The sequence below is a fragment of the Moschus berezovskii genome, chromosome 24 (genome assembly GCF_049115385.1).
Source record: "Moschus berezovskii isolate FMDL1 chromosome 24, NW_MosBer_1.0, whole genome shotgun sequence".
In the NCBI taxonomy this organism is placed as follows: Eukaryota; Metazoa; Chordata; class Mammalia; order Artiodactyla; family Moschidae; genus Moschus; species Moschus berezovskii.
Genome location: NC_142483.1, coordinates 31,923,776 through 32,059,792, shown reverse-complemented (window position 1 = coordinate 32,059,792; position 136,017 = coordinate 31,923,776). Strand labels below are relative to the sequence as shown.

Below are 136,017 nucleotides of genomic sequence, written 5' to 3'. Positions count from 1 at the left end.
TCCAAGGGACTCTTAAGAGTCTTCTCCAGCACCACAGTTCAAAAGCATCAATTCTTCGGCGATCAGCCTTCTTCACAGTCCAACTCTCACATCCATACATGACCACAGGAAAAACCATAGCCTTGACTAGACGGACCTTGGTTGGCAAAGTAATGTCTCTGCTTTTTAATATGCTATCTAGGTTGGTCATAACTTTCCTTCCAAGGAGTAAGCGACTTTTAATTTCCTGGCTGCAATCAGCATCTGCAGTGATTTTGGAGCCCCCAAAATACAAAGTCTGACACTGTTTCCACTGTTTTCCCATCTATTTCCCATGAAGTGATGGGACCAGATGCCATGATCTTTGTTTTCTGAATGTTGAGCTTCAAGCCAACCTTTTCACTTTCCTCCTTTACTTTCATCAAGAGGCTCTTTAGTTCCTCTTCACTTTCTGCCATAAGGGCGGCGTCATCTGCATATCTGAGGTTATTGATATTTCTCCCAGCAATCTTGATTCCAGCTTGTGCTTCTTCCAGCCCAGCGTTTCTCATGATGTACTCTGCATATAAGTTAAATAAGCAGGGTGACAATATACCGCCTTGACGGACTCCTTTTCCTATTTGGAACCAGTCTGTTGTTCCATGGCCAGTTCTAACTGTTGCTTCCTGACCTGCATACAGGTTTCTCAAGAGGCAGGTCAGGTGGTCTGGCATAGACACAGTTAAATAAATAATTTAAAAAATATTATACACATACAATCTCATGCTTTCTGTGGGTAAGAATCCAGCAGAGTGTAGCCAGGTTCTCTGCTTCACAGGCTCTCAAAAGGCTGTAATCAAAGTGTTGGCCCAGGTGTGGTGGTCTCAACTGAAGGCTCAACTGGGAAAGGATCTGCTTCTAAGACTCACATGGTTGTTGAAAGAGGTGGTTTCTTTCAGGTCATTGTATTGAGAATTTCTGTTTTGATGACTCTTTGCCAGAGACTGCCCTCAGTGCCTTGCCCGGTGGCTCTCTCTGTCAGGGTAAGGACATCAGAAGAGATAGAGCGAGAACACAGAAGTGACAGTCTTGTTATCTATTTTAGGAAGTGACATTCCATCGCAATGCTGTGTTCTTCTTTTTGGAAGCAAGGCATTAAACCCATTCTACACTTAAGTGGAGAGGATTACACAAGGGCCTGAATACCAGAATTACTGGGAGCTGTTTTAGAAGGCTGCCTCCCTTACCTCCCATATCTGAGAGTCAGCAAGTTCTGTCAACTCTATCTCAAAGATGCAGCTGGCATCTGTCCACTTTTCTCCTGAGTTGTCAATAAAGATTGTTTGACAAGACCAAACCTTGCCCAGTTCCTCATGGTCTTATTCTCATTGTATTTCATATAAATTATTCCCACTCCACCCCTCGCTACTTTAAATTGTATGATGTAGCTCTTTTGTGGCCTAGAAAACTCCTTGATTTTCCCCATGCCTTCTTCCAATCCTTAAACCAGAATAATTTTTTTTAAAACATATACTGAGTCCTATTTCTCCTCTTGGGCTTCCCTGGTGACTCAGCTGGTAAAGAATGTGCCTGCAATGCAGGAGACCTATGTTTGATCCCTGGGTTGGGAAGATCCCTCGGAGAAGGGAACCACTACCCACTCCAGTATTCTGGCCTGGAGAATTCCATGGACTGTGTAGTCCATAGAGTTGCAAAGAGTCAGACTTGCGTGAGTGACTTTCACTTTCACCTCTGCTTACAAGTCTTCAGGGATGGCAACAAATTCTTAGATATAATGCCAAAGGCACAATCCATGAAAGAAATTATTGATAAGCTAGATTTTATTATAATTAAAAACTTCTGTGAAAGACAAATGCAAGAGAATTGGAAGATAAGCTACAGACTGAAAGAAAAGATTTGCAAAAGACACGTCTGACAAAGGACTGTTATTCAAAACATGCAAAGTGCTCTTAAAACTCAGCAATAAGAAAAGAAACAACCTGATTTAAAAATGGGCTGAAGACCTTAATGGGCCCTTCATCACAGGTGATATACAAATAGCAAGTAAACGAATGAAAAGATGCTCCACATTCTGTCCCCGCTGCTGCTGCTGCTAAGTCGCTCCAGTCGTGTCTGACTCTGTGTGACCCCATGGACAGCATCCCAGCAGACTCCTCTGTCCACAGGATTCTCCAGGCAAGAATACTGAAGTGGTTTATTCTGTCACTAGGGAAATGCAAACTAAAACAACGAGATGCAGACTACGCACCTATTAGAATGGCCAAAATCTGGCACAATGACACAACCAAATGCTAACGGGGATGTGGACTAACAGGGACACTCATGCACTTCTGGTGGGAATGCGAAACGATACAGCTTCTTTGGAAGACAGTTACAAAATTAAATATACCCTTACCATACAATCCAGCAGTCTTGCTCATTGGTATTTATTTAACTTATGTCTGTACAATAACCTGGACTTGAGTGCAGATTATTAGTAATTAGTAATAATGGCTTTATTAGTAACTGTGAAAACTTAGAGGCAACCAAAATGTCCCTCAGCAGGTGATGGATAAATATACTGTGGTGCATTTATCACTTTGGGGGATAATGGTGTGCCCGTGTGTATTCATCAGGTGAAAGCATGTAGCCCTCTGGTGCTGAGATGCTGGTGGAGAGAAGGCTGTGTACATGAGGAAGCAGTAAGTGTATCAGAATTCTCTGTACTTTCCCTTCAATTTTACAGTGAACCTAAAAATATTGCTCTTAAAAAATCTATTTTTATTTTTAAAAAACAATCAGATAAAGGATTTTTCACGCAAGTACTCTGACTCTACTGTCTGTGTTGCTAACCACGCCCTGCCCCAGAGGATAATATATATATGTAGCTTGAGCAAAGAGAAGGGTGTAAAGTGATAATGTATATATGTAGCTTGAGCAAAGAGAAGGGTCCAAAGTGGCTACAAGATGGTAGCCAGTCAGTAGCTCAGCTGAAAGGAGAGGAGGTTTAGGGTTATGTCTATATCAGTCAGAAGGAACAGAAGAGAATCTGACTAACTGTGGCTTTTCAAACTTTAATGGGTGGACAAATTATCTGGAGATCTTGTTAAATGTAGATATCATTGTCGTGTATCTGAGCCATGACCCGAGAGTCTGTATTTCTAATAAGCTGTTAAACATTGCTCCTGTTGCTGGCGGTGATTCAACATTTTGAGCAAGGGCTTGAATAATAAAGATATCTCTATCTTATGGAGTAAGAAACCCAGAACAGATGGAGGACAGGGTTGGAAGGAAATGTTTTCACTGAATACCTGCTGTGAACATTCTTGTATTTGTCTTTTGGTGAGCACGGGAATATGTGTATGTTGGATATATATTAGGAGGTAAATTGCTGTGTTGCAAGGTAGGCGTAAGCTTAGCTTTAGTGGATGCTACCCAACTGTTTTTCTTTGTGATTGTATCAACTGACACACCTACCCGCAACACGAGAGCTCTTTCTGCTAAACATTCTCTCCAAGTGTTTTGTTTTTTTCATTTTAACCACTCTGGAGACTGTGTAGTGGTATTTCAATGTGGTTTTAATTTGCATTTCCCTGAGCACTAATGAAGTTAGCATCTATTCATGTATGTACTGGCCAATTAAACCTCTTATTTTATGAAATCTCTGCTCCAGTCTTTTGCTCATTTTTCTGTTGAGTGGCCTTTGATTGATTTGTAGGATTCCCCAGAATCTGCATAAACAAACCTTATCAATAAATATAGCTTCATTTTTAAATGTAAATCTTTGACTCCCTTGGCATTTATTCTGGGTGAGTTTGGGCCCAACTTTATTTTGTCTTCATATGGTTTTCTTAACACTTCAACTGCACAGTCCATCTTTCCCATCAATTCTAGATGCCACCTTGGTCATGTGCTGCATTCCTAGGTGTATTTTTGGATATTTTGGAGTTTTCTATCCCATTCTGCTTGTCTGTCTCCCATGTTAGCATGCAGTTTTATTTCTTTAGAATGATGACATGTTTACATATCTAGCAGGATGAATTCCATTGTTTTAGAGCTTCTCAGACCATTCTTATTTATTTTTCCATATGAACTCAGAACTAGCTTTCTCAATCTAAAATTTAAAAAAACTTTATTGGTATTAAGAAAACTTTATAAATTAACTTACAATAAATTAACATCTCTACTATGTTGTTTTTCCAGTGGATTATAATTAAATGTCCCTTATTGGTTCAGCTGATTCCCTGGGGAAGGGAACAGCTACCCATTCCAGTATTCTGGCCTGGAGAATTCCATGAACTGTATAGTCCATGGGGTTGAAAAGGGTCGGACATGACTGAGCGACTTTCACTTTCTTATTGGTTCAAGTGTTATTTGGTATCCTTTGAGGATGCATATACTTCTCTTGATATGTGTCACTGACCTGGTGGGAAAACAGGGAAAATCTCTGAAGCCAAGAAACTGTAAGAAGGTAAGAAACCCAAGAGATTATTCAGCATTGTAGTGAAATTTTTCTTTGGACGGAAAATAAAACCTAGAATCTAAACAAGTTGTGACGTTAGAATGGGGACATTTGAATAAACTGGGTTCCCCAAAGAGTGACACTCTGTGACTCTAACAGTCAAAGCTATATAAGGCAGCACTCACCTGAGTGATAGTGTCCTATCAGGTCCGTCCCTAGAATTCTCAGGGTCTGGGGTGAGAGTAAAATCAGAGAACCACCATTATAGCACAGGAAACTCTACTCAACATTCTGGAATAACCTATTTGGGAAAATAATTTGAAAAAGAATAGATACATGAATATGTATAACTGATTCACTCTGCTGGACATGTGAAACTAACATAATGTTGTTAGTCAACTACCATTATTGTTTAGTCACTAAGTTGTGCCTGACTCTTTTGCAACCCCATGGACTGTAGCCCCCTGGGCTCCTCTGTCCATGGGATTTTCCAGGCAAGAATACTGGAGTGGGTTGCCATTTCCTTCTCAAGGAGATCGTCCCAACCCAGGGATCAAACCATATCTCCTGCATTGCAGGCAGATTCTTTACCGCTGAGTCACCTGGGAAGCCCACACTCCAATATAATATAAAAGTAAAAAAAAAAATGGAGATCCACTTATCCTTTGCTTAAATATTTACAGGTCAAACTCACCACTTTCAAATAGCATATGTTCTATGCTCCTGCATGACAAATGTATTTTGATAGCAACCTTCAAGTCCAGGAGAAACTTCAAGATTTCTACATATATACTTGGAGGTGGTGGAGTGCAAGTCCCCAGCCCCAATCTTGAGCTCAACCCCTCTTCCCTCCACCTGTACCCACATGCCCAAACTTCATCCACTCTCCTGCAAACACCTGCCCTTTGACCACCCTCAAGCCTAAGGGCATGTATGCTAAGGGAAGTTTGTCTTCAGGAGGACCACTCAGGAAAGAGGCCTGCACCAAGATGGGGCTCAGGACCATTTAGATTGGAAATTGCAGAGTCTTGGATATCCAGGGTATATTCCAGGAAGAGGAGGAGCAAGGGCTCTGGATGGGCTCTGCCTGAGAAGGGCCAAAGTGGGACCCAATAAAACAGGGGACCTAGCAGGAGCCATTAGACCCAAGGTTTGAGGATAGTAGAGGTCCTTACACTGATGAGGGAATGTCTCAGCAGAAACTGGAACAGAGTGTACAGCTATGACATAGGACTTTGGATGCCTCGGTAGATGCTGGTGTAGAAAGACAACTGTGTCTGAGGACCACGCAGGACTGGACACCTGCGTGTGTCTAAACAGACACAGCTCCAAGGTTCAGATGCTTCGTCAGGCCCACCCCACTCTACTGAGTTCTGTGATTCTTGGAAAACTTCCTAGAGGTATAGTGACATCTTGGGATGAATTAAGGAGGTAGAGAAAACCTGAACCCTTTGAGCCTACTCCAAAGAGATTAAGGAAAAACCCTGAAGTGACTGAGTTGACCACAAATTGATTTGGCAAACTGCTGCTAGACAAAGAAATTAAATTCAGACAAGGAAGAATCAAAGTTACATTTTTTCACACCTGAGTTGTGTGCATTGAAAGTTCATACCTAATATAGCTTGTACTAGTGCTTCTTGGGTTCACTAGGGTTTTAAGATCCATCTAAATTTTTTAAAATTAATTTTTATTGCAGTGTAGTTGCTTTACAATGTTAGTTTCTTCTGTACAGCAAAATGAATCAGTCATACATATACATATATTCGCCCTCTGTTTTGGATTTCTTTCCCATTCAGGTCACCATAGTGCATTAAGTAGTTTCCTGTGCTATACAGTATGTTCTCACTAGTTACCTATATTTTATACATACTATCAATAAGGTGAAAGTGAAAGTCACTCAGTTGTGTCCGACTCTGCGATCCCATGGACTATAGAGCCCATGGAATTCTCCAGGCCAGAATACTGGAGTGGATAGCCTTTCCTTGCTCCAGGGGATCTTCCCAACCCAGGGATCAAACCAACGTCTCCTGCATTGCAAGCAGATTCTTTACCAGCTGAGCCACAAGGAAATCCCATCAATAGTGTATATATGTCAACCCCAATCTCCCAATTCCTCCCACTTCCCCCTTCCTCCCTTGGTATACAAATATTTGTTCTCTGAATCTGTGTCTCTATTTCTGCTTGCAAATAAGGTCATCTATACATTCAGAAAACAAAGATCATGGCATCTGGTCCCATCACTTCATGGGAAATAGATGGGGAAACAGTGGAAACAGTGTCAGACTTTATTTTTCGGGGCTCCAAAATCACTGCGGATGCTGATTGCAGCCATGAAATTAAAAGACGCTTGCTCCTTGGAAGGAAAGTTACGACCAACCTTGATAGTATATTAAAAAGCAGAGACATTACTTTGCCAACGAAGGTCCGTCTAGTCAAGGCTGTGGTTTTTCCCGTGGTCATGTATGGATGTGAGAGTTGGACTGTGAAGAAGGCTGATCGCTGAAGAATTGATGCTTTTGAACTGTGGTGCTGGAGAAGACGCTTGCGAGTCCCTTGAACTACAAGGAGATCCAACCAGTCCATTCTAAAGGAGATCAATCCTGGGTGTTCATTGGAAGGACTGATGCTGAAACTGAAACTCCAATACTTTGCCCACCTCATGTGACAAGTTGACTCACTGGAAAGGACTCTGATGCTGGGAAGGATTGGGGGCAGGAGGAGAAGGGGACGACAGAGAATGAGATGGCTGGATGGCATCACCGACTCAATGGACATGAGTTTGAGTGAAATCTGGGAGTCGGTGATGGACAGGGAGGCCTGGCGTGCTGTGATTCATGGGGTCGTGGAGAGTCGGACACGACTGAGCTACTGAACTGAATGAACTCTACTGAATCATGATTCTATTTTCTTAACCAACTGTGGGTTCCTGTAGAAAAGAAACTGAGTCCTAGCCTAGAGTATTAACTTCTGCCACCAACCTGCTATGTGACCTTCTCCCAATCACTTCATTTTTCTGAATTTCAGTTTCTTTATCTTACAAAAGCGTGAGTTGTACTAAATGGTTTTTATAGCCCTGTTCAACTGCAGAATTCTTTTCCTGGGCATTCACCCCTCTCAAGGATTGCCCTAGACTCTTATCTAGTTCTAATGCCGTTGCTTCAGATTTTGTATCCTCCACATCAGATAAAGTGACCTGGTTCCACCCCCTTTATCTGTACCTTTTCCCCTGGGAGCCTTTGCTCAGGCCCCAGACTTACCAGAAATGAGGTTTTTCTAATTGTTCAACCACCTACAGGTTTCTCTATCTCTGAATCTCTCTGACTGGATCGCTGCCCTTGATTGTTTTCCATTGCTATTCTGTTTAGTCCCCTGCCGCATTGCAAAACCTCCATCAAACCTAACAATTTGAAACAACAATCATTTTCTTAGGCTGATAATTTTGTGAGTCAGAAATTAGGGCAGGCACAGTAGGGACGGCTTGTCTCTCTTCTGATGTAACTGGCGTCTCAGCTGGGTTGTCTCAAATCCTAGAAATGGCTGGGATAGGACTGTAAGCTTTGAGCTGTGTTTCTGGCTAACAGCAAGAGTCCCCTGTTCTTCATCTAAGCTGAAGCTTAGATGTCCAAGATGGCTTCTTCACTCTTGAAAATGGTGCCTGGGCTGGGATGGCAGAGGCAGTCACTGCTGGCCACACAGCCGCTCCAAGTGGCAGGTTCGGCTTCCCCATAGCATGGTGATCTCAAGGGTAGCTAGATTTCTTGCACGGTGGCTGGCTTCCTTTAGAGCATGTGTTTCGATAGTCCGGTTGGAAGTGGCAAGGTTTTTTATGACCTGGTGTGGTCAAGATGCAGCTTTGGAAACTGGCTACTGCAATTGCTAACTCTTCTGTGCTTCATTTTCACAACTAGAGTCTAAATTATTTGAAGTTAGAGATCATTTCTTTCATCTTGTATGATCTCTTCTCTCTCTTCCTCCCAGAACGCCAAGAATAGAAACGTGTTTTATAGATGGTGGACTAAAGGTGGGATAAACTCAGTGGTCCCAATCCTGCCTGTGTTACTTATAAGCTATGAGACCCAGAAAGTCACTCAACCTCTTTAAATCTAAGTTTTCTCATGAATAAAAAGGCACTGGTAATATAATGTCTCTTTCCTCCAAGAGCTGAAATAATGGCATTGTTTGCAAAACACTTAGAAAAATGGCTCGTTTGTAATCAGTTCAGTTCAGTCGCTCAGAAGTGTCCGACTCTTTGCAACCCCATGAATCACAGCACGCCAGGCCTTCCTGTCCATCACCAACTCCCGGAGTTCGCTCAAACTCATGTCCATCGAGTCGGTGATGCCATCCAGCCATCTCATTCTCTGTCGTCCCCTTCTCCTCCCTCCCCCAATCGCTCCCAGCATCAGAGTCTTTTCCAGTGAGTCAACTCATCGCATGAGGTGGCCAAAGTATTGGAGTTTCAGCTTTAGCATCAGTCCTTCCAATGAACACCCAGGATTGATCTCCTTTAGAATGGACTGGTTGGATCTCCTTGCAGTCCAAGCGACTCTTAAGAGTCTTCTCCAGCACCACAGTTCAAAAGCATCAATTCTTCAGCGATCAGCCTTCTTCACAGTCCAACTCTCACATCCATACATGACCACGGGAAAAACCATAGCCTTGACTAGATGGACCTTGGTTGGCAAAGTAATGTCTCTGCTTTTTAATATGCTATCTAGGCTGGTCATAACTTTTCTTCCAAGGAGTAAGCGTCTTTTAATTTCATGGCTGCAATCAGCATCCACAGTGATTTTGGAGCCCCCAAAAATAAAGTCTGACACTGTTTCCACTGTTTCCCCATCTATTTCCCATGAAGTGATGGGACCAGATGCCATGATCTTTGTTTTCTGAATGTTGAGCTTCAAGCCAACCTTTTCACTCTCCTCTTTCACTTTCATCAAGAGGCTTTTGAGTTCCTCTTCACTTTCTGCCATAAGGGTGGTGTCATCTGCATATCTGAGGTGACTGATATTTCTCCTGGCAATCTTGATTCCAGCTTATGCTTCTTCCAGCCCAGCGTTCCTCATGATGTACTCTGCATATAAGTTAAATAAGCAGGGTGACAATATACAGCCTTGACGTACTCCTTTTCCTATTTGGAACCAGTCTGTTGTTCCATGTCCAGTTCTGACTGTTGCTTCCTGACCTGCATACAGGTTTCTCAAGAGGCAGGTCAGGTGGTCTAGTATTCCCATCTCTTTCAGAATTTTCCACAGTTTATTGTGATCCACACAGTCAAAGGCTTTGGCATAGTCAATGAAGCAGAAATAGATGTCTTTCTGGAACTCTCTTGCTTTCTCCATGATCCAGCGGATGTTGGCAATTTGATCTCTGGTGCCTCTCGCTTTTCTAAAACCTGCTTGAACATCTGGAAGTTCACGGTCCACATATTGCTGAAGCCTGGCTTGAAGAATTTTGAGCATGACTTTATTAGTGTGTGAGATGAGTGCAATTGTGCGGTAGTTTGAGCATTCTTTGGCATTGCCTTTCTTTGGGATTGGAATGAAGACTGACCTCTTCCAGTCCTGTGGCCACTGCTGAGTTTTCCAAATTTGCTGGCATTTTGAGTGCAGCACTTTCACAGCATCATCTTTCAAGATTTGAAATAGCTCAACTGGAATTCCATCACCTCCACTAGCTTTGTTCGTAGTGATGCTTTCTAAGGCCCACTTGACTTCACATTCCAAGATGTCTGGCTCTAGGTCAGTGATCACGCCATCGTGATTATCTTGGTCGTGAAGATCTTTTTTGTACAGTTCTTCTGTGTATTCTTGCCACCTCTTCTTAATATCTTCTGCTTCTGTTAGGTCCATACCATTTCTGTTCTTTATCGAGCCCATCTTTGCATGAAATGTTCCCTTGGTATCTCTAATTTTCTTGAAGAGAACTCTTGTTTTTCCTATTCTGTTGTTTTCCTCTATTTCTTTGCATTGATCACTGAGGAAGGCTTTCTTATCTCTCCTTGCTCTTCTTTGGAACTCTGCATTCAGATGCTTATATCTTTCCTTTTCTCCTTTGGTTTTCAGTTCTCTTGTTTTCATAGTTATTTGTAAGGCCTCCTCTGACAGCCATTTTGCTTTTTTGCATTTCTTTTCCATGGGGATGGTCTTGGTCCATGTCTCCTGTACAATGTCACGAACCTCCGTCCAGAGTTCATCAGGCACTCTATCTATGAGATCTAGTCCCTTAAATCTATTCCTCACTTCCACTGTATAATCATAAGGGATTTGATTTAGGTCATATCTGAGTGGTCTCGTGGTTTTCCCTACTTTCTTCAATTTAAGTCTGAATTTGGCAATAAGGAGTTCATGATCTGAGCCACAGTCAGCTCCCGGTCTTGTTTTTCCTGACTGTATAGAGCTTCTCCATCTTTGGCTGCAAAGAATATAATCAGTCTGATTTCAGTGTTGACCATCTGGTGATGTCCATGTGTAGAGTCTTCTCTTGTGTTTTTGGAAGAGGGTGTTGGTTATGACCAGTGTGTTCTCTTGGCAAAACTCTATTAGCCTTTGCCCTGCTTCATTCCGTGCTCCAAGGCCAAATTTGCCTGTTACTCCAGGTGTTTCTTGACTTCCTACTCTACATTCCAGTCCCCTATAATGAAAAGGACATCTTTTTTGGCTGTTAGTTCTAAAAGGATTTGTAGTAATAAGCAACCAATAAATTTATTGTTGATTAAATTTATACCATAAATTTATGATAACTTGGGGGCAGTATTATCTAGAGGCAAAGAGAAGAGTGTAAGCATTGTTTTCCAGGATGAAAAAAAATTCCATAAACTGTGATAATGAAGGCAACAGCTTCTGTTCTCACTGGCTGGAGACCTCTGATGTCATGAAGACAGAAAGTTTAATTTTTCTTATTTCTTCATGTTTTATATAAAGAGAGAAGACGCCTAACTGGCTGCAACTTATGATTTTCAAAAATCATCATAAAAATGTTGTTAACTACTGAAGTGACGAAGCAAGATGAGTGTAAATAAACAAAACCCATAAGGAAAAATATTGATTTGAAGCAGAGAAAATGTCAATGTAGGAAAAATAAGTGTAAGTAAAAATTGAGGGATGAATGAACACTTAGAAATGTTGCAAAAACTGGAGTGCAGAATGGAGAAAATCCAAGGCAGAAGATTGGGGGGAGGTTTCAAGGCTATGCCTTGATTATGTGCCATTGACAATGACATAATCTCTACCTACATTCCGAATGCCATGGCTTCTGGTTGAAAAGGATGTGGTTTTATTTAGGAAAAAGATAACTAACATGAACTCCCCTGGGAAAATAACATAAAATTATCCAGTTATGCTATTTCAACCTTACAGAGAAATATTTATATCAACTTCATAGAGAAGTACTTATAATGAATTTACAATAGACATAATCAACAGAAATTGTTTCAAATTGCAGGGGACCTATTTTTCTCCTCCTTAGAGCTCATAGTTTAGCTTAGTGTTTTCTTCAGAAGGTTGGTTTTCCTCTGAGTGACTACAATAATCAAAAGGCATTCAAGAAGAAAGAGAGTCTTGGCAACAGGTTTTAAAAAGTATCAGCAAATTCATGGCTTCCAGACCCCTTGGTGAAGGAACACCAGGAAATGACACTGCAGAAAAATCAAGGAGGCTGTTGAGTTACTTTTAAGAATGTTGATGTTGAAAGTAAAGTGGGCATTCCAGTCTACTTGGAAGAGTAGACCTGTAGCACAAACAGCATCTTATACTGGGGCTTCTAGGAACAGACTCTAAGAAGGACCACTGAGTGCAGATGGTTTTGGAGGGGATGCTCTTTGGAGACACACCTGTAAAGAGAAAGGCACGGGACAGAGGCCCACAGTGCCGCTGCATCCAAGGTCTCTGCCAATTCTGCAGGGAGCCCTGCAGCTGGGATGGCTTTCAGAGATACTTGTCCCATCTGAGGTAGGGAACCCAGGACCTTTGTATCCTGCATTAGCCTCATGGAAGTGGGTAACTTTGGATGAGGCACTACTCTGCAGTCAAGGACAATGCCCTGTGAAGGACATGACTATGAGCCATCAGCAGTCTATATTCCCAGCACCCAGGGGTGAGTCATCTCTTCTGATCGTTTTCTAGTCGTGCACAGATTTCTTTTATTATATATTGATAAATTTCATACAGTAAGTTGCTCAATCTTATATATGTGTATGGCTCTCTGAATTTTACATATGTATATATCCACATAATTCTCACCCAAATCAAGATATAGATTAAATATTCAGCACCCAGCAAGCTTTCTCACACCTCCTCCCAGTCAATAACCATCCCCACAAAAGTAATCACTGTTCTCACATCTGTGACCATGGATTAAGTTTTGCCTGTTTTGAACTTCATATAAATGGAAACATCTAGTATGAACACTTTTGATTCTAGTCTTTTTTCTCCTGACATATAAATGTTCTTTATTAACTCTCTTACCTGTGTGATTTTATTACTTAAAAAGGCAGAGGGTATCTATTTTTTGGACTTTTTAAACTTTTCACCATTTTAAAAAATTGAAATTTTGTTGATTTACAGTACTGTGTTAGTTTCAGGTGTATAGCAAAGTGGTTCAGATATATTTGTTCTTTTTTCAGATTGTTTCCATTTTATATTATTGCAAGATATTGAATATGGTTGCTATACAGTATATTCTTGTTGTTTACCTATTTTGTACATACTAGTGTGTATCCATTAGTTCCAAACTCCTAATTTATCCCCCTTCTTTTACTTTTCAGTAACCCTGTTTGTTTTCTATGTCTGTGAATCTACCTCTGTTTTGTAAATAGGTTCATTTATATCATTATTTTTTAGTTTTCACATATAAGTGATGCCACATATTTGTCTTTATCTCACTTAGTATGAAAATCCCTAGGTCCATTCAAGTTGTTACAAATGGCATTATTTTTTTTTTTTTTTGCTGTGGGTCAGTGGTAAAGAATCCACCTGCCAATGTAGGAGATGCAGGTTTGATCCCTGGGTGGAGGTGGTCCCTTGGAAAAGGAAATGGAAACCCACTCCGGTATTCTTGCCTGGGAAATCCCATGGACAGAGAAGTCTGGAAGGTTACAGTCCATGGGATCTCAAAAGAGGTAGACACAACTTTGTGACTAAACAACTGTACTCCATCTACTTTTGGATCTGGTCTTTTTAACTTAACGTGCCTATGTGATTCTACATGTTGTGTATAGCTATAGTCCATTCTTTCTTATTTCTGTTTAGCAATATTGAGTCAGTATACCACAGTTGGTCTGTTCTACCCTTGATGGGCACTTGAATTGTTTCTAGTGTAGCGTGTAATGGATAATACATCTCTGAACTTCCCTGTGCCTATCTCTTAATGGACAATTACCACTCATTTCTGTTAGGTATCAGAGAGGAACTGTAGCGTGCTAGGGATACATGTGTTTAGTTCTAGTAATACTGCCAAACAATTTTTTAAGGTTCACTTCAGTTCAGTTCAGTTGCTCAGTCATGTTCGATTCTGTGCGACCCCATGGACTGCAGCACGCCAGGCCTCCATGTCCATCACCAACTCCTGGAGTTTACTCAAACTCATGTCCGTAGAGTCGGTGATGCCATCCAACCACCTCACCCTCTGTCATCCCCTTCTCCTCCGCCTTCAATCTATTCCAGCATCAGGTCTTTTCAAATGAGTCAGCTCTTCACATCAGGTGGCCAAAGTATTGGAGCATCAGCTTCAGCATCGGTCCTTCCAATGAATATTCAGGACTGATTTTCTTTAGAATGGACTGATTGGATCTCCTTGCAGTCCAAGGGACTCTTGTGCAAGGTGGTTGTACCAATTTACAATCCCATCACAATGTTTGCTGCCAAAAGAGGTACATTTAAATGATTTCCTCATGAAGGACTAAAAACACATTCTCTATGAATTAAGGAAAATATTAGTTCTGTTAAGGATAGTTGGATTATAAGAACTTTAAAAAGAGTAACATAAAAACTTGTGTCATGTATTCTCTGTATATATTGTAGATAACTTTTCTCCAGCAGTTTTGAAGGACTGTAAGGAATGGTAAGGGGTTCCTCAAGCTGTATACATAGGTTAGGTACCCTCGACCTATTCCCTAGAAGTCAAGCCTGAGACAGAGATTCCGATGCATGTGACTCACTGTGAGGGTTTTACTCAGGAGAAATCTGTAAGGAAGGAAGTGAAGGAAAGGGAAAGGGGAGAAGCTAAGCAAGGATGTGGGCTTAGGGAAAATTTGCCCTTAAGAATCCTGGAGTGTAAGCCACACTGGAGTCATCTGCCCTGTAAGGCAGTCTTCTGTACCCCATAATAATCCTCATGGTTGTGGATCTGGGGTAAGTGGTGGTGGCAGCAGTAGTTACTTCCGGGAGTCTTCCATCAATCTAGGGCAGTCATTCTCAACTATGGGCTATTTGGTCTCCTAAGAGACATTTGGCAAAGTCTGGAGATATTTGTGGTTGTCACAATAGCAGGGTTGGTATTGGAATTGAGAAATAAGAGGTCAGTGATGCTGCTAAACATCTTACAATATGCAGGCGGCTCCCCACAACAAAGAATTAGTTGGCCCCAAATATCTGAGGTGGAGAAACCCTGAACTAAGGAAAGTCTTTGGAGAAGAGGTCATCCCAAATGTTTGTGGTCAGTTACAGATGGGCCTCCTGGGTCCATAAAGAACACCTGGGCAGGGCATCAAAACAGTACCTTCTGTAGATGTCTTTTATATATACGACAGAAAACAATAAAGGAAGCTCAAAGTGCAATTTGGTTAGCCTTCCCCCCGGTCTGTATTTCATCAAATGGAATGGGACTAGCATCTTGGAATGTATGTTGCTAAGCCCTTAGCTAAATCCTGCACTAAAAATGTCAAAACAAAACAAAAAACCCCCTAGGATCAGCTGTAACTGTTTTAGGTTTTTATCAGAACTTTATTGAGCTTGTATACAAGTGGAATTGGACTAAGTCTTAACTGAAATACCCATGACTGTGCTATTTTATTGCTAACACTGTACTCTTTTAACAGCTGTAACTAGAATAGGCTGAAGAATTGGTGCAAAGATCAAAAATAGTTGTGCTTAACAATAAAGGGGTTTAAAAAACACTGGACACATCACCAGTGTCTGACTCATGCTCATGTACCCTGTTAGACCCATCCCTTAATCCTCTTTTACAATCCAAATTTCAGGGCTTCCCTGGTGACTCAGGTGGCAGGTGGCAGGAATCCACCTGCCATGCAGGGAGACCCAGGTTTGATTCCTGGGTTGGGAAGATCTCCTAGAGAAAGGAATGGTTACCTACTCCAGTGTTATTGCCTGGAGAATTCCATGGACAGAGGAGCCTGGTGGGTTACAGTTCATAGCTTTGCAAAGAGTTGGACATGACTGAGCTGCTAACATTTGTTTACTTGCTATCCAGGAATTCATCCAAGCCCTCTTAGAATTAGTTCATAACTCAAAATTGCAAAACTTCAGATATCTAGTCCCACTGTATATAGAAGGATAGTTGTTTTTCAAACTGCAAAATGTGTTATCTAGTTTGCATTCTAACTTTTGTATTTTTATTCTAGTTTTCTGATCTTTGCTTATGATTCTATTGGTTTCACTTTTTTCCCCCTCTTGAAACAAATAATCACTTTGTTCACTTCGTAAGAATTAACAATACTAACAGTGATAAATGAGGAAGGTACAGTTATGGTAAAATATTCTTGCCAAAAAATTTTCAAATGAAATACTAGATATAATGCTATGTTGGGTGGAAATAATGAAAAAATAAGGCATGATATCAGTTTTGTTTAAATTCTTTCTGTACTTTTTATGAATAGGAAGATACTTTCAATGAATTTTATGAATACACTGAAAGTCATAAAAGATATATGCCAAAATAATAACAGTGGTTAAAGTGTAGTTTGCAAGTTCTGTATAAGATCCCACCAGCTCCCCAAAATAGCTCAGAGAATGAACTAGAGTTATAAACAGCTTATACAGGAAGCTATTTCCAACATTGATTAAAACTCTGTTCTTCATTAACATTGTCTTACTTGCCTAAGCGCCTGCCACCTTCTGGAAGCAAGGGGGACTTCACCATTAAAAGATTTCTAATAGTAGAATTTTGTAATACGGCTGGAACTGGGATTGTTTTTAGAAAATATTTTTAAATTAACATTTAATTTTGAACCATGTGGATCACAATCAAGTTATTAGACTAGAAGAGGGGCTAATTTAATTCAATCAGAGATAGCAGGTTATATGCGTGCTTGTGCATGCTAAGTTGCTTAGGTCTTGTCCAACTCTTTGTGACCCTATGGATTGTAACCCGCAAGGTTCCTCTGTTCAAGGGATTCTCCAGGCAAGAATACTGGAGTGGTTTGCCATGCTCTCCTCCAAGAGATCTTCCCAACCCAGGAGTCAAACCCAGGTCTCCTGCATTGTAGGCAGATTCTTTACCATCTGAGCCACCAGGGAAGTCCAAGAATACTGGAATGGGTAGCCTATCCCTTCTCCAGGGGAACTTCCTGACCCAGGAATCGAACTAGCATCTCCTGGATTGCAGGCAGATTCTTTACCAGCTGAGCTACCTGGGAAGCCCATAAAACTTCTCACAGGAAAAAGCTATTGTCTGTGTGGATCACAATAAACTGTGGAAAATTCTGAAAGAGATGGGAATCCCAGACCACCTGACCTGCCTCTTGAGAAACCTGTATGCAGGTCAGGAAGTAACAGTTAGAACTGTACATGGAACAACAGACTGGTTCCAAATAGGAAAAGGAGTACGTCAAGGCTGTATATTGTCACCCTGCTTATTTAACTTATATGCAGAGTACATCATGAGAAACGCTGGGCTGGAAGAAGCACAAGCTGGAATCAAGATTGCCAGGAGAAATATCAATAACTTCAGATATGCAGATGACATCACCCTATGGCAGAAAGTGAAGAGGAACTAAAGAGCCTCTTGATGAAAGTGAACGAGGAGAGTGAAAAAGTTGGCTTGAAACTCAACATTCAGAAAACAAAGATCATGGCATCTGGTCCCATCACTTCATGGGAAATAGATGGGGAAACAGTGGAAACAGTGTCAGACTTTATTTTTTTGGGCTCCAAAATCACTGCAGATGCTGATTGCAGCCTTGAAATTAAAAAACACTTACTCCTTGGAGGGAAAGTTATGACCAGCCTAGATAGCATATTAAAAAGCAGAGACATTACTTTGCCAACCAAGGTCTGCCTAGTCAAGGTTATGGTTTTTCCAGTGGTCATGTATGGATGTGAGAGTTAGACTGTGAAGAAAGCTGATTGCCGAAGAATTGATACTTTTGAACTATGGTGTTGGAGAAGACTCTTGAGAGTCCCTTGGGCTGAAAGGAGGTTCAACCAGTCCATCCTAAAGGAGATCAGTCCTGGGTGTTCAATGGAAGGACTGATGCTGAAGCTCCAATACTTTGGCCACCTGATGTGAAGAGTTGACTCATTGGAAAAGACCCTGATGCTGGGAGGCATTGGGGGTAGGAGGAGAAGGGGATGACAGAGGACAAGATGGCTGGATGGTACTACCGACTCGATGGACATGAGTTTGGGTAAACTCTGGGAGTTGGTGATGGACAGGGAGGCCTGGCGTGCTGTGATTCATGGGGTCGCAAAGAGTCGGACATGACTGAGTGACTCAACTGAACTGAAAATAGTGAAAGGCCATCCAAAAATAATGCTTAAAACAATGGAAAAACAAACAAAACCCCAGCAACTTTGAATGCTCAAAAAAGACAAAAATTTTCATTCTTGTTTTCCTCCCTCCAAAGCAGAGTTAACATGAAATGTTGAAATGATGTCTTTATTTTCAAGCATTGTCTATATCTAGAAACAAGAATTCAATTGGATCTTTGAACCAATATTGATATGCCTAAAAATGTACCCAAGAAAAACAATAAACTAGTGTTGCAGATATTCATTTATAGTGTGATAATGCTCCCCAAGCATTAGAGACATAATGTAACAGGGTACTTAGAAATGTATATAGAAATATAAAAATCTCTGCAAGAGTGGCTAGAGGGGTTACTCTTGATGAAGCAGGAGAAATAACCAAAGTCAGACAGCAGCCAAGGGAATTTTTCTGTAATATTCTGTTTTTTAAAAAAGAGAATGAACTTTTCACTTGTGTAATTAACCATTAATTAGAAATTCAAATAGAGGGAACTATGACTTGCAAATAAAGTCATAAATCCCTGTTATATATATATATATCAATCAGTATTTTGTGATATAGCAAATGCAATATATATTTTGAATAAATATATAACAGCAGCAATGTACCTTATGGTCTGTTTATTTGTATTGCAACAGTTTGTCTGTGTGTGTTGCCAAACAAAGAGTAAAACATCCAGGAAGTGCATAGCTCTACTGTGTAAAGTGCTTTCAAATAGACTTTCCTCAGGTGTAGCTTCAGCCTCAGTTAAATTTTTGGCATTAATAATTTAAAAATATTAATGCTTGTGACCTCCAGGAATGAGGTCCCATGGCAGATGTAAAGATTCTTTTTAGAGAAGCTAATTTGGAATGAGCCAGCCAAAGGCCTATCTCAAGGGAATTTTTGAGGGCTAAACTAATTCCATGTTTGCATCAGTTCATTTTCATTATAGAGCACCTGTTATTTGTAGGGCTAAATATGGTCTAAAGCAGGAAGACTTGTGCTCACAATGTGAAACAAGCTGGGTAGGAGGTAGTATATTGGGAGCCAGCTCTATAGTATTTTAGAGCTTGAGCTCAGGAATCAGACTCACGGGTTTCAATTCTCATTGCACCACTCACTAGCTGTAATCTTGTGCACACTATGGGGATATGTAATCCCTAGTTCACAGAGCTGTCAGAATGGAAAAATGAGATCATTGTAAAGGATATGGTGCAGTGCTGGCACATAGTGAGTATTCAATCAATTCAATTAATCCCTCTGCTCCCCAAGGAACGGATGAATGTGCAGAGTACTTTTTAAATTGTTTAACATAAACCTCTCGTCTTTATCAAAACTCTCAGATTTAAGAACGCATTTGAGTCAGTTCTAATGAGGTGGATGAAACTGGAGCCTATTATACAGAGTGAAGTAAGCCAGAAAGAGAAACACCAATACAGTATATTAACGCATATATATATAGAATTTAGAAAGACAGTAACAACGACCCTATATTCAAGACAGCAAAAGAGACACAGATGTAAAGAACAGACTTTTGGACTATGTGGGAGAAGGTGAGGTTGAGATGATGGCAATGAATAGTACTGAAACATGTATACTACCATATGTCAAATAGATGACCAGTGCAAATTGGATGTATGAAGCAGGGCACCCAAAGCTGGTGTCTGGGACAACCCAGAGGGATAGGTTGGGGAGGGAAGTGGGAGAGGGGTTCAGGATGGTGGGACACATGTACATCCAGGGCTGATTCATGTCAGTGTATGGCAAAAGCCACCACAATACTGTAAAGTAATTAGCCTCCAATTAAAACAAACAAACAAACAAAAAAACTCCCAGATTTAAGCAGATTGATTTTTATTTTGAATTTTAAAGTTTATTTATTCCTATTGATATGCTAAGTCCTAATTAATTTTCAAGACTCATAAAAAGTTGGAGGTTGAAAAGGTTTTTTAGGTTATTTGATTCACTGTCTCCGGAGATGACTTTCACTTGTCTTTCACTGATATTTAAAATCAGGAAATAAAAACGTTTTTTGGACCATTCTAGTAACTGGCGGAATAACTGGGAATAAAATGAGAGGGAAGGATGGCCAGGGGAATATACAGGGGAGGAGAGAGCCTAATGGGAGAGGCATTGAGAGAGTATGGCCAGAATAAAAAGGAGAAATACAAGGAAGAGGAAAAAAAAAAAAGAAAAGAGGACCTTGAATAAGTGTAAGGAAAGAGGAGAAAGTACAGAGGCATTCCTATTCGTCATTGCAGACACTAATACGGTTTAAGAGTCAGATGTTCCGGATTTTGGTAATTGTAAAATGCATGATTGTAAGACATATTGCTTAACCTTTGTGAGTCGTGTTCTTCGGCGTTCGTGGTGTAGATTAAACGAGATGAGTGGAATGGGCGTCTGTTCAATTAAGAAGTTAGGAAGAGGAGAGAAAATGGCAGAAAATAGACAGAGAGAGAGAGAGGCATGGAGGGAAAAAGGAGGAGATAGAAATCGGTAGAGAACGAAGGAGGAGAGGGAGAAAGGGGAGTTATTGACAAAACACGTGAGAACTAAGGAAAACCACAGTAACGGTGTTTTTGTGGTTTCTGCGGTGACTGCTCCAACACACCGAGCCTCGACAACTTGCCGGGAACCTTGTTTGAGCTTAACATGCACAAATGCATGCTATCCTCACACCGTCTCTACTAGGCTAGGTTTCTAACCTTATTTTATAGAAGAGATATCTGAAGCATAGAGAGGTCCTGTAACTTTCTCAAAGTCGTACTTCTGGGTATTGGAAAGGAAGAATTTAAACGCAGGGTTCACTGCCTGCAAAGCCAATGCTGTTAAAAATCATCTCTAATAACCTTTAAAGAAGCTTCGTGGCTTTAAGGTGGATTCTTGCACGGGTTCTTGCAAGTTATGCCCTGGGTTCAATTTCCTCGCACAAAGCCTCACTGCTCCGGTCCCTTCTCGTCTTCCTAGCGCACAGCGTCCCGTCTCCATGGAAACCTGCGCGAGGCGGGATTTCCTCTCCCACGCACGCGCACTTCCGCCTAGAGCCGGAAGCACCGTGTCTAACAGCGGGTACCGGCGCGTGGGGACTTCTTGGAGAGTTGCAGTGGCAGGCCCGCGGAGGCTGCGAGAGTGGTCGACTTGGGCGCCCGAGTTCGGCGTGGTGATGCTGACCCCGGCGTTCGATCTTAGCCAGGACCCCGACTTCCTGACTGTTGCCATCCGCGTGCCTTACGCCCGGGTCTCTGAGTTCGATGTCTATTTCGAGGGGGTCGATTTCAAATTCTACGCCAAGCCGTACTTTCTCAGGCGAGTTTCGGGTGTTTGGCTCTGGGAAGAGCATGTTTTGGGGATTCATTTATTCATTCATTAGATAACTGCTTATCGAGGGAGGACTTTTCGGCGTCGCGACTGCCTTTTCCCGAGGTACCAGCCGCAGGTGCCGAGGAAGCGAACTCTCTCAGGCGCGCTCTGAATGCTGCAGAAGCTTATTGTTTGATATGTCTTCTTACATCCCCGCCTGGAAGAGACTCCGGAGCCACTTTAGAACGAAGAGTTTGTGACCATAATCGCCTTTCCTGTTTTTGTCCTGTCGCCCTAGTTCTTGTCCCTTTTCCTGTTTTCTTTTCGCTCTGCGTTAGTCCTCCTTGTCCCGAGACGGCTCACGCTGCCTTCCCTACTGACCTGTCGGTTTGACTTTTTCAGTCCACCCACGTCCTGTTCCCCTACCTCCTGGCTGACGCTTTCCTTTTCGCCTTTCTTGGTCCGGCTGATGCCAAAGTCTCCTTCACCTCTTCGTTGTTTGGTTCTTCTCTGTTTGATTTTACTCCTTCATTGTCGTTATCATCCCGCAAGCCTCAGGGAGGGACCTTCAGCTCTTGTTTGCATTTTTCTCCCTGCAGAACCTAACATCAGTGGTAACAGCTGACCTCTTCTCCCCCTGTCTGTGTGGGCAAGCAGTGCATTTAAGTGAAGGATTAAGTGCTTGTGTGCATTATCTCATTTAACCTGGATAGCGATCGTTGGAGATAGGCATCATTATTTAGAAGACACTGCCATATTATTCCGGAGAAGGCAATGGCAAGCCACTCCAGTACTCTTGCCTAGAAAATCCCATGGATGGAGGAGCCTGGTGGGCTGCAGTCCGTGGGGTCGCTAGGGGTCGGACACGACTGAGCGACTTTACTTTCCACTTTTCCCTTTCACACATTGGAGAAGGAAATGGCAACCCACTCCAGTGTTCTTGCCTGGAGAATCCCAGGGACGGGGGAGCCTGGTGGGCTTCCGTCTATGGGGATGGGGTCACACAGCGTCGGACACGACTGAAGTGACTCAGCAGCAGCAGCAGCAGCCATATTATTCTTTCTCAACATTGTCAATACATTCTTTTCTCCTTTCTACCGAGTGAAAATCCAGTCTCCTCATCTTTCTCATTCAAGTGTAGTTCCAGCCTACCCTTCCTGCCCAAGTACATTTCCAGTGCAGACATTCTCCTTGAGTTAAGCTGTTAAGTACTTGGCCTGAACCTGTTCTGCTCAGGTATCCCTTTGGCCTTAACTTAATCCACCTACTTGAGTATGTTATATAAAAGAGTGTCTGGATTTATACAAAGTGACTAGGGAAAGCCTGTTGGACGAGGTGATATTAAAGCCAAAACATGAAGAATGGGAAGAAGATGATGATGATGTTAGAAAACATTTATTGACATTTTACTCCTAGTTAGTGCTTTATGTGACTCACTTGATTTTAGGACAGTCTCACAAGGTAGGTTTTGTTATATACTCATGTTGCAGATAAGGGCTCAGAGAAAATATCTTAAATGAGATAGGATGATAAAATTAAGTAATTACAATGAAATAAATATTCCAAAATAAAAGTCACTTGCTTAATTAAGATTGGGAGTTTTGGTGAAGACCCAGTAAGCAGCTACTTGTGAAGCAGTTTATAAAGTACTTTTTATACAAATTTATCCATTCCTTGAGTAGCAGAGGCTTGGGGGTTGGGCACATGTGGGTCTCAGCACACTTACAGTTCTGTGACTTTTGGCAAGTTATTCAGTCTCAGTAAGTTTCCTAGTCTGTTAAGTGGGACTAATATTAGTGATTTTAAAGAGTTGATGTGAGGTTTGAGATAATGCATGTGTAATCCTTATTACTGTGCCTGATAATTAACTACATATTCAGTAAATGGTAGGTATTATGATTTATTAAGGGGGCATATTGTTGCAATTATCTGCTGCCAATAACCAATCAAACCTAACTGTGTAAAATAACAATCCTTTAACTCCCTCTGTTGGATTTTGTGCCTTAGGAACTTGGTAAGAGCTTGGCTGAACTGTTCTGGCTTAAGGTCTTTAATTCAGTCATGTATGGCTGGACCTGAGACAGGAAGGGCTAAAGCAGCTGGGGACTCATAGGGTAGGTGAAGGAGGGTATCTCTTTTCATGTGATTTCAGGACCTCCCTGTGTGGTCCCCCTTGTGATTCCTGCAGGGAGTTGCATCCCTACCAGGACAGCTGAAATTTTTAAGAGTAAATATTTCCGGGAGCAAGGCAGAATCCATATCATCTTTTATAACCTAACCTCAGAAATCACAGTGTCACTTCTGCTATATTGTTTTGTTTTGGGTAAAACAATTCTAGAAGCCCACTTAGTTTTAAGGAGAGGGGACATAGATTGCATTATTGGGAGGAATGATGTGAGATAGGTCATCTTTTGAAATGCAGTTTGCTACAGTATACCAGAGATGAATAAAAGCTCACTCCTCTCCTTGAGGAACTGAGTGTCTAGCAGGGAAGGCAGATCTGTTAGCAAATACTGTTTCGCCATCATGCATTAATAATTTAACTCTGTACTTATAAAGAGTTTAGGAGAAGGGAGATGATAATAATAGTTTACAGTTTCTGAACACTTGCTGTTGTACTAGCCACTAAGCTTTTTGTATTATCCTTTCTTTCTCACAGTAACCCTCAGATAGATTCTATTATTTTTTACTTTTTATAAATGAGGAATATGAACTTTGAAGTTAATTAACTTGTGGTACAAAGAAAGTTACAGAGCTAGTAAATGGCACAACTTGAAGGTAAAGTTCATATTTGTATCCATTGTATAACAAATTTATTCCTAACTGAATTTTTATGCTAGGTTTAGAAGGGATTTTTGGTTCGAAAATGTGTTATAGCTTCAGGAAACATTAAGATCAAAGGTAAGTAGGGATAAAGCCCTGTACCTTTTGGGGTCTGCCAAGATGGATGATGATGATAATGATGATGGTGTTAGAGTAGGAAACAAGGAGGAGCGGGGTGTGGGAGGAAAGTAGGTTCATATTTTAAGTTTGGAGTGGAATGGATCTGGCCTCATATATAATATGGGTGAATTAAAATTGTCTAGACCAGGGATTGGGGGCAGGAGGAGAAGGGGATGACAGAGAATGAGATGGCTGGATGGCATCACCGACTCGATGGACATGAGTTTGAGTGAACTCCTGGAGTTGGTGATGGACAGGGAGGCCTGGCGTGCTGTGATTCATGGGGTTGCAAAGAGTCGTACATGACTGAGTGAACTGAACCTGAAGCCAATATCAAGCAGCCATGGAAGCTTTCGTAATAGAAAAGTGACAGATTTCTATTTTAGAAAAATTCTTTTGGGGCCTCAGTTAGAGCATGGATTGACCCAGAGTCAAACTGGGAACAGGGAAATCAGTTCATGTCCTTTAGCAGGAAAGAGGGGGAAATCCCTATACAGTAATAATGAGATTTACAAAAACACTTTTGCTTTCTGCCTTTTTTAAAAAAAGTAGTAATTTACCCGATATAAACAATTGGTTTTATTGGTTCTTTATTCTTTCTCATTTTTTTGTTTCTTTTCTTTTTGGAAGCCAATTAGTATACTTTTATTGACCCCATCCTGTGTCAGTCATCAGGTATATAAATAACTCACATTAGTAAGGGAAAGTACTATAACAGTAGTGATAGCTAGTATTTATTGTGGCTTTTCAAGTGTTTTATAGTGACTAGTGCCTATTCAAACAGAAAGATGAGTCATCTCTGATTCCTTTTTTCTTAGCTAGGGAATAAATATAAGTTATTTAGTTTATAAAATTTAAATGCTGAGGAATATCTTTTTAAATGGTTGATAGATTTCAGTGCTTGATGCTTACTATCATGCTTTATGATGCTTTGTAATTTAAGGACTTCATGAGACCTTTAATTACATCTGCAGGTTAACCCTTCCTGGAAGAATTGTAGAAAATGGAAATGAGCAGGGATCCTATGATGCAGATAAAGGTATTGCCCTTGGAATTTTCTGTTAGTTTTTTTTCTTTGAATTCTTCATGTGGGTGTAGCTCCATAATAATCTCGTGTAATGTGGCGACCTTTAGGTGTACGGCGAGTGCCGTCTGTCCCTGTCACTCTTTTTTGTTTCTTAATGTCCAGTGCCTGTTATTCATGGATTTCTTAACAGTTACAGTTTCCCCAATCCTTTACATTATACTTCACATTGTTCTTTAAAGTTTAGTTAGTTAAATACTCTGGCTCTGTTTTCCGAAACTTTTATTTCCTACTTATCCCTACATTTATTAAGTGTTTAAAAGTTAAAGTTAGATTGTGGGAGGTGACTGATTAGAAAAGAAGTGGATGATTTTTGTAAGCTGTGAGTCAAATGTTTCTAAGACAGTTTTCTTTTTAGAATTCTAAAAATTTATTTTTTGTTTAAGTATGATTGATTTACAGTGCTGTTAGCCTTAGGTATACAGCAAAGTGATTCAGATATATATACATATTCTTTTTTTCCATTACTATTTTCAATCTTAAAATATAATTAGGTGAGAGAGAAACTGTCCATAAGGGACTTTTAAAGATTGATTGAATTTTCTTCTCTTAATTGATAAGCCCTTCATTTCAGCTCATCTTGAAACCATTTACTTTCCTTCTGTAGAAGTCACTGGATTTTCCTTTGTCACTGCATCTGGAATAAGAATACCTTGTGTACTGTTGTGTGATTTAGTCAGTGAATATTGACCTCAATGAACTAGGGTAATGGAGGAAAGATGGAATGAAAGAGTTAAACGACAAAGTTCTAACCCATAACACAGTATAACTGATGTGATGAAGTACAAAGAATCTGCCTTTCTAGGTAGTAAATCTGCTTTTAATTGCAGATAAGCTGCATACTGAAGCATAGTTATTAAATCTTGAAAGTAAATGGGGGTTTAGGAAGGTTAAATATGTGGAAATATTTGGATTTAGTTGTGTTTGATATATTAGAATATGGCTAAGTGCACTGAAAGAGGTAAAATGTTTTAAAATGTAAGAGGAGTGAATAATGTAGTCTATTCGTAGGGGAACCTAGATGAAGGTGATAAACCCTGTCAAGGAAAAAAAAGAAGTACATAGATGGAATTTGGGTTTGCATTAGACAGGCTTTAGGGATATATCTCTTGAGATATCAAAGAACTTTATCAAGCCATCATTGCCTTATTTAAGATTTTGTGTATATTTGAAATGGCTGCTATTCTTCATTGGATTCAGTTCAGTTCAGTTGCTCAGTCGTGTCCGACTCTTTGTGACCCCCATGGGCTGCAGCACACCAGGCCTCCCTGTCCATCACCAACTCCCGGAGTTCACTCAAACTCATGTCTATCGAGTCAGTGATGCCATTGAACCATCTCATCCTTTGTCCCCTTCTCCTCCTGCTTTCAGTCTTTCCCAGCATCAGGGTCTTTTCAAATGAGTTATTTCTTCTCAGCAAGTGGCCAAAGTATTGGAGTTTCAGCTTCAGCATCAGTCCTTCCAGTGAATATTCAGGACCCATTTCCTTTAGGATGGACTGGTTGGATATCCTTGCAGTCCAAGGGACTCTCAAGAGTCTTCTCCAACACCACAGTTCAAAAGCATCAATTCTTCGGTACTCAGCTTTCTTTACAGTCCAACTCTCACGTCCATACATGACTACTGGAAAAACCATAGCTTTGACTAGATGGACCTTTGTCAGCAAAGTAATGTCTCTGCTTTTTAATATGCTGTCTAGGTTGGTCATAACTTTTCTTCCAAGGAGTAAGCGCCTTTTAATTTTATGGCTGCAGTCTCCATCTACAGTGATTTTGGAGCCCCCCAAAATAAAGTCTGAAACTGTTTCCACTGTTTCCCCATCTATTTGCCATGAAGTAATGGGACCAGATGCCATGATCTTAGTTTTCTGAATGTTGAGCTTTAAGCCAACTTTTTCACTCTCCTCTTTCACTTTCATCAAGAGACTTTTGAGTTCCTCTTCACTTTCTGCCATAAGGGTGGTGTCATCTGCATATCTGAGGTTATTGGTATTTCTCCTGGCAATCTTGATTCCAGCTTGTGCTTCTTCCAGCGTTTCTCATGATGTATTCTGCATAGAAGTTAAGCAGGGTGACAATATACAGCCTTGACGTACTCCTTTCCCAATTTGGAACCAGTCTGTAGTTCCATGTCCAGTTCTGACTGTTGCTTCCTGACCTGCATATAGGTTTCTCAAGAGGCAAGTCAGGTGGTCTGGTATTCCCATCTCTTTTAGAATTTTCCACAGTTTGTTGTTCTTCATTGGACTAGATATCTTGATTTCACCGCATCCCTGCCCAGGCTAGAAATAAATCTTATGAGTAGCTACAGTTGGGAGAAGGCAGTGGCAGCCCACTCCAGTACTTTTGCCTGGAAAATCCCATGGACGGAGGAGCCTGGAAGGCTACAGTCCATGGGGTCGCAAAGAGTCGGACACGACTGAGCGACTTGACTTTCACTTTTCACTTTCATGCATTGGAGAAGGAAATGGTCCCCCACTCCAGTGTTCTTGCCTGGAGAATCCCAGGGATGGTGGAGCCTTGTGGGCTGCCGTCTATGGGGTCACACAGAGTCGGACACGACTGAAGTGACTTAGCAGCAGCAGCTACAGTTGACTCTAAGCTTTTGCCTTCTTAGGCCATTGTGTTTTTGACCTGAACTTTTAATGTTATCGGTAGGTGAATGTGATATTGGGTAAGATTTAAGCATTCTGCAGCTTTAACAGATTTATTTCTCATAGAGGGGACAGCTGAATCAGTGGTTCTGAAAAACCTTGTTTGAGCCTTTTCCTATCTCGATTTTTATTTACCAACTATGTATTAAGGGCATAATTTTGGAGCTCTGTGAAATAAAATTATAATTCTGAGATGTCTGTTTCTTAGGTATGTTTGTGAAGTGTTTGAGTATTTTAATTTAGCTAAGCATAGAACCCATTTATCTTTAAGGAATTTTTACCATTCGGTTGCCCAAAGAAACTCCTGGCCAACATTTTGAAGGGCTGAACATGTTAACTGCTCTGCTGGCACCAAGAAAATCCAGGACTGCAAAACCCCTTGTGGAAGAGATAGGTATGTTTATTGCAGTTGGGAGGAAATGCAGGTAAATGAATATTTGGAATGCTGTGTGTTTCTTGGGGGAAAGGGATGTAGCACATAGGAAACAGGAGAAAATACTTCAGATGACAAGATGAGATCATGTAACACCATATGGAAATACTTCATTTGTTGACATTTAATTTAAGACATAAACAACTCTGTTAAACCAGTAGGTCAGTCATTTTGGGGGACCAATTGTGTTTGCCAAAATATTGGCCTCTTGAGCTAAAATCAGAAGCCTACAATTCAGTGTAATCAGAAAGCAAACACCACCCAGGTCAAAGAAGTGGAACATCTCCCAAGTCCTGGAATCTTACCCTGGTTATTTCTCACTCCTGACTCTCCAAGGTAACCACTACCTTCAGTGTTGCCTGTTTTTTGAACTGGATCAATATATATATAATCCATTACAGTAAATGATCTTTGTTGTCTAGCCTCTTTCACTGAACATTTTTGTGAGATTTATCCATGTATAGCTGAGGTCTGTTTGTTTTTATCGTGTTATTATTTATATATTCTACCATTGATGGAACTTTGGCTTGGTTCCTTTTTTTTTTTTTTGTCTAATAAGAATAGTGAGGTGAGGGCTGGGCCAAATAGGTGAATGGGATGAAGACATACAAACTTCCAGTTTTATAATAAGGAAACCATGGGGATGTAATATAGAGCATAAGGAATAAGGTCAATAGTACTGTAATTACTTTATATGGGGACAGATGGTGATCATTTTGTAATGTTTGCCAACATCACATTATTATGTAGTATACCCAGAATGGACCTAGTATGATACATTAACATATTTAAAAAAAAGAGAATGGCAGGAGTATTCTTTTGGGGTACATGGGCAGACAGTATTTCCCTATACTTTTTCTTCCCCAAGTTGTACCTAGGAAATCTAGTGGTTTAATGAACTAGTACTTTACATATTTAGGGTCTTCTGAGGTTTCTGAGGAAGGAGTGGAAGATGACGATGATGAATTTGATTGGGAAATTGAACAGTCCCCCTATGAAGAGGTACCAGAAAGTGCCTTGAATCCGAACTGCCGCTACGGGTTTGGAAACTTACGCTCAGGAGTGTTTCAGCGGTTGCAGGTATGTTTTTCTAAAAGACCTTGCTATACGCCAAGGGTTTGACCATTTGCATAGTTTAATTTCGGTTCTGCTCATACCTGGAGGTTTTTTATGAAGATAGTAGGAGATGATGTATTTAGAGCGCAAACCACATTTCCTTGCGTGTGATCGTTACACGGACAGTCACTCCCTTCCGTGGCACTGCCTATGTTGCCGGGTCTCATTGTGCTTACACATGAAAGATGTCCTGGGACTTTCTTTTTTCTCCACTTCAGATGTTATTTTAGACGTGAAGTTTCCAAAATACAGAACAGAACCCCTCTCTCCTCAGACTTCCTGAAAAGCTTTATGTTTTATACTTCTGAAAAATGAAAGTTGTTTACTTGTGGCATGATGTCCCTTCTGTTTTATATGTAAATGAAACAGAATATTCCTGGTGAGAAGGGCTTTCTGTCTTTTGATCAAATTGTTTAGTTTTTAGTGTACTGTAGACACTTTTCTGTATTTACTCTTCGTGGGGTTTGAATGGAATCTTTTGCTAAAATCTGCTCTTTGGTCAGTTAGGCTAAAAAAGGAATGACATCACTCTCTTCCTCAGACAATGCAGGAAATTCTATTTCATGAATGAAATGGAGATTTGGATTTTTTTCTACTTTAGTTGTATTATAGAAAGCAATATAGTTGGCGTCTTACTTTAAAATCTTTTTAATTTATTTTCTTATTGAACTTTTTGGTCTAGTTTTACTTTTTTTTTTTTTATAGAATGCCACATAATTGGAACCATGCAACATTTAAACATGTAGCCTTTTCAGATTGGCTTCTTTTTTAGTAATATGTGTTTGTTTCCTTCATGTCTTTTCATGACTTGATAGCTCATTTTTTTTTTTTCTTTTCTTTTTCCTCTGACTGGAATAGAGCCCCAGCCCTTAGAGGTAAAAGTGCAGAGCCCTAACCACTGGACTGCCAGGAAGTCCCCTTAATTTTTTTTTAAATGGGAGAAACATGTGATGAACAGTTTTTTAATTTTAACTTCATCCCTTTGGGTTCAGTTCAGTCGCTAAGTCTTGTCCGACTCTCCGCGACCCCATGAATCACAGCACGCCAGGCCTCCCTGTCCATCACCAACTCCCGGAGTTCACTCAAACTCATGTCCACAGAGTCGGTGATGCCATCCAGCCATCTCATTCTCTGTTGTCCCCTTCTCCTCCCGCCCCCAACCTTTCCCAGCATCAGAGTCTTTTCCAGTGAGTCAACCCATCGCATGAGGTGGCCAAAGTATTGCAGTTTCAGCTTTAGCATCAGTCCTTCCAATGAACACCCAGGATTGATCTCCTTTAGAATGGACAGGTTGGATCTCCTTGCAGTCCAAGGGACTCTCAAGAGTCTTCTCCAACACCACAGTTCAAAAGCATTAATTCTTAGGCGATCAGCTTTCTTCACAGTCCAACTCTCACATCCATACATGACCACGGGGAAAACCATAGCCTTGGATGCTAAACCTTCTTAGTATGTGGTTTATTATAGTAAGACATATTTGAGTCTGCTAAGGAAAGGTAAAGGATCTATGTTTCGGTCCTACTTGTACCTCTGTTTAAATTTGGAATTCAGGCCAGTTATTTGACCACAAATAAATTTTGTCTCCTCTTTGTAGAACAGCCATAAATTTGCTCACCTACTTTATAAGGCTGTTTAGATTCTAATTTATGGAGATGCTACATTTGAAAACTCCTGGAAAAAAAAAGATTAGCATGCTAGAAAGACTTCTGCCCTTAAGAAATTTAAAATGCTCTCAAAACTTCTTAAAGGGAACAAAATTGGGATTTACTTAAGAGCAAATAATACTGATGAGATACTTCATTCAAACGCCTTATATGTTTTTCTGCTGAGTTATGGTTTCTCCATATTCTCTCTCCCTAAAGTTTTTTTCTACAGCAGAAACTACAGTAAATGGACCTCAGTTGTTTGGCAGAGAGTAGTCTGTGGTTAATCTTTTTGGGATTACCTGTCTAAAGCTATAAATGAATGAGAGAAAACTCCTGCAGGCTAAGGACAGATTGTACATTCAGTCTGAAAGTGCTTGTTGATGCCAAGGAACTCGGTTTCTTCATTACTGCCACTGTAGAGGGAAGACCCTCTCAAGGGGTTTCTGCCACGCTGCTGAGAAGATTCAGGACTGCCATGATGTGAGCCCAGGCCAAGTCCCTGGGAGGTCAGAAATTTTTGTATCTGTTGAAAACGTTCACTAAGTTAGTAGTTTAGGTTGAGTAAAGAGAAAAGTTATTAATCAATTTTCTTTTTATCTTTGGATGTCTTATCTAATGCCCTGAATCTCTAGATTCCTGTCTCCCAGCTAAAATAAAACACAAACGAATCATCCTCACATTTTTGGAGCCCTCCTGTAGCTCTTCCTGACTGCATTCCTCTGAACCTTGCTACTGTAAACAATTTGAATGCCTCTTGTCTTCAACAGAGGGAAAAACAAAATGCATTTGAGAAAATTCTAAAGGATAGTGTAAATAGCAATACTATTAACAGTGCAGGTGTATAACGCCACATGTACAATGTAGGGATCACAAAAAGTCTGAAACTAAAAGTTTTTTGTATTGAGTTTGATGACATGACCTGATCAGAACTGATATGAGTTTTTCAATAATTAAAAAAAAAAAATCCTGCTTAGTGTGTGCGTATTCAAAGATTTTGCAGTAGAAATAGCAATGAATTTAAATACGGTGTGCCGCCCCAGACTCAACACATGGATTGTATGTGCACCATTACTTTTCTAAACTCTTTTAAGAGTGAATCCTGAAGCTCAGCCCTCTCTGGGGAACTTGGGTAGACTGTGGACCTCAGTGACAGCTAGTGGACAGTATCTGACCTCCAGTGATAGCTAGCAGCTGGTATGTGTGTCCTTGAGAGGCACTGGGATGGGCTCCACGTCACCATTCTGTCGTGGCCTCATCACTACTGTACGTGCATATTCTACTGCTGGATAAACCAGTGTGTAGTCTTTACAGAATATTGTGTTTTCTCATATGGATTAAATGTGAGGTTTGTGGTGTCCTTCATGACAGTTTGGAAATATAAGAACTTTTGAAAATCATGTGTGAATCAAGATGCCAGTAATTAAAGGATGCTGTCTTCGGGGTATTAAGGTACATGTGTTTTATGTAATCGTGCCACAGAAATCTTCCATAACTGGTATTACTTGAAGAGTTCGATTGCATTTATAGCTGTTCTGTTTGTGATATTCATGTCATGCGATTAAAAACTGAGCAATCATGTAAGATTAACATGTAAGACCTTTTTTTATGGATTGTAAGGAAATTCTTTTAATTTTTAGAAATTTTATTATTTAAAAAATTTTAAAATTGCGCTATAGTTGATTTATGATATTGTGTTATTTTCAGGTGTACAGCAAAGTGATTCAATTATACATGCATACATACCTATACGTGTGTTTATATATATATGTATATTTCAGATACTTTCTCCTTATAAGTTATTAGAAAATGTTGACTATAATTCCCTATGCTATACAGTAGGCCCTTGTTGATTATCTGTATTTTACATGTGGTAGCGTGTATATGTCAGTACCAAACTCTTAGTTTATCTCCACCCCACGTCATCCCCATGACCTTTTTCTACTAGTAAACGAGCTAGAGGAAACAGACCATTATTGCATAAATAAGAACTTTGAGAACATATTTTCTATTTTAAATGATGTGTTTAAGAAACCACCATTTACAGTTCCTCTGGTTCTGCCTTTGGATGAGAAAATATCCATAAAGTTTTGTTGACTCATATTTTACTAACATTTTTACAGTCTCTTCCCACCCACCCTCCATTAAATGAAATACAGCTTTGTTTTTCTCTGATGATAAAAGTGATATATATTCATTATAAAGATACAATATAAGAAAGAAAGTAAAACATCATCCATAATTTCAGTACCCAGGTATCTTCTCTGAATTGAATTATTTAACCTTTTATTGGGGGATAGTGTATAGTCTTTCATGTTTATTTCCCACCAGCCATTTACACAGGGTTTGCTTGTGAACTTCCGTATTTTATACTGATACTGAGAAGGAAATAAAATTATTTTTGCTGAAACAAATTCTCTGTCACCACCCTGCACCCATACACACGTGTGCACACTCACCCCCCTGCCCCCCCCATCACACACACACTCTTTCCTTTCAGAAATTTCTGCCAGCCACAGGACGCCTTTGGAAAACTGCCCTGGCAGTTCCAAGTCAGGGCTTCTAACCAGGCTTCTGGCGTCACTGGCTGCCAGCAGCAACAATCCTAGAGTCTCTGGACTCCCACCCAGCAGGCTCCCGGGACTACTGCTGCCAGCAGCCACAGGATGCTGGCCTGCCGGCCCTTTCCTTCTGTCAGCTACACTGGGGACCTGAAGCTGTTGTTTCCAGGAGCCCTACTGGCCTGATGGGCACACAGTTCTTCATTTTCTCTCTGGACAGTCTCGGCCTTTGCTCTGCTGAAACTCACATTAGCCTTGTTTAGATCCCACGTGACCTTTTCTTGGCACTGCCCATCTTTAAGTAGCTCTCCCGGCTGACCTTAGCAGTACTTTCAAAACAAAACAAAAGCAAGAATCATTTTCGCCCTGTTGTAGTGTGTCATTTCTTATCCTCTTCCTTTCTCTTGTTTGACAAATGCCTTAGATTTCACTGCTCCAAGCTAACTTCACTTTTTAGTTTGTTCCAGTTTCACACTCCCCGCCCCCCACCATGCCGCCCAAGGCCTGCCTCACTGCCCCTCCTGTCTCTGTGGTTGAGGAGGTGATGTCAGGCAGGTGAGGAAGCAGAGGAGAGAGAAAGAGTCCAGGTTGTCCTGCTCAGGGAAGAGATATTTCTGACAAATTAAACTAGAACTCTGAAAATGTTTTCCCTTGGAAGCCTTGCTGCACGCTTGTAAACTCTGTACTGCGAGTGAGTTTCCATTTTATTTTGAGTTGAGTAAATTTGTGGGCTGCCCAGAGAATCTAACTATGATTTATAATCATGTGTCTTTAGGAAAATTCATTCTGAGCCTCCCAAAAGTAAATTGTAAAAGAACTCTTGGAATGTAGATTTTTCCAAGTTTGGGGGTCTGTTTTTTGCCCAGAATGTTTGTGCTCTGAAGTATTCACATATTCTGGATGTGACTTCCAAAAATGAAAGGGGCCCTTTCATTTTACTAGGATGTGCTTACATTAAATGTTGGTGATGTTTTATTGTTTAGTCGCTAAGTTGTGTATGACTCTTTGCGACCCCATAGACTGCAGCAGGCCAGACTTCCCTGTCCTTTACTATCTTCAGGAGTGTGCTCAGATTTCATGTCTGTTGAGTCAGTGATACTATCTAACTATCTCATCATCTGCCACCCTTTTCTCCTTTTGCCTTCAGTCTTGGCCAGCATCAGGGGCTTTTCCAGTGAGTTGACTCTTCACATCAGGTGGCCAGGCGCTCAGCCTTCTTTATGGTCCAGCTCTCACATCTGTACATGACTACTGGAAAACCATGCCTGATGTTACTTTAGCTCAATGGATTGTGGTAGGGCTGAGAGGGTTTTTTTTGGAGTTTTTTTTTTTTTAATTGCAGGAATTCTGATGGTGTGGAGAGTTCTGTGTCTTAGTCTCTCCCTGGAAGATTCCATATAGCTGGTTTCATTGTAGTGATTTTGCTGTGCCACAGCTGTTGACTTTAAACCTGGGCATCAGTCACCAACCAATCATTCTCTTTACAAGTCTCTCTTAACAGTTTGCCTTCACAACCGTCTACCAAGTTATTTCCCTTGATTTCTTTTCAACTAATAGTCTTCAAGCTGCTTCCAGTTTGCTTATTTATCCCTTGCAGTTGGTGGTGGGAATGGGGAGATTGAAGAAAGAAAAAAGAGCTTTAGAAATATTTTGTATTGTACAAGGTTTCTTCCCTTCATAATTCTAGTCAAAAGAAAAAAGACCATATGGATTGTAGGTGGTTTTACTAATACAGGTGTTTTTTGTAGAGTTGGACTTAGGAAACATGATGTAAATCAGTATGTATTCATCCAGGGGAAGATGACTGTGGTAATGTTGAATATTACTTTGGATTAGATTTTCAAATTTTCTTTTCTTTTTGCTTGAGTCACATTTTATTTTATTTTTTAATTTTTATATGCATAATGTAGAACTATTCCTTTTTTATTTAAATTTAGAATTTTTTTTTTTTTACTTTGCATTATTGTATTGGTTTTGCCATACATTGACATGAATCTGCCCCGGGTGCACATATGTTCCCCATCTTGTACCCCCCTCCCATCTCCTTCCCCATTCTATCCCTCTGGTTCATCCCTGTACACCAGCTCCAAGCATCCTGTATCATGCATCAAACTTGGACTGGTGATTCGTTTCACATATGATAATATACATGTTTCAAACTGGAAATTATATCTATTAAAATTGCCCTTAAAAATTCTTGTTAGGGATGAAAAGGGGCAAGAAAATAAGGACAGAGCCTAAGGTTGGCTTGGCCTTGGGGGACTGATTAAAAAGATTGCATTTCTCTTCAAGGGGAGTATTTACAGGGACATGAAAATTATCTAAGTTTTGGTTTGCTGACATGGCACCCCTGGCAGCAGCAGCTCCACCTTCATTATTTTTAAATCTCTGGGAGTAAATGGGGGAATAAATGGAGAATTAAATGTTCTGTTTGCTTGCAGAGGTTTATTCTGTTCTGGTTTTCATGTTAAACTTTTATAGCTTTAACCCATGCTAATCAGTTTGTTGTAAGGATTAAATGAAATAATTGATGTGAAAGCTTCTAACAGGGCCTGGCAAATAGTAGATGTCTAACAAACATTTGCTGGATTTGAATTTAAATGTCACAGGTGGAATAATGACTTATAGATCAATTAGATTCTTCTTGTGTTTGGGCATTTTGTACAAAATTAGGTATTTCATGGCTCAAATAGGAGACAGCAATTATTCTTTCTTTCTTGGGTGTTCTTAGGATGAATTGAGTGATGTTATTGATATTAAGGATCCAGATTTCACCTCTGCTGCTGAACGAAGGCAGAAACGCCTGGATGCTGAGCTGGCCAAGTTTGATCCTGATCATTATCTGTAAGTATTGAGTTTTATTTCTTAAGGTTTAAATAATTTACTTGAGATTGAGTATTTAAAACAATTTTGAGTGCCTTTTTGACCATGTTGGGCATGTGCTTTTTGGACTCCAGAAATGAGTGATAGCTCACAACCTTAATTGACATTTAAATTAACCTACAACTATTATACCTTGGTGATCTTTGTAAGGTGCTACTTTTCATTACCTCATTTCAGCACACCACAGAAATCTTTTAGTGTACTTCTTTGAGTTTTTTGCTCTCCAGACTTTAAAATAGAACACTGCATTCCTGAGAATACACACCATTCTTTTCAGAAGACTCAGTTGTGAATAATGGTATATATGAATAAAAACACATTTCAGTTTCTTTAAGAATTTGAATCTATGTATTGCATTTCTTGGCTAATCGAGGGGTGGGTTTTCCCAACCCTTTTATCCACTAGCACCTGTAATCGAGGATCCATTTCAAATGAACAAATAACTGTTTTTTGGGCTAGGATATAAGTACAGTCTAATTTTAAGTTTTGCTTTATTTCCCACCTGCATCAGTTGTGTCTTGAGCTATCATGCATCTCTGTCAGGCTTATATTTGTTGAAGGAATAAAACTAAGGGGTAGGTAAATAATCACTTGCCTTGGAAAGATTGTGATGTGTCTCATTGATCATGAATAGCAGCACTTCTTGCAAGGAAGTGATTGTATCCAGGCCTCTGTGAGTACTTGACAGCCTTCTTAGGATGTCAGTAGTGTTTTGATATAGACCTCAGGTAATATTCTTCTCATACTCTGGGCCGGCAGGTTCTAAGCTGTTACCTATGCAGCTATGCTCTTGTATAGTGCTCTCAGCTTATCGAGTTCTCATGTGTGATTATTTCAGTTTTCACAGCAGTGAGGAAGGGGGGGTTAAAGGACTCACCCAAGGTCACACCGCTGCTAAGTGACTCATCTGGGACTTGAAAAGAGTCTTTCCATTTGTCATTTTGTATTTCCTTTTCATGTACACTATTTCAGTTTAACTGCTGTTGCTCTTGTGATTAACAGTCTATCTCCTGTGACTCAATGGGAGGCTAATTGGAATGGCAGAAATATATCTTGTGAGGTGCAAATGGATTGAGTGATATGTGATGATGAATGGTGGAACTCTTTGACATCCTCAGGGAAGCTGTGTAAGAGTAGGGTGGGTTATATTTTGGAGGACATCTGAGAGATTCAACTCCGTTTACACTGCCATTTCTAATTACCTTTATCTCTCCAATTGTGATTTTAAATGTCCACTGAAGAATAATTTGAAGAAACCCATTTAAAATCATGCTGAATATTTAAATCGGAAATTTCATTGTCAGCAAATTTCCTGGGCAAGCATGAAAACAGATTGAGCTTTACAAGACAGAAATTTCAAGTGGGAGGGAGCTTAATTAGCTGAACTGCCTATCTCTTCTCTTCTAAAACTTGAAGAATAGTGATATGGCCTGAGAGAATTAAGAAATTGGGATTTATAGTTAGCAGTTTAATATTAGAAGCAGCCCTTATTTTTCTCTATCTTCTGTGTCTTTATCCAGAAGCACATTTTCTTTAATAGCATGCATGAAATGTTCTTTGCATTACTCCAGGAGGGTTCTTTTTACATGAGCGGTTTAAATTCAGTCTTGGGCAAGTTGGAGGGTAAGAGTTGGGAGGTAAAGATCCTTTGTGACTTTTCTGGTAGGAATGGTGATAGTGGTTTAGTCACTAAGTCGTGTCCGACTCTTTGTGACCCCTTGGACTATAATAGCCGGCCAGCCTCCTCTGTCCATGAGATTCTCCAGGCAAGAATACTGGAATGGGTTGCCATTTCCTTCTCCGGGGGATCTTCCTGACCCAGGAATCAAACCCACGTCTCCTGCATTGCAGGCAGACTCTTTACCGACTGAGCTATGAGGGAAGCTGGTAGGAATAAGACTGGTTATTTGTCATTTTTGTTTTACTCATTGTTTATATTAGCTGACTGACTCGCCCAAATGTGTTGAATTAAATGAAGTGCAAGTAAAATTTTAAATTTTCAATTAAAAATCACTGCTTATTTTGTCATTCTTAATGGTTAATACAGTGGAAGAAAAGGTTTATTTTAAATTCTTACCTACCATGAAGACAATACATTGCATGTATTGTATTAGAATTTATTTGTATATAATGTGATATGAGAGTCCCTTGGACTGCAAGGAGATCCAACCAGTCCATTCTAAAGGAGATCAATCCTGAGTGTTCATTGGAAGGACTGATGCTAAAGCTGAAACTCCAGTACTTTGGCCACCTCATGCGACGAGTTGACTCACTGGAAAAAGAGTCTGATGCTGGGAGGGATTGGGGGTGGGAGGAGACGGGGACGACAGAGATTGAGATGGCTGGATGGCATCACCAAGTCGATGGACATGAGTTTGAGTGAACTCCGGGAGTTGATGGACAGGGAGGCCTGGCGTGCTGTGATTCATGGGGTCGCAAAGAGTCGGACACGACTGAACTGAACTGAACTGAACTGAATGTGATATGCATGTATAATACATAGTGTATTTTACATTGGCATAATACATGACGTTTTCAAGTTGTTTGACTTGCCCTCACAAGTCATGTCTCTTCATGTTGTCAGGTTTTTCAGTAGCTTAAGGAAAACTAATTTAAATTTTACCCTAAGGCAGAACACAGTGAGGTAAATTGACTATATACAAAAATTTATACATTCCAAAGGCACATGTAAATGACTTCAGGTTGTTATTGTTTTAAAAATCCTTTCTTGTAAAATCTGGGTGCTAGTGTGTGAAATTTCCCCCCATAAGTTTTGCATCCCAGCAGAATGCTAAGCATGTAAAGTTGATCCATTATACTTTTTGATTATCCATTTCTTGCCATTTTAAATTTCCTTTGATATTATTTTTACAGTAAAGTATGTTCAAGGAGTTTTGAAACATTCGTTGATAGTCCTTCCTTTTTTGCTTATTATAGTTTCCATATTTCTCTAGCTGAGCCTGGTTTTGGATTTTTTTTCCTTCCCAGTCAAATTGTTTTTTTTATTGTTGGCATATATTTTACTTTAACCAGTTCATAAAGTCTCACTTATTTCCTTATTGGAGAAAATAAAAGAATTTAGTTAACATTCAAAATAACTACAAGATAAGAAAAGGGACAACAGTGATTGTATCGCATTTGAAGTGCCTTTTTTGGGACCAAGAGAAGACCTTCTTGTATTTATTTACTTATTTTAAAAAATTGAGGTGTAGTTGATTTACAATATTATATTAGTTCAAGTGTACAACATAGTGATTCACAATTTTTATAGATTATATTTTGTTTAAAGTTATTATAAAATGTTGACTCTATCCCCTGTACTGTACAATATGTCCCTTATAGCTTATTTATTTTATATATGGTAGTTTATACCTCTTAATCTGGGGAGTCATGTAAAATTGTAATGTTCAGCACTATACATTTGGTAAAGAAGATGATAGAATGATCAAGCTCCTGGATTTACTGAGGAGACCTCAAAACGACAAGTAGTAATTAGAAGCCTGAAAAGAAAGGTTCACCTCCTTCCCAGTGCGGTTCTTTATTCAAAATAGCAACCTTCGGAAAAAGCACTGGAATAAAATGTCACTTATTCATTCTTTCATGTATATACTTACTTGTTCTACCAGTATGTGTTTGAATGACTTCCATGTCAGGCAGTGTTGCAGACAGCAGGCAGAGAGTGGTATGGTAGCTGCCCTCATGGGGCTTACACTCCAGTGGGAAAATTAAAAGTATTTCTATTGTGATAAGTGCTGTGAAGAAAAGCCAGGTGAAGGGTTTAGAGAGCAACTGGACATCTCACTGACTCCTCTATTTCCACATGTTTAAAATCGAACGCATCATTTTACCTGTAAAATCTTCCTGAATTTTCTGCTTGGTAGGATGCCCTTTATTTCATCCCAGTCACTCAGGTTGAAACCTGGGATTCACCTTGGACTTGTTCTTTATTCCACACTTGCAGTCAATCCTGAAATTGTACCATTTATCTCTTTCTGCTTTGCTTCACTCCATCTCTTCCTGGCCCTCATCTGTGTCTGGCTTGTTGCAGCTGTCCCCTAACTGCCCAGCTGGCGTTTCTCATTCCAGCTGGGCTCTTCTGCAGATCCATCAACCATAAAACCATCAGTGCAGTGTCTACTGAGAGTGAAAATCTGCTTAAGGCCTTACTGGGCTCTCCTTTGCCTAAAGCATAACCTCCTAACTCCTTAGCATGTGTAGAGAGTTTTCCGTGATCTGGATGCTACCTGCCTCTGTGGCGTCTATTTTGCCACCCCCTGCCCACATTTCGAATGACGACACTAATGAATGTTTGCATCTCCCCACCTGTACCACACCACTTCTCACACATATTTTACTCCTAATTTCCCTTTTCCAGCTGTTGTTTCCCCTTTTCCTGCTTTCCCTGAATAACTTTGACTTATCCTGTAAGGCTGGGCTCAATTGTCACCCCCTGGCACCCTCACTTCCAGCTTGGCATAGGAATTGCTCATGTGTTGTAGCTCATCTTGTTTTTACCGCATTCTCTTGTAACATTCTGTGTTTTTTTTCTATTGTTCACATTGAATTGTGGTGCCCTGAAGGACAGGGCAAGAGTCTTACTGGTCTTCTCTCTTATGCCACACAGAGAGGGCACTCAGTGAATGCCCAGTGAACTCATGGCATTTTAAAACTTGAGAATAATTTATTCTGGAAAGTAGAGCATCAGTCAACCTAGATATTGGGCATCACAAGGAATGAACCATCGCTGTTTAGATGAGGGACTGTAATAGTGAGATTTTACTCAAAACATTTTGACGTTTTTGAGGGGTGTGCATGAAGGTGGCAGAGATACTGTTTTACAAGAGGATTTTCCCTCTATTATTTTTTCTCCTAGCAGAAAAAACAGCATCTTTTCAGATGGGCTCTTCTTCTTCTGCCCTTGACTTAAACAGTGCTCCAGCTTTCAGCACCCTTTCCTCACATGTCGCCCCTTCCCCCTGGGTGTTCTGTCCTCTCCTTTCGCCTCAGAAACTGTGTGAATGCTCAGGACTTCTGTGTGTCTCTCTTGAGCACAGGTTTGCATATCTGACTGCCTGTGGGACAAGTTTCTGTCTGTCCTACAAGGATACCTCAGATAACTCATCCCAAAGCAGAAGCCGTTCCCTCTCCAGTCGAGTCTGTTAACATCCTGTGTTCCTGTCTCTGCGGAGGGCATTGTGGTCCACCTAACTGTCCTGGCCAGAGTCCTGGGCAGCAGCCTGCTCCTGACAAGAACTGGTGCTGAGAATTACTCTTTCAAGATAATTGCTGTTCAGTTTTGTCCAAAATGTGCTTCATTTCCTCACTCATAAAAATGGAATGTTTATATTGGTTAATAGCTTGGATTTCAGACTAAGACTTAAAGGGGTCCAAATCCTGGCCCCACCTCTCACTGGTTCTTTGATCTTAACCCCGATACACAACTTTTCCAGCCCTTCAGTTTCCAGTCGTGTAAAAGGGGAGTATTAATAGCACCTGTTGCCTAATGAAGTGCTGTGGGTATTCAAGGAACTAATGAATGAAAAGCCCTTAGTGCAGTGCTTGCCATATCCAAAAAACTCAGTAAGTTATCTGTGACCTTTCTCATTTTAAATAGATTTCAGTATCTCAGTTGACAGTCTTTAAAGTCTATTAAAGTCTTTAAAGTATGAAAACTGTGAGCTAGAAAATCCAGTGTATTGAAACAACCAGTATCTTGAGGTTCTAATTACCTGAAATATCAATGAATCTTCCACCTAAAGTTATACTTTTTGTCATTCTTTTCCAATTTCCAACTTTGAATATATGATAGTATTTGTGCTGTGTGTGCTATGCTAAGTTGCTTCCGTTGTGTCCTACTCTTTGTGACCCTATGGACTGTAGCCCACCAGGCTCCTCTGTCCATGGGATTCTCCAGGCAAGAATACTGGAGTGGGTTGCCATGGCCTCCTCCAGGGGATGTTCCTGACCCAGGGATCAAACCAACATTTCTTCTGTTTCTTGCATTTGCTGGTGGGTTCTTTACCGCTAGTACCACCTGGGAAGCTGTAAGACAGCATAGTTTCTAAATAAGTGTCTTCAAAGAGTTTACTTTGAATGTAGCAGTTATTTTTCTAGTTAAAACTGAGAAAGTAAAGTACAGGAAAAGTAATTTTCTGTTCTCTATGAAAATTCCTTTTATCTTTTGCAATAGTTTTGAGTTAGGGTCTATAAATATTAGCATCACTAAATGAAATAGATTGCATCTTGGAAGGAAATGTGAGTGCACATTCTAAAAAATGAGATGTGTGTGTGTATGTGAGAGAGAGACCTCTGTGATTATGTGGTATCCTAAATATTCTCATGTGTTTTTTTTTTGTTGGTGGTGGTGGAGTTAAAATACTATTTATTATAACCTTATGAAAATTTGTAATATTTGCAAACTTTGCACAAGGCCTAGTCTTCATGAGCATTGTGTGTTCAGATTTGCTTCAACCCACATGACTGTGGTATGGGACGTAGGACTTTTGAGGGGCCTGGTCTTCTCTGTACTTTCTGTTTAAAAAGATCACAAATGTCAAACATCCCTTTAGTCTGAGGCTTACTTTTCATTTATGATGATTAGTAACCACAGTGAAAGTAACAGCAGCGCTCAGTCTTACCTTGAAATGTGCTTTGAATTAGGCTGTATTTCTAGTACAAATATGATGAATTAAGGTAAAATTTTAAACAGTGAAAACCAGCCCAATTCTCTGTAACAAGCCCCTTCATATATATTATTTTTTCCAGAGCTGACTTTATGGAAGATGAGTCAATTAAACACATTTTGGAATATAATCCTTGGTGGACTGATGTATATTCAGAAATGATAGCCTCTTTGGGAAAGAGTCAGGAGGAAGAAAATCTTGCTGCGTTAGGTAAGAAACTCAAAATAAGACTCATTTGGGCACTGCCTTTCATAAACACACAATTGTAATTGTCACATGGAGTGAAGATATTATTTTGATTTGCTAATTTTGGAAATAGGAGCTTCACCTGGTACTCAGAAATGCCACACAGTACTTATTTGTCTCAGAAAATTCTTTTGGAATATGTTTTACTTTTGAATGATTGGGGTTCTTTAAAATTTCTTAATTTTTAAAATATTTTTATCAAATTTAGGGACATTAACATACAGGACATGTGTAGTTGTTGAATAATCTGCTTGTGGGATCTGAATTTTCCTCTGTGGTAAGGGCGTTTGAGTGTTAGTAATGGTGAGAAAAGACCAAGTTTTCCATCCCTTTGTCTGTTGGATAAATTCGATACGTTCTCCCCAGTTTTTTCACAAGTGGTTTCATGTGGAAGCAGGACTAGTTATCTGCCTTTCTGTACCTTACAGAGAGCAATTTTTACCAAAGAAGGCTGAGCCAGGGGGTTTTATGAGCCACGGGAGACAACTGTGCCATGCTTAACATTAAGCCAAATATTATACACAGAGTTGTAGTTTTAGACAGGCATTTATTAATGGGCTTCCCAAGTGGTGCAGTGGTAAAAAATCTGTCTGCCAATGCAGGAGACACAAGGGATATGGGTTCAATCCCTGGGTTGGGTAGATTCCCAGAAGTAGGAAATGGCAACCCACTCCAGTAGTCTTGCCTAGAGAATGCCATGGACAGAGGAGCCTGGTGGGCTATGGTCCATGGAGTCACAAAACAGTTCGACATGACTGAGCACTCACACACACACACGCATTTTATTAACACCTTTTCTAAGTGGGAGGTTGGTATGTTAAGTCTGTGAATTAGAATTATAACAATTTTACATAGATCAAGAATAGTGGACTAGTGTTTCTGTTATACTGATTTGGCTTTTAATTATATATTAAAAATACCATGCCTAGATTTGTGTTGTGATGATCACTTTGCAGTATATGCAGTTGTTGAATTTTAATGCTGTACAATTGAAAATTATATAATAAAAACACATGTATTAAAAAATCCATCCTATGCATTATTTGAGAGCAAATAATCTTACTTTCCCCCCAAAAATTCAGTGTATAAATGAGGAACAGACAAACACATACATGCATGAAATGGAATATAGAATCTCCTCACTCCAAATTCCTTTTCCTGAAAATTATCACTGTTAACAATTTGGGGTATTTTAAACACATATACCCACATATAAGGGCTTCCCTGGTGGCTCAGAGGTTAAAGCTTCTGCCTCCAATGCGGGAGACCTGGGTTCGATCCCTGGGTTGGGAAGATCCCTGGAGAAGGAAATGGCAACCCACTCTAGTACTCTTGCCTGGAGAATCCCACGGATGGAGGAGCCTGGTAGGCTACAGTCCATGGGATCGCAAAGAGTCAGACACGACTGAGCGATTTCACTTCGCTACCCACATATAAGCATTTGCTTTCAGAAGTTTTTACACATAGATTCATATGCACTCTCTTCTCACTTTGCTTTCTTTATAGTGTATGTTGTACATCTTCCATCAATGCTTACAGTTCTACCTGAAGCTTTTAATACCTGCCTAGTGCTCTGTTGTGGAGAAGGCAATGGTAAGCCACTCCAGTACTCTTGCCTAGAAAATCCCATGGACGGAGGAGCCTGGTAGGCTGCAGTCCATGTGGTCACTAAGAGTCAGGCACGACTGAGTGACTTCACTTTTCACTTTCACACATTGGAGAAGGAAATGGCAACCCACTCCAGTGTTCTTGCCTGGAGAATCCCAGGGATGGGGGAGCCTAGTGGGCTGCCATCTATGGGGTTGCACAGAGTCAGACATGACTGAAGCGACTTAGCAGCAGCAGCAGCAGTGCTCTGTTGTGTTTTTATGTCGTAACTGGTGACTCTTTTGGGTTGTTGACTACTTGTGGACATTCGGGGTGTTTACATGGTTCTGCAGTGACCTTCTTTGACCACTGATTCTGAAGAAACTTGCTTCACAGTATTTTGATCCTCTGCATAGAAATGCAGTAGCTTGCTATTTGTTCTATTTCTAGAGCCTCGAAAGAGCCTATTATATAATGGGTACTCAACAAATATTTGTAGAACAAAATAAATATTGCAGTAAATATTATTGTAGTTAGGTTTCATTAGAATTTAGGTGCTCTCTACCAGATTGAAAATTGTCACTATAATTTTTTGGAGTTGACTCTCCTGCACAATGGAAAATCATTTATGAATAATGATTCTTGTTACATTGTTTTCAGCAAATCCTTGGTTTTATATTTGATTTGAGTTTAAGAATCTTTCAGAGACCTCCCTTATCATGTAGGGGAATTTTCAGGCATGGGATTGCTAACACGATTTATATGCCATATAGACCTTCTCAGAAAGTTTGTTCAGATTTAAATCATCAGTGCTTTCTATTGGTTTGAGTCAGTTCCCCAGTTTTGGTGTGGTATCTTTCTGAAGCTGTCTGGGAAGGAATTGGTGGTTGTGTAGTTTTCTGTCCACAAGGGTGAGCTAGTTGCCTTAAAAATCGAGATGGTATTTACCTTTAATTTAAATTTTAATTTGCTTTGCTTTAATCAGTTATAGTGTATTCTAGGTCCTATTTTCTGTCTCAGCCATTCTCTGTGTATAATTTTAACAGAAGGATAAGCCAGTTGGTGCCTTTAACCACTGTCCCTTCTGACTCTGTAGGGTGTAATCCAGACTGGTGCTTCAGACACATTCCCAGTCCATTAAACTGTTACAGTGATTTATTCTAAGAATCACTTTTAAAAACAACAAGGACATGTGGTAAAGGTAGAGGAACTTGAATTCTGTGTTGTACAGATGGTACCTCTTGTAAATGTGCTAAGTAATGGTTATGCCTATGAAAGTCCTTCAGTCATGTCCAACTTTTTGCCACCCTATGGACTATACAGTACCTGGAATTCTCCAGGCAAGAATACTGGAGTGGGTAGCCTTTCCCTTCTCCAGGGGATCTTCCTGACCCAGGAATTGAACTGGGGTCTCCTGCATTGCAGGTGGATTCTTTACCAACTGAGCTATCAGGGAATCTTGGTTATGCCTAGGATATAAGGTAAATAGGGGGTTCAGGGTTTAAAGCCCTGCTCCTCCACAGGCTGGCTTTGTGACTTTGCAGATGCTCTGGGTTGCTGTGGAAATCCTGTATCTACCTCACAGAATTGTCATGAGGATTGAACTAGACCATTTACTTAAAATCTTAGCATATTGTAAGTGTTAGAAATGATCAGTAGAGAGTGAATCAATGGCAGGAGAGCCAGGAATTGACTGGCTTCCCTTTGAAATGACAATTTTTGTACATTTACATGGCTTTAAGACCAAGTTCTTTGTTAACATGATTCTTCTTTCATTTTTTTTTTTTCTTGTTCAATTTTTTGAGACACCCAGAATTGGAGGCACACATTGAAATGCGTCAAACCAGGCTGAAATAGGGGAGAAAAGAAATAAACCAAAAAATGAACTTTGAAGTTCTCTGCTCATTCAAGCAGCATGCTGCTGCTGTAATTTCCCCCTTCCTCCTCTTCCTCTTATCCCCTCTTTGCTCCCAGGCCTTCTTCCTCTGTCATTGCAGGGGGACATTTCCAGCAGACACAACAGTGCAGGTGAGGGGTGCGTCTTGGATTCCTCCTCCTCCTCAAACATTAAGCTGGATTGTCTTGATTTCCAGATAAGCCTTAGGTGATAAACTTTGTCCCCTGTCTTTGCCTCGATTATGACTTTTGTCATATTCATTGTCGCTCTGAGTTACAACACGGAGACTTTCCTTGCCGTCTTCAATTCTGTAATGATCCGGATCTTCCTCCCCAAAGGCTTGTAAATGGAAGTGTTAAATGCCGTGCTCCCACTGAGCTCTGGTTTCACGAGGATGAACTTACCACATTTCCCATGTTGTGTCTCAGCGGTTAATCTTAGCCCAAGAATGTTGGCACATGATTGCTTGTTATGACACCACGTAACACTCATAGTCGGTGAACTTCCTAGCAGGGACATCCTGTTTGGCACCAGTGTTTGCGGAGCTAAACTGTCAGCATGAGCCCAGAAAGCTGCAACACTGTGGGCCTGCCTATTTGGGCCAAGGGTTTGAGTGCAGTACGTGTTCTTCTGATTCCCTTGATCTGTTTCCAGAAAGTGTACAATGGAATGGATTTGCATTTCTCTAAAAAGAGCCAGATCATGTATGATTTGTTGACCCACGGAGGACAAGGATGTTTGGGAAGGGAATTAGGCAACAAAGAAGATTTAAAAGTATTAGAAACAGATGATGTTTGAAGTGAAGTGACAAAGTCACTTTCCACTTTGATGGGAGCCACTTGGCGGTCTTCAAATGTATTAATGGAGTTTCTTATCTTGGGAGGTGGTCTTGGGCCGTTTGCTTCCGTGTTAAGGCACCAGTTTCTTCCCCAAATAGAGCCCGAAATAGGCTTTTGTTTGACTATAGATTATTTGTTGTTGTGTGCTCAGTTGCTGAGTCTTATTTGACTCTTTGCGACCCCCTGAACTGTAGCCTGGCAGGTTCCTCTGTCCACAGGATTTCCCAGGCAAGACTACTTGAGCAGGTTGCAGTTTCCTCCTCCAGGGGTTCTGCCCAATCCAGGGTTTGAACCTGCATCTTCCGAATCTCCTGCATTGGCAGGCAGATTTTTTGCCACTGAGCCACCTGGGAATCTGTAGATTGTTTACAGAAGTATAATTAACCAAAATGTTATGAACTAGATAGCAAAGCTGCTATGTCGTGTAGCTAAAGTCACACGGATGCTTGACACATGTTAATTGTGGTGGCAAGCATCCAAGTATTATTGGTACCGTGTCTGTAGTTATTTGTGGCGCTGCTCTTGGTTAGACCTGACTGTGTGCAAATCTACCCAAGTTTCCCTTTGAGTGATATGATTTATAGCTCTAATGTGAAAGGCCTAGGGGAGCTCAGACTTTTGGTTTCTCTACTGGTTTCCCAGTTTGTTGTTATTGTTATTTATTATCTCTGGTTTATTTGCTTGAATTTCAGAATTTAAATACTTCTGTGTATTATTAATGAACTACTTAGGCCAAACTGGAACTCAGACCACCCAGGAAAAGGTGGTTGTGTTGTAAGGGAAGGTTAGGGGCACCCAGCATTCAGGAATTTGGAAGAGTACATTCAAGTCAGCCTTGTGTATACAGTCACAGAAAATTATCTGTGATGTATGGAAAGACTTACCTGTGGGTCATATAACATCAGAGCTCATAGTTCCCAAGTCAACCTTTACAAATCATTGAATACATACAGGTGTGATGACTTAGGAGTAAGGAATAAATGTGTTTGTGAATGATTTGGTCCGTTGTTCATTGGTTCTGGGCATGCTTACCTTGTAATTCAGAATTCCATGGAAGCAGAAGTCTTTCTTAGCCAGGTAGGGTCTAAAGGCTTTTCTTTAGTGAGATACTATTGTCACGATCACCCGGCACTTTCCTATTAGCTAAACTAATGAACGTCTCCAAAACTGTACCTAAGGGAATACCTTCTCAAGTGTTCTTGCTGAGTAATACGGGTCTTCAAATACTTTGTCAGATATGTGTTCTTCATACAGTGAAGAAATGTTCCTTTTTATAGTTTCCTCACATCAGACCACTTAAAGTGAACAGAGAGCTTCTCTTTAATTGAAAAATCTTCATATGAGCCCTGTAATGGGACAGTCAACACCCAGTTGATCTGTCACATGAATTTCTTTTTTAGAAGTCAATCTTTTTTTTTTTTAATAAGTCAGTCTTTAAAGAGTGCGTCTCCTAACTGTGTTATACTCACCTGTATTATTAAACTTTAAAATATACACATTCTTTTTATTGCTGGCCAGCAAATTGAATACTTTCATATTTATTTCCAATAAACTGTGGAAAATTCTGAAAGAAATGGGAATACCAGACCACCTGACCTGCCTCTTGAGAAACCTGTATGCAGGTCAGGAAGCAACAGTCAGAACTGTACATGGAACAACAGACTGGTTCCACATAGGAAAAGGAGTACGTCAAGGTTGTATATTGTCACCCTGCTTATTTAACTTATATGCAGAGTGCATCAGGAGGAACGCTGGGCTGAAGAAGCACGAGCTGGAATCAAGATTGCCGGAAGAAATATCAATAACCTCAGATATGCAGATGACACCACCCTTATGGCAGAAAGTGAAGAGGAACTCAAAAGCCTCTTGATGAAAGTTAAAGAGGAGAGTGAAAAGGTTGGCTTGAAGCTCAACATTCAGAAAACAAAGATCATGGCATCTGGTCCCATCACTTCATGGGAAATAGATGGGGTAACAGTGGGCCAACATCCGCTGGATCATGGAGAAAGCAAGAGAGTTTCAGAAAAACATCTATTTCTGCTTCATTGACTATGCCAAAGCCTTTGACTGTGTGGATCACAATAAACTGTGGAACATTCTGAAAGAGATGGGAATCCCAGACCACCTGACCTGCCTCTTGAGAAACCTGTATGCAGGTCAGGAAGCAACAGTTAGAACTGGACATGGAACAACAGACTGGTTCCAAATAGGAAAAGGTGTACGTCAAGGTTGTATATTGTCACCTTGCTTATTTAACTTATATGCAGAGTACATCATGAGGAACACTGGGCTGGAAGAAGCAGAAGCTGGAGTCAAGATTGCTGGGAGAAATATCAATAACCTCAGATATGCAGATGACACTACCCTTATGGCAGAAAGTGAAGAGGAACTCAAAAGCCTCTTGATGAAAGTGAAAGAGGAGAGTGAAAAGGTTGGTTTGAAGCTCAACATTCAGAAAACAAAGATCATGGCATCTGGTCCCATCACTTCATGGGAAATAGATGGAAAAACAGTGGAAACAGTGTTAGACTTTGTTTTTTTGGGCTCCAAAATCACTGCAGATGCTGATTGCAGCCATGAAATTAAAAGACGCTTGCTCCTTGGAAGGAAAGTTATGACCAACCTTGATAGTATATTAAAAAGCAGAGACATTACTTTGCCAACCAAGGTCCGTCTAGTCAAGGCAATGGTTTTTCCCGTGGTCATCTATGGTTGTGAGAGTTGGACTGTGAAGAAGGCTGATCGCCGAAGAATCGATGCTTTTGAACTGTGGTGTTGGAGAAGACTCTTGAGAGTCCCTTATACTGCAAGGAGATCCAACCAGTCCATTCTAAAGGAGATCAATCCTGGATGTTCATTGGAGGGACTGATGCTAAAGCTGAAACTGCAATACTTTGGCCTCCTCATGCGACGAGTTGACTCACTGGAAAAGACTCTGATGCTGGGAAAGGTTGGGGGCGGGAGGAGAAGGGGACGACGGAGAATGAGATGGCTGGATGGCATCACCGACTCTGTGGACATGAGTTTGAGTGTACTCCGGGAGTTGGTGATGGACAGGGAGGCCTGGCGTGCTGTGATTCATGGGGTCGCGGAGAGTCGGACACGACTGAGCGACTGAACTGAACTGAACTGAACTGAACAGTGGAAACAGTGTCAGACTTTATTTTTTGGACTCCAAAATCACTGCAGATGCTGACTGAAGCCATGAAATTAAAAGACGCTTACTCCTTGGAAGGAAAGTTATGACCCACCTAGATAGTATATTAAAAAGCAGAGACATTACTTTGCCAACAAAGGTCCATCTAGTCAAGGCTGTGGTTTTTCCAGTGGTCATGTATGGATGTGAGTGTTGGACTGTGAAGAAAGCTGAGCGCTGAAGAATTGATGCTTTTGAACTGTGGTGTTGGAGAAGACTCTTGCGAGTCCCTTGGACTGTAAGGAGATCCAATCAGTCCATTCTAAAGGAGATCAATCCTGGGTGTTCATTGGAAGGACTGATGCTAAAGCTGAAACTGCAATACTTTGGCCACCTCATGCGACGAGCTGACTCACTGGAAAAGACTCTGATGCTGGGAAGGATTGGGGGCAGGAGGAGAAGGGGACGACAGAGAATGAGATGGCTGGATGGCATCACCGACTTGATGGACATGAGTTTGAGTGAACTCCAGGATTTGGTGATGGACAGGGAGGCCTGGCGTGCTGTGATTCGTGGGGTCGCGGAGAGTCGGACACGACTGAGCGACTGAACTGAACTGATATATTTACTTGTTTATATAAACAATGCTTGTACAAATACATTAAAAAATTTTTTTAAAACATAGACTTTTTAACATGGCTGAAAAAAATAGTGTATTTTATGTCATATCCTGTCTTTCTTTTAATTTTTAGTACTAATGGTATTTTAGTAAGTAAAGGAATATTGCTTTTAGTAATTTCACTTAAGGGTATTTAAGATTTTTTTTCCCCAAGAGAACAGATTGCAAAAAACTGCTGGAAGGATGCCTTACAGCAAAAAGAAGCCATGTTAATCTTAAGGCTCCTAAGAGTATAGACATGAAAACGATACGTGAAAAGGGACCATTATGTGGGAGTAATCATATTCTTTTCCTTCTGGCTTTTGCCCAGTTGTAATGAACAGAAGGGCAGTCTTTGTTGAGCAGAGACAGAAAGGCTGGGACTTAACTAGCTATCAAGAGAGTGACTTGGGAATATTAAAAAGGTGGTTTAATAATTTTTGGTTTCTGAGAAGGTGTCAAAAACACGCGGTTTTTATTAACTCTTCTCCACTAGGAAGAGGCTTCCTGAGTTAAAACTGAGCTCATGCCCTCTCAGCTAGTGGCCAAGTTTCCTGCCTTTCTTTGCCCCTGGATGTGGTTGTAAGACTTAAGTCCTCGATGATAGGAAGTGAGTGAAAGCGCTGTGTGCACTTTCTGGATCAATTCCTTAGAAAAAAAGTGTTTGTCATCCTCTTCTTCTTCCACTTTGCCATTGGTTGCTGCTGCTGCTGCTGCTAAGTCACTTCAGTCGTGTCCGACTCTGTGTGACCCCATAGACGGCAGCCCACCAGGCTCCCCCGTCCCTGGGATTCTCCAGGCAAGAACACTGGAGTGGGTTGCCATTTCCTTCTCCAATGCATGAAAGTGAAAAGTGAAAGTGAAGTTGCTCAGTCATGTCTGACTCATAGCGACCCCATGGACTGTAGCCTACCAGGCTGCACCGTCCATGGGATTTTCTAGGCAAGAGTGCTGGAGTGGTTTGCCATTGCCTTCTCCGTTGCCATTGGTTGGAAAATTTTAAAACCTGAAACAGCATCTTGGACCATGGATGGAAGTCATATAGTGGAGATGCTGATACTCACCCGTTCTAGACTGTTCACTCCGAGGAGTAGTGTGAGAGAGAAACTTCTGTCTTACTGAAGCCACTGTATTTTGGGTCTGTCTGTATGTACATTTTATATGCCTATATGTGCGTGTGTGCTAAGTTGCTTCCGCCCTATCCAACTCTTTGCTACCCTATGGACTATAACCAACCAAGCTTCGCTGACCATGGGATTCTCCAGGCGAGAATACTGGAGTGGGTTGCTATGCCCTCCTCCAGGGGATCTTCCGGACCCAGGAATCAGATCCACATCTCTTATGTCTCCTGCATTGGTAGGGAGGGGGTTCTTTACCACTAGCGCCACCTCACAAGCCCTTGGTAAGGTGACTGATATATAAAAAGAGATGTCTCTCTCTTCTGTTGATAATTTATTGGGAATAGGAAAACTATTGTATTTGCAGGTGACAAAAACCTAAAGTGCTTGGAAGTAGTATTTAGCAAGAAAAGCAGCAGATCTATTTGATAATGTTGGTGGTTCAATGCAGTAGAAAAGATGGCTTACTGAGCAGACTGTGCTGATACAATTAACTTCTCATCTGTAATTAACCAAAATCTGAAAATACGAAAAAGTAACTTTCAGATAGATTATAGATTTAAATTTAAAAGAGGAAACAGTAACTCTTAAAGAAAAGCTGAGAGACTCCATGGACAATTCAGGAGTTGGGGAAATCTTATTGAAGGATATAAATTCACAATCTGGTAAAAAAAAAAAAGATAGACATATTGGACTACACACAGACATAAATAATTCAATGACCTAAGATCCTCTAAACAGAGTCAGTAGAGATGCAGTAGATTTGGAGAGATGACTAGGGTTTGAATACATAATAGACAAGTTCTTAAATATTTGACAAGCCATCTAGAAAAAAACTGGGCAAAACATATGGGTAATTTATAGGAGAGCAAATCCAAGTTGCCAAACAAATCTATGAAATAATGTTCAGAGTTTAGCAGTTAGAGAAATGCTTACTGAAGTAACAGTGGTGTGTCACTGTGTTAGTTTCCTCTTGTTGCATTCCAGGTTACCACAGATCAGAAACAGAGTTCTGATTTGGCTGTTTTCATGGGTCAGGAGATGGGTATGGAGATCCTGATACCCACCTGTCCTGGACTGTTCACTCCGAGGAGTAGTGTGAGAGGGAAACTTCTGTCTTACTGAAGCCGGTGTATTTGGGGTCTGTCTGTTAACAACAGTTTAGCCTGTCCTGACCTGCATATAATGGACAATTCTGAAACCTGGAAAAAAGACTTCAAAGTTATTTTGGCATTACTTTGATATTCACTGGCACTGGAAGCTAAATGTTCCTCATGACTGAACTGAACAACTTTTAAAGTGAATTTGAAAGTGGTCTTCTGATGGGGCACGGAAGGAAAATGAAGAATTAATTTGTAAGGGAAGAGATTGATGACACTGACTTAGAGGTAATACTATATCTAGATACTTAACAGTATATCTAGATGCTTAGAAGCTGAGGTGGGGTCCTCTGCTCGGGGTCTGGGAAGGCTGCAGACAAATATGGCCATCTTTTCATTTTCAAAAAACAGGTGTTTGCAGCTATATGCCTTTCTGAAGCTCAGAGTTCTTTTCTAAGCTCACATGATGGTTGGCAGAACTTGATTCCTGCAACTATAGGACTGAGACCCCCATGTTCTTGCTGGCTTTCAGCCGGGGCGTCAGTCTCAGGTCTTAGAGGATCCCACAGTTCCCTGCCACGTGGCCCGGTCATGACATGACGTCTTATTTCTTCACAATTGGCGATTGGTGGGAGAGTCTCTGCCAGTATCAGAACATAGTCATAATAATCGTAACAGTAACTGCCCTGTCGCTGTTGCCATGTTCTTTTGAATAGAAGCAAGTCACAGTTCCTGCCCACGCTCAAGTGATGTCTTATTGGAGGTCATTTTAGAATTTTTCTTACCACAGTCCTTTCATATCCATTAAACTGAAAATGGTTTTTAAAAAAGCGTTTATGGCTGGGAGCAAGCAAGAGATATGCTTAGGGAAGGGAACTTCTGTCCATGACCATTACAAAAGAGAGATGTAGTGCTTAAATAAAGTATCTCTTAAAAACAGATACATTTTTTGACCCAGTCCGTCTACTGTTGGGGGTCTGTTTTGTGGAAATAAGGCCTGCAGTATCCAGTGCCACATGATATGACATTTACTGCAGCATCATTAGCAGCGGCATAAAGTTGGAAGCAGAGTGAATGCCTATCAGTAGGGGGAGTGGTTGGATAGAGCATGCTGCACCATGGAATATTCTGCTACGGAGAAGGCAATGGCAAGCCACTCCAGTACTCTTGCCTGGAAAATCCCATGGATGGAGGAACCTGGTAGGCTGCAGTCCGTGGGGTTGCTAAGGGTCAGACACGACTGAGCGACTTCACTTTCACACATTGGAGAAGGAAATGGCAACCCACTCCAGTGTTCTTGCCTGGAGAATCCCAGGAATGGGGGATATCACAAAATTAGCTAAGTACCAAGTGACTTGGGGAGATTTCCTGGAGGTGTCATTGAGTTAGACTGGCTAGATGGAAAAAAGTAATCTGATTCTCTGGGGAGGAAAAGGTATCAACTCCCTTGTATACATGTTTGTGTGTCCTTATGGTCGTGAAGAAAAATATGAAGTGATATATACTAGATTTTTTTTTTAACATGGAAAAAGTTATTGATGAGGATAGAGGGTGCCAAGCAGAAGAAAAGGAAACATCCTCTTCCAGCCAGTCGAGCATGTGCAGTATAATCAAATTTGCATATTTCTGTAAAATTTTGTATAAATGATATTTGAAAAATACTATGCCCTTAAAATTGATTAATACATGGGAATACTTCCATTTCTTTGTGTAGAACTTTCAAAGTAAATAATATTTGCAGAGTGTTTCACGTGTTTCTGTTATTAAAACATAATTATCTTAAAGTCAGTAACTATCATTTAGCTGTCTTGAGTACAGAACTGTGTAAAAAAAACAAAAACAAAAAACAGAGCCAGTGTGTGGGAGGGGTCTGTAAATAAGAAATAGATATTGTTTAGACATTTTTTTCTTTTTTTTAGCCCTACTAGAATTTGAACAAATATTTAGCTCTTAAAAAAATTGTAAAGTTTAATTAAAAAGTTGTTTCCATGTCCAGAGTTTAATAATTTTGATTTCAGTTTCTATAATTAAAGTTCTAATTTTGACAAATCTGCCTGCAATGGGGGTTTTACCAAACAGAATGGGACATCTACGTTTTAAATGCGTTTTCTTCTAGTGTCTTTTTCTGAAGAAGAGAAATATCAGCTGCGAAAATTTGTTAATAAATCTTACCTGCTGGACAAGAGAGCCCATCGTCAGGTGTACTACAGTTTGGTTGATATCCTTCTGGCATATTGCTATGAGACCCGTGTCACCGAGGGAGACAGGAATGTAAGTGCGTGTGTGTCTGTGAACTCTGGCGTAGCCTGTCGTACAGAGGAAACTGTATTAAGGTCGTGAGTGAGACCAGTCATGTTTATTTAGGGACACTCCGAACGGAGGTGCGCAGGTGTGTTGGTGATGGACGCCAGCATGAAAGCACAATGCTTTTTAAAAGGTTTATTCATTTATTTGTTTTTGATTGTGCTGGGTCTTCATTGCTGCACAAGCTTTTCTCTAGTTGTGGCAAGCAGGGGCTACTCTAGCTGAGATGTGCAGCCTTTTCACTGGAGTGACCTCTTGTTTCGGAGCACAGGTTCCAGGGTGCGTGGGCTTAGTAGTTGCGGCTTGCGGGCTCTAGAGCACAGGCTCAGTTGTTGTGGCGCATGGGCTTAGTTGCTCAAGGCATGTGGGATCTTCCTGGACCAGGATCGAACCTGTGTCCCCTGCATTGGCAGGCAGATTCTTACGCACTGAGCCACCATGGAAGCCCCAGCACAATACTTTTATTTGGTCTTTTTTTCCTTCTGTCTCCACATTAGTCTCACTCAGTAGCAGAGTGGAGAAGTAAAGCTGAAGGTAGGGAAGAAGGATATCCGAGGCTCTCATCTCTTTGGGAGATGAACTGACCAAATGAGACAGCTGTTGCCACATGACACCTGACATTGGAAAGGGGTAAACTTTACCATTTCTAGTCTGTCTTTGAGCTGTCTGTTAACAGCTGTAAGGTATAGTATTTTGTACAAAAAGGAATGTGAGCGTTTATCTGCAGGTGTCCCTCAATTTAAATAGTATTTGTACCTCTGAAAAATTGTATGTAAATCACATTTTAAAAACCTGAATTTTATCTTTTTGCTCGTCAGTGAAATCCTATTGCAAAAGTAAATCTTTTGTAAAGTAAGGACGATCTTACTTTTTAAAATGATCTTTTAAAAAAATATATACAATTGTATTGTATCTCTTATACCACACTTAATTCTGTAAATGAAGAGCTAAATTTCTTTCTCACCTATATCACTGATCATATATATATATATATGTTTTTTAAAAAGGCTGGAAAGCCAGAAAAAAAATCTTTCCAGTTAATGTGTCCCTGTATCTATTGATAATAATTTTTGTTCAAGGGGTTATACTTGAGTTGTGCATATGCTTCCCTGTTTTTTATTTATTAAATTAAAAAAAATTCTTTAAACTGGCATAAAGTTGATTTACAGTATTTCAGGTTTACAATGTAATGATTCAGTATTTTTATATATTTTACTCCTTTCAAGGTTATTATAAAATTTTGGCTATATTTCCTTGTGGTGTACACTGTATTCTTGTATCTTATTTATTTTATAAATAGTAGTTCCATCTCCTGCCCCATCCTTCTACCCCTCCTACCTTTACCCCCTCCTTCTTTGTAAATTACACAAATAATTCATTTCATTGTAAAGGAAAATACAGGAAGAAAATAATTAAAATTTCCTGTCATCTCAGCTATCAAAGGTAGCCATTGTTACACGGAAATGTTTCTCTTCTTGGCTTTTTTCATTGCACACATGTATTTATATTGGGTTGTAATGTATGTACTATTATCTAACCTGCTTTTCTCACCTACTTAACATCATAGCATTAGCATAATATTGGGATAAGGATTTGATATGTGTCAAGTTTTTTTGCTGTTGGGGTTCTGAAAATTTCAAAGGTGACTTTTGAGATTTGTATTTGACTCCGAAATGAATATTAATGAGTGTATTAAGTGCATACTGTGACTGAAAATGGATTTTGTTCCACTCATCTTTGTAGAATACCATAGTCAGAGAAAATGTTTTCTTTGACAGAAAAAATAGCTTCATATTGCTTGAGAAGTTGAGTGAGAGAGTTTAGTTATGCTCAATAAAATTTTGCACTTTTCATTCTTAGATTCATATGTTTGAAATCACGAAGTCTTGCAACTTCAAGGTCTTCTCTAGAATGTACTTACTCTTGCAGACCTTCTCTGAAAAGCCAGATTCTTGAGCAGCTTTTTAAGTGCCACAGAGAGTACTTTAACCTTATCTTTGAGTCTTTTGGTAGATTATTTATGAAATATTTGGGAGGTAAGTAACCTAGTTGAGAAGGACAGAAATTGAGCATGCATTGCTTTTCTTTAGTTTCAAAGCCCTTGCTTATGTGCTCCTGTGTTCTGATACTCTTATCAGTGCAAAAGCTTTACTTTATAAAATTCTGAAGAAATACAGACTTGGCCTTTGATCACCTTGACATCAGTAAAGCCATAGACACTTGTTCGGTTTTACATATGTCAATACTATTCATATACTGGTTGAATAAATGGATATAGTTGTTTTCTTTCTAAATGACTTTACCTCTCATATGACACTATCCTTTTCTTCATAACAAATAAAGGTTGAATCTGCATGGAATATCAGAAAATTGAGTCCAACACTGTGCTGGTTTGAGGTACGATTTTCAGTTGCAGTTTTTTAGATTTTGTTTCTTCAGAGTTATATTTTGTTGTTATTAGTTCATTTGTGGTAATTTAAGCAATTCCTTAACTTTTTTTTGCAAATTAATTAATTTTAATTGGAGGCTAATTACTTTACAATATTGTAGTGGGTTTTGCCATACATTGACATGAATCAGCCATGGGTGTACATGTGTCCCCCATCCTGAACCTCCCTCCCCATCCCATCCTTCAGGGCTGTCCCAATGCGCTGGCCCTGAGCGCCCTGTCTCATGCATCGAACCTGGACTGAAAAGTGGTAACTTTATTGTACTAGTTTTTTTCCCCCATGGTTTTAATAAAATTCTGGTTTTATCTGTTACTCTTACTCTAATCATAGTACATAAATAAGGCCAGGTGTAGGGTATCTTCGAAGTTTGAAGGAGTGATGGGGACATTGTCTATTGTGGGAAATGCTGGGTCAAGTTTGAGGCCTGTGTGTAAGTTGGCCTATGTTGGGGCTCAGAGCTCAAAGACAGGCAGCAAACCTATGTGATAATACTGTTAACTATCACTTACCACCAGAGACTGTGCTAAGCCTTTTATATATATTACTTTACCTATTCCTTGCAGTAAGTCTGTGAGATGTGTTTTACAGATGAAGAAACATAGGTCATATAGCTTAAATAACTTATCCTAGGTTCTACAATTAGTATGTTTAGATCTCGTAACTCTTCTAGTATAGTCATAATTGTTTTTGTGTCTGTTTTCTAGAAAGCAGTTGTGCATATATCACCAAAAATGGCAAAGGATGGTGTCTTTAAATTTACTAGTTTCGAACATGCTGTTGTCTATCAAAACAGAAGCTTTAAAAAAATGTTTATTTAAACAATTGTTAACTGCATTGTCTATTAAGGCAACTAGTTTTGTTTCTGTTTTATTCCCCCTAGTTTGAATCCTAAATCGTGTACATTTTCAGTTGGAAAAAAAGTTGTTTCATGACATTACTTTGTTCAAATAATAAATAAGGCCTATATGTAAGTTGGTGTATATTGGCATACATCTTCCCATAATAGACATTGTCCCCAAACTTCTAAAATACCCTCCATCTGTTCAAATAATAGGTAAGATATAAGCAGGAACTGAAACACTTCACTTTAGCAGAGAAACTTGCTACTCCAAGAATGTCCATGAACCAACTCCCTGACCAGTATCCTCTGCTGGGAGCTTGTTGAAAAGACAGAATCCCAGAGCAGACCCTCTGAGATAGACTCTATAGCAAGATCTCCAGGAATTCATATGCATATTTAAGATGGAAAAGTGCTTTTCTCTGGACTCCTCTTGGGTTCTGTGTATTTCCACGATCAGCATATAATGGATAAATTGGCTTTTGTAATACTCACAGTAATTATTCCAATATTGAAAACAAAGTAGTTGGTGACTAGATCATTTCATAGTTTAGTTATTAAAATCTGCATGAAAAAATTCATCTATTTATGATTTTATTTTGACATTTTTTATTGTTTTTTAGATAACTTACTATTGTCATACATGTAACCAGCTCTGTCAAACTTTTATAAGTATTTAGTTTTTCCAGAATTTTTTAGAAGTTCATCATTGTTTTTTATATTATATCAACTACTCTTTGTTGAGTACTCAGTACTCTTAATCAGATCACTCATTTATTAAAGGTGAATATACTCGGAAATGTTGTACTCCTTTAATTTTATATGTTAAGTTTTATTTGCAGGTTAACATTTTTATACATTTTAAATCAAAACCCAATTAAAAAACAATTTTGTGGAAAATGTGTTTTCAGTAAGTTTAACATTGCTGATGGCATCAGTTTGATACCATTCAAGATAAAGCCTTTTTACAGAAATGCGTAGTTTTCTCTTTGATAAGTGAGAGTAAATTACTGAAGTAAATGCCGTGTATTACTCATGCCCAAAGCAGAAAAACAGAGAGAGGAAAGAGGGACTGTGAACACATTGCACTAAAGAGTTCTGTATTTTTCATCTGTATTATCTCGAATGGTCCTAAAGGACAAAAACATGAAACATGTATCATTTAGAAATGCATTTTATGTGCATCTGTATTATGTTAGCACCATGTGTTTTACATTCATAGTGGTAATTCTTAAAAGACTTTAAAAACTTTCCTGCTATGAATGTGATTTTTAAGGAGCACGTGTGATATGTTGATAAAGTATGAGAAATTTCAAAGACCGAGATAAAAATTTTAAGTTTACAGAAAGAGTCTCACTGCATGTCACTGTATTTATCTTCCATTTGCCTTTGTGTTGACTTAGACTTGGTTTTTAATTGAGAATAGTTTTTTTGTGTGCTTTTGTTTTGTGTAACATGGAAATGATTATTCATGTAAATGATACTTCCCAGACTTGGACTAATGTTCACGAAATCCTGGTGTCTTTTGGAAGAAGAGTTTTGTGTTATCCACTGTACCGCCATTTTAAGCTGGTGACGAAAGCCTACAGAGACACTATAAAGATATTGCAGCTAGGTAAGATGTTATTATGTTTGCAAATTTGAGAGTGAAAAGTTAAATGTTTTTAGTCTGCTTTTCTTCCTCTACAAAAATAAGTAATGAAAATCATCCAGTCCAAACACTGTTCCTCTCAGGTATTATATAAAGTAATTGTCCCTCTATATAGGTATATAATCATACAGACTGGTGTGGTACTCTTTTCAGAGACGAGTGGGGAGGGTAAATACAGTGTTCCAAAACATGTTGTGTTTAGTAGATTGTATCATTCAGTATTTCTGTATCATACAGATGCCTGTAATTTTCTAGGCATTATTTTAGGGTTGTGAGTAAAATAATAAATAAGTTCCCTGCTCCTGTGAAGTTTCCAGTTTTGCCAAGGTGACTGATGGTAAGTAAGTAAGCAGTTCCAGTGCTGAGTGAAAAGTTCTCTGTTGGAGGAAGGACAGTCATCCCAGGAGAGGCACAGAACCTGGATTTGGCAGATCAGGAAAGGTTTTCCAGAGAAAGTTCAGCTACTCTGGTTACTTGATTATTGCTAAATAATCAAACCCCAAAAGACAAATGTTTGCTATTTTTAAGAATGTGGAAAATTCTAAGCTCTGAAACAAATTCCGAAGTGCCTATAACAGCATCACTGGATTAAGTATATAATTTCCAAGGTAATGACTTTTTAAGGGGACAACATCCATTTGTATGTATTAGTTCTGGCACATTTTTATTAAAACTCACTTGGTATACTTTATGGTCATTTCTTATATTTTTTTTTAGGGAGTCTCATCATTTCTTTGTCTTTAGATAACAGTGCTTCTGGAGGTTTAGTTTTCAGACTTGAGGTTAAGAAGGAGAAAGGAAAAAGTTCATTCGTTTATATCATTAGGCTTAATGGGAATAATCACATCTGTAATGTTTTCTCCCTCCTAGGATTCATCTAGGTTTTTCTTTGACTTCTGTGTGACCCATAGTTTACCTGCCCTTGGGGGAAAAGTCATGTTTGAAGTAGATTCTTTTAAAATAGATAATAATTGTAAAAATGAATCATAGTTAAATGAAAGATCTTTTTAAATTTATCCTATTGGTTTAGACTAGCAGTATTTTATTTTAAAGGATTGTTGATTATAGAACAGAAGAGCTACTGCCTTTGAGGAATCTGTCTTCTTTAACAAGGGGAAACACACTGCTTTGTTTTTTTTTTTTTAAGATATTTTTGGTGTGGACCATTTTTAAAGTCTTTGTTGAAATTGTTACAATATTGCTTTTGTTTTATGTTTTGGTGTTTTGGCCCTGAGGCATTCTAGCTCCCTGACCAGGGATCAAATCCATACTCCCTTCATTGGGAGGCAAGTGTTAACCGCTGGACCTCCAGGCAAGTCCCCAAGATATTTTTTTTGAATTGCAAAAATTATCTTGAAAAGTCCATCTACTATCAATGACTGATTATTGAATTTGAGTACATGTCAGTTAATTTCTTGTTTAAGTCATGCTAGATTGTCTGCACATTATTCATAGATTTAAACAGTGAGAATGCAGTTATGGTCTTCTTCTTGTATCATGGCTTTGAGATGGAAAACTTGTGAAACCCCCATGTGCGTGTGCATGTGCACGGATGAGCATGCGTGTGCATGTGTGCACGTGCACACACACACACACCCTCTTGTTATTTTATTCTGGGAAATAATCTTGTTCTCTGGGTTTTCATTTGAAAAGTAATCAGTTGTGTGATTCATAACCAAAAATAAATTTGATTGCCTTGACTTACACTGTAGTCAATTCCTCAGTTTTAGTAGGTTGGAATTGGAAATTTAAACTTAAGTTTCCATTATTATCTATCTACAAAAATAGGCTTATCAGCTGTGTTGTGATAGCAACAGAAAACCCGAGGTAGCATGCTGAAAATGAATCCCAATCCTGTATGAACCATGCACAGTATGTTCTGTGGCTTGTTTGGGTTGTGGCTAGTTAGTGCTGAAGCAGAGAGCCAGGTTGTCTAGAGTTCATTTAGGGGAAATGCTAAACTATGGGGATGGCAAGCTCTGGATGAGGGTTGACACCTTTGTTCATACAGATGGGTGACACCAGGATGCCATTAATACCATTGAAGAGTCTCAGTTGTTTAGACACCTTATGGTTTAAGTGCAGGTAGTGCTGGTTTGGCATTTAACATTTTCCAAGAATGAATTCGTGCCTACTTATAATCAAAAAAGCCGTCACACTTTTATTCTGAAGGTGAGTGTCTTGCTTTCATAGTTAAAAGTAATAAATAACTCGTTCCCCAGAAGAAATGCAAATCTTATATGAAACATACTTCTGAAACCAAGGAAGGAAGGCTGGTATCAGAATCTACAGATTAACTGAGAGCTAAGTTTTTGAAGAGCTATGAATTTGCTTTACCTGACTTCACAGAGGCCTTATAAAATTCTTCTCTGGGCCTTTGGCTGTTTTCAATTTTACATTCTCTCTGCTGTACCTTCCCCACCCCCGGAAAACTCTGCATTCATCTCTCACTGTTGCTGTATGTGTAGCTCAAATTCTTGTAAGAGAAGAAAACCTATTTTGTCCTTTCAAGTGTTATTTTAGTGCTTACTGTAGAGCCTTGGAAGTGGAATTTCTCTGTCTGAATCTATAATCTTGGGGCACATGATCATCCCATGTTTTCCCCCTCTGTTCCTGTATCTTTAGCAATTTTTACTTCTTCCTCCATTATTTTTGAGAAGAGTAGAAAGAATCCTTCATGGAAGTATCACTTTGCTGTTATTCACTGAAAATCAATGATAAAAAGGAATTAAAGAAAGCAGTTTTCTAGTATGTCTTAAGATATTTTATTGTTTTTATAAGTGACCTAGTTGAGTACTTGATTATACATTGTTTATACAACTTACTGTTTATTCTACTATGTTTCATTCATCTTTCTAAAAGCATTCTTTATTCTTCTTCCACATTCTTGTATGGTTATTGAGCGTATAATGTAACGATTAGATTGAAAGGGCTAAACATCAAGGAGTAAAAGGGAAAAAACTTAATTTTTTCTCCCTGTTCCCACTTCGAGCTCTTTCTGTGGAGTGTTTCTTTTATTGCTTGTGGATGGAATATATATCCTATAAATATCACATCACACACATATATCCTATATGATAAATATTCTATAACTTTTTATATTGCTTTAGATTATAAGAGAAGTCTCATTTCAGTACTTAAACTGTTCCCTTTGAACTTGATTAAAAATATAAATCTTCCCTTCCCCGGCTCGGGCCTGCCTTAGGTTGGGAAGCCAGCAGTAGGGAGGGGGCCCTTCCCCTGCTGCGGGAGCCTTGCTTGCTTCCAGAGCTACTCTCTACTCAGCCACAGGCTGCTCTTTCCTGCTTCTCCATGGGGGCCTTTTATCAGTTTGGGGTCAGACAACAGTCTTTGCGCCCCAAAATTTCCACGACAGGTATCTTATGCTCTCCAAGGTCCCCCCTTAGAAATCCCCTTAAGAAAAACCAAGAGACAGGAGAGCACCTTTTTCCCTTCCTCATGAATGGTGGTAGAAATCCCAAAGCACCCCAACAGTCTTATCAGAAGAGATTTTCTGGACCATGATACCCTTAAATTCCCAGAGGTGAATTTTTGGTCCAGAGGTGACATACTGGGTTTTTTGCTAGTGTCTTAGGAGTTTAGCTCAGAGGGTTAAGCATTCCGTTCTTAAAATATGGAAATACGTGATATCTATTTTGTCCTTTGTGAGCCTCACTGGAAATGAGTCACAGAGAGTCCTGTCTTAATGTGCTAGCACAGTAATTGTTCTAGCCACAGCACCTTGGTGACTCCTTTCTGTGTGCCAGCGTGAGGCTCAGTTCCCCATTACATCCACACTGCCTTCCTGAGATGTTGGGATGTCAGTCTCCATCTCACGGATGGAGACAGTCTCAAGGAAGTTCAGTCCAGTTGCCCAGGCTCACTCAGGTAGGAGTTGGTGGAGCCTGGATTGGATGCTGCGTCTGACTGACTCTTAAGTCTGTGCCCATTGAAGTGTTGAAATAGTTATAGTAAAGGAAACTTTATGAAACTGGGATTGACTTTACAATAATCCACAGTGGGTTGGCGGAAAGTGGGAGGGTGTGGAGGAGACAAGGCTGGCCATGAGTTGGTCCTTACTGAAGCTGAGTAATGAGTACTTGGGGGGTTCACCACCCTATTTTTTCTCTTTGTACATGTTGTGATCTTCCTTTATAAAACGTTATTTTTTAAAAAGAATCTGGAGTCTTAACCCCTATATATCTGTGTTTTCAATTTAAATTTATTCACCATCTTTTAGAAAGCATAGTACTCTTTGTTCAGACCATTATATAAAATTTTTGGCTAGTAAAAATGCATGTTTGAAGTTATTATTTCAGGTTCTGTTTTGTTTTTTGGTCTAACGAGAAACCTACCCTTCTGTGAACATTTGAGATCTGATGTCTGGTTGTTCTGTGGGCAGACTGTAACCTAAGAAGTAGCCTTCTGGCGATTAGTCTTTGTTACCAAGTAAAAGCTGGCATTACTTCATGTAATTAATAGCCCTTACAAATTAGTCTTACTGGGCTAATCACTTTTTCAGAAGTGACTGAAATGACAGCTTTACTAACCTCTTCTGTAAATAGATATAATAGCACAATCCATGTGAAAGAAAAGAGCCATAATAAATGGCTTAGGGCTGATCTTTTCCTTTAAGGCAAATGGTTGTTTAAGAAACAGAACTATGGAAAGTGTACTGTGTGAGCTCTGAGACCTCATGCAACCTGGAAGATGAGTTTGTTTTTAGCGTTTCATTTCTCTTTAGTCCAGTATCCAAATGCTTCTTTTTTAAAATAATTAATTAATTTGACTATGCAGCATCCTAGTTGTAGCATGTGGGATCTAGTTCCCCAAGCAGGACTCGAACCCAGGTCCCCTGCATTGGGCGCTCGAGGTCTTAGCCACTGGGCCACCAGAGTTGAATTTTAAAAAGTATCCTAACTTGAAAACTAGAAGATGAAATCACTAGTTTTCGATGTTTACATTTATCTGTACTTAATTTTTGTGGGTTCTTAATTATGGACATTTTAAAGAACTATTAGGCCTTTCAATTGTTCTTTCTTATGTGCCTTATATGAAATGATTTTGAGGGTTATTCAACAGGTATCTGTTGAGCACTTGCTATGTGAAGATGCTGAGCTGGGTCTGCAGATCTTGGAGTAAGCAGGTGGGACATGATTTGCACTGGGAGAACTAAAAATTCTGTTGGGGTCCTGGAATAATACAGTTTTCAGGTTTTTGAAAAATTACTTTTTGTAATAAGTAGTTCAAAGGAGAAATACAGAGGATAATAATATAAAGCCAGGAAGACTGGCTGAGCTTTAAGTCATGTATGACATGTCATTTCCTGCAGAGAGGAGCTTCTGCCTTGTTTGACTTCTGATTCTCAGCTCCCCCTCAGTTTCCCGTTGCTCTAAAGTACTTGTCCATTGGTTAGTGTGTTAACTTATTCATTGAGTAGGTATTTTGTCAGTACCTACTATAAAGCTATTTATTACGTACAAAGTGCCTGTATGAAGAGCAGCAGGAAGCTGAATTAGGTTCACATACTGTATTTGGGGAGCATCTGCATGAATAAGGGAGCTAAGGTGTCCGTCACAAACATTAAAGACAGAGTAGACAGTGGTAAGCACCTTATAGGAAATGCTGACTGAGTGGTTTCAAAACAGGAAGAGGTGGTGTTTCATTAGGGATCAGAGAAAGCTTCATTCAGGACTGGAGATTTAAATTGGGACTTGAAGGACAGGTAGTATTGCATAGCAGGGTAGAGGGAAGTGTTCTAAATATTGTGTGAGGGGCATGAGACAGTTCATAGATGAGCATCTGTTTCATCAGTGAAACTTGGGAATTGATAGGCTCTCTGACCCTGAGATTTGCCCTTGTTGTTCAGTTGCTAAGTCATGTCCGACTGTTTGCGACCCCATGGACTTTAGCACACCAGGTTTCTCTGTTCTTCACTATTACCCTGCTAAGTCACTTCAGTCGTGTCCGACTCTGTGTGACCCCATAGATGGCAGCCCATCAGGCTCCCCCGTCCCTGGGATTCTCCAGGCAAGAACACTGGAGTGGGTTGCCATTTCCTTCTCCAATGTGTGAAAGTGAAAAGGGAAAGTGAAGTCGCTCAGTCATGTCTGACTTGTAGTGACCCCATGGACTGCAGCCTACCAGGCTCCTCCGTCCATGGGATTTTCTAGGCAAGAGTACTGGAGTGGCTTGCCATTGCCTTCTCTGTCCCTATTACCCTACAGCCTCTAAAATTAGTTGACAGTTTAACTTGAGTCAACTGGTCTCCAGAATTGATTTCTCTTCTTCCCTAATATAATCACTTAATCTCCTGCTCTCCAGTCAGGAGACGATAATTCTTTGTTTCCCTCTTCATTCTAAATTGTTCTTGAACTTTTCCTTTCCTAGTCAATTCCTTGTCACAGTTAAAACATTTTGAAGAATAGAACAATTGTAGTGCTTTCAGTCAATTTCAGTAGCATGGAATTCAGATCAGATATTTGAAGTTGTGTTGGTATCTGCTTTTGCTGACTGCTTCCTTACATGCCAAGCAGCCTAAGAAAGGAGGGACTTTGGAGCCCTGGAGGGTGTGAACTGCAGCTGGAACGTGTGAGAGAGTGTAGGATTCCCCTGGGAAGTCCCCATGTGCCAGTCTTCTGCCTTGCCCTTCTGGGATTCTTTGACCAGGCAGAGCAAACTTCTTTTACTTCCATCAGTTCCTCAGAGCCTAAATCTGTGTTCCCAATCTTAAATTGGCACGTTCTTACTGCCTATCTGTATTATTTATCCTCACTTGGGTTTATACATATACTTTTGTATGAAACGGTATTGTATATGAGCATGAACATTAAAGGGAAGAAAATAAAATTCTGATCAATTCCACAGACACATATTTCCTCTAAGTATCTTATTAATCATTAAATATTGTTTATCACTGAAATTTTTTTTAGATTGCTTGCCTGGAATTGCTGGTTTACATTTGTATAAAGCGTTCTTTGTTCTCTTAAAATATTCTCTAGGGGGCAGCATTTCCTGTATGGTTTACAAATAATAAATTGCTTTTAATTGCCATAAGTGATTAAGATCTTATGGTTATTCTGCTCCCCACCCCAAAATCACTTAAAGTATCTTATGGGTGGGTAATAGGTTAAGATACACTGCTGATCTTTTAAGTATTTAAATTTAAATCTACATGGTGTTTACATTTAAATTTACGTGGTATTTCTTATACTATTTAGATAAGGTTTTTTGTTAATTTCTATCGTTTTTGATCTGAGCAATGGAAAAGAACCCCAGGAGGTTAGTTACGTGGTTTGATATTATGACTTAAAAACAATTCTATGTTTAGTGCCTCTTTTAATAGATCTAAAGTAAATTTTGAGGGTTTTTTTTAATCTGAATTTTTAAGGAAGTAACTATAAACTTACTTTCTTTAAATAAGAGGATAAAGATAGAAAAATGTATATATTTAAGACAAATTTGGGAGAACAAAGAGAAAATATTTTGTTTACCCTAAAGAGTGAAAGTCCTGTGGCATGGTAATATTGAGACCTAGATGCAGTATATGCTGTGCTGTGCCTAGTCATTCAGTTTTGTCTGACAACTTTGTGACCTCATGGACTGTAGTCCCCCAGGCTCCTCTGTCCATGAGATTCTCCAGGAAAAAATGCTGGAGTGGGCTGCCATGCCCTCCTCCAGGGTATCGTCCCAACCCAGGGATCAAACCCAGTTCTCCCGCGTTGCAGGCGGATTCTTTACTGTCTGAGCCACCAGGGAAGCCCAGATGAAGTATATTGAATAATAAATACTTGTATGTTATCTGGAAATCATGGAAGAATTATATTTTTGCAATTTAGGGTTCCATTAAATAGAAATTAATACTGAAAAATAACAAGCAAGCAGATATTTATTCAACAGACACAAATCAAATCCCTTCTCTGTGCAAGACATTAAAGAGAATCAGGAAAGAATTATGAGGATATATATGACTTGGCTTTGGCTCTTGAGTTTATTGTGTAATAGGAATGATGAGACAAAAGTACAAAATGTAAGTATTTGCAATATACAAAGGAGAAATAGTCCCTTAAGATAATATCTTAACATCTTCAAATATTGAAAAAAACAAAAATATTGAAAAAAAACAAAAATAGCATTTCATGACACACATAAATTATATGAACTTCAAATTTTAGTGCCCATAAATGAAGCTTTATTGGAACATAGTTGTCCTAATTCACCGGGGTGTTGTTTATCTGCTTTTGTGATATAATGGCAGAGTTGAGTAGTTGCAACAGATCATGTGGCCTGCAAAGCGAAATATTTACTTTCTGGCTCTTCAGAGAAAAAATTTGCCTCCCCTTGCTATAAGTACATATGAAGTTGACCCTTGAACAAGCTTGACTTTGAACGTGGGCAGGTCCTTTTATGGGCTTCCCTAGTGGCTCAGACAGTAAAGAATCTGTCTGCAGTGTGAAAGACCCAGGTTTGATCCCTGGGTTGGGAAGATCCCCTGGAGAAGGGAATGGCTACCCACTCCAGTTTTCTTTCCTGGAGAATTTCGTGGATAGAGAAGCCTTGTGGGCTACAGTCCTTGGGGTTGGAAACAGTCAGACCCGACTGAGCGACTGATGCTTTCAGGTCCTCTTACAGGTGAATTTTTTTCTTCAGTAGGAAATACTGTAGTGCCCCACTGTCCATGGTTGGTTGAATCTGTGGATGGGGTGGAACTGTAGATACAAAGACCAGATTAACCCTGTCATTGTTCAAAGATCAGCTGTATTTGGGGTTGGGGGAGAGCCCTGTCCAAGTGAGCCAAGGTCTTCGGCTGCCTTCCGTCCTAAATAGTGGCCCGTGTTGATGGGCAGCCTGTCATGTTTCTCTCCCCCATAGGATGAGATGGACCTGAACTTGCTTGCTAAGTCGCTTCAGTCACGTCTGACTTTTTGAGACCCCATGGACATAGCCCGCCAGGCTTCTCTGTCCGTGAGATTTCCAGGCAAGAATACTGGAGTGGGTTGCCACGTCCTCCTCCAGGGGATCTTCCCAACCCGGGGATCGAACCGGTGTCTCCTTCTATTCCTACATTGCAGGCAGATTCTTTACCACTGAGCCATTAGGTAAGCCTGGACCTGAAGTAGTTGATTGCTATTAAAGTAGGTCCCTCAGCATTAGGAGAAACAGAGATGCCTACCTGGCCAAACAGATAAATTAATGAGAATGATAGAGTTTAAGAAATGCGGGAGTAATGAAGCCCGTGTGAATTGGAGATACACATGCCCCATTAGTAGCCTGTTTTTTGCTCTGTGGATATGTGGATTTGCCACCTTTAGGGTCTTGAAGTAGAAAGTCATGATCTTTAATATGAAAAGAACACTGGAGTGGGTTGTCATTTCCTGCTCCAATGCATGAAAGTGAAAAGTGAAAGTCAAGTCGCTCAGTCGTGTCCGACTCTTAGCGACCCCATGGACTGCAGCCTACCAGGCTCCTCCATCCATGGGATTTTCCAGGCAAGAGTACTGGAGTGGGGTGCCATTGCCTTCTCCGTTGAAATGTGAACAGTGATGTAAAGATTTAATATCATACTATAAGAACTGTGGCATATCTGAGCACCCAGGTCAGCCTATGTGGACCGTCAGTTTGTGATTTCGAAGACGATCAAAGTGCCAGCCTGTCTTTCTCACACTCTCTTGGACCTGCCAGTTTTCAGCTGCAGTGAGGCCTTGTACTGGGTCTCTGCTCCTTCTATCACAGTTTAGGTTCAGTCTCATCCCCGTGTAGGTTCCAAGATGAGTTGTGGGGAGGAGGTAGAAGTCCTGTATTCTCTACCCGACTATGACCAGAAACCTTAGAAAATCCAAACACAACAAAACCCAGATCCCTTACCTCTCTTTCTACTTAATTTTCTAATGTCATCAAAAGGGACTTGTAAATCTGGTCAGACCGGGTTTGTTCTTCCCATTTACACACCATTTGAGAAATCCGGTTATCTTTCTTCCTGTATGTTTCTTCTCTCTGACTGCATGTACAGTCTCAGTTTTCCCAATTTGAAACTAAGCTATTTGCAAAAAAAAAAAAAGAACTTTTCATACTAACATCTACTGGGAAAAATGAAGTATACTATTAATTAAAGCAGCAATACAAAGAGTTTATTTTAAATTGAGCTACCAGGCATTGAGATCCATGCCATATTCATGGCAGAATAGTTGAAATGAAATTTTATCTGCATAATTAAGTTTTAGATGCTTATGGATTTTTAAAAAAATTCAGATCTAGATCGCAGCTGTTCTAAGAACTTTTTTCCCATGCCTGTTCAGCTCTTGACCTGTCTACTTTTATACTTACTGTATGGATGGGATTTTTTTTTTTTTAATGTTTTCCCTTGAACTTGGATGCCTCACTCTTAACTGTCTAAAGAAATGGAAATTAGTCATGCTGCCATTATGTAATTTTGATGACATCCGGCCATTTATTTCTACACTGACACAACTGCTGCTTTGACAGGTGACTTAAAGAGGAGGACAGAGTGAATGTCAAGGCTGTCCTTTCAAACCAGCAAATCTAGCAGAGATTGTTAGAGCAGAGAAGGCAAAAAGCAGCCTTGGGTTAAATTCATTATTTGAACTTCTGGTGGTGTGGTGGTATATAAGAAAGTTGGCATAGCTATATCCTTTTCTTGTTGGGAATAGAAATAAAAAGGGAAGGCAAACATGTTGTGTACCACACATCTGTCAGGACACCTTGACTTTTGGGTACAGATCACAAAGGTGTTTTAACTAGTACAAGTTAACTGAGCAATCTGATCAAGTGGTTTTAAACTTAAGTTTTGTGTACTCTGGGTTACATTAGCAAGCTGCCTTTACTGAACAGGATCCTACCATTTGCCAGACATTGTTTTAGACCCTGGAAGACAAAAGAAAAGCTGTGTTCTTTCCCATCAAGAGGTTTGCCACAAAAGGTGATAAATAGTGACACTATGTATTATGTAGTGGCTGGGACGCAGACATATCTATGTTCATCATAGCTGTTGCTTCCTAGCTGTGATCTTGGCTAACACCTTCAGTTGAGCCTCAATTTCCTCTTTTATGAAATAAGCAGGAAAGCACCAAACTAGTAAGGTTAAATGATGCAGTATATAGAGAGTACTTGGTGGGTAGCTATTAATTAACAGACAGTGTGACAGGCATTTTGAAAAAACCCAAACTAGCTTGGGTGGAGGAGGGTGGGGTTGGCAGCCAGTTCCTAAGGAAGCATGGCCCATTTTGAGACTTGATGGAAAATTAGGTTTGTGCTTTCTAGGCAAAGGGAACATTTACAAAGTGTATGTTTGCTTTGTGCTGATTTCATTTGTGGCTATACAGATAATATGTGTAACTTTAATAACAAAAAGGCATCTAAAAATTGATTTAAGACTAAATTTGTGCTTGAAATAACAACTGTCATTGCTTCCAGTATGTGTTTCTTTATTACAACTCAAAAGTGTACAAGCTTAAACGGCATCTGAAGAAGTTAAGGATAAAATACTAAATAGACTGAGAAGCTTTCATAAAGTTAAATTAATTCATGTTTGTGTTGTTAGGGACTTTATGCTGCTTTCTAACAGGGCCTGATATTGAAGCAAATTCCCACACTTTGAGTCTCTTCATTTTGATTACCTTGATTTAGTTCTTCTGTCATCCCTTTTTATGGTCCAGTGATCTCTGAAAATTAATGTTAAAGATAATTCAAAAATTATCCCTCCTCATAATAGGGTCTCATCAAAATCCCAGAATTCTAGCCAGGCATCTACTAAGTTACTCATTTTAAGATGATAGCCATGTTGGGTTTTATTTTGAGATGCTCTTACAAATGAAGGCCAACCAGTGCTTTCCTTCAGATGTTTTGAATCACCATTTCTTTCTCCTTTACTCTTTTTGGCTTCTTATTATGTGTGGTTCAAAACTTTAAAGGACAGAACTATATGCCCAGAAAACCACAGTCATATCATAGCTATAATGTACCAGGAGTTGAAAAGAAATTCTGCTCTTACTGTATGGAGTTAGCAATTTATATTATTTTTTCTATGCTGGCTTTTAGCCAGTAAAAATATCCACTATTCTTCTAATCTCCTAGAGATGGGAACCATTTCTTAAGAGCCTTCAACCATGAGCTGGCCTGTCACTGAATGATTATGGTCAAACCTGGTCAGCTAATAGGAGGATCTCAGATAGCCAATGGATTCTAATTTAGAACAGCTCAATCTTGTCTCTGGTTTAAGATGTATTAACCTGAAATGCCGCATCTGTCCAGAACAGGAAAGCATGTTGTTCTTAGTTTACATTCCCATTAAAGGAAAGCTGGAGAATGCATAGCCAGAGACTGTGTTAAATATGTTTACTGCCCACCTGATTGTTACTATCATGTGTTTGTTGGTGGTGGTGAAGCGTTTCTCTGTTGTCATTAGACAGTCATTTTCCCAGAAGCGAAACATGCATGGAACTTGTCCATTTATGTGCCATATTTCTAGTTTTGAAGTCCCTTCACTGGTTTAAAACTCTTAGAGAAATCTTGTTGTCTAAAACTCTTAGAGAAATCTTGTTGTCAAAAGTCTTTCCTCCGTGGACAGAGTTGGCTTCACTGAGGACCAGGCGAGCACAGAGAATCCCTAACTCTTCGGAGAGGTCTGTTAGTATATCACTGCAGTGAAATTAGTTACTGGGGTTACTATGCAAGGTACCTGCTTTTTCTTTCTCTGGGCAAGGCAGTAAACTGGTGGGAAATGGTCACTCATCTGCAGGGCCTTGGAGCAGAAATGATTCTTTTGGATTTAGGTCTGAACAATTTTTTAGGCCCATATGTTGTGAAACTAGCCCACGACTGACTAGCTACAACCCCACAGGAGGCAGGTACATTGAGTACCCTTGTAGCCTCTGGTCGTGTGACCATCTGAAGATGGACCAGCTCTTTCCTTTGCTCATAGCTCTTGGATAAGTGCTTGGTAACTTGAGAGAAAGAGCAGTCAGTGTAAGAAATGTAAAAAAGAGAAGAAAAAAAAGTGCATGCTTCCCAAGCTTCTTGGCTATGATGCTACAGTCACCTATGGTGATTTAGTAGGAATATGTCCTTGGAGTAACAGTATATATTGTTGGGGGCAGGATGGTTTTAATGTACTTTTGGTTCTAGAGTGTCAGCTGCCAGTAGCCTAGTTGCCTTTTAGCTTATTTGTCACATAGCACACTGCAAAAATAGTTTGAATAAGACTTACAATGAAAACATAAACTTTGAAAAAATGCCTAAAACTGCCTCGCATGTGATTTTCTAGAACCACCTGATCTAAATGTTGCTTGTCTATTGTTCAAAAATACAAGGTAAAGAAGATTGAAATAGGAATTAAAAAATTTTAACATTCTTTGTCAATATTTCAAGGGTTAGCTATGTAGTCAGGAATATCTGAATTTTGGTAAATTACTAAATGTTTATTGTGGAGAGTTTTGAAAATAAGTTAAAATTATTTCCTATGTCCATGGAGATGCCAGGATAGCCTTGAGCAGTGGGAGAAGTTCAAGTTGTCACGGCTGTCCCTCAGTGGGTTCTGTTTCAATAGAATATCCAGGGCATCTATTGCCTTTAAGAACACTGCTGCATCTAAAATAGCAAATAATCTTAAGCTGTAGAAAAAACTCAAATTTACAATATCAGTGAAGTTGCATCCATATATGAGGTACATCCACATATGAGGTAGTTTTTGAATGTCCTAGTAATGCCTAATGTGATTGGCCAGTGAATCTCTGTAGAATTTGCCCTTATTGCAATAAGATTATACATAGTTATGAGCTATAAAATTAAAGTAAGTATGAACTGTATTTTAAAAAAAAGAAGAAAATGGGGGAAAGTTTAAAGAAAAATAAACAACTGTAATCCCTTGTGTGAAACGATGCCTGACACACATCGGATTCCCACATATTTATTCAGTGACTATAGAAATATGAGTCTGTTCATGCTTAAGATTTTTTTTCCATGTGTATTTGTCTTTAAAAAAAAAAGAAAATAGAGATCAGAACATAAGTACAGTGTGAAAGTGAAGTCGCTCAGTCGTGTCCGACTCTTTGCAATCCCATGGACTATAGTCTACCAGGCTTCTCTGTCCATGGGATTTTCCAGGCAAGAGTACTGGAGTGGGTTGCCATTTCCTTCTCCAGGGGATCTTCCTGACCCAGGGATCGAACCCAGGTCTCCTGCATTGCAGGCAGACGCTTTACCCTCTGAGCCACCAGGGAAGTCCTTTAAATTTAAAAAATTTATTTGGGCATTGCTATCATTAATGTTATTTTGTGATAACTGGAAGATTTGAACTTGCCTGTGGCCCCCAGCAAGGGGCAGCCTCACTTTAGGCATGTCTGTTAAATGAAACTAGGGAATTTCTTTTAAAAAAATTATTTAATGTGCTTTATTCAGTGATTCATGAATCAGCATCCCATCTAGCAAGTAGAAAAGAGCTCCTGTAATTTCATTAGGTAATGGTTGCAATGAATTCTCATTAAACATGTGACCTCAATTCCACACTCTTTTTCAGAAAATCTCTGGTGTGTAGGGTCTTTTATCGCTATTGCCCACTGCTGCCTTTAGGTCTGTCCCCACAGTCCCGCCGGATCACCTTCGTCTTCTCTTCCTTGTCACAGTCTCACTTCTGCCAGACTCATCTGTTTACTCCCCCATTTCTCTACTAGAACCATCGCCCCATCTAAATGGTCTCTTTCTGTCGTTCCCGTAACCTACGCCAGTTTAAGTCTCTGATCCTTTACATGCCACCCTCCAAGCTGGCATACCCACCCCTTTTCTTCACTCACTGAATTATTTGCCAAGGGAAAGAAGAAAGTGTTAGTTGCTCAGTTGTGTCTGACACTGCGATCCCATGGACTATAGCCCACCAGGCTCCTCTGTCCATGGAATTCTCCAGGCAAGAATACTGGAGTGGGTTACCATTCCCTTCTCCAGAGGATCTTCCCATCCCAAGGATTAAATCTGGGTCTCCTGCAGTGCAGGCAGATTCTTTACCATCTGAGGCAACCTAGCTCCAAATCCTGCATTTTCTATTAACTCTCTTGTATTAGTAGGGCATGTCGTATTGAGAGGCAGTATTCTGGGGCATCATGCCATAGAGGAACTTATGTAAGCTTCAAGTGAATATTTTTTTGGTTGATTTTGAAACCTTTAAGTTAGTAGTTGTCATAAAACTCCGTGTCCCCCTCCTGACCCCATGAACAAGAGAGAGAGGAAAAGTTGAGAACTTGGCATATGCTTGCCCTGACCATTTTTTTCTCTGTTGCAATTTAAACTGTTTCCCCAAATTCTTATAGTTTCGTTAGTTCTCCCTTGATTTTTTCCTGTTGGAATAACATGGCTAACTTGGTTTCATCAGTTCTGTGAGTTATGATTGGGTTCCTTCCTCCTGTCTTCAGACTTAACCTTCAAGGTTACCTACTTTGTAATTAAAAGAGGTCTGAGGGGGTGGGCAGATGGAGATCCACACTCATTAGATACAGTTACCCTGGGCTACTTTGATAAGACACAAAGACCTTGACTTAACCAAATGTAGTTTTAAATAAATACATAATACAGTATTTATACAGTTTAAATAAATACATAAATACAGTATTTCTTTCTCTTAACCATTGAGCAGTGAAGTATTTATTGACATTCTTTCCCTCTGCATATAAGGAAGCCACATAAATCGTGAACATTTTTGAAAAAGACATGGTCTCTGTTTTGAATTTAGTACCCCCTTAACTGTTGAATAATAAAAATGTGATATAACCAAATGGACCAAGAACACATGGGTAGCAGAGCACAGTGGGTAGCTTCTGGAGTCAGTAAGATCAGAATTTAGATTCTCCACTCAGGGGCACTGTGAGTATCTTACAGTCCTTGAGCCTCAGTTCCTCTTTCTTTGAAATGAGCAAGGGAGGTTATGGGGAGAATCAACCATGTTTTCTTTCCACTTCTCTCCTTTGCAGGGTTGGGTCAATAACTGTGATGCCTGGGGAAGTCAGTCCAGGCCTCCTGAAGGAGGAAGTCTTGAGCTGAGCTCTGAAGGCAGGCTAGTATTCTACTAGGTGGAATGAAAAAGTAAAGGCCTTCCAGATATGGGGAACCAATCAAACCACAGACTGGTCCATAGAGCCTTGCAAGCAAGTGCAGGGAAGCACTTGATGAAAACAGTGCATCAAAATATATGAGAGGCTTGACAGGAGAGAGTCTGCAATCTGAGGGATGCAGAAGAATTTATAATCTAGGATGAGTAAGGATGGGTTGTTGGGGAGTGGTGGAGAAAGGGTAGCTCTGAGAGGCATTTCCAGGGAAAAATATCAGGGCTTGGTGTGTGAGGCTAGGTGATTGGTGAAATTGCAAGTGTTTAAGCAGGTGATTGGGCTTCCCTGGTGGCTCAGTACCTGCCTGCCAATGCAGGAGATGCAGGTTTGATCCCTGTGGGAAGATCCCCTGGAGAAGGAAATGGTAACCCATGCCAGTATTCTTCCCTGGGAAATCCCATGGTCAGAGGAGCCTGGCAGGCTGCCATCCATGGGGTCACAAAAGAGTTGGATATGACTTAGCAACTAAACAACAACAAAGCAGGTGATTACTGTGTCATTCATTCATCATTAAAATACTTAAAAATCTGCTGCTATGGGGTTCTGTTCTAGGTACTGAGGATTAACCACTGGAAAAAATAGAAGTCTCTGCTCTTTCGAAGCTTAGTTTCTAGGGTTAATTGTGCTAAAAAATTTAGTGACTGCAATTTTTTTCATCTTGAGGTGTTATTAGGTAGCTCATGATGCTTTTATCATGTTTAAAAGTAACGTGGGAAATGTCATTAAAAGCACATCCAGTGTCTTCATGAAATCAATAGACAGTATTTTCATGTTTTAGGACTATAAAGGTAAGAATAAAGCAATTAAACTGAAAATGCTGTATTTCACAGATCAAAGGAAGTGCTACTACTGTAGATTTAGTAATTTGCCTTATAGTTGATAAATTTCAGGAGCTATCTTGAAGTTTGGAACACCTAGAGAGTTGTTGTTGAGTTGTCAAAGGTTCCTTTGTAAGTTTGGGTTTGGGTTAAAATTAGGTTCATTTAACAATCAGGATTAGAAAAGGCAGAGGAACCAGAGATAGATCAAACTGCCAACATCCGTTGGGTCATCAAAAAAGCAAGAGAGTTACAGAAAAACATCTATTTCTGCTTTATTGACTATGCCAAAGCCTTTGCCTGTGTGGATCACAACAAACTGTGGAAAATTCTGAAAGAGATGGGAATACCTACCAGACCACCTGACCTGCCTCCTGAGAAATCTGTATGCAGGTCGAGAAGCAACAGTGAGAACCAGACGTGGAACAACAGACTGGTTCCAAATAGGAAAAGGAGTACGTCAAGGCTGTATATTGTCACCCTGCTTATTTAACTTATTGCAGAGTGCATCATGAGGAACGCTGGGCTGGAGGAAGCATAAGCTGGAATCAAGATTATCAGGAGAAATATCAATAACCTCGGCTATGCAGATGACATCACTCTGATGGCAGAAAGCAAAGAAGAACTAAAGAGCCTCTTGATGAAAGTGAAAAAGGAGAGTGAAAAAGTTGGCTTAAAACTCAACATTCAGAAAACTAAGATCATAGCATTGGGTCCCATCACTTCATGGCAAATAGATGGGGAAACAGTGACACTTTTATTTTTTGGGACTCCAAAATCACTGCAGCTGGTTGCTGCAGCAATGAAATTAAAAGACTCTTGCTCCTTGGAAGAAAAGTTGTGACCAACCTAGACAGCGTGTTAGAAAGCAGAGACATTACTTTGTCAACAAAGGTCTGTCTAGTCAAAGTTGTGGTTTTTCCAGTAGTCATGTATGTATGTGAGAGTTGGACTATAAAGAAAGCTGAACACTGAAAAATTGATGCTTTTGAACTGTGGTGCTGGAGAAGACTCTTGAGAGTCCCTTGGACTGCAAGGAGATCCAACCAGTCCATTCTAAAGGAAATAGGTCATGAATATTCATTGGAAGGATGGATGTTGAAGCTGAAACTCCAATACTTTGGCCACCTGATGCAAACAGCTGACTCATTTGAAAAGATCCTGATGCTGGGAAAGATTGAAGGCGGGAGGAGAAGGGGATGACAGAGGCTGAGATGGCTGGATGGCATCACTGACTCGATGGACATGAGTTTGAGTAAACTCCTGGAGTTAATGATGGCCAGGGAGGCCTGGCGTGCTGCAGTCCATGCGGTCACAAAGAGTTGGACACAACTGAGCAACTGAACTGAACTGAACAACCAGGAGGAAGTAATTAAGTTGGATAAGACTTCAATACTTAATACCTTTTTTCCAAGTGATTTTGTCAGTTTGTTTTTGAAGTAGAGTTATGATATTTTATATTTTTCAGTCTGAGTTTTCTTCAGTTCTTTAAGGTGGAAAATTTTAACTTTGTTCTAGGTAATTCCTTGACAAAAAATATTGATTTAAGAAATAGAGACATTTGAAAATATAATTTTCCATGGTATTTTGAAAGCTTGAATTAGAGAAACATTATCTAATTAAAGCTGTGATACATTTAAATATTCATTTACTTATGATAACTTCTCTCCTTGTTATTTAGTGTACCCTATCATATCTTATGTTGTTTTTATGATAACCATAATTAATCAGCTATAACAATAGAGTATAAAGATTTTTCTATAATTCTTCAGGAAAGAAAGAGATTTGGACTTAATGATACTGATATGATATCCTGCAATAAAAGAATATGAAAAATATTAAAAAAATAATTAAAACTCTGAGCTGCTATACATATGTTACTCCTCAGTATGTGAATTTCTCAGTTAAAAGAATTAGATTTTTTTCTTGAGGATAATTTTATTTTTTTCAATTTCCTTTAGGGAAAAGTGCAGTTTTAAAGTGTCTACTGGACATTCACAAAATTTTTCAGGAAAATGACCCAGCTTATATTCTAAATGATCTCTATATCTCAGACTACTGTGTGTGGATTCAGAAAGCGAGGTAAGTTTTGAGTCATGTATGCTACATGCTCCCATTTCTGGAACACCGAAGAAAGCGAAATAACCTGGAGGATTAGTTTTAATGAGGGAGAAACCTGTACACCTACCAAATACTTGAGAAGTACTGGATCAACATGGGGTACTTGGTGAAGTTGCTTAGGGAGGAGGTGCAGATGACAGAAAGGTAAAATTTTCTAGAAAAAATTAGTAATAGCTTGGAAAATAAGTGTTAAAACAGTTGGGACTATTCATAGTTATGCTATTGACTGTTCTCAATGAAATCACAAGACTGGTCTATCTGTACCTGTATCTGTAGTTTATTTATAGGGGAGTGTGAATGTGAGTGTGTATGCCAGCAAAAGTGTAACATGACTGGATACAGACCTAATCAGATCTAATCAAAATAGCTGTGCCCTCTTTGGTTAATCACTGGCAAATGGAATCCTTTATTCAGAGTATAAGGACAACTGTCAGAGCCTAATTAAATGTATCTAAGGGTCTGAACACTAAGAAATGAGCTCCTTGAGCTTGGTATGTAAAAAAAAAATTTTTTTTAATTGTTTACCATTGTCTCACTCAAGGAAGCTTATCAAGTTTAAAAATACAATGAATTCATTTTGTTAAGAATGTTCTATAGACCGGATTCTTATCAGACATCCCCAAAATATCCATTTTAGTAGCCGAAGACTGTTAATTGAGAACATACAAAAAGAGCCTTTTATTGGAATAATTCTTAGGTGCTATAGAAAATGATGGCATAATACCATTTGTGACTTAGAAGATAAATGATAATATTTTTACTATTACTGTGAATGGTAAATGAATGCGTTAGGATGGCTTTTAATGTCTGTTTTGAACAAGCCATTATATAGAATTTATTTTTGATTTCTGTTCATGGGGAAGCAATTATATTGCAAAGTGAAGTAAGAAAAAAACTTGAGGCTGTACCTGGTTGTAAGCAAAATGCTTAGGGACTGCTCAAGATAATGCCTAATAGCATACAGCAGGTGGTGTCAGCATTCGAAGTAGAAATCTAGATTTCACCAGATGGAAAATTGCATCTTTAACCCCTGAGGTCATAATGGTATGTCATCACTTCATTTGATCCTTCTGCTAATTGAGCTTATCAAATACCCTGCTGCCATTTCCCGTTGTTTTCATAATAAAATTAAATTGAAATAGTCTATTTGTGAGGGTTTAGGTTTTTCTTTTTTCTTTCAGGGTGAGGATTTTATAAGCTTGTAATGAGCATTGAAGTTTATGCTAGGATCCCATTTCTGAGAGTGCCTCCTTTCTCTATTTGTGGCATTCTTTTTTGACTAGAGAGATCTTATTTCATTGAAGTAGAAGAGTGTAATGCCCTCAAGTTGATGTGGGGGATTAATAAGGACTTTCTTTCGCTCTAAAAAGGTTTTTCCCTTTGTTTTAAGTTGCAGGAAATCAAATAACATTCTTAGGCTCCTTGTCATTGTTATGGTGACAATAATTTTTAAAAAGATGTTAATGTATAGGAAGCAGAATAGAAGAGAGAAACCAACAGGAACTCTTCAAATTGCTTTGGAAAAGAAAATTTCAACTTTACCATTTGACTGTAACGTCCCTTTCTCTAAGTAGGCTGTGTTGTTTTCACTTTGTATGTTATATTTTAACTATTTTCCCCTCCCCCTTGAAGTAAGAGAACTGAATTTTAATTAAATTTTCTAATTTCATTCTTAATTTTTCAGACACAACATAATTGAGCTTTCTGGTATCATCTTAATTGTGAACTTTGAATTAATAATATTATGGTGAATGTCCATAATTTTCATAACTAATTTCTTCCTTAATTTTTCACTTCTATCTTATTTCTTTTCCAAACAATTTATTAGTGATCTAGTGCCTTATTTTTATGTATTAAAATAGTTCTGCATTTTCCTTAGTCTCTAGGTGATTTTTTTGATTTTTAATAATGACTGTGTAAAATTTTATTTGAAGTACCAGACAAGTGCTACATTCTGACTAGCATTCCATTTTTACAGTCAGACATTTACTTTGGCAAAAACTTACTGGAATATGGGCAGCAAAATCATTCTTATGGTGAATTAATGAAGTTAGGACAACAGTTACCGTGAGGTTTTGCTTTGGTGCTTCATAGTTAGTTTTCTTTGTGACATTTGTGTCCTGTAGAGCACACTTGCAGGTCTTAAAAACTGAAGGTCATGTATTTTTAATTCGAGTTATAGACTCTGCACATTACTTTTCTAAAATGAAATGCTTCATGCTATCCTTCATTGTAAGCTTCATTGGAAGTTTCGAGTGTGGTGGCCCCTACAGCAAACACACCCTGGGTAGCAGCATGCAGAGGTGGTTTGCTTGAGGTCATATATCTTATAAGAGATATGTTGGTGATAATCTCAGGTCTTCTAGCTCCAGGTTGCATGTTTTCCCAGATATGCCACGTAGACAAGCAATTGATTTGTCCGTGATATGGAGTGGGGTGGAGAGTGAAGAGGGGAACCTTTCCTGTAGAGGGCTTTTCCTTTAGAGAGAGGGATTAAGGATTTATCTGTCTTCCTCAGGGATGTTCCCATAGCACTTGGTTTAGAGATCACTTGGGCACACATTGTGTCTGCCTCTCATTGTATAACGTAGGTGCATATCTCTTTCTTCCTCTAAAATTTTAAAATCCATGTGAATAAGCACCTATCTGTGCCCATTTCAGTCCCTTGTGAGCACAGTAAATTTCAGTTGAATTGAATGGTGCCTCATAGAGCCAGCTGAAGGAACACTTCTCCCCACCCCCCAACCAGACTGTAAATCAGCTCTAACCTATGTTTATTGAAATTTTTGGCTACATTCCATATAAGATTTCACCTTTCCCCTGATTTCCTTCTGGTGGGCTGTGCTCACCAGTATCACTGGTAGTTCTGACCTACTGAAAGTTTAACATTTTACACTCTTTAGTATAAGCTGGAGTGGAAAAGCTTACACTATAAAATATGTTCCAGCCCTGCCTCTCATTGACAGTAAGACTCCATTACTTCATCTAATGCCTTCAGTGTTAGTATTTTAATGCATGGTGTATTTTAAAACGACACAGGATAGAATATGATGTTGTTTTTTTGTGTCAAAGATTTTGGATTTTTTTTTTTTAAGTAATTAAAATCTAAAGTCCCAGATAACTTCACAATAAGTCAGAGCTGGTCCGTGAAGATTCTATATCTTTGTTTTCTCTGGTATAGTTTTTTAAGGTAGGTAGTTGTGGGGGAGAGAAGAAAATATATGTCTTTGAAACACTGAACCTTTTTACATTGAACTGATAAATGGTTTACTCTCATTAATATTCTTTGTGCGTTTGTTTTTTTCACTGCTTTTTTGCATTGTTCCCACCCACCAGGAAATGAAATCTTATTTTGCAGCCCTTTGGACACTAATGTGCAAAGTTTGTAGAGGTAAACAACTCCATTGCTCGAGAGTTTTATTTGAAAAATCCTGGACCTCAGATTCTGTAATAGAGCACGTTCTGCCCTGCGGCAGCTCATAGCACGCCTGGCGCTTGCTGCGCGCTACTCATTGGTCAGCTTCCATTGGGCCCCTCCCCCAAGCGAATGACTGTCCAGGAGCAACGGTTAGTGGTTCTGCTCAGCCATTGGTCAGTTTTGCGTTGGGCCCCTCCCACAATGAATAATTGCCAAAGAGCTACCGTTAGAGAGCCATTCAGCCAACCGTCAGTGGAGCTGCGGTCCTGAGGTGGAGACTGAAGGAAGAGGTGGATCCCGGCTTTCTCCCGGTGCCCTCTAGCTCACCTGGCCTTGGGCCAGCGCGTGAGCTGGGTGGTCCAGGAAACAGGCTGGGGGCTGTGTCCTGTAAGGCTCCAGAGCCCTCGCCAAGGCAGCCCACTGGCTGGGCCCGCTTTGAGGTGGGGTGAATCTCTTCTGTATCCCTGCCTCTGTGACCTGACGGCCGAAGCCGTCTGCCTGGCATACATGCGCTCTGCGGGCCCTGCCCCCGCCATTCCAACCTCCTGAGGAACTTGAGGGTCAGTTAGGGCTTAGGTGCCTGGCTCCCTCCATGATGACAGCAGGGCAGGGTCTGGGGACCTGACCCTGAGGGAGCTGCCAGCTGAGATCTGCTTCCTCAGCCAGGACCTGGGCGCTGGCGGGAGGACCCAGGCCGAGTGGTATGTGAAGGTTTTGGGGCAGAGTAACTGGCCCTGCGGGAACCTCTCCTCTCAAGCCAGGACCTGGACCTCAGAGGGTGAAAGCTGTGCTCTGGGACCTTGCTCTTTCTTGTCAGAACAGAGAATAACATTTGTTTAGTGTAGATTTATAGGAACATCATTGACATGACCTCAAGAACAAAGAATCTGGTACCAAAAATTTTGCAGCAACTAACCACTCCCTTCCCTCACTTTCGGAGAGTTTGGGGTTTTTAAGGCAGGAGCCACCCATCTCCTTGCAAGGCTCTCAATAAATCTTTCTCTGTTTCAAACTCTGATGTTTTGGCATTGTTTGGCCTCATTGTGTATCAGACACACAGACTGGCATTTCGGTAACATTTCCTCAATTGTGAATAAACTCAAGCAATTCCTGCACTAAAATCTTAAAATTAGAAAACTTAGAACCTTACCATTGCTTCATACTGCTTTGGTTGCTTCCTCTGTGTATGTGTTTTGGTAGGGAAATGAATTATGTTCCTGAGAAGAGTGTAGATCTCTTCCTCTGGCTTTCTATTGTTCCTGGTTTATCTGCCAAAAGCCTTGGGAGTGGTGGTAACTGATGCAGAGGTGAAACATCAGCATTGGATGTACAAGTGGAATTATTTATTTTTTTAATCACTAATTATCAAGCCCTACCATGTGCCAGGAACTGAGGTGATGGAGCCACTCTGGTGAACAAGAGACACTCCACCTTGCAGCTGACCTTCTAGCAGGAAACACAGATATAAGGGGAATATTATTCTGTAGCCAAATTGTGGCTACAGTGGAGAGGATGGGTGCTGTGGAACCACCTAGAAGGCCACATGCCTAGTCTTAGGGTCTTGGAAACTGCTTCCAGAAAGAAGAGTTGGAGATGAGAGCTGAAAGGTCAGTAGGGGCTGGTCAGATGCAGATGGGGAAGGAGGTATGGAGAGTATTTCGGACAATAGGGACAAAAGAATATGGACCTTTTAAAGAGCTTGAAAGCTCAGGTTGGTTGACTCTTGGTATAGGAATGACAGGAAAGAAATGAGGCTGATTCTTATGGGGCCTTGTCCACATGAAGATGTTCGAAATATATCCTGGAAAAGTGTGGAGAATCTAAAGAGTTTAAGTGCTGGGGTATGTGTGTGAGTGACATGGTGAGATTTAGATTCTGGGAGGGTCCATCAGGTCACATTGTGGGGAATGAACTGGCTTGGGGGCAGAGCTCCGATTCAAGCTGGAAAGGCTGGTTTCAGAAGAAAAGGTGATGGAAGCAAAAGGCAGTTGTAGCCTGAGCGAGGGCAGTGAGAGTAGGGCAGGAGACGAGTGGTCAGGGGTAGATGAGAGAGGACCAAGTAAGAATTGGATCTCAGGCAATGGTGAGAAGTGGGGGAGTCGAAGATGAGATCTGAATTTTGACTTAGCCAGTAAACCAGGTGGTTGGAGGCGCATTTGCTGAAATTAAATTGTATCGGAGAAGGGTATACAGTGGAAGAGAAGTGAGAAGGGAGGTAAGATGAGTTCAGTTTTAAAAATGTTGATTTGAGATCTCTAAGGAGTATCTGTGAAAAAAGAGTCAGGAACATTTGGATCACATCTGGAAAAGATGTATGGAGAAGAGTTGGACAAAGAAGGGATATGAATTAATAGCAAAACATAAAAAATGGTATCTGGTTGCACAGCACTGTTTCACATATGAGTATAATAATAATCAGGAGCGGATGCATTCCAGGCTGGGCAAACGGCATCAGGCAGAGGAGTAGACAAGTCAAACATGTAAGCAACATGGAGAATAGATTTCCTGGTTGTAACTCTGGTGCGTTGAAGGGCAAGAATGGATGTGAGGCATTTTTGCTTTTGGATCACAAGTTTTATCTGTCCTTTAGTGTCCCTTTATTAGTGAATAAGAGAGTCTGCAGTTAGCCTGGGGTCCTGGCATTTTAGTAACAGGGCCAGATATGAAACCCTTATTTCTCCCTTCAGTGTCTGGAGACTACAACACTTGGTTACAAACAAGAAACCCACTTGGACTTTTATAGTAAAAATGGGGACATTATCAGAAGGCTTTTGGTTATCTTCTGGGACCCAGGTGCTGGGAGTGCAGTTGGACCCCTGAGCTCAAGGCACAAAGTACGACAGTTGTCTGACTTTCTGGTGACCTGTGTCCCTCATGTTGCTTCTTTCTGTAAGTCCTTGCTGCTCTTCTTCCTTGACGCACGAGAAGGAGAATGGCTTTTCCACTGCTCTGAGTTTCCATGTGCCTAGTTTCAGTAGAGATGGACTAGAGTCCCTTGCTTATGATTCCAAGGGAGGAGCATGTGGTTGATCCATTGTGGGTCAGTGTATTCTTCTGGTCTAGTTGCCTTGATGACAGTGGGCTTGTGCCCCCTAAAGTGGTATACACATAGTCCCAGGGCCCACTTTGTCAACTAGTGAGTGGCCTTTCTCAGAGCAGGGTGTGGTGCATGTGTGACATACAGACCCCCAAAGAGGACTGCTGTAATTTCAAGACACTTATCTGAACCATAGCTGAGGGAGAGCCCTGCTGCCCATGCCACTGATGCTCATAATAAAAATACAGTGCTGTGGCTGATTTCAGAGGTCTGTTTAATTCCGGCATAACTAAATGATAATCAGGCACTCTAGGTGGTTTCACTTCTACAGGGGAAGTTACTTTTCTGACAAATGGTACAACGTTAAGTGTTACATTAGCTGCTAATGATTAGCATGTAGAAGTTTCAAGAAACAATTGTACAGAATTTCAAGCAAGTTAAACCTCCCTTGAATTGAAATCATTCTTGGTAAGGTGCTTATTCTGGCCTGTCAAGTTGCTCTTCAGTTTTACTGTTTATTTTTAATTAAATCCACAAATTCATCGTGAATGGGAGTGGGTTTTATCTCCATAAGAAAAGATTAGTACATGCCAATCTCCATTCACTTGTAGCCCTTCAGTGAGGTTTCATATAGAAAGGATTTACTTAATGGTTCTTCACCTTATCACCAGTAGTTCAGCAGTGCCCACTGGGAACTGCTGCTCTTCATTAGACTTCTCTAACAAGAAATGTGCCAGTGAATCATGGGATTATGAATGTTCCTAAAGATTTTAGGTCCAAATAACCCTTTGTTTTCCCGTGGTCATGTATGGATGTGAGAGTTGGACTGTGAAGAAAGCTGATCGCCGAAGAATCGATGCTTTTGAACTGTGGTGTTGGAGAAGACTCTTGAGAGTCCCTTATACTGCAAGGAGATCCAACCAGTCCATTCTAAAGGAGATCAATCCTGGATGTTCATTGGAGGGACTGATGCTAAAGCTGAAACTGCAATACTTTGGCCACCTCATGCGACGAGTTGACTCACTGGAAAAGACTCTGATGCTGGGAAAGGTTGGGGGCGGGAGGAGAAGGGGACGACGGAGAATGAGATGGCTGGATGGCATCACCGACTCTGTAGACATGAGTTTGAGTGTACTCCGGGATTTGGTGATGGACAGGGAGGCCTGGCGTGCTGTGATTCATGGGGTCGCGGAGAGTCGGACACGACTGAGCGACTGAACTGAACTGAACTGAACCCTTTGTAAAGATACGAATGCTTTAACTATAACATTGTAACTATATACATTGAGAAAACTTGTCAAAGAATCCTGTATCTGAATGTTCCAAGGTTTGTGGAGCTTTTTGTTGTTGTTGTTTTTGCTTGTTTTTTAAAATTTATATCCTTTTTTTTAAAGTAGCCTTTTTATTTTGGAATAGTTTTAGATTTACAGAAAAATTATGAATATGGTTTAGAGAGTTCCCAGATGTCCTAGACTCAGTTTCCCCTATAATTAACTTTTTATATCCGTGTGGTCATTTGTCACAAAGAACCATTATTGATACATTATTATTAGCTAAAGCCCATAGATTTATTTAGATTTTCCTACTTCTTAACTAACATCCTTTTCCTATTTCAGAATTTCACATTTTGTTTTGCTTTTAACTAAGAACGGGAACTCAGATCAGTTAAGCTCCATTTCTTGCACATTTTGTTTTTTCAAGAGCTTAAATGTTATCAAAAGGCAATAAAATATTATTGAGATATGTTGAGATTTACCTGAGGGGCTTAATACATACAAACATTCTAATCCAGACCTTGGGAAAAAAATATGTTTGGCAGGTGGGAGAATTTTTAGAAATTTGAAGACATAATTAATCATTTTTACTTCTACCTGTACTGTGGATATTGTGATTTTGCTAGATTAATAAAAATAGAACAGATTTGTAAAAATAAAGTAAGACTTTATATTTTCTTACTGATTTTCTAAAGGTGGAGGATTTAGTGGACAAAGTGTGAATACAAGTTCTTGTGAAAAAGAAACTTGCAGGGGTGACTTGGCAGCTCCCAAACCAGAAAGTGCTTGCATTTATTGCTCCATGGAGGTTTGTGTGTGTCACGTCCATTCAAGAGCTACCGCTGGGTGGCTGTGTTTGGTTTTTGTCTCTGTCCTTACTCGTTTCGTTTCTGGATACTTGGCTTCAGACTTCTCAAATCCTTGGTTTTGGCTTGCTGGAGCCCTGGCTTTTCACAGAGTATAATTAGCTACTGTGTGAGCAAATTGGTATTTTTCCTTCACCTCCCTTGCTCTAATGTACTTTTTGCATGTCAAAGGTCTTGCGAGGATTCTCAGTGGAGAAGATCTGCAGGATCAAGTGAGTTCAGGTGGGGATTGATGTAGTCAGCTTTTGTAAACCAGTATTTTCTGCTTCAGATAGAATTTTCCCTGTGCTCGGATGGTCTTCATGTCTCATTCAGAGAAGAAGCTTACATTGATTAATGTGGTGTATGTGTGGTTATCGTACTTAGAAAGTGCTCTGTTTAAGAAGAGCTTTGTCAAGAGCGTCCTTTGAATGGAGTCACAAGAAAGCTTTTTTTAAAAAAACTGACAACTTCAAGTACAGTTTCCTTTTTCTTCTGCCAAATATGATTGAAACCCAATCCTTGTTATAACATAATTATCTCAACCTAAGCCAGCAGGGAGTTGCTGTCTTAATGTAAGGGGTGTGAAGTCCCCTAAATAAATAGAGGATTAATTACATTCACAGCATGTTGTGAAGGTGATGAGATTGATTGTGATCATTTGACTGGTCCCATTTCCTGCTCTGACTACTTTTCTGAATAAATAGAAGCTGGGAAAATTATAAATAGAGCTTTAGAGAATATTGTGCCTGGGATGGGAAATGATGTTGGAAAAGGGCCTCTGAGGTTTATTCCTCGATTGTGAGTGATGTATAACATTTATTGTAGATAAATTTATCATTGATTATTTGCTGTTCTCAGTTTAAATAGCTCTCCAGGAAATAGTTTTTATCTTGTAAAATATAGATATTAATAAAGCATTGAAAGAATTTGACAGATTCTTTCTTAAACAGATGGGTTTCAGCAAATGCCTGATCCATTTCTATATGTTCTCACTTAGTGTGGCCTTTTAGAAGGTTTACACTAAGGGAAGTGTCAGTTTTTCCATGCTTGTGTTGTCTTTTCCTCATAGAAGCTTCTGCTTTTGTTAAAATGATGTAGTATTTTCATGAAGAGTACTGTTTTCTATTTTTATTTTATGTTTATCTTATCTCTTTTTTGTGCATAGTTTTCGAATACTGTAAAATTGTGGTTACAATTTGGATGTTTATTTTCTGAATTTATTGCAGTCGCCTCCAAAGTGAGGTAATATTAGGCCATGGAGAGCATAAAACAATCTTTTTAGTGTGCAGGAAAACTGTATAGATCTGTGTTTATTAAGAAAAATGTTAAGCTTCACTAGTATTTAATATATGGACCAGTAGCAAAAATCATGTTTTGTGGGTACCAAACTTTTTAAAATAATGGTCTGAAGTTTAGAGGAACAACCATCCTTGTTTCCAAAGGGAAGCATTTTATTTATTCTCAGCCTGAATTATGGCTGGGAAGGGGTTGTTTACCCACTCCTGTGTTCTTGCCTGGAGAATCCCAGGGATGGGGGAGCCTGGTGGGCTTCCGTCTATGGGGTCACACAGAGTCGAACACGACTGAAGTGACTTAGCAGCAGCCGCAGCAGCAGGGGTTGTTTCGCCTAAGAAACTGGAGTTGAGGTTCAGGGACTCCAATGAGCCTCTGCCAATTGCTTGAACTTTGCTGAAGACATAGAAACTCAACTTTTGGAGCTTGAGATTTATGTCAGCTATGAAATGGTCTCTTCCTGCTTTAGTTGTATGTTCTGTTTGCTTAGTGGAGAGAGAGAAGCCTGACTTGGAAGGCAAGGCCTTTGTCACAATGGTAGCACATATTTCTTGGACACTTTGGACTACCGAGGCTTTGTCTTTTGCTTTTGAGCTTCTTATTGTTAACCTATAGTATGAAAGAACAAAAAGATGACTATCATTATGAGGCAAAATGATTGAAATTTGAAATGGATGATTATATAGGTCTGGGAGTGGGATGAGATAGAGGTTCTTTCTCAAGATGTATGATTCTGTGAAGAATGATTTTATTTCATTGTTAGTTACTGATTTGAAAAAATAATTATTGAGTATCTGCTCAACCAGAAGTTAAGAGAAGTGGTAAATTTTAACATTCTAGGATTTCACCTAGAGTGTAGTAGGTCCACTACTTGCAGAGGCCTTGTGGCAGGAGGGAATTTTATATGTGTTCAAGAAACTGAAGGAACATAAGATGTTCAGCCAGAATGTCTGAAACCTAAAAGGTGTATGTGTGTGTGGATGGATCAGGATGTGGCTGGTGATTCAGGCAGGGCCCAGACTACAGAGTAGCTTCTATGTAATGTTAAGAATCTTTATCTTAAGTGCAGTGGGAAGCTGGAAAAAGATCTTAGGTACATGATGGGAGATCACTAGGATAATAGTGTGAATTGCATGTTGTACCAGCTAGAAAGGTTCTTGTGAAGGATGAATGTAACCTGACCAGGAAATTAGGATTTAGAAACTAAAATGAATTTGGGGAGAGAGGGAAGAGACATCATGGAAGATTATGCCTGAGTTTGTGGCTTGCCCAGCTGAAGAAGTGATGAGAACGCACTTGGGAAAAATAATTCTCAGGCTGTTGACTTTTGTTAGAAAAATTCCTCTATTTACAGAACTTAGCTTCTTTTGGGGTGGTCTCCTAAGACTAATGGTTAGTTTTCTTTCTTTGCCTCTGGATTTTTTTTTAAATTCTTTAATGGAACTATTGGGTTCAGTTATCTAGATTATTTGCCTTTTTTGTATGTTTATAAAGTTTAAAATTAAAAAAAATATTTTATGAAATATTGCGATAATATAAGATATATGTGTACACTTTTAGAATAATAAAAAATTAAAGTGAACATGCATATATTTACCACCCCAAGAAGTAGAGCATTACCAGTTTCCTAGAGGCACCCTATGGGAACAGTCCCAGTCATATTTCTCTCCTCCCTTTGCTAACCACAACTCTGAATTTTGTGTTAATCATTACCTTGCTTTCCCTTATGGTTTTGCCATCGATGTATTTATCCCAAGTTTAGTTTTAGTTTCACTTGCTTCTGAACTGTATGTAAATGGTATCATATTGTATGTATTCTTCTGTTACTTGCAATTCTCACATAATGTTTTTTCTTTTTTTTTAAATTTATCCATGATGATGCATATAGGAAATGAAAGTGTTAGTCACTCAGTCGTGTCCGACTCTTTACAACCCCATGGACTTTAGCTCCCCAGGCTCCTCTGTCCATGGAATGCTCCAGGCAAGAATACTGGAAGGGAACTGCTGTTCCCTTCTCCAGGGGATCTTCCTGACCCAGGAATCGAACCTGGGTCTCCTACATTGCAGGCAGATTCTTTACTGTCTGATCCACCAGGGAAGCCACCAGGGAAGCCACCAGGGAAGATGGTGCACATAGGTATAGTTTATTTTCCTGCTGTGTGAATTGACTGCAATTTGTTCATCTGTTGTAATGTGTGTTGTATTGTTGATGAATGGTTCCCATTTTGGGTTTTGAGAAAAATCCTGCTCTGAACATATTCGTTTATGCTTCATGGTACACTTGTGCAACTTTTTGAGTAAGCCCTTTTACTCTGGAGTGGAATTGCTGGGATTTAGGCGATGGAGAAGGCAATGGCAGCCCACTCTAGTACTCTTGCCTGGAAAATCCCATGGATGGAGGAGCCTGGTAGGCTGTAGTCCATGGGGTCGCTAAGAGTCAGATACGACTGAGCAACTTCACTTTCACTTTTCACTCTCATGCATTGGAGAAGGAAATGGCAACCTACTCCAGTATTCTTGCCTGGAGAATCCCAGGGACGGGGGAGCCTAGTGGGCTGCCCTCCATGGGGTCGCACAGAGTCGGACATGACTGAAGTGACTTAGCAGCAGCCGCAGCAGCAGGGGATGGCTATAGGCCAGTTAGACTTTACTGGGTAATGCCAAACTATTTTCCAAAGTGGCTGTACCAATTTATTTCAACTTATTCCCTAGCTCATCCTTCATACCAACACTTGTATTGTTCATATTTTAAAATTTGCCATTCTCCAAGGCTGTGAAAGAGTTTCTTTTGTAATTTTCATTTTCTTGGTAGCAAGTGGATCTAAGCATCCTTTCATGTATTTATTAGCCATTCATGTCCTTTCTTTTGTGAAATATCTGTCTGTTGTATTGGCCTAATTTTCATTAGACCTATCTTTTTCTTTTTGATTTTTAGATTTCTCTGATAGTCTAGATACTAGTCCTTTATTGATTAAATATGTTGCAAACATTTCCCCCCATTTTGTAGTTTATCTTCCAGTCTCCTTGTAGTGTCTATATAAACAGAAGTTTTTAATTTTAACGTTGTAGGATTTATCAATATGTTCCTTTTTGGATATGCTTTTTGTTTCTTGTTTAAGAACATTTTTTGATTTGCTTGTCATAAAGATATTCTCATATAGTATTTTCTAAAATTTTTGTACCCTTGGGTTTAGCATCTAAGTCTTTAGTCCACCTGGAACTGATTTTTATATGTTTTATGAGGTAGGGGATCTGGTTTCATTTTTTCCCCATATGGATAACCTTATTCCAGCTTCATTTATTAAATAGTCCATCCTTTCCCCATGCATCCTGCAGTGCTCACTCTGTCATACATCAAGTTTACATATATACACAGGTTGCCTCTGGGTTGTCTCTTCAGTTTCACTGATTTACTTGTCTATCATGTGCCAATACCATACTCTCTTAATTACTGCAGCTTTGTGTTTTAGAATCAGCTTGTCAAATTCCATGAATAACACTTTGACTGGAATTGCTTTGAATCTATTTATCAGTTTGGGGAGACTAAAACATTTCATCTCTTTGCAATAACATGGTGTGACTCTCTTTTCTTAGATGTCTTTTAATAAAATTGTATAATAATACTCCATAAAAACTTTATACATGTTTTGCTAGATTTACTGCTTTATTTTTTGCTTTGCTATTATAAATGGTATTTTTTTTAAAAAATTTAATTTTCAAACTTCTTGTTTAAAATATACAGAAATATAATTCATTTTTTAAATACTGATTTTTGTATCCAGCTACCTTGTTAAACTCTATTATCAACTTAACATACAGTTTCTCCCCAGTTTTTGATACAGGCAATGATAGCAATGCAAATTGGAGAAGGCAATGGCAACCCACTCCAGTACTCTTGCCTGGAAAATCCCATGGATGGAGGAGCCTGGTGAGCTGCAGTCTGTGGGGTCGCAGAGAGTCTTACATGACTGAAGCGACTTAGCAGCAGCAGCTGCAGCAATGCAAATAATAGCAGTTAGATTTCTTCTTTTCCAATCTTTATATCTTTTATTTCTTTTTGTCTTTTTCTTCATCATATTAGAGTGACCAGACCCTGCAGTAAAATATGAATAGATGTAGTGGTAAAGTACTTCTTATCTTGCTCTTTATCTTTTGGAAAAAACTTTCAGCAATTCACCATTAAATTGGTGTTTGCTGCAGGCTTTTGTAGATAGCCTGTATCATGTTGTTCATAGTTTTTGCTAAGAGTTACAATCCCAAATGGTCATCAAATTTTATCACATATTTTCCTCATCTTTTGGGATGATCTTAAGGATTTTCTTCTTTAATCTGCTACTAGACCATTCAGGTATGACCTAAATCAAACCCCTTATGACTGACTATACAGTGGAAGTGGGAAATAGATTTAAGGGACTAGATCTGAAAGAGTGAGTGTCTGATGAACTATGGATGGAGGTTCGTGACGTTGTACAGGAAACAGGAATCAAGACCATCCCCAAGAAAAAAAAAATGCAAAAAATCAAAATGGCTGTCTGAGGAGGCCTTACAAATATCTGTGAAAATAAAGAAAGCGAAAAGCAAAGGAGAAAAGGAAGGATATACCCATTTGAATGCAGAGTTCCAAAGAATAGCAAGAGAGATAAGAAAGCCTTCCTCAGTGATCAATGCAAAGAAATAGAGGAAAACAATACAGTGGGAAAGACTAGAGATCTCTTCAAGAAAATTAGAGATACCAAAGGAACATTTCATGCAAAGATGGTCTCAATAAAGGACAGATGGTACGGACCTAACAGAAGCAGATGCTATTAAAAAGAGGTGGCAAGAATACACAGAAGAACTGTACAAAAAAGATCTTCACAACCCAGATAATCACGATGATGTGATCACTCACCTAGAGCCAGATATCCTGGAATGTGAAGTCAAGTGGGCCTTAGAAAGCATCACTATGAAAAAAGCTAGTGGAGTTGATGGAATTCCAGTTGAGCTATTTCAAAGCCTAAAAGATGATGCTGTGAAAGTGCTGCACTCAATATGCCAGCAAGTTTGGAAAACCCAGCAGTGACCATAGGACTGGAAAAGGTCAGTTTTCATTCCAATCCCAAAGAAATGCAATGCCAAAGAATGCTCACACTACTGCACAATTGCACTCATCTCACATGCTAGTAAAGTAATGCTCAAAATTCTCCAAGCTAGGCTTCAGCAATACTTGAACCGTGAACTTCCAGATGTTCAAGCTAGATTTAGAAAAGGCAGAGGCACCAGAGATCAAATTGCCAACATCCGCTGTATCATCGAAAAAGCAAGAGTGTTCCGGAAAAAAATCTATTTCTGCTTTATTTACTATGCCAAAGCCTTTGACTGTGTGGATCACAACAAACTGGAAAATTCTGAAAGAGATGGGAATACCAGACTACCTGACCTGCCTCTTGAGAAACCTGTATGCAGGTCAGGAAGCAACAGTTAGAACTGGACATGGAATAACAGACTGTTCCAAATAGGAAAAGGAGTACATCAAGGCTGTATGTTGTCACCTTGCTTATTTAACTTATATGCAGAGTACATCATGAGGAACGCTGGGCTGGAGGAAGCCCAAGCTGTAATCAAGATTGCCGGGAGAAATATCAATAACCTCAGATATGCAGATGATACCACCCTTATGGCAGAAAGTGAAGAGGAACTAAAGAGTCTCTTGATGAAAGTGAAAGAGAGTGAAAAAGTTGGCTTAATGCTCAACATTCAGAAAACGAAGATCATGGCATCTGGTCCCATCACTTCATGGGAAATAGATGGGGAAACAGTGGAAACAGTGTCAGACTTTATTTTTTTGGGCTCCAAAATCACTGCGGATGCTGATTGCAGCCATGAAATTAAAAGACGCTTACTCCTTGGAAGGAAAGTTATGACCAACCTAGACAGCATATTAAAAAGCAGAGACATTACTTTGCTGACAAAGGTCTGTCTAGTCAAGGCTATGGTTTTTCCCGTGGTCATGTATGGATGTGAGAGTTGGACTATAAAGAAAGCTGAGTGCTGAAGAATTGATGCTTTTGAACTGTGGTGTTGGAGAAGACTCTTGAGAGTCCCTTGGATTGCAAGGAGGTCCAACCAGTCCATCCTAAAGGAAATCAGTCCTGGGTGTTTATTGGAAGGACTGATGTTGAAGCTGAAACTCCAATACTTTGGCCACCTGATGTGAAGAGCTGACTCATTGGAAAAGACCCTGATGCTGGGAAAGATTGAGGGCAGGAGAAGGGGACGACAGAGGATGAGATGGTTGGATGGCATCACCGACTCAATGGACATGGGTTTGGGTGAACTCTGGGAGTTGGTGATGGACAAGGAGGCCTGGCGTGCTGAGGTTCATGGGGTCGCAAAGAGTCGGACACGACTGAGCGACTGAACAACTGAAAGAATGAGATTTTTAGATTTCTAACTTAAATTGGGACTTGCATTCCTGGGATAAGTATATTTTGATTAAGATGCATTATTTAAACAGTGATGCTGAATTTGGTTTTCTGACTCTGTGTGTGTGTGTGTGTGTGTGTATGTGTTGAGTGTGATTTCTAGTCTCCCGCATGAACCACTTGGCATATCTAGGGACTGACTGATGGAAGAGTAGACTGATTCCACGTAGAAGCACCTTAGATTGTTTGAAAGTTCTCCTTTGAATTGGTTGAAATCTACTCTTTTCATATTGGTTTTAATCCTGCACCCATACGGAATAAGGTCATGTCATCTTTAAGTATCTGTTTTTATTTATCTAGAGGATTGCTGTTGCATCTCTTCCAAATCTTCTAGATTAGGCTCTTCTGCCTTTAAATAATTCTTACAGGTCCCAAATTTCTACTTCTTTGCCCTTCTTGGTCTCTTTTTAAAAAGCAAACTGTACTTTGTGACTACCTCTTCCCCTCCTTTTTTGGGTCAATACCCCTTTAAAGCATCCTCCAAGATAAATAAAATCCTCTAGATTGGCCAGAAAGTAGAAAAGAGCTGTTGCTTTCACTTTTTATCACCATTCTTGTGTTCATACGATCTAGGAGTTCATCTACTTACAGTTGGAAACCTCAACACACTACATACTCTTAGTTTAGCATTAACCCTAACCCTTAGGATTTTTTTCTCAGACATTGTTGTTTAATTAATTATAATTTGTGTCAACTATGAAGAACTGTGTTTCCTTGATTTTTACCTTACTGGATTTGGTTTTGTCCTGTGACTGTGGCTCAGATCATGAACTCCTTATTGCGAAGTTCAGACTTAAATTGAAGAAAGTAGGGAAAACCACTAGACCATTCAGATATGACCTCAATCAAATCCCTTATGATTATACAGTGGAAGTGAGAAATAGATTTAAGGGACTAGATCTGATAGATAGAGTGCCTGATGAACTCTGGATGGAGGTTCGTGACATTGTACAGGAGACAGGGAACAAGACCATCCCCATGGAAAAGAAATGCAAAAGAGCGAAATGGCTGTCTGAGGAGGCCTTACAAATAGCTGTGAAAAGAAGAGAAGCGAAAAGCAAAGGAGAAAAGGAAAGATATAAGCATCTGAATGCAGAGTTCCAAAGAATAGCAAGGAGAGATAAGAAAGCCTTCCTCAGTGATCAATGCAAAGAAATAGAGGAAAACAACAGAATAGGAAAAACAAGAGACCTCTTCAAGAAAATTAGAGATTCCAAGGGAACATTTCATGCAAAGATGGGCTCGATAAAGGACAGAAATGGTATGGACCTAACAGAAGCAGAAGATATTAAGAAGAGGTGGCAAGAATACACAGAAGAACTGTACAAAAAAGATCTTCCCGACCAAGATAGTCACGATAACGTGATCACTGACCTAGAGCCAGACATCTTGGAATGTGAAGTCAAGTGGGCCTTAGAAAGCATCACTACTAACAAAGCTAGTGGAGGTGATGGAATTCCAGTTGAGCTATTACAAGTCTTGAAAGATGATGCTGTGAAAGTGCTGCACTCAATATGCCAGCAGATTTGGAAAACTCAGCAGTGGCCACAGGACTGGAAGAGGTCAGTCTTCATTCCAATCCCAAAGAAAGGCAATGCCAAAGAATGCTCAAACTACCGGACAATTGCCCTCATCTCACACGCTAGCAAAGTCATGCTCAAAATTCTCCAAGCCAGGCTTCAGCAATATGTAAACCGTGAACTCCCAGATGTTCAAGCAGGTTTTAGAAAAGGCAGAGGCACCAGAGATCAAATTGCCAACATCCGCTGGATCATGGAGAAAGCAAGAGAGTTTCAGAAAAACATCTATTTCTGCTTCATTGACTATGCCAAAGCCTTTGACTGTGTGGATCACAATAAACTGTGGAACATTCTGAAAGAGATGGGAATCCCAGACCACCTGACCTGCCTCTTGAGAAACCTGTATGCAGGTCAGGAAGCAACTGTTAGAACTGGACATGGAACAACAGACTGGTTCCAAATAGGAAAAGGTGTACGTCAAGGTTGTATATTGTCACCTTGCTTATTTAACTTATATGCAGAGTACATCATGAGGAACGCTGGGCTGGAAGAAGCAGAAGCTGGAGTCAAGATTGCTGGGAGAAATATCAATAACCTCAGATATGCAGATGACACTACCCTTATGGCAGAAAGTGAAGAGGAACTCAAAAGCCTCTTGATGAAAGTGAAAGAGGAGAGTGAAAAGGTTGGTTTGAAGCTCAACATTCAGAAAACAAAGATCATGGCATCTGGTCCCATCACTTCATGGGAAATAGATGGAAAAACAGTGGAAACAGTGTCAGACTTTGTTTTTTGGGCTCCAAAATCACTGCAGATGCTGATTGCAGCCATGAAATTAAAAGACGCTTGCTCCTTGGAAGGAAAGTTATGACCAACCTTGATAGTATATTAAAAAGCAGAGACATTACTTTGCCAACCAAGGTCCGTCTAGTCAAGGCAATGGTTTTTCCCGTGGTCATCTATGGTTGTGAGAGTTGGACTGTGAAGAAGGCTGATCGCCGAAGAATCGATGCTTTTGAACTGTGGTGTTGGAGAAGACTCTTGAGAGTCCCTTATACTGCAAGGAGATCCAACCAGTCCATTCTAAAGGAGATCAATCCTGGATGTTCATTGGAGGGACTGATGCTAAAGCTGAAACTGCAATACTTTGGCCACCTCATGCGACGAGTTGACTCACTGGAAAAGACTCTGATGCTGGGAAAGGTTGGGGGCGGGAGGAGAAGGGGACGACGGAGAATGAGATGGCTGGATGGCATCACCGACTCTGTGGACATGAGTTTGAGTGTACTCCGGGAGTTGGTGATGGACAGGGAGGCCTGGCGTGCTGTGATTCATGGGGTCGCGGAGAGTCGGACACGACTGAGCGACTGAACTGAACTGAACTGAACTGACCTGCTTTAAATCTTTCTGGAGCTATAAGCTCTCATCCCAGCTATTTGCTGATCTTTACTGGATATTTTTACTTTTGTAACACTCTTTGTAAACTTGACTCCTGAAATCCAATGAGTAACCATTTTTGGAGCTCTGTTAGTGTGTGAAGCATGAGATGTGGCACTGGGGAACTGAAGAGAATTAGTAAGGCTTCTAACCTTAAGGAATTAGAATGAACATTCTGTGTTTTCATCTAAGATAGTGAATACATGTTGAATGAAGAAGTCTGACATAAAAACTTTTTATTCTCCCACTAAATTACTTCCTTCAGATGGAAATTAATCTGTGATGTCAAATGTGAGTCCAGTCAGCTCAATAACCAGACATCCCATATTCTGTATTTTCATCCATAAAGAAGCCATAGGAGACTGTCATATGTCTTCTTAAAACCCAGGCACAATCTTTGCCCAGGGCTCCTAGGCTCAGGTCACTCCAAGGGATGGCATCTGTTTTCGTGAACTGATACCAACTCCTGGGGATACCACTTTATCTCCTAATGTCTTCCAGTTCATGGATTTTGAGTTCACTGTCTGTGATTTCACCACTTTTCTTCTTCACCTTCTGAAAATTAGGCAAGATGCATTTCCCTCTTTCCTTTCTTCTCTGTGGCTATTGAGAGCTAGAAACATTGTTCTGATTCCTTTTCAGGTTTTTTCTATGATCAGCAAAATGCCTTTTCTGTTAGTATTAATCTATGTGAGTTTTTGCCTTCCATAATGATATTTATAATTTTATAGTACTCCCTAAGCATTTTTATTTTTTCCTCATTATTTTCATTTTATAGGACAGATAGCTGTTGGTCAAACTGACAGAGAAGCAAATTGCTTCTTCTTGGAACTTCTAAAATATAGTTTGGCTTAATCCAAGCTCTGATCACTCTGTCCTCTTAAACCATTGTCCTCAAAGTGAAATCCTGCTTTTGATTTGAAAAGGTTGTGGTCAGAAAGATGTCCCTTGCCATTAGAAATGTAAAGAGGCCATTGAGTATCGTGGTTAAGAGTATGGGAGCCGGTTGGCTGGGTTCAGATCTCTGTAGCCTGGACAAATCATTTAACCTTTCTGTACCTCAGCTATCCATAAAATAGGTAAAATTAAGAAAGTGGATGAGCTGACACATTCAGTATGCTTAGAGAATATTAGCAAAGAATAAGTAGTCAATTAATAATTTGCAAACAAGAAAGTTCCTCTATTGATGCAATGCTTGCTTAACAATGATATTGGCTGAATCAGACTATTAGTTCATGATAATAAGAGCTTACTGTGGCTCAGCTGGTAAAGAATTTTCCTGCAGTGCAGGAGACCTGGGTTCAATCCCTGGGTTAGGAAGATCCCCTGGAGAAGGGAAAGGCTACCCACTCTAGTATTCTGGCCTAGAGAATTCCATGGCCTATATAGTCCATGTGGTTGCAAAGAGTTGGACATGGCTGAGTGACTTTCACTACTGCATGCCAGGCATTGTGCTAAGTGCTTTATATCTATTTATGTATTTTTTTATCATCTCTTAATCTCATAGGTTTTATATGATTTGGGTTATGTCCCCATTTTATTGTGGCTCCAGGTTACAGGTATGGGAATTGAAGCTCAAAGAGATAAAGAAACCCAGGCCTGCTTGTCTTCAGAACCTAAGCTCTTAACCACCTTGCTGTGGTCAGTCAATCTGTTGTCTTCCAGATTGTTAACCCTCCCTCTTCATTAACACTGCTACTCCATCTCTGTTGATGGATTTCCAGTGTGGTTTCTGTTATTGAGCATTTAGTCTTCTTGGGGAAATAAGATATGCAGATGGAAGAATTAGAAGATTATAGAGTGAATCCCTGCCTCGTTGCCAGTGATACAGTCGTAAGAAAGATATTGACTCAGAGAAGAGGGAACTTGGAGCGGTCTACAGGGCTGAGTGGAGTAGGAGGGTCTTGACCTGGGAAGTAAAGATGGGTGGGATCTAACCAGGCACAGAGAGAAAGGAGGGAGGTGTGCAAGGCAAATCCCCACAGTTAAAACAGTTGTGCTAGGAGTGAGACAAGTAGCAAACTAGTCACACCAGTATAGAGGGAACGTTTTGGGGTATTGAGAGTAGGTTGGAGCAGTGGGAAGATGCATCTGAGTTTGCAGAATGTAAGGGTTACAAGCAGGCGGCCATTGGGTCACTGTTGGTACTCAGTTTTGTAAAACTTCTAATTGGTTGTCAGCACTTGAAAATTGGTAGATTTTATGTCAAAGTCTGGATTTACAGCTGCTCCTGAACTAATGGAAGTTCTGGCAGTTGCTGAGCCCACATTCCCACATGGTGACAGTTGGCTGGAGCTGAGGCCAGCTGTCTCCATCATGCGGGACAAGTGTCTTCATTCTGCTGCAGACCCCTTCCACTTCCTTGCGACTCCATCTGCCTAGCTGATGAGGGCAGCAGAATTTGTGACCTTGGCTTCATGGATACGGGCTCTGAGAATGGCTCAGAGGACCTTGTCCTTTCTTCCTGCCAAACTGCAAGCTCCATGCGAGCAGGAGTCAGGCTTTGCTTATGCACTACTGTGCTGCTCAGTCTGGAAATCTGCCCCACACATCTCATGGCACCAGTGACCACTTTATAGTGGGCTCAGTTTTGGAAGGTAAATACAGATGAGGCACACACCAGTAAACCTAGTGGCTCATTTTAAATCCATTTAAAAAGGCAAACTGTAGATGACCCTTAAGCAGCAAATAGGTCACTTTTGAAGTTGAGAATGGTCATGGTGTGTGTCAAGGAAAGAGCTGCTGGTTGGTTGTTGCTTTGTTTCCAACACCACTCCTGGACACGGGTAGGCACGCTCTTATTTTCTTCTTTGGACACAAACTAAACAATAGAACTAGAAGGTGCATCAGGAGGACTTCGGGCACGTACTTATTTGCTTCACTCAGCAGGAGAGCAGCACGACAGAGATCACAGCCAGAGCTCCTGGCTTGGTGTGGTTTCCCCAAAACCTGTAAAATCCTCGTTGCTTTTCACTAGGGATGTGATCTTTCCTCCTGGCTGCTGATGGCAGCTCTCCGCCATGGTTTAGTTTAGTCTGGCTTCTTGTTTTGTTTCTTTCTTTCCCTTTCTTCCACACTTGGTATTCCTCAGGGTTCTGTCTGCACGCACCTTGCCATGGGAAGCCCCGGGAAAGAAGAAAGTCCAGCCGCCTCTACCCTCAGGCTCGGCTCCAGAAAATCAAAGCCAAGCAGAGGCAGCTCTTCTCTGCCTGCAGCAGGGTCAGCGATTTGTGTAATGTTTTCCCTGTCAGCTTATCTCTGCCGATTTCTTGTGTTTTTGAGCAAGAGGGGAAGCTCCACGGCTGCCTTTTAAGCAGGTGGGAGCTCGGCTGTGATCAAAGCCCAGCCTCGTACTCCCTGCTGACAGCCAACCCCGCTTTTTTGTCAAGTACTCCTGGTGGGGCTGGATTCATCTCATTGGAGTGAGGTGGCTCCAAGAAAAAACCCACCCGGATGCCCCAACAAAGAATGAAAGGAGAAAAGCACTTACAACTCTCATGCCACGCGGGAAGTGGTTTGATAACATCGTTTGAATCAAACCATAATTAGGCTTTTGCATCTAGTTCTTGTAGGAACATGAAATGCTGTTCAGCAGCAGGTTTATTTCTCACAGCCATCTAACTGGGGGTTTCACTTGTGCTGTGTATGCCTGTATTTAGTCAAATGATATCTTGGATCCACTTTTTCATTCTTATTTTTAGTAGTCAGTAATTTTTGTAGATGGTAATTTGGGTCTGATTGGACATCTTGGCAACTCTTCAGTTCTAATTATAGCAGAGTTTTTGCCTGTATGTCTTGATGCTAGTGAACATAGGATTTTAAAGAGATGTCCAACAAACTAGTTGAGTCCTAGTTTTTGAAAGTCATGGTTACTACCCTAAAATAGAGAACCAAGTGTAATTGTGTCCTAGAAGACTTGATTTGCATAAATGTTTGGTCAAGGATTACATCCCCCAACATAGGAAAGATTCTTCAGTAGTTCTCCTGGCCAGTACAGTCTTCCAGCATCTTGTTTCACATGGGTAATAAGCCCTCTGAGTACCCAGCTGATGTCACTGCTTCCTGGGAGCCAGCTCACAGCAGGTGTGTGTGTTAGAAGCCCAGGCTACCCTTGGATTTTCCCTCTAGTATCAGGCATGCGATGTCCTGTGAGCCATGGTAAAGTGTGGAGAGTCTTAAGTGTGAAGAGTCCTGGCTTAGCCTGCATGGCTGAAGAAAGAATCACATGGGCTCATGCATGTGAACGCAGCTTGAAAAGCCTCCAGTCTGGTGCTCGTGTGGAATATTCATGCTCCAAGTTGAGGTAGCCCAGTGGTCTTAGCTTTGTCTAGGCCTCATCTTTGTCACAGAAAATTAGGGTTTAGATTTTAATTATGTATTTTATATTCATAGCCTTCCAAGGCTATTTTAGTGTAAATTAATGTAATTAAAATAGAATACAACTTAGGATTCAACTCCTCAGCCACACTGGACCTTTCAAGTGCTCAGTTGGTGCATGTGTCTTGTGGGTAGCATGTTGGACAGTGCAGATCTAGAATATTTGCATCATTACATAAAGTTCTGCTGGACGACCCTGGGCTCTATAGGTTCCTTCCAACCTGCAGTTGTATAGACCTCAACAGAGTAGCTTGCTCAGTCCTTAGGAGAATATTTTTTAGAGGAGAATTAATTGTGCCTCTAATGTCCCATCCGCCACTCATACCAGGTGCATGGACATGCTGTAATCTTTGCCCTTGTTTCCCTGGTGGCTGAGCATAAGGTCTTCCTATGTCATCTTTCATAGTTTCTTAGTAGAGAAAATTTAGCTGTAGAAGGATACATTCTTGAACCCTCAAGTAGTTTTATATAGCTTATATTTATCATATGAAATACTGTAAAATTCTGGCAGAATTTTTCTCCTCTTTTCCTAAACCTCTGGGTCTTCCTTAAGTAGCATCCCATGAATGTTGTCACGTCCCATAAACATGGGACCGCACAGGTAGGCTATCAGGCTCAGGTGAAGGCAGGTAGGAGAAGCAGTTGTCTAGGCATAGATACATGATCTGTATATCTGGAGTATTAGACAGCCACATGGGAATTGATATCCATATGGCTCTTAGGACTGGGAAACAGGGAGTCAGTTTGAGTGCTGTACTCTGTGGGCCGGAGGCTCAAGCCAGGAAGAAATGGATTAGTATAAAGAAAGAGTAAAACCAGGTCCCACACTTCAGGCTGTTCAGCATATTTGGTCTTTTTGTCACCTTTCAGTGAGGTCTTTTCTAAACATTTTAAAAAATTGAACCTCCTCTGTCCTTAACACTCCTAGGCCACTTTTTAGCTCTGTTTCCCCATAGTACTTACACCATGTGGCACATTTATCGTCTGTCTTTTCCTGCAGAGTATAAGCTCCATGAACATGAGGATCCTTATGTGTTTTGCTCAGTCCTTGGGCACATAGTACTTTCAGTAAGTGTTTATGGAATGAATGAATGAAAAAATTCACCTGCTACACTGTTTCATTGAGACCTGTGTGTAGAGGTTACTTGTAGGAGGGTCTGGGTGAAGTAATGGGTGGAGGTTGGGGGAGGCAGGCAAGGGATTGGGGCTGTTTGGACAGCAGAGGGGTCAGGGCAGACTTTTGGAGCCTGACCTTGGTAGAGGTCTCTGTGGAGGTTGAGGATTCTGTACAAGATAGCAGCTGACCTTCGCTTTGTATAATCAGGGCTGAGAGATAAGGTGTTTCTGAGATTGAGCCTCAGGATTAAGCTGGCCTAAAAGAAAGGCCACAGGGAGAACCTTGAGCCAAAGGGCCATTAGAGAAAGGCTCCTTGCACCTTTGACCTGGAGCCATGGTTGCTGAGTGGCTGCAGGCTGAAGATTCAGGTTTATGCTCCAGGTAAGAGAGGGCTAGGACAGAGTCGGGCCACCCTTTCCAGAACCTGTAAAGGGAAAGCAAATGCTTCACCCTCAAGAGTTGACCCAGGAGTCAGGTAGAGCCTCATGCTGCTCCCACCCTCCCAGGTGTTTGATTAGATTGAGTCAGCGATGTTGAAGCCATAAAGTGTAAGGTGGTCATAATCTTCATTCTGATGAAGATGATGGTCACAGCTATCTGACTCAGTGCTTTTGAGACTTTATTGAGTGAACAGGTCCCCTGGGAGCTTGTTAAGATGCAGCTTCTGATTCAGTGGTCTGGGGCAGGCCCTTGGATTTTGTAATTCTAACAAGTTCTGGGGTAATACTGCTGCTACTGGTCCATACTTTAAGTAGCAAGGGACTATAAGTAGCAAGGCTTTATTAAAGAGAGAAGCTAAATATGTCACTGGTATCAGTTGCTCTTATTAAAACTATTTTAAAATTCCCCTCGGATGGGCTGGGGGCTGCCTCTTGAGAATGTTCTGATAGGCAAATGCTTTTCACTTTAGTTGAAGTAATTTTTGAGAGAATATAAATAAGCATTAAGAAAATCAGCCTTCCCCAATTTTGATTTTCTGTAGATGAATGCTTGTCAGCACTGTTAGTCCAGTCTGGCTTTCAAATTCAAGACTTCCGAAATCAGTCACTGAGTATTCCAAGCCTGAGTTGAGTGGACTTTTATGTCTGTTCCCTTCGTGCAAGAGGTAGTTGTGCCCAGCAGGCTGCAGTGTGGTATGCTGAGCCACTGACTGGATCGAGGTTAGGAGAAGTCTGTTCTTGTGGTGCAGAGGAGTTGGTGGCACCTGACTCATACTGAAGGCTCTCCATGCTTTTATCAGTATTGCTGTCTGAAAGACTTGAGAGAGAGAAGTGGGAAAGATGACTTGAAACCACGGTTATTTTGGAATTTGTGTTCTCAGAGTCAAGGTCTCTTATAAATAGACCCTATTCCATGCATCTCTCCTTTCTGCTACATACCAAGATAGAATGTTTAATCCCTGTGGAACACAGTCAGCCTGTTCCATGATCTGAGGATGGAGCCATGGACCTAATGGTGCTGTTCTCCTTGTTCTGTGGTGCCTCCGTTCCCATGTTGCTTAAAGCTTCTTCCCATTTTTCTCCCCTGGACAGCTTCTCATAGTCCTTGAGACCATTTCAGTTTAGATGACCTTTTCTGTAAGAGCAAACCTTGTCTACTGTCTTGGCTTTGTCACCACCATTCCAAACCTGAAATGGCTGCCCCCTTCTTCTGGTCTCATGGCCAATACCTAGTTACAGTCACCTTTCATCATTTACAGGAGATATGTTATATGAAGTTGTTGCAGACACTCAATTAGCAAACTTGCAACCGTTGAAATACAGGCTTAGTTTCTTGTGAGCCTCTGGTCACAACATTTTCATCAACCAATCAGTGCATATCCTTGTCTTATTAGTGTTTCTGCTTAAAGACACTTTATTTCATATATACCAATATTATTGATTCATTCACAGTGAACTCATGGCCAACAGCACCATAACTCATGCCTGAACAAAGCTTATCTAAGAACATGTGTTTTCTTCATAAGACACATTGTAGGCTTTGGGCAGTAGACAACAGTTCAGCACTGAACTTGGAGGCCATGATATACAGGATAATTGTCAACAAAAGCCCCCAGATGCAAAAACCATGGCACTAAATTGACCGTGAAGAAGGACCCTATTTACTGTATGAAAACTGAAGCAAGAAGGCAGAGCTACATCCAGTCATCCCTCAGGATATGTGTCCTGGGTATTGAAGATGCCCACTGCTCTCTGTGCAGCCATGAATGACTCCATAAGGCTGAGGAGTATTGATTTTGAGGCTATAGAAAACTGCGACAAGTAGTCAGATTTACCAAAATGGAATTTGTGAATAATAAAGCCTGTGAGCATTGGTATACAGACTCACACAGAAGGGGCAGAAGAGAAGAAATAACTATTGCTTCTCTCCAAGAATCTGATATTTAAAAATTTAAGATAAGCATTGAAGTAGTCAATTTAGGCTGAATTAGGACTTTCATCTTACCCTCATTTTAAGGCATAAAATGGATTTCCTGTGGAATTATATGTGGGAATAGACTGTCTCTTCAATGCCTGGGGCACCCCAGGCTGATCCTTCCCATAGATGTCCTTCACTCTAATAGGATATCTTCTTCCTCTCCAAGTCCAGACTAAGATGATATGATCCTCAGAGCAAAGACTGTGTCTTATATTCACCATTACATCCACCAAACCTGGTGCATAGCAGATGGTCAATAAATATTTGTCAAAAGACTGATTCTGGACCTGGGCACTTGAACTGAAAAGCTGCAGCTCAGTCTACTTGCTTCTGGTCCTTGTCCACCACCCCTTGACCTCAGTTCCTCAGTTCTGAAACCTACAAAGTTCTGAAGGCAGAAGTATTTTCAGGGCAATGGACAGCAAAACCTGACTGACCTAAATTCACCTGGTGACCTGAGGCCATTTATAATATTTATTCAACTTGGAGTGACTAACCATACATCTTGCATAGAAATATTAGTCTATTTGATTACAGATTGCTGCTGATGGTGTTAAGTAATGCATAGTATATTACAGATCCCGAATCACCTTTCTGATGTGTAAAACAAACTGGAATTTTGGAACTCACGTAGGTCAAAGAGTTTCAGATGATGTCTTATTCACTTTTACTATGATTTAGGGATTTTCTGTAGAAATTTTAAGAAGCAAATTTATTTAGAAACAAATTAGAGGCATAAATGATTATGGCCTCTGGAAGATGAGGAGATGGTTAAGTGATATAATCTAATAGCTTACCTCCTGCAGGAACAATGTGTAAAGTCCCAGGGTAAGTTTGAAGAGTGGTGAGAATAGTTCTTTATGTGAATTGGAAGCTTAAATCATAAAAAGTGAAGGAGTTGATTAATCTTAAGACTTTATCATAAATATTATTAAAATGTGAGTCTTTAATTAGAAAAAGAGATTCCTTGAATTTCAGGACATATTTGAAAGACTGACCATAATGTCCAAATCAACTGTCATTTCACAGAAAAATATATTTGTAAAACATTCAGTTCAGTTCAGTTGCTCAGTCATGTCTGACTCTTTGCGACCCCATGAACTGCATCATGCCAGGCCTCCCTGTCCATCACCAGCTCCCGGAATTTACCCAAACTCATATCCATTGAGTCTGTGATGCCATCCAACCATCTCATCCTCTGTCTTCCCCTTCTGCTCCTGCCCTCAGTCTTTCCCAGCATCAGTCATTTCAAATGAGTCAGCTCTTCGCATCAGGTGGCCAAAGTATTGGAGTTTCAGCTTCAACAGCAGTCCTTCCAATGAACACCTAGGACTGATCTCCTTTAGAATGGACTGGTTGGATCTCCTTGCAGTCCAAGGGACTCGCAAGAGTCTTCTCCAACACCGCAGTTCAAAAGCATCAATTCTTTGGCACTCAGCTTTCTTCACAGTCCAACTCTCACATCCATACATGACCACTGGAAAAACCATAGCCTTGACTAGATGGAACTTTGTTGGCAAAGTAATATCTCTGCTTTTTAATATGCTATCTAGGTTGGTCATAACTTTCCTTCCAAAGAGTAAGTGTCTTTTAATTTCATGGCTGCAATCATCTGCAATGATTTTGGAGCCCCCCAAAATAAAGTCTGACACTGTTTCCACTGTTTCCCCATCTATTTCTCATGAAGTGATGGGACCGGATGCCAAGGTCTTAGTTTTCTGAATGTTGAGCTTCAAGCCAACTTTTTCACTCTCCTCTTTTACTTTCATCAAGAGGCTTTTGAGTTCCTCTTCACTTTTTGCCATAAGGGTGGTGTCATCTGCATATCTGAGGTTATTGCTATTTCTCCCAGCAATCTTGATTCCAGCATGTGCTTCCTCCAGCTCAGCCTTTCTCATGATGTACTCTGCATATAAGTTAAATAAGCAGGGTGACAATATACAGCCTTGACATACTCCTTTTCCTATTTGGAACCAGTCTGTTGTTCCATGTCCAGTTCTAACTGTTGCTTCCTGACCTGCATACAGGTTTCTCAAGAGGCAGGTCAGGTGGTCTGGTATTCCCATCTCTTTCAGAATTGTCCACAGTTTATTGTGATTCACACAGTCAAAGGCTTTTGCATAGTCAATAAAGCAGAAATAGATGTTTTTCTGGAACTCTCTTGGTTTTTCGATGATCCAGCGGATGTTGTTGTAAAACATACTCTTCTGTTAAAAAAAAAAATTCATAGCAAAAGAACCCCAGTATCAGAGTTCTGCCAAAAAAAGTTTTTCTCATCTGCTTCTCTTCTACTAGTAATAATAAAGAAGATTATTATAATGAAGCACCTGGAAACTGAATCTGGTTGTCTTTTCTCCTTCTCTAGGGGAAGGGTTTGTCTTTTTTTTAATCCCTGTATAAATTTTAATTGAAATTGAAAATATAGCCTGAAGTCTTATAAACCTTGGGCTTCCCTTGTGGCTCAGACAGTAAAGAATCTACCTGCGATGTGAGAGACCCAGGTTCGATCCCTGGGTCAGAAAGAACCCCTGAAGAAGAGAATGGCTACCCACTCCAGTATTCTTGCCTAGAGAATTCCATGGACAGAGGAGCCTGATGGGCTATAGTCCATGGGGTCACAAAGAATTAAACATGACTGAGCAGCTAACACTTATAAACCATTATCCTCATTTATAAACAAAACAAAACTATGTTTGGACTTCCTTGGTGGTTCAGTGGCTAAGACTTCTCACTCCCAATGCAGGAGGCCTGGGTTAAATCCCGAGTAAGGGAGCTAGCTCCCACATGCCACAACTAAGAGTTTGCCTGCTGCAACTAAAGGTCACATGTGCTACAACTAAGACCCAGTCCTGCCAAATAAATAAGTGTTTTAGAAAGCAAGCTTCAGTCTGTACTACACAAATTTGATAAAATCGCTCACTTTGTGGAAAATATTCATACAAGTGATAGAAAGATTCCTGGTGGCTAGTTTTCAGCATTTTAGTGGGAGAGATGAAATATTTTTTAAATTAAACCTTTTATTTTGTGTTGGAGTATAGTTGATTCACAGTGTTGTGATTGTTTCAGGTGGACAGCAGAGGGACTCAGCCATACATATCCATTTATCCATTCTTCCCCAAACTCCCTTCCATCCAGGCTGAAGGCTTGAAAACAGTATTAAAAATAAAAATAATACACATTCTTATTTTACTCTTACTTGAGAAAGTACTAAGGTTGGTCTGTAGATCAAGTGTCCTTTTGGGGCTCTGAGTGGATGCCTTTAAAAATGGTATTTGAAATGACCCACAGACAGTGCTTTAACCAATATCATAGGAATCACCTCCATTGCAGTGAACTATGTACTTCTGCAAAGAACAGCTTTCTGTGTAGAGTATGCTTGTTGAAAGAAATGACTAATGGATCTTTCTCTAGGCATATTTTGAGATTCTCTTTGTGTGTGGTAAAACGTGCCAGGCCTTTTAAAAAGTAGTTTGAGATGAGTAGCGTTGTAGAAGAAATCTTGTTGTTTGCCCCAAGGAAACCAGAGCTATCCCTGTGACCCTTTGCACCCTTCTCTCTCTGGCTCTGCCCCCTTTACCTGAACAAATGTTCAGAAGCCTGAGGCTTCTTTTCCAGAACTTGTGTTTGTTGAGTAAGTACAGATGATAAATATACAAATAATGAATTTTAAAACACCTGTGTAAGTATCACCCAAGTCAGGAACCACCCAGAAGTCCCTTGAACCTTCTCACATTGTGTTACCGTCCATTGGTTTTTGCCTGCTTTAGAACTCTGTATAACTGAAATAATACAGTGTGTACTCTTTTGCATGTGGCTTCATCTATTCAGCGTTATTTTGGTGAGAAGTCTAACTCAGTATCAGTTGTTAAAGGTCTCTCTGGGGGCACTTGTAGCAAAATCTCTTGGTCATACCCATTACGACCTCATCTTGACTTTATGGCATTTGTAAAGACGCTGACCCTGATGCTGGGAAAGATTGAGGGCAGGAGAAGGGGACGACAGAGGATGAGATGGTTGGATGGCATCACCGACTCAATGGACATGAATTTGGGTAAACTCCAGGAGTTGGTGATGGACAGGGAGGCCTGGCGTGCTGTGATTCATGGGGTCGCGGAGAGTTGGACACGACTGAGCGACTGAACTGAACTGTTTCCTCCCACTGAGGAAAACCCAATGAATCGTATCTAAGAAAAAGCTGAATGCTAAATGCTGCAGCTTCTGGGTCTGGCTTCCCCACAGAGGGAGACAAGTTATAGAGCTGTCTGTATCATTTTAGCAGGCTGTACCAATTGGCATTCTGTGGAGTCATTTTGTGTAAGAATGAGTACAGGAAGGTCCTGCAGGTCTGCCCCAGATGTGGCCACTTAACATAATGACTGGCCCTCATGAGGAGGTCTGTTCTGTAACTGTGTTTGATCATGTTGGAAAGCAGAGGTTCCCAACTTTCTCTAGAGAGCATGTTAACTGTGGTTCGAAGTGTGTGGGAAGAGGAAGAGAGCTTATGTGATATGTCAGACATTTAATAATTCCAGAAAACCCACACCAAGGAGCAGGCAGTGCATGGTTGTCATTCATTTGGTAGAACAAGATTGTCATTAAGAAAAGGCAGAATGGTTCTTTTTTAACTGATTCATGCCATTGCAATATGCATTGGAGAAAACATTTCATTGACCATCATACTTGCGAGTGGATAAATATTCTGAATTTTCAAAGTTTCTTGACTTCCTTCATGATTTGGAGAGCTGTGTGCTGCATCATGTGTGTGGTGAACATTCTGGCACTTGAGTATTTTCCTGTTTCAGTACTGTGAAAACAACACAGTGCACAAACTTCGTGTTTTGTTACCAGGGAAAATCTTAGCATTGAGAACAAGCTTACAAAGAAATAAACACATTAAATCACTTGTCCCAGTCTTTCTTCCTCAGAGGATGCCAGGAAGTTTGGGAGCAGTCATTTTCCTTCTGCTTTCAAGATGGGAAAGTGGAGACAAAAAGGACATGTTTGAAAACGAAGCCAGAACTTGCACTTCTGTAGACCTCAAGAGTGTCTTAGAATGCCAGGTTCATTGTGTGTGCAAGAAATTGGAGGACAAGGGGCAGAGCATCCCAGCTGATGGTCTGCAGTCCCACTGGTGGCTTTCAGGAGAAATGGAAATAATGGCCCCCTCAACCTTCAGGATGGCAGGTGGGATGGGAGCCAGCCTGGACAGTTTACTTTTGTGCTATGCCAGACAGAGACTGTTTTCTGTGTCCCAGGGCATGAAACAGCTTGGAAAGCATTGCTTTAAATAGACTCTGCAAGACTGTCTGAGGGGCAGTTCAGCTTAGAACTGAATGAGTAGGAGCCAGCCTAGGAAGACTTGCGGGAAGAGTGTCCCAGAAAGAGGGAGCATTTGCAAAGGCCTTGAAGAAAGAACGTATCATTGTGTCCTTGGGACAGAGAGAGGGTGGTGAGTGAAGCTCCAGAGCACAATGACATGGAAACAAATGGCAGGCAGCCCCCCTGGGAGGCAGACAGGCCCAAACGGCTGATCTTCTGGGGCCTTGTCTTCACTGGGGAAGTATAGATTTTTCTGAGTGTTCTGGGAACCCATTGCAGGTTTTAAACAGGGGAACATCATGATCATAATGTAGAAGTGTAAAAGCATAGCATTTTAGACTCAGAAACTAGTTTGAAACAGTCTGATCATTCACTGCAGTTTATTATGTGAAGGAAACTTTTCTGTGTCTTGCTGCTGTTGATATTCTTAGTGGTATCGTTTATTTCATTTGTAAAATCAGGAACGTGTATGAGGTGCCTTCTAATTTCTTTTTGGCTCTAAAGATCCTGATCCCTGTATACACCTCTGTATTAGTTCCCTTGGGCTATGGTAACAAGTGACAGCAAACTGGATAGCTTAAAAGAGCAGAAATTTATTCCCTCACAGTTTTGGAGGCCAGAAGTCTAGAATCAGTCGTTCAGCAGGGTTGGTTCTTTCTTCAGGCTTGAGAGAGTTGTCCCATGCTTCCTTCTAGCTTGTAACTACCAGCCATCCTTGACACTCCTTGCTTGGCTTGTAGACACAGCACTTCAGTCTCTGTCACCATTATCAAATGGTCTTCTCTGCATCTGTCTTTTTTTTTATATTTATTATAAATGAAACAGATGAATTTGTTTTTAATAATAAAAGGTACAGTTCACAAAGAAGATAGACATCATAAACCATTAGTGTGTCCTTGTGTCTTTACATGATATTCTTGTAAGGACACCAGTCCCCACTAAGAGATTGGATTTAGGGCTCACCCTAACACAGTATGACCTCATCTTGACTTTATGACATTTGTAAAGACCCTATTTCCCCAACTGAGGTCATACTGACAGGTTCTGGGGATGAGGACTTGAACATATCTTTGTGGGGGGTACATTTCAACCAGAACACCTTCCTTCTGCTACCACCTTCTTAGTGCCTTCTCCCTTTAGTTTATTGACCTGTACTTAGTTTAATGGATTCCAAATAGCCATTTCATCTGAACAGTTAGTTGGTCAAAATACTACACCTCTGTGGTTGAACAGTATGGTCTGCCCTTTTCACATAGATGAAAAGTAGAAATATTGTCAGAATTGTACAAGTCTGACATACCCCCAAATGTCTTGCTTCATGGAATACTTTTAGAGGAAAAAATGGGTGGAAGAGATCTGTTTCTACCTTAGACCTATAGTCCCATTTTCCCGTATCCTTTTCTACCCTACAAAAGTCTTTTGTTTTTGTTCTTTGTTTTACTCAACCAGTTGTTTGGGTTCACTGATAGATTACATATTTATTTCCTGCCTTGTACCAGAAATTATTTAAAGCATCTTTCTTGTGTGCATAAACAAGATGAGCTGATTAGGGGTGGGGTAAAAGAAATGGAGGAAAGGTAAAGACCTAAATGGAGGTGGAGAGGCAAGAAGGAGACACTGGATTGTTCCATCATGCAGGTGGATCATGGATTGGAACTTCACAATTGCTGGTGTAGAAAGGGAGACCTTTTGACTTGGCACAGTTCCAAGAGTTTCATGGGGCCAGTTTTGAAATTGACTCTGAATTCTAGCTTTGGGGATTACAATGAAGCACATTTCCCTAACACAGTTCTGCTGGGGTGTGGGGGTCAGAGAGGGAAATGTGGCAAATTTATGACACTTAACATTTCCGTCTCCACTATTTGATTTGGTCTGGTATAAATGCAGAATGGTTTCAAGGACAGGATGCAGTGCATTTCGCTCAAACTGTGGACATTGCATCATTCTTAATCTATTTGTCATCCTCATTGTCCGCTTCTTAGGTGGATGCCAGTGGTGAAGTGAACGGTAGCGTCTCTGCATTTGGATAAACCTTCATTCACCTACTTCATTTACCTACTAACTGTAGTTCAATATGTATAATTGCCATATCAATTTTTAAAATATAAACTCTGCTCTAAAAATGTGTGTGTGGGGGGGTGTTTGTATATCTAGTACACCACATATATATCGTGAGGGGGTCATTCTTTCTGAATAGTCGTAATTCTTTCTGAATAGTTGTAATTCTTTCCACACTTAGGAAATTACAAAGAGAACTGGTGATAGTCAGCACACAAAGATACACACTATTGACCAAACCATTTAATAAATTTAGTCCTCATTCTAGTATATCACTCTTCTTCCTAGCATCTCCCCTACTCATCTTGCCAGTATTTTTTTTTCTTTAACCTCTTGATGATGGTTGATATTATATAGTACAAATAAACTGCAGATTGAGGAAAAGGACAAGGATTTCACAAAGGCAGAGGAAGTAATATAGAAGCTGGATTTGAACCACACATAGAACCACTGACAGTGAGACTTGGATGTGTGGGATTATTAACAACTGAAGCAGAAAATTCTACAATAATAGTGACAAGTTGAAAGTCTTTGAGTGTTAAAGCATTGATTTGAGTATCACATGATTGAGAGGCCCTTGAACTCATGATGCCATCATGATTATTTCTAAAAACTATCTTACGATTCTGCTCTAAAAGACCAACCTGAAGTGTTATATAGTACTATAATAGAATTTTCTTAGAACAGTTACAAATACCATTAATATTTGGTTCATTCTTTGTTTATTTTGAGAGTTAGTGCCTAGTTGTAATTATAACCTATATATGAATATTGTTAAACATTTTCTCAACTTATTTGTGTAGTTTGTCATTTTTGTCTCAAGGTGAAATCTTCACCTTTTAAAAATCACTTTTTACTATTAAATTTTGACTTCTATTTTATGTTGATCGACTTTAAGTGTTCTTTATTTCATCTTAATTATCTTCCATTAATGAGCATCTCCACTCTCTTTCAGAATTCACGTCCTCCGCAAACCTAAGAAGGTGACCTTATTTGGAAATAGGGTTGTTGCGGATGTAGTTAGTTGTTAAGAGGAGGTCATGCTGGAGTAGGATGGCCCTTTGATCCAATATGACTTGTACCCTTATAAGGAGAAAAAGAGTCACAGACATGCATCCAGAAGGAAGACAACCTTGTGAGGAAGCAGACACACAGAATGCCATGTGGTGACAGAGCATAGAATGATGTGTCTACAAGCCAAGGAATGCCAAGGATTCCTGGCAACACCAGAGGCTAAGAGAAAGGCATGGAACAGATTGTTCCATTGGAGCTCCCAGAAGGAAACAACCCTGTCAGCACCTTGATTTTGGATTTCTAGCCTCTAGAACTGTGAAAGGATAAATTTCTGTTGTCTTAAGCTACCACATTGTGATGGTTTGTTATGGCAGCCCTAGGAAATTAATACAGACTTCCATATCGTGAGTGGGGTGTTACTGTAACAGATACCTGAAATTGTGGGAGTGACTTTGAAGTTAGGTCATGAGTAGAGGCTGGAAAAGTTTGGGAATGTGTGCATAATGGAAGAATCTTAGATTAAAGAGATAACATAGCAGAAATATGGACATTAAAGGTGAATCTTGCGAAGGTTTAGAAAGAAGTGAGGAGAGGTACGGAGAAAGCTTCTGTAGTCTTAGAAAAAATTTACATATCATCACCTGTAGAATGGTGCTAGAAACAGGAATGTGAAAGGTACTTCTAGTGGGATCTCCGAGGGAAAAGAACTTGTTATTGCAAACTGGAGGAACAGCGACCCTAGTTACAAAGGTGGAGAACTTGGTTGTGTTGTGTCAGCCAGCCACTCAGTGTGGAGACTAGAACTTGGGTATTGAGCTGAAGAGATTTCTACAGTGTTAAAGATGCAGCCTGGTTTCTCCTCGTTAACGAGTAGAATAAGAGAAGGCAAAGAGAAATTGAGGAAGAAATTGTTGCGTATAAAGGGATCAGCACTTGATGATTTGGAAACTTCCCAGCCTGTCCACACTTCCCCAGTGCTCAGTGGGTAAAGAATCTGCCTGCAGTGCAGGAGACACAGGCGATGCAGGTTCGATCCCTGGGTCAGATACCCTGGAGGAGGAAATGGCAACCCATTCCAGTGTTCTTGCCTAGAAAATGCCATGGACAGAGGAGACTGGCAGGCTACAGTCCATGGGGTTGCAAAGAGTTGGAAAGGACTGAGCATGCACTCATCATCATCATGAGCCTGTTCACATAACTGTGCTCTGGAACTGGGGCCATGGGTATGGGTGGACAGCCTTTGGCTAAAGAGATTAAGCATGTGGATTTTGGATCCGCTCAGCCATCTGGCACAAGTCAGGAATGGAGGTGGGCTCATCCAAGAAGGACATGTGGAGAATTCTCTTGTCTAATGGTTTGCATTCCCCTTGACTTTCACAGCAGACTGACAAGGTTTTTGAGAACGTTATAGCAACAGAGAAACAACCAGCCTGGACTGAGAAGGGCAAAGATGGGAGGAAATGAAGGGAGAATGGGTCTGAGGGCAGAACCAGGAATTCAGAGTCCAGAGTAGGTGGAGCTTCCACCCTAGTGGGTGGACCCAGACGATAGAGCATCAAGCCACAGAGGATTATTCTCAGACTTCAAAACTAATGGAATTTGACCTACTGCATTGTGAACTTGCTTTAGATTGGTTAACTTTTTTTTATCCATTTCATTTTTTCCCTTCTGAAATGGAAATTTTTGTTTTTTACACTTGTACAACCGTTGTGTTTTGGAAACAGATAACTTGTTCTTTAGTCACAGATCTATGGACAGAGAGAAATGTTACCCCAGGATAGAGTATACCCAGAGTTCCACCTAAACCTGATTGAGATGAGAGTTAGATGAAAGTTTGGACCTAAAATTGATGTTGGAATGGATTGAGACTTTGGGAGTATTGCGATGAGTGAATGTATATATTGCATGTGGGACAGACATGAATTGGGGGTGAGGCAGAGGCTAGAAGACAGACTGCATTGTTGGATAGTGCCTCCCCTAATTCATATCTTCTCACAGAACCCTAGAACATGACTTTGGAAATAGGGTTCTTGTAGATGTAATTAATTGTTAAGATAAGGTCATGGGTGTAGGGTGGGCCCTTGATGCAGTATGACTGTTATTCTTATGAGGAGAAGAGACACAGAGACACATCCAGATGGAAGACAGCCTTGTGAAGAAACACAGAGAGAGAACACCAGGTGGTGACAGAAGCAGAGCTTAGGGTGATGTATCTACAAGCCAAGGATTCCTGGCAACACCAGAAGCTACAAGAAAGGCTTGGAACAGATTCTCCCCTCAGAGCCTTCAGAAGGAAGCAGCCCTGCTGATTTTGGACTTCTGGCCTCTAGAACTATGAGAGGATAAATTTCTGTTGTTTTAAGCCAGCCAGTAGTAGTTATGATGGTTACTAGTAACTAATGGAGTTTTGCGGACAATTGATCTAATGACCCATGGACTAGGTATTGTTTTTCACAGTGCAGACACAGAGAAGGGTATTAAGTCAAGTTGAAAATAGGATGAAAAAATATTTCATTGGCCCATACTCAGTGAGGCTTAAATAACTCTTATCTTGCAGTATTTTCTGTATTAAATTGGTATTTTCTTATTCAAAAAGATCAGTTGTTTCTGCTAATGACTGAGCTGGAAATGCTTTTCATTCTTACAGAGCCAGGGCAGGCAGTTAGTTCTGTGTTCATCTGTGCATGAACTGGTATTTGTCTTTCATGCCTGTTTTCAGAGATGAGTTTCACCAGCAACTTCTACCTAAAGCTAATGCGTTACCTTTTATTTAGATCAGGTTGCATAAATGTATATTAGGCAGGAGAGTTTGAAGTTTGGAACTGGTTCTTTTCAGTGGAGAGGAATTATGATTATATGTCATTGTCGTTATTGTCTTTTAAAAAGAATGTTGATATACGGTTTGTTCCCAGAAAGTCTGAGGGTGTGTGTGTGTGTGTGTGTGTGTGTGTGTGTGTCCCCTTTGAAATTAAAAGCCAAGTCACTGTATTCATCATCTAGTATGAAATGTATCTGGAGTGGCCTCACTGGAGTCCTTTCCTACATTATCAGTTGCTGGCTCTAGTGTCAGTATGTCATGGCTGGCAGGCTAGCAGGTTTTGGCAGAGGAAATGAAACCTAGTCAGTTACTATGAGATTTATAGTAGACCTGCTATTGCAGGAAGTGGTGAAAAGTTGATTGATAGTTTGAGACAAAATTCTACAGCAAGAAACAGGATGTATGCTTTCTATTTATACCCAGTTTTCTTTTGCCTACATTTCAGGGCTCTTTTTGCACTTTGTTTTGGCAGTTTCATAAGGTTACAATTCCCTTTTTGCCCCCCTAAAATCAGTCACCAAATATAAAATAATTGAGGAAATTTTATATCAGCTTAGCCACAGTAAAGGCATGCACTCTTAGGTGTTACTATTACTCTTCATTGGTAGTTGGATTTACTGTAGCTTGTCAGTCTTTAATTTTAAAAAATTTCTCCAAATAGGATATTATTTCACATATATAAATGAATGGAAGGGTTTTTTTTTTTCTTTTTAAAGTTAATATGGCAGGATTACATTTCCAAAAAGTTTCTGAGAAAAAATCTGCATTGAGCATAGTTTTATTAAAATATGACATTAGTATGATCTATCATGTGTCTTTTAAATCCTGACTCTCTTCACTCCATAATTAATACATCTTAACAGATAGGTATTCTTCACTTAGATGTAAAATATAATCTATAAGTACAACTAGAAACTCAACATATGTGTCGGTTGAGTATATCCACATGTACCTGGTTTTTGTAAGCACTCTGGCTAACTAATAATGTCATTTGACAAGGCTTTTTGACATGACCTAGCCTGGTCTGTTTTGAGTGTGACAGTGAAAAGCCACTAACTGCGTTAAATGAGGTGCTTTCTGATATGGAAAGGCCATTACAGTTAGATTCTAGAATTTACAAGGAGTGGCGGACTTAGAACCAACTCCAATTGTGCCAATGTTTGAAAAGAACAAAAAGGCTACTCTTTCATGGCTCAGTTTTTTCTCCAAAGGAATAATTTCCTTTTCTGTGAACAGTGACTGTTAAATTATCTGTGTCAAATAATTGAACAGAAACAAACCCAACTTTCATTCCTGAGATTAGTTGGGTCATATTCTATACCAATGATATTTTGAAATTTTAATTAGTTTTTTTTCTTCCTAGCATTCTTTGAGAGTTCAAAATGCTTATTCTGTTAAGTTTCTATCAGAAGTTTAATATAAATTTGAGAAACTAGATATCTTGAGGTAGTAAAAGTGGGATAATAAGAAATAAAGATGAATCAGGGTGGTAAGGAACAAAAATAATCCACATATGATCCATTTTTTAATACACATTATATAATGGATCATTTTAAACATAATATTGTGCTAAAAGTGAGAAATGAACTTTTCCCTTTGTAGGATAGGAATTTACCTCAGCTGGTAACAGGCAAAGATCACTTGGCTCATCGTTGCCACTTCCCTGCCTGTTAGAGTTGACACTTCTTAGTTCCAGCATTGTGAGGGATGCTTTCTGAAAATAGCCAAAATTACAGGTGAGGAACTTTAGAATTCCGAATTTATATGGTTATAAGTGACAGATGTAATATTTTTATAGTAGACAATAATAAAGACCCAAACAGTTTTAGCTTGAGTAGATATGTCTGTGGTATTCACTAATATTCACAAAAATAATTCACATTTTTTTCCTCAGATCCTGCAGTCTTTGTAGGTAAAGCTTAGATGTATACTTTAAGACTGCTGAGCTAAAAAGAGACCCGTCACAGTTTCTATGGAGAATTCTGGGCCTTATGCAAGTGAGAACTTGCTCCTTGGGAAGGTGTTGAGTGGCATCAAACTGGGAAGGAATCATGGGAACCTTTTCAGAGCCCGAGTATTCCTGAGAGGCCCTGTGGTGGAGGAGAGAGAGCGTTAGAGCTCAGAGGTGTGGGCTTCCACTCCTGACTGACCCCCTGCTCAGCGGGGCAAACTCTAGCTCATCTCTCAATTCTCCAAACTTCTATTTTGCCATCTGTCATATGGGGATGAAAATGAAGCTGATTCACAGGATTGTCATAGGAGCGATTACAACAATGTTTGTGGAATGTCATCCTTCATATATTGTCAAAAGTGTTATATCTGTTAAAAATGTGAGATGTGTGGTCACTGAAGTGTAAAGGCTTTTATTTAAAATTTTTATTTTGGATATTATAATTTAATAAGCATTCTCTTCTTTCCCAAGTTCATGGCTCTTTATCTCTTAAGGCTGTGTCATTACCCAGAGAGGCCCTTTTTTTTAGTGAGAAAGATGACAGTGAACTAGTCCTTAGGCTGGCAGAGCCTTGCGGCAGGGAGGTTGTAAACTGGTCCACTAGCTCTGACCAGATCCTTGGCAACCGGTAGCCAAGGCTTCAAAATATATTATGTATATCATCCACAGCTGTCTTGGACATGGGTGTAGATTGTATTGCAAAGACCTTATTTTATAACTGTGCTTTTAAAGATGTCTCAAACCCACCAGAACTTACCCAGAGTTACAGCCCTTTGGTAGATCATCTACTACAGTGAATCTCACCCAAGCTTTCCTTTCAACCGCGGGCCATCTTTCCTTTTCTAAGCTCCTGCAATTCCAGTACCAAAACACAGGGTTTTCCTCATATAAGAGAAAGTTGCATATCCATGACGGCCATTGTCCTCGTCCCACTCAACCTTGGACACTGACTGCAGTGGAGCTTTGGGTCGTGATTACACTCTCCAGACCTGGGGCTGGGGGTGGGGGAAGCATCCCTGCGGAATCTTTTGTTATGCTAAATATTTTGAGACAAAGGGGTCTCAGGTATATCCAGGCACTTAGATGAAAATCCCCATCCATCACTCTATTGAAATGAAGCCTGTAGTCTCCTGTATTATGGGGTGGACTGTGCTTTGACAAATGAATTTATCCTGTGAACTCAACTCATTCAGTTTGTCTCAAGCCACTCATTTAATCTTTGGAGCCAGAGAAACGCAGAAGCTACGTCAGCACGCTTAACCGTTTTCACTCACTTTTTTTCACTTGTTACACCAGATTTTCCTCTACGGAACAGCAAAGACATCTTTTTTGGAAAACTGCAGTATGCTTTACACTGCTTCAAAAACAAAACAACTAAAATGCATCTGAGTTAATGAAAAAGTTTATCTGTTCAGTATAGTGTTTATCATGTAATGTTATAAATTTAGCAAAAATATCCTCTGAAGTAGCATGAGATGGTTTTCAGTTAAAAAGGACTTTTGCTCTCTTATACTGCTTTTCTTTTCTTTTTTAGTTAAGAATTTTGAATAGGTATTCCATTCCCATAAGTTTAAAAATAAACCATATGCATGAAAAGCCTCCCTTTCACTATCATCCTTCATCTTTCAAGCTCCTGCAGTGCCCCCTCTACATAAATATTAGTGTTTTCTGTAGCTCTCCAGAGTTCATGGTTAAGTGTACAAGCAACTTCAAATGTGTTTTTGCTTCTTTAGTTTTTTTGTGTGTTTAACATAGAAAGCAGCATATACATACAGAAGGCCTTTTGTCATTGTTAAACAGTATATCTGGGTTAGTCCCTGGAGAGCCTCCTACATTAGGTCACCATTGACTGTTCCTTCCTGTGGCTGTTCCACAACTGATCTAACCAGTGCCATGTTGGTGGACATTTGGATAGTTCTTATTTTGGAGTATTAGAAACAGTGCCTCAGTAAATATTGCCTTGGACCTGTGTCCTGTAGCATATGTGTTTAATTTCCAGATGTGGTTTTGCTGGGTCAAGGGTATGTACATTTTCAATTTTGAAAGTTACTGCCAGGTTCTCCTGCATCGGGATTATAACTGTTTACTCTCTTACCAGCAGTGAATGAAAGCGCCTTTCGTCCACAGCCTTGCTGGCAGTGTTACCAAATGTTTGGATTTTTGCCAATCTGATAAATGAAAATATATCTCAGCATGACTTTAATTTGTATTTCTTTTATTTGACTGAAGTTGTTGAACATCTTTTCATATATTTTCAGTCATTTCTATTTCTTTTTGTGAGAATTATCTGCTTGTATCTTTTGCCCATTTTCCTCATGGATTGTTATCTCTGTTTTTAAGAACTCTATTAGGGGAATTAGGCCTTGTTTTATGATAGAAATCACAAATACTTTTCTCAATTTTGCATTAGCCTTTTGACTTTTTTTTTTTTACCCTTCAGAAATTGTCTTATTTTTTTAGTTTAATTTATCAGTCTTTGCCTTTCTTTAGTGGCTTCTAGATTTTGATCATAAGAAGGCCCTCCTCATTCTGGGGTCATAAAGGAAATCTCCTTCATTTCCTTGTAATACTTGTTTCCTTTTTTCCATTTGTATCCTTGATCTGTTTGGGGGTTCATCCTCTGTGCCATGTGAAGTATGGATCCAACTTTATTTTGTCATCTTTTTAAGCTGTGGACTCTGTTATCCCCAGACCAGTTAATGAATAGTCCTAATAATTGTTCTTAAAATGGTTTTCAAGGTCCAAAAAGTTGGCAGCTCTTGCAGAAGCCTTAAAGAACGCATCCCTAACCAAGGCCCAGCTGGGGTTAGAACTGGAGGAGCTGGAGGCAGCAGCATTTCTGGTCCAGGAGGAAGAAACCATATCAAAAGCAGGAGTCCATTCCACTTCCGGGCAGCAGACACCTTCCTCCAGCTCTGAGACAAGTGGTTCAGAGGAATCAGAGGGCAGTGCATCATCTGAGACTGAGGAGTCAGACTCGGAACAAGAGGAGCCTGGAGGTGGTGAATCTAAGACAGGGCATTCCTTGCTCGGTCCCTTTGTTGAAGAAAGTAGCATAGCCCTGCTTCTTAATGATGGTGGGATGGGTAAAAGCACCACTTTCCTGGGGTCTGATGATGGTCGAGGACAGCCACTGGCCTCCCCCAAGGCTCCCAGAGCATCTGGGCCTCTGATCCAGGAGCTCGGAAAACAACTGGAGACTTCAGTTCAGATTTCCGAGCCCAAAGACTCTGCAGCTGGACAGCAGGGTGGTGTGTTGGAGAGAGAAAGCCGGTAGACACCTGAGGGTCGACTCTTGAATGGTCTCATTTGTTATTGAGAATTATGTGAGATTTGGTTTTATTGACTGAATTAAAATTCTTCATTTTCACTTTGTACTTTTCCTTGGTATATACAACATTGTTTGTGAGCTAACATTGACACCAGTTGGTCTTCTTGTACCTTTAAGAATGAAGTTCTAAAGCAAACTGTAATTAATATTATCAGGCTTATTTCATGCAGTATTGTTATTTTGAGATTCATCAATGTAGCATGTATTGAGGATTTGTTGGGGTTTTTTTCCGTATCTGAGTAGTATTTCATTGAATGGACATTTGGGTTGTTTCCAGCTTTTGGCTGTTCCAAATAAAGCTGTTATGAACATTTGTGTGCAAGTCTTTGTGTGGACATATGCTTTTATTTCTCTTAGGTAAATATCTGGGAGTGGAATGATGGAGCCGTATGGTAGGTGTATGTTTAACAGTGTAAGAAACTGCCAAACTGTTTTCCAAAGTGAGTGTACCATTTTACACGCCCACCAGCAGCCTGTGAGAGCTCTGCTGCTTTCTCATTCTTGTCATCACTTGGTATCATCACTTGGTGTGGTCCATTTTTACCATTTTAATAAGTGTGAAGTGGTATCTCATTGTGATTTTATTTTGCATTTTAAGACTTCTTGTGTTGAGCATCTTTTCACATATGTGTTTGTCATCTACGTTATCTTTGGTGAAGGGTCTGTTCAAATCTCTTGCCAGTTATTTTTGACCTGGATTGCTTTTCTTATTTCTGAGTTTCCAGAATTCTTTATAAATTCTAAATACAAATCCTTAAATGAGTCATCCTTGCCTGCCTGATAATCTTTGATTGGGTAAACATTGTGAGTTTTACCTCATTGGGTGCTAGTTATATGTATTCTCATAAGTATTCTTTAGCTTTGTTTTGGGATGCAGTTGTTTGGAAATAGTTTTGATCCTTGTGGGTCTTGCTTTTTTAATTTGTTAGGTAGGTCTGAAACAGTGCTCCATCTAGGACAGTTTCCCAGTCCTAAGGAAAGATTTTCCCATGCCCCAGGGATTATGTGTTTTCCAGTCCGGCTGATGAAAATAGACACCTGTGTGAATACTGATCCTTCTAATCCTTTCACATGGCTCTTTCCCAGCCTCATTTACAGGCTCTCCTCAGTGAGTAGTTGACCCTATCTGGTGTTCTCCACAGCTCTCACCTTTCCTATACTCTGTCTTGTAGACTCTGGCCCCCCAAGTCCCCAGCTCTGTATCCTGAACTCCAGAGTCCACTGGGTTCTCTCTGGGTTGCCCCTCCCTGTTCAGCCTGGACAATCATCTGAGCTAGTAGGTGAGGCCCTCTTACCCTCCTAGGGTTTGGTTTCCATTCCTCAGGATCACTGTCTGTCATTGCCTGATGAAAACCCATTGTTTCATGTATTATTTCTGGTTTTCTTTTTTGGTTATATCAGAAGGGGGGAGGTTAAACCTAGTTCCTGTTACTCCATCTTGATTAGAAACATAAAGTTCCATTAGTATTTTATATGTGAATTTTTTCACTTGAGCGTAAGCTCCTTGGGAATGATGTCTGTGTCGTGTCTTGTTACCACTGAATCATCAGCCCATATTCTCAGTGCACCATAAATATTTGTTGAATGAATGAACAAATGAAATAAACCAATGTACTTTGGGGAGGAAATGAAATGAAATCTGATATGTATTAATCTCAGTAGCATTTTTATTTCAGGAAAGGGTATGATCCCTTTTATTCTACTTCTCTGTACGTTGCGAGTATTTGTATTTCCACTGTAAATTCCAGTTTGTATTAACAGGATAGTTGGGGTGACTGTGCCATTTGACACGCACGTTAACTCCTGAACACTGTAACAGCTTTGTTAGAATGTGTTCAAGACTTTTCTCAGGCTCCCGGAGAGCTTCAAAATCCGTATGACCATTGAAAATGCATTTCTCCTCAGCAGCACATGACCTGAGGCCAGTTTGAAAATGCACTATCTGTTATTCCTCTCATTTAGTACTATAATGTCAAGTTGAGCAAATCCACTCTTGTCTAAAAATTTAAAGCCGTGGAAATTTCTCTTTCCATCAACTTCTGTCCTTAGGAATCTAAAGAGGATCTACTTTGGTGAGACTCACCTTGGGTGGCAAAATCTGTGACTCCCTTACTCAGAGGATGGGCAAATGTGATCCTTCCTGGACATCCTCAAAGCAAAGAAACTCACTGTACAAGTCTCATGCGTTGGAAAGACAAAGAGTGAGCACTTTAATTTTAGATTCCATGTCTGCAGCGTTTCTTTTACCCTGTCTTTGTTTGCTGAGGGATATTACCCTGTTGGAGAGACTGATGCTAAAGCTGAAACTCCAGTACTTTGCCCACCTCATGCGAAGAGTTGACTCACTGGAAAAGACTCTGATGCTGGGAAAGATTGGGGGCGGGAGGAGAAGGGGACGACAGAGAATGAGATGGCTCGATGGCATCACCGACTCGATGGACATGAGTTTGAGTGAACTCCGGGAGTTGGTGATGGACAGGGAGGCCTGGTGTGCTGTGATTCATGGGGTTGCAAAGAGTCGGACACGACTGAGCAACTGAACAGCACTATACCATGTCTAGCACAAAACACAAAGGTGCTGCTTTTAATATATATATATTTTAACTAGATAATTGGCAGGCAACTCAAGGGATCTCTTATAACCATATGCATTCCCAAGAACCCTGGGTGATGGTGAAAAAAAGTTAGGGAAGGCACAAAGAGAAGGATTTAGCAGCTGACTAACTGTAGCTTAGCGGCAAGAACCATGGTGACAGGTCTGAGGAGATGAGTCATTGAGTCCCAGAGACACACAGTTAGGGTGTGAGCAGCCTGCCAGGGGTACGCCAACTTCGAAACCTCTCTCTTCCTCTTGGAAAGTGAAAGTGAAGTCGCTCAGTCGTGTCCGACTCTTTGCGACCCATGGACTGTACCCTGCACCAGGCTGCTTCATCCGTGGGATTTTCCAGGCAAGAGTATTGGAGTGGGTTGCCATTTCCTCCACCAGGGGATCTTCCCAACCCAGGGAATCGAACCCAGGTCTCCCACATTGCAGGCAGACGCTTTACCCTCTGAGCCACCAGGGAAGCCTCTTGGAAATCGGAATACAACTAATCTTCTTGCTCACTTTACAGGATGACAAGACTGTATATTCAAAACACTTTATAAACTAGAATGTATTAAACCAGCACAAGGGTTTATTATTATTGTCACACTTCCCAGAGCTGCACAGGGCTCTTTTCAGCTACCTGACAACAAGCCACTGGGGGAGCCACTTGGAAAATGAGAGCCCTCTTAATCGCTTCTGAGGTGTGCTTGTGGTAAAAGTCTGCACAGTTCAGCAGATTAGATAGAAATATTAATTGTATCAGTGAATCACAGCACTGCCTCATCCGGTTGGAATTATTGACCTATTTTTCTATGTGCTGTCTCTTTTCCCATTATCCTTGAAGAACAACGTGGGGCCTTGCTGTGGGCATAATCGGTTTTAGGTGCCAGGGACTATGCTGATATCATCTTTCACTGGCATGGGATTAATTTACAAATGAGACAGGGCTGCTCCCTACCACATTCTAAATTGGTTGAACAGCTGGGGGGTGGTTTTCACACCTGCTAGTGAAAAATCCATTTTGGATGCATGGATCAAATTCTATTACCAAGAATTGGGCATAGGAGAGAAAGGGTCAAGTTTTCTCAGCCGTAAGACTTTATAAAATTCTAAATTAGAGGGGGCTCCTAGATAGCTCTTTTGTTACCAGGGAATTTTTACTTTCTCTCTTGTGACTGGAAATTGACCCGTATAGTCAATGGTGACAAAAGAGATTCCTCTACAAGAAGTGGAAATGAGTGAGAGACAATAATAGAAAGGAAACTCTTGGCAGCTTTATAGTTGTCACGTTATCAGAAATATTCCAACTCTCAGAATGTATTAATTATAAAATCTTTGAAGATGCAGACATCCTCTTGTATAAAATGATCTGTCATGTAATGTCATTGCCTGTCAGGTAGATTGAAGTTAAAGCTTCATAAACACAAATCTCTGCACCTGTTTGGTCAGGTGTTTCCATGAAAGCAAATCAAAGATTGCAAATATTTCCTTAACATCGTTCCATCTAAATCACCGACAGTTTTTGTTGGTGATCGGCTGCTGCCTTTCCCGCCCATTTTCTGAGTGTGTTATATATAGTTTCAATCCATACCAAATGAAGGAAGCATTGATTAGACTTGATTTAAGGCAGCAAGTGATAAATGCAGCTGGAAATTGATTCATGCCTCTCCAGTGACTGGGGCACAGACATCCACAGTTGACACAACTCTTGTCTCAAGGCTGGAGAAAACAAACAGGGAAACACATGTCAAACAGATAAATGACTTGGCTGTTTTGAGCTCTCTGTGAAGGCCATTTGTCTCCTAGATAAGGAAGACTTCTCTCCAAAGTCATGAAAAGATAAGCTGGAGGAAAAGGATGAATGTGAAAGCGGGTGCCTAAGCACTTGGAAAAAAACAAACAGGATGTACCTCCTGGAAGAATCTGGCTATGTGTATCCGCTTTCCTTTCCCTTTAAGCATACTGGAAGCAGCAGTTTGGCCATGGGAGCCTCAGTCCTAGTTAGGATCACACGCTGAAGGCTCTGTCTCTGGTATTTTAAGTATTCAAAGTGACAGGATGTTACCTCTTAAGTTCTTCCAGGGCAACCTTACCCAACTGCTCTTGCTAGAGTGAACATTCAGAAGCAGCAGCAGCAGGAACAGCCAAGCAACTTGAGAGCCCTGCCTGTAGTCCATTGTGTCTGAGGCTCCAACAGTTTGACCACCAGCCTAGAGCTGCCTGGAAAAGAAGAGCTGTGTTGCAACCAAGGGCTCCCATGGAGCCTTACCCACTGTATAGTTTACTGTCTTTATGTTTCTGTACATGCTGTGTTTTCCCACCTCCACCTGTTTGCTGTGTTTTCCCACCTCCACCTGTTTGCTTGCATACTGCTTTCTCTTTTCCCTGTGACTTTGCCCAGAATTGCATTTCACCCATCCTTCAAGGCCCCATGCAAATGTCACCTCTTCCAGGATGTCCCCCTTCATTCTTCCTGGCTGGAAATAATTTCACTTCTCTGAACTCCCACTGAATCAGTGCCAACCCTGCTGGAAGAGCCTGGAATCCAAATAAAGCCAAAGGAATTGGAGCAGGGAAGAGGGGTTTCTACCAGACTGTACTCAGGAACAGTAGGTTCTAGAGCTCTGTATTCAGACTTGTGTAAAATTAGGATGGAAAAGAAGCAAGAAAACTGGTGGGGTAGGGAGGAACTGGACATGGAACAACAGACTGGTTCCAAATAGGAAAAGGAGTACGTCAAGGCTGTATATTGTCACCCTGCTTATTTAACTTATATGCAGAGTACATCATGAGAAATGCTGGGGTGGATGAAGCACAAGCTGGAATCAAGATTGCCGGGAGAAATACCAATAACCTCATATATGCAGATGACACCACCCTTATGGCAGAAAGTGAAGAGGAACTAAAGAGCCTCTTGATGAAAATGAAAGAGGAGAGTGAAAAAGTTGGCTTAAAACTCAACATTCAGAAAACTAAGATCATGGCATCCAGTCCTGTCACTTCATGGCAAATCGATGGGAAACGGTGGGAACAGTGGCTGTTATTTTTGGGGGCTCCAAAATCACTGCAGATGCTGATTGCAGCCAAGAAATTAAAAGACACTCCTTGGAAGGAAAGTTATGACCAACATAAACAGCATGTTAAAAAGCAGAGACATTACTTTGCCAACAAAGGTCCGTCTAGTTAAGGCTATGGTTTTTCCCGTGGTCATGTATGGATGTGAGAGTTGGACTGTGAAGAAAGCTGATCGCTGAAGAATTGATGCTTTTGAACTGTGGTGTTGGAGAAGACTCTTGAGAGTCCCTTGGACTGCAAGGAGATCCAACCAGTCCATTCTAAAGGAGATCAGTCCTGGGTGTTCATTGGAAGGACTGATGTTGAAGCTGAAACTGCAATACTTTGGCCACCTCATGCGACGAGTTGACTCACTGGAAAGGACTCTGATGCTGGGAAGGATTGAGTGAGGGCAGGAGGAGAAGGGGACAACAGAGGATGAGATGGTTGGATGTCATCACCGACTCAATGGACATGAGTTTGGGTAAACTCCGGGAGTTGGTGATAGACAGGGAGGCCTGGTGTGCTACGGTTCATGGGGTCGCAAAGTGTCGGACACGACTGAGCGACTAAACTGAACTAAATCCTCAGCCAATGTCATCGGATTACTCTGATTGGATCAGTTTAGGGAAACTCTGAATCATTCATTGTTGGCCAATGAAGTGTGCAAGCTGACTTTGTCTCAGCCAAGTGGCCAGCCCTGGAGCAGGATAGCCGAGGGGTGATGGGGGGTGACACCAGTTCTCTCCTCCAAGGAGACCCTTCAGGGGAGTATGATGAGCTGACAGCTTCAGGCTGCCACACCTTCACTTCCTGATCAAGCATTGTTCACAAACGTGCCACAGTTGTCCCAGGTTGTTCCCAGATGCTAGCACTGGGCCACTGCTGCCCAATGTGGGACTCCACTCACAGGCAGTTTTTGCTCTGGACTCGCCTTCATAGCTCTGAGACCTCAGGCTACGAACCCTCTGGGACCCTCCACCAAATCTACCTCTCCTTTCTTTCATGTGTGTCAGTCCCCTTTCTGTGCTCCTACTCCTGTTTCCTCTCCTTTTAATCCTTCGTGGAGGATGCGCTTGTAATTATCTCTTGGCTCCTGCTTCCCAAAGGACCCAAATGACACACTGGTTTTCTGAGTGAGCCTCTGATTTCACAAAAGAGCTCAGCTCAAATATACTGTACCCTACAGTGCCTATAGGGTAGAGACTACCTCCCTTACTGTACAGAAGAGGAAACCAGGGCTCCAGACTGAGTGAATTGCCTAATGTCCCCCAAGCAGCAAGGGACAGCCTTGGATTCCAAATTGTATCTTTCCCTCTCTGCATCCCAGGCTCTTTACAACCTTAGATGCTGTCCCCGTAGAGCCTGGTGAGATAGATGGCCTGAGTCACTGAAGGTCACCTGGCTCCTTTGTGGGAGGAGAGAGTGAGTCTTAGCGTGTGTCCACTCCAGAGGGATTTTCTTGACTCTTTCACACCGGGGGGACTCGCGCTGTCGGTGGAGATCGTCACTGTCTGTCTACCGTATGAGCTGCAGGACCCACTGCCCCGCGGAGCTTGGGAACTTGACAGGTGAGCCATCAACGCGCCGGTCATCTTTTGCGCATAACTCATCCTGGCACGGTGTTTTAAAAGATAAAGCAAATTCAGATGTCGCTGAAGAGGGCCGGAATTCAAAGCGATGCAGCAGGCGGGCGGCCCGCTACCCTGGAGGCGCTCGCGTGGCCCTTGCTCCCTCCGGGTTGGGCGCGGGTGTGAGCGCCGAGGATCGGGGATCGGCGTGCGGCACATCAATGAGGACGCCTGTCCTCCCTGACGCGAGCCCACCCCCTCTAATCCGCCGCATTGTCCATTGACGTGTCTAATTATGTGTCTTACAACCGCAGAACTCCCCCCAGAGCAGCGAGGCCCTTCTGGCGGAATGAAGAGGATGATCGCTCCATCTGTTCCTCCGGCGCCGACGGGAGGCGGACGAGGGGGCGCGGGCTGGGGTTGTGCGACTACGCGTGCGCACAGGCGAGGGCCAGGCGGCAGGGCGCGGCCGAGCGCAGGTGCCTGGAGAAAGGGGATCCCAGCGGCAGGTGCAGATGCCAAACTAGCGGTGGCTGAGTATATGTTTAATTACAGTCGACTGAGGGGGCTTTTTAGTTAAGAATTATAGGAGACAGGTTCAGATGGAGCTCTGAGCCGAGCTCGAGAAGGTAGCAGACTGGAAGCTGCCGCGGAGAGGAGACATCTGCTTCTTTAATTGGGGGTGGCGCGCCCAGAATTTCCTGATATGTAAAATAATCACCTGGAACCCCAGGAGGCTTTAATAGAGAACTCAGAGAGCCTGCTCCCACCCTCACTGGCGCGAAGCTGATCGTTAAATCACAAGCATATTTCATTCCCCTCCCAATAACATTTTTTCTGTGTGTGTGGAGTGCTGACTCAAGGGGCCCATGGAAGTATTGCCTGGAGCAGAAGCCATGGAGAAGAGGATCAGAAGTAGTCTGTCTTTGGAACCAAATACTAATATGAGCTTTACAGTTTGCAAAGTGCTTTCTTGTCCGTTGCCTGGTTTTCAACAGGGGCAGGCAGGAGTGGGCCTATTTCAAAGCTGGGGCTCAGGCTTTCAGGGGAGGCACTTAGCAGCACGAGCCGAGGAAGCAGGCAGTGGGGATCACAGAAGGTTGGGGAATAAAGGATGAACGGGAGTTGATTAAGGAGATGGAGATTGAAGTGAAAAAGCATGTCCCAGGTGGGTGGATGTGATGGCTGAAGGAACCAGAGTGCTTTGATGGCGGGGACGGACAAGGGAGCAGGTTAGCCACCCCACTGGATTGGGAAGCAATGCATAAAAATCACATCTACTTGTGGGCCCAGACTCAGCTTTGTGGCACAGAAAGAAAGGGCAGGGGTTGGGGGTGGGGGGTTGGTAGAAAACCTAGTATACACAATAACTGAAAATCAATTGAATATTGTAGTCCCTGGTGCATTTCATTGTAAGAGCTCAGCAAATAGTGTAAATCATCTCCCTTCCTCTTTTTCTCACTGTTTGATCATCGCCTCTGCCCACCACCAAATGAAGAGTCACCTTTCCTTTCCAAAGGTCCCTGACTCTCGGTCTCTGCCGCCACGGTTTCTCTCCTTTCTCCCTTCTTCCCCCTCTGTGGCTGTGATTTTGATCCTACAGCATCCTCTTCCCTTCAGTATAAATTCTGCCTACTTGTGTCTCCTTCCCTCCTGAATGGTTTATGACAGGAATCCACAAACTAGACCTCGCACAGGCCAAATCCATACCATCACTTATTTCTGTGTGGCCCATAAACTGAGAAATTTTTTTTTAAGTGTGCTTTTAAATGATTGAAAAGAACTTGTAGAAAATTTTTTTCTGTTGTCATATGTTACATTTTATTGTATGTTTTTCTACATGTCATAGCCTTGAATTTGCCAATTGGCCTGCAAAGCCTCAACTATTTTACTATTTAGCCCTTTTCAGGAAAAGTTTGCTGACCCCTGGTTTAGGAGAAGTGGGATATGGATACTTATCCAGTAGCAATTTAGGTGCCTGGCCTGGAGCTTTTGGGGTTTTCCAGGCCCACCTGAGGTAGACTCTGAGGAAAACTGGAGTGAGGTGGTGGGGGGAGGGGGGAGGCTGTCGTGTGCCAGTCTGGGAGGGCAATCAAGCAGAGAGGGATGGAGGCTGCTTTCAAAGACAAACCATTGGTAGTTGTCACATGGGTCTGCCATAGTCATACTTGTTTTTCTAGGATGGGGAGTGACTTAGAACAATTTGATCTTTCCTGGGGTTAGGAATGGTGGCATTCTGCTTCAAGGTTCTCTTTCCAAAAGCTGTGGCCCTTTTGTGATCCTTTTTGGAGGACCCATCCCATCTTGTTTTGAGCATTTTTTTTAAAGCTTATCATACAAAGCATCTTTCCATAACCAACTGAACTCCTGGGCAATAGCAGGCATGCCTTTTTGTCTGTCTGGCATCTTCCCAGGGAAACCATTCCTCTTTCCTTCTCTGATAATAGTGTTCTGTTCCTGTCTGTCTGAAGGGCTGACACTACACTCTGGTTTCCACAGGGGTGGAAACCCATGGCAGTAAATCAAGTTACAATAAAATGAGGTATGGCCGTAATAAGCATGGAGCCCATGATGCTGAATTCTGAGTGGAGTCACCTAGATAGGCACCACTCATGGCACTGCCCCATGACAGCCATTCTGGCCAGGGTTCACTGGAATCATCGCATCCAGCACAGATTTGTCTTTAGGATGGAGTGGTCAGATACACATCTGACAGCTTATAATTTCTCTTAGGTTGTCCTAAAGCTGTGACAATCAAAAGGTTGCAGTGTTTGAACACCTAATGAATTTATAGTGATTACTGCCATATGTTCTTCTACAGGCCTGACTTAGTACACTTTAATTTTTAGTATTAAAGTTTCTGTGACTTAGTTTTTATTCTTTTATTAGGAATGATTTACTAGGTGTACTATAATTTTCTCCCTATGTGAGATTGTTTATATCAAATATGAAAATACTATTAATAATAATAACAATTCACATTTATTGAACACTTACCCAGCACCAAGCTCTGAACAGAGGGCTTTACAGGTCTGATCTCCTATAATCATCACTATAGTCCAGGGAGATGGGTGCCATCAATCCCATTTTACAGATTAGAAAAATGAGTCCCTTACACAAACATACAAAGTTATTAAATATTGGCATTAGCAACTAAACTTGGTTTTATTTTAAAGGAAGACTAATCATATGGGTTAGAGAAATGGAGAGGCTTCATGAAGGACACGTATTACCTGTTTTGAAGATGATCAAGATTTACTGCCTACTAGCTCTGTGACCTTGAGCATCTTACCAAACTTCCTTGGGCCTTGATTTTATCATTTCTAGAGTAGTGCTGATAATTTCATCTTGGGGGAGAGAATGAAATGAGATATAAAGCTCCTGGCACATCATTAGGGCAACAGTTGAAGCTCAATTTCTTTTACTTTTTCTTTCACCAGAGGAGACTGGATCTTACTGGTTTCCAGAGAGTCACAGCTCCCTAAGACGACGTTTTTTAGTCATTTTGTTGATGCTGTGTCCCCTGCACCAGAACTTGAATGCATGTTTTTTAAATTGAGTTGTCTTTCTGTGAGTCTGCGATTCTGTCACATGTGACTAGCTGTGCCTTCCCAAGGACTGATTGGGACCAGGAGACAGAGGAGAGTCATAACCAAAGCTTTGCAAAGAGGAGGAGAAAGATCCACTTTCATTTCACTCAACAGCCCTCTAAAAGCCAGGCCTAGTGAACTGAAATGTTGAACTCAGCCCTGGCTGCCTAGCCTAGGAGAGCAGCTTGGGAGGTGCTGGAAATGCTGGATGCATGTCCTAAAACAGTCAGTGGATGCAGATCCATCTCTGTCTCTCTCTTCCTTCTCCCAGGCTTGTCCTGGCCTTTGCCTGGGAGCCCCCACCCATCTGCACAGCAGCCAGGCTCAGAAAGAATCCTTCTTTGATGCCAAGTATCAACCCGGCTCTCTGAGGGTGTGAATTATTCATCGACAAAACCCAGCACCCATCTGTCTCCAGTCAGCACTGCTCACACCTCTCTGTGCCCAACACTGCCCAGGGCATCCCCAGCCCTGGCCTGCCTCTGGTTTCCTCAGAGTGAAGATGAGCCTCCCTGAGCCTTTTGTCTTAATTGGAGAGATGATGGGGTGAACAAGAGGCTCTAAAGTGTGTATTTGAAATCAATTTTCTCCTTGACGCGGCATGAAAACAAAAGGTTGAGGGATGCCCGCTGTGAGGGGATTGCCGTGGCGCCACCTCAGCTCCGGCTCTGCTAATGACCTGTGGCTAACTGCCTCCTCACACATTTGCTCTGAAGAGGTTGGCAGAACGGTGTTTGTGGTAGGATGGGGAGAACGTGGCTTTCTAGTCTCAGCAGTTTCACAGGACGCAGCCTCCACGAACCAGGGATAGAAGATGGGGACCCTGATCACTTGCACATTTGTGGTGGCTGTCCTGGGAAGGCTGGTGAACCCTACAGGTTCCTTGGGGAAAGGCAGAAAGATTTTAGAGATTTGAGGTAGAGGTTCAGTTGCCTGTGAACCCAACCAACTTCAGAAACCTCTGAAGGTAAGAGGTATGGCAGCAAATCTGTAGGATAAGAGGCCAAGGAAGGTGTATATATATATATATATATATATATATATATATATATATACACACACATATGGGTTGCTGGTCATGAGTTTTCTTAATTCTAAGGGACAAAATGGCCCTTTTTCTATGTTGAAATAATAAGGCAGGGTTTATTTGTCTGCATCTTTTGTGACCAGTGACTGAAGGTCTCCAGGAGGAAAAAATACGGGCTTCCTCAGGAGGGTATACTCTAGTAAAGAGTTCCACAAGA

The 136,017-nt window shown here is 40.6% G+C and overlaps 1 protein-coding gene across 2 annotated transcripts; it reads left to right on the top strand.

Moving 5' to 3' along the window:
- Positions 1-21,157: 21,157 nt before the first annotated feature.
- On the top strand, positions 21,158-124,284 carry SHQ1 (SHQ1, H/ACA ribonucleoprotein assembly factor). 2 transcript variants are annotated; one of them, XM_055414331.2, is made up of 11 exons: positions 21,158-21,415; positions 25,327-25,391; positions 28,361-28,483; positions 29,442-29,602; positions 36,574-36,686; positions 43,491-43,618; positions 56,106-56,260; positions 58,637-58,690; positions 61,073-61,196; positions 80,118-80,238; positions 123,380-124,284. In XM_055414331.2, exons 1-11 carry the CDS (start codon positions 21,273-21,275, stop codon positions 123,915-123,917), a joined length of 1,725 nt encoding a protein of 574 aa, XP_055270306.2. In that variant the 5' UTR covers positions 21,158-21,272; the 3' UTR covers positions 123,918-124,284. The 2 variants fall into 2 exon arrangements, with proteins under 2 accessions (XP_055270306.2, XP_088688082.1); XM_088831956.1 differs by lacking the exons at positions 56,106-56,260; positions 58,637-58,690; positions 61,073-61,196.
- The last annotated feature ends 11,733 nt before the right edge of the window (positions 124,285-136,017 follow it).

Bases quoted from the DNA above. Each gene is read 5' to 3' on its own strand.
- SHQ1 (XM_055414331.2), top strand. From the start codon at position 21,273: ATGCTGACCCCGGCGTTCGATCTTAGCCAGGACCCCGACTTCCTGACT. The intron at 28,484-29,441 runs GTATGTTTATTG...TTACATATTTAG, and splicing joins ACCCCTTGTGGAAGAGATAG to GGTCTTCTGAGGTTTCTGAG. The intron at 29,603-36,573 runs GTATGTTTTTCT...GGGTGTTCTTAG, and splicing joins GAGTGTTTCAGCGGTTGCAG to GATGAATTGAGTGATGTTAT.